At 32.1% G+C, this 117,597-nt stretch overlaps 2 protein-coding genes across 5 annotated transcripts; one reads left to right on the plus strand and one right to left on the minus strand.

The window, feature by feature from the left end:
• Window positions 1-13,101: 13,101 nt before the first annotated feature.
• Window positions 13,102-68,339, minus strand: LOC143232103 (leukocyte receptor cluster member 8). Of its 2 annotated transcripts, XM_076467176.1 has the most exons (17): window positions 68,027-68,339; window positions 60,416-60,622; window positions 55,458-55,512; window positions 49,879-50,146; window positions 46,002-46,164; window positions 44,426-44,476; window positions 43,303-43,446; window positions 39,342-39,479; window positions 34,080-34,151; window positions 33,228-33,419; window positions 28,211-28,337; window positions 25,587-25,682; window positions 24,736-24,870; window positions 23,202-23,270; window positions 21,693-21,822; window positions 19,055-19,262; window positions 13,102-15,125 (listed from the first exon to the last, which is right to left on the minus strand). In XM_076467176.1, the coding sequence occupies exons 1-17, from the start codon at window positions 68,065-68,067 to the stop codon at window positions 14,957-14,959; spliced, it is 2,265 nt and encodes a 754-aa protein (XP_076323291.1). In that variant the 5' UTR covers window positions 68,068-68,339; the 3' UTR covers window positions 13,102-14,956. The 2 variants fall into 2 exon arrangements, with proteins under 2 accessions (XP_076323291.1, XP_076323292.1); XM_076467177.1 differs by lacking the exon at window positions 33,228-33,419.
• Window positions 68,340-68,574: 235 nt separating this feature from the next.
• Window positions 68,575-111,925, plus strand: LOC143232104 (cAMP-dependent protein kinase type I-alpha regulatory subunit-like). Of its 3 annotated transcripts, none has more exons than XR_013017377.1 (11): window positions 68,575-68,767; window positions 74,646-74,819; window positions 79,720-79,811; window positions 81,954-82,062; window positions 83,086-83,184; window positions 87,220-87,279; window positions 94,673-94,733; window positions 100,569-100,690; window positions 101,083-101,206; window positions 102,637-102,718; window positions 103,484-103,502. XR_013017377.1 is itself a non-coding variant. In XM_076467178.1 (11 exons), exons 1-10 carry the CDS (start codon window positions 68,606-68,608, stop codon window positions 103,654-103,656), a joined length of 1,134 nt encoding a protein of 377 aa, XP_076323293.1. In that variant the 5' UTR covers window positions 68,575-68,605; the 3' UTR covers window positions 103,657-103,674; window positions 104,159-111,925. The 3 variants fall into 3 exon arrangements, 2 of the variants coding, with proteins under 2 accessions (XP_076323293.1, XP_076323295.1); XM_076467178.1 differs by lacking the exon at window positions 101,083-101,206 and adding an exon at window positions 104,159-111,925 and having other exon boundaries at window positions 103,484-103,674; XM_076467180.1 differs by lacking the exon at window positions 101,083-101,206 and adding an exon at window positions 104,159-111,925 and having other exon boundaries at window positions 103,484-103,670.
• Window positions 111,926-117,597: the final 5,672 nt, after the last annotated feature.

Genomic DNA, 117,597 nt, shown 5'->3' on the forward strand with positions numbered 1-117,597 from the left:
ATATGAAACCTTGCTGGACTGTGATGTTTACAAGTCCATTGGAGATGCTTATTACAGGTAACATACACGTGAGTACATGAATACTTGTAAAAAAGGACACTTGACCAAAGCAATAGTTTAACCATATCTAAAATTAGCATTTAAAGTATATAGTAAATGTGATCAGGCTAGTACAGCTTCGAACCTTATACTTCTAGCATAACTTTCGAATAGTCAGAATTCAGATTAACCAGGCATCTTTTTTCCGGACTTCATGTAAGTATAGTCAAAATTAATGATGTTTTTGGTTATATTGTCTTTGATAGATTTGACAGAGTTTTGCAGTTATTCATTCTACTTCTTGGTCATGCATTTTCTCAAATGAAAGGATATATATCTCAGTTGAAGTATAACCCAAGAATTTGAGGGCAGATCTAAGACAACTGTAGCCAAAGAAAAGTTAACATTGTAGGAGATCCTGTTAGCAGACACCTGAACCTGTGGACTTCTTCTGAGGATACCAATGTTATTTTCCTCTGGCCTGAAAACCGAAACATCAAGCCAGTGGTATTGGCAGTTTCTTTAGTTCCTCTATGCCAGTATTGACAGTGGCAAGTCACCTGAAGCCAAACCTGTTACCCACACAAATTACAAAGTTGATGCCACCTGAATGAGTACACATTAGATCCTGTTTTCCTTTTTTATTGTTGTTTTTGTTGCTAGTCATCGTGCTGTAAAATAAGAACAAGTGAAATACTTCGCCCCTTTCATTGATAGACTATTAATTGTTATTTTAAATATTATGTATGACTTTACCCTTCTTTGATAAAAATATTTTACGCAGTATTTATTGTAAAATAATTCTAAACATCTGTGTTAATTGTTTGTTTTGAGTTAATCACAAAGCTACACAGTTGGCTATCTGTATTCTGCCCACCACGGGTATGGAAACCCGATTTCTAGTAGTATAAACCTGAAAACATACTACTGTGCCACTGATGGGCCCTCTGTGTTAAAGGGTTATTTTATTAAATATTGTCAAATTAAATTATTGTTAAAGATTTTTGTATTGGTATACACTATGAACTGATAATACAGGCCTACGTGTTTATACTTCATAAAAACTGTTATGGTTGTAATAATGGATTTTCCATAATTCAGCTAAGTATATTTCGAAAATAATGTTCATTTTTTTCTATTACGTAATGAGTTTTTACAAATCGGGAAGAAAATTTCTCACTTTGGTCAGATTATTATTTCGTTTACCGCAATGAAAATTTGTATTGTTATTTTGTTAACAAAAATACAAACAAACTGAAAAAAGGGAAGAACATAAATGTCAAACAAACATGCTTCCTCATTCATCCTGATTTTGTTTGTAAAATCTACGTCTTTCAGTCTCAAAACTACGTTTTGCGGTCTTTCTTTAACGAAATGGGTCTGGAGTATTTCGTTTGAATGACCAGCAGTAATTATTTACCATGATAATGTTTCACCTTCCCCCATACATTTTCTCCATTTCTATGGTGTCTTGATCAAACTTCTTCTCTAACAGCAGCGAAATATTCAAGGAAATACTCAACCTGATTGAGTAAAAAGTATAAAAATGAACTTTAAAGGTAATTCTAATCTGAGACCTAACAAAAATCTTTCCTTTAAGTTTCGCTTCTGAAGAAGCTGAAAACTGTCTACATAGACACTAGAAACAGTCGCCATCTTTCTCTAAGGTTTTTACAAACTATTTCTTCGTGCCAAGTATTATGTGAAGTGAAGGTAACAGGACTTTCCTTTTGTCAACCAAATTTTCACAATCAGTGTTTTTCGATTCTGCTATCAGGCTGACACTGCATGGTCACTGCTTTTTTATCTAGGCTGATTTCTTGCTCTGCTGTCTCACTCCCTCAAAAACATTGAATCTTTGTGTATTTGAATTGTTACCCAACAATGTACAAAGGGCATTTAAGTCTCCACAAAATAGCAAACCATGTTGTTTATATTTGCCCTTGATTAAGGCACTCGATTCGTAATCCGATGGTATCGGGTTCGAATCCCCGTCACACCAAACATGCTCATCCTTTTAGCCCTGGGGACGTTATAATGTTTCGATCAATCCCACTATTCGTTGGTAGAAAAGTAGCCCAAGAGTTGACGATGGGTGGTGATGACTAGCTGTCTTCCCTCTAGTCCTACACTGCTAAATTAGGGAAGGGTAGCGCAGATAGTCCTCGAGTAGCTTTGTGCGAAATTCAAAAGAAATAAACAAATATTATTAAGAAGGGAAAGAGCAATAGGAACAGATGTACCTATATTACATTGTGAAAAAAACACCTTTTGGACTTCTTTTGAAAAAAATAAATGGACAACCGTTACTCACTTGGTTCTTAGACTGCAGCTCCTAACATTTTTATTAACTCAGTAATATTGTTGTAATAAACTAGTGAACCTTCTTTCGAAAATTATAAACTCTTTCTCACAATTTCTGTACCCAAAATCTGGACACCAAAATCTCTGAAGAATCCCTTTGGAAGGCTTGAATATCTCATCAGATTATTAAGTTCACCTTGTGTGAAACATAGCTCAACAGACGTACAGGTTTGAAAATAATCCCTAACATAATTTATATTGACATCATATTCAGAATCAGATGAAACTGTATCAAGAGTCTACAGTAGAATATGTGCAGGTAAGTCAGCTCCATGAACAACATGTTTTATAGAATGTTGAAGGCTTAGATAAGAAATTTTCTTTTTATTTCGAGTGTTTTATCGTTGCACGTTACAAGAGCAAAATTAGCAATCATCTCTGTGGCTTATGAGCTCATGTCAAACCATTGTAATTCTAAAGAATTTTTATTACTTTCAGTACATTTCAAACCTTCGACACAAATAGTGCAAACTTTTCATGCTCATAATTTGTTTTGGTCCTCAAATTCCATTCTAAGTATGGTTAATACTCTTTTTTGACTAATTCTTTGCCTTTGTTTCTCTACAAAAAAATTAGTACAAATATAACAGCACATGTTTGGGTCATTTACACAACCTCTTGTTGCAATAGAAACAAGTAAATAATGTTGAAAAGAAAAAGTTATGTGAAAACACAAACAAATACTATCCAGATATGGTACATCATACGGTCTGTTAACTATTTATATACTAGTGGTGTGTTTCTCGTGGGTTCTAAAACGATTGATAAGACTCTCACGTCACGATTGATCTAGAAAAATCTATAGCCAATGATTGTCAACATCTTAAGCATTACGAAACGTAACTTTATTTCACTGAAAATGATTTACTTATGTAACAGTACTTATGACGTTTTATGAAAAATCTGTACGTGATGAATACAAAATTGAAATCATTTTTGGAATCAGCTTGTAGAAATTATCAACATGTAAACATTTCAAGACAATAAAAGTTTATTTGAATTAACCTTATTTGTTTCTAATTCTTGTTTGTTCCCCAGTCTCAGACCAGGATTCGTAACCTCTCAGTAGTAAGAAGGAAGAGTTATCTACCCATGAAAAATATTATTGTAACAACGCATATTGTAAAATAATTTAGATGAAAACAGTCTCCTTCCCTGGTATTGGGTCCTTTTTTGAGTAAAGTATTTATGTTTCGACCTTGATTAGTTGCATTATTTTCCCCTGCAACATCATGCCAAACAGTAGAATCAGTAACATTTAACTGTTATCCTGAAAAACTCAAAATCTAACTATGCTAATTCTGTAAAAGGATTCAGTTAAGTGTATTATGAAATAGTAAAATTGTATTATACTTGGTTACCATACATTTTTTGGTTTGGTTTGAATTTCGAGCAAAGCTACTCGAGGGCTATCTGCGCTAGTCGTCCCTAATTTAGCAGTTTTAGACTAGAGGAAAGACCACTAGTCATCACCACTCATCGTCACCTCTTAGGTTACTTTTTACCAACGAATAATGGGATTGACTGTCACATTATAACACCCCCCGAGGCTGAAAGGGCGAGCATGTTTAGTGTGAGGGGATTCGAACCCGATACCCTCGGATTACATTTTTGGACTATTTTATGGTTAACATATGAAGCATATCTGTCTCTGGATACTGATAATTAAGCCACGACAGTAATTATATGTATTATAAAAAGAGTTTTAATGCTTTCACAGAAATAGGTTTTTGGTTTGAAAGGGACCTAGAACCGGTTTCAAGTACTGTTTTCATATAGGTGTCCAATATATAAATATATCATACATTTCCGCCATTTGTATGTTTTGGATACACATTTGGTTTAAATTTATCTTGTTCTAACTGCCATTTTACCTTTCTTATTCTCTATGAAATAAAATCATTTTTGGTCACGAAGATTATTGCTGTAATATCGAATGTTTTGCAAATATGTCGATAACAGTGTCCTTAGTAGAATTTTAGCTTCCTTTTCGTTTGTACTTGGTTACCACTTTGTGTTATATCATAAAATAAACTACCTCAGTAAGGGTGAAATATTATAAACCCAGGAGATGCCACATTGTTACACTGACTAATTCTTTCACAAACTTGTCAGTAGCGATATACTTTGGTGACTTGTTTATGTCATTACAGGGTATAAGCCCTATAAATCAAATGATGCAGACATCTTAATGACCAATGAAACTTTCTGCGGTACTACATTGTTGGGCTTTGAACATGGCCCAACAGATTTCTCTGTTTTACATCAGATTGAACCTGTGGCAACTCGGTAATCACTATCTCACAACTGCTTCTTTTTCAAGTACTTAATGCAGTCTAGGGATGGACCATTAAATAAGAAACAGGCAATGTACAGCCTGTTAGTGACTAAATTCTACTTTACTGTACTATTTAATGTTAATGAAGTGATTTGCTTTTTCGTACTCACGCGGAAGTGTGATTTTAGTCAAACTCTTTCTTTCGCAACATCCCAGCCATCACCTGAAAAATGGTAGGAATTTTCTCTAGGGTGGCAGAATGATGAAGTACACTTAGCAGCTCGTCCATCAGCTCTGTGCCTAGACCCCTACTTGTTCTAGGGGTATCTTAAAAGCATATCTTTTGGCTTGTAGAAGCTCCCTTTTGTCAATGATCCATTTATTTTGTTATTAAGTGCTTGCTGTTTCACATTCTGGTGAGATAATCCTTATTTGGCAGATGACATTCACCAGTGTTGCCTCTATTCCCTCTCCAATGTTCTGGTGGTTGAGGTACTCTGGCTGATGTAGTTCTATACAGATTAATCCATTCAGCCTTAGTTTCACCAAATGCCACATCACAACGATAATTCTCAGTCATATGTGTTTTACGCTTGTTGAGGCCAATCTACAGGTGAAGAACATGAAAAGCCATTCTCATTGCATCATACATCAAAGACTTTCCTTCCAAAAACATCAGCTCTAATGAGATTGAAGTCAATGACTTTTGCAGCTTAGCATAAATAAAATGTTTTCATAGACTCGACTGCTCTCACATGGAATTGTTTTCTTTTAATGGCTGAATATCCTTTTTCATTATTAGTTCAGTTGTCTGGGAAAATGCCATTTTTGTTTCAATAGCTTAATCACACATTAATTTATGATTCCATGACATGAAAATGCGGGCATACTGTCTTCTCAAATAAGATCATTTCCATTCCATTCCTTAGGTGTCCCGATTTTGGACATCTAAGACAGGGGTCACCAAACTTTTTTTACAGGGGGCCAGATTACTTGGGGAATGAGGAGCGCGGGTCGCATGATCATTATGTTCAATACTCATAAGTTAGAAGGAAAGCTCTCTGTAAAAGACTTAACACTAAGTTTAGGATGCCACATTAACCATGTGAGAGTTGCATGCAATACACACATATAATAAAAAACAAGCAGAAATACAACCAACATTTTTTATTTACCAAAAGGTTATCAAAGAAGGTGACATTAGCAAAAACAATTGTCACATCGCACATAGTGAGTACACATCTGAATTTCACTAAGCCGCAAAAAAGTTAGTGAGATTTATGAAATTGACGTTTGGCTTTCAAAATATCTTCAATGTTCGGTTCTGAATTGCTGCATCCAATCATTAGAATTGCTTTCAAATGTTCATCAGTCAACCTTGATCGATGTAACGACTTCACATACTTCATTTTTGAAAATGCTTGTTCACAGATATAAGTTGTTCCGAACACTGATGCCATACCAGATGCGAACTGCTTCAGCTTTGGAAAATCATCTTCAGGTATACAGCTGTAAAATTCAATAAGTTGCCCCTCTCTGTGGTTTACTTTCAACAAGTCATTTCCTTGCAAATCGATGACCTCCAGCTGAAGTTCCACTGACACGTTATCAATGACACAATCAAAATGATTCTGAAAATTGAGAATGTCATTTTCGATTCTGTCGAGATCCAAAAATCTCTCTAAAAATGCTTATTTAAATCACCAATAATTTTTTCTGAAATTCCAGGTCGACATATTTTGTGTTTCCTCCTTCTAAATGTGCTTCAAACAATGACAGCTTTCTCCGAAATCCTTTAATGATTCTATAGAGATCACAGACAAGGCTGAAAAGGCGAGCATGTTTGTTGCGACGGGGATGCGAACCCGCGACCCTCGACGCATGGGACATGCCGGGTCATTTACCGACCCGCATTATAACGCCCCGCGGCTGAAAGGGCGAGCATGTTTGGAACGACGAGGATCCGAACCCGCGACCCTCAGATTACGAGTCGAATGCCTTGACACACCTGGCTATGCCGGGCCATCTGGTTGACTACAACAACTAAAAAACTAGCATTGGTAAATATAATATACAGATCGTCAATACTTTTAACGACTAAATATTGGCCCTATATTCGAAAATTCAGCTGAAAGTGGTTTGTAATCCTTACTTTCTTAACTATCACATTATTCTCCCGAGGCAGAACGTCATAACCATTTCGCTAGAATCTCTCACCCAGTGAAACTGATTTAAACCTTCCCTTTTTTAATGTTATGTAATTGTTTTTATAGATGTGTTTACTTGACAACTTACTAAAGCAGGTATGAGTGAAGTATGCCATTCCAGTATTATTGGTAGAGAGTGAAGAATTTTAGTAACTAAAAATCCTAGGTTTACATTTTATCATGTGTGAAAGTAACTTAGAAAATCACGTGATGCTTGTATGAACCCATCTTTTTAAGTTAATTCAGTTCGACTGGCATATACCGGTTACTTTAATTGTTTATATCGACCATACTCTGTCATACTTTCAGTTTTTCTTCTCAGTTTATTTTAACTTCATTTCTGTTTTGCTTTAATTTCGTTATTTCAAGACGGAAACATAAAAGTTAAAATAAGTACTGCTAAGCTATGTTTGTCAAACTTGCCTATTATTTCTTTTCTTCTCTCATTAATATTTAATAATTCAATTAATTAGTTAACATTTAGTAGTTCGTTCTGTGTATAGGCCATTATTGCAGAAAGCTGCTTTCCTAAAGTAGCACTGAAAATGTTAAATAAATTATGCCCCCTTCCCACAGTCTGCGGACTTAAACGTCAGAAACTGTGTTGCGTTACCCGTAGTGGGCAGAGCACGGATAGCCCGTTTTATAGCTCTGTGCTTACCTCCAAAATATTATAAAATAAACCAATAAATATGAGAGAAAGTAGTACGAAAATTTTCTAGGTTTTTCTACCATATATACTAAATCAGTAGCAATTTAAACTGCTAACAGCCAATCATTCAAAACATTTTTTTCACGTGCAAACTAAAACTTTTTCCATAAATCAATAAAATTGACACTCAGATATTCTCCGATACAAATACACTTTTTTGTATTCTTAAAAGAAGCCTTTCTTTATACTGACTAGTACAAAAACAAACACCACAGACAATCACTAGCACCTAATTTTTTTTTTGAAAAGGGAAAGTGACAAAAGTAATAAAGAACTGCCGAGGGAAACAAGGTGCGAAAAAATATTTAAAGTGGCGTGACTCGTACTTTTTTGTCTACTGCTTAAACATCTATTCAGACAGATTACTAGAAAAATTGTTGTCTGACCCACATCAAATGAAAATGTATCAGTTTCCCTAAATGCTTTCCACATTTCTTCAAGATCCTTTCTAACTGTTTTGTCCAATCTACAGAAGCTAGATCACAGTCCATTTAATCAAAAGAGGATTCCTGAAATTTAGAATTAGGGTATTATTTTTCAATTCTACACGTACTAAAATCCCACACCTCATAGTGCAATGATTGCTCGTATTTAAATGCTCACCAGCTACATCGTATTCACATCAACTGTTAATATTAAACCTAATATAGCTTCCACGCTTGTAGGTTCCATCATCAGTTGGTACATAAAAGTATCTTGAACAATTTCCAAAACCTGCCCTCTCACTGTTAGATTAAAATTTTTCCCAATAAATTCCACTGAAATTAAAATCCTCCATAACATCTTTTTCAGTTACCATTCTGATCTCATACAATTTTACATTAGCTTCTACTTTCTGACTTGGTGATTTATAAGAAATACCAATTACAAGACTACTTTCTTTTGTACCCACTAACACTAACCCAGACTGATTCAACCTAAATAATATTTTCTCTAATATGCTCTAATTCAACGTGATACATTTCATTACTCACATATAAAGTTACTCCTTCCCTCTTTTTCTTCAATAGTATAACTATCTCTAGTGAATCATCTGTAGACCGGTATTTCAAAAACCATTCTCATCAAAATTATTAAAATCCAACCAAAAATCAGTGATACCCATAATATCACCTCTGTCTATCCCTCGTTTAAATCTACCACTACAATTGAGTTAAAAGCTGTTGCTAACATACTAGCCCCTGCTTATTTAAGCGCAAGCTATCCCCCCCCCAAAAAAAAAACTCATTAAAATTATTCCACAAGTCCAAATAGCCTACTTGCTCATCCCTAAATACTGATCTGAGTCTGGCATTTACTTCTAGTGATCTACTTAGTATCTCACCCCCACAATTTACTCTTGGCAATATTCACGATAAAATCAAGCTATGACCTTTTCCCCTAAATCAGTAGCCCCAACATGAACCACAAAAACTGTACTGCTACTAGTACACTTAACTATTTCTCTGATTCTATCATCTGTATCCTGTGCTTTTGCTCCTGCATAGCATAAGTGTATTCTTTTACTCCTAGTTACTCCAAATACTACTATATTTACATGCCTAACTAGAAAGTAACTTATAAACTATAACTTCCCTATCTTTATACTATCAACTCTTGTGACTCTTATCTTTTACCCTTACTGCTACCCCTCATCAGTAGCAAGTGCTAGGAACCGGTTGCTTAACCTAAACCCAAGCCCATCCTTGCCCTTAAATGCATTATTTTTCAAGCTTTTAGCCCTATTTACATTTTTAGCTCTTTTGTTGTGTGTAGAAGTTTTGGTTCTTCTCTCCAAGCACTGTTACTTTTCCACCTCTGGAACTCTACACAAAATCCCTCCAACTTGTACTCTAATCTGCACGGTCAATCCCACTATTAGTTGGTAAAAAGGTTGCCCAAGAGTTGGCGGTGGGTGGTGATGATTAGCTACCTTCCCTCTAGTCTTACACTGCTAAATTAGGGACGGCTAGCACAGACAGCCCTCGAGTAGCTTTGTGCGAAATTCGAAAAACAAAACAAACAAACACAACATAACTGTTATTTGCAGTTTACCCCTGAAAAAGGGAACCCCATTGTCAAAACACACTTCTTTTCAAGCAGCCATTTTTCTCGATAATTCCTTTAATTTTTTCACAGGTATCGAATTACATATTAAGTTAGGATTAGTCATTTATTTCACATATTTGTAAGATAACAAAGAACTGGATTCAATCTACTGTTTTATGTTTGTGATATAAGTTTAAATCACCTTCACGCTAGCAACAGAACATTGATTCCAAGTCCTAGAGCTGATAAAACTTCCGTGTTGAAAACAAAAATATAAAATCAATATTAACTTTACTTAAAATTAGTTGTATAAATATAATATTAGTTATTAATTCCACATCTTTTTCTTACTACTTTCAATATATATACATATGCGAAATATAAATAATTTGTTAAAATGGTGCGATTTAAAATTATTAAAATTTTAGTATGCAAACGTTATTGTTGGATACATACTTTTTTTTTTTAAACAATATCAAGTTTGGTTTCCCCTTTAAGTTCCATTTTATTTTAAAAGGTGTGAAGCTCTTATCTACTATCAAAGTGCACTAAGCTTAAATTTTACAAACCTAAAAAATTACATTTATAATATTCTGATACTAGTAAGAAAAGGCAGCCATTAACGGTTTGCTCCTAAATATATAGGTAAACTAATCCAAACCAGTGAGAGGTATAATTATCGTTATAAGTTAAAAATCTAGCTGGTTCTACAACTGCAAGTTCTTTAAGTCTGTCAGAATTTTTATTTATTTAGGCGCATCCACTGTCTAGGAAGGGGCGATGTATATATTTACAAAGCGAATTTTCCTTTGAAATTATATTAAAATGATCTCCGACATGAGTAATCTACGATTGTTGAATATCACATTAGTACTCTGATATGACTTCATATGTGTCAGACACAATCCTGTTGTTCTTTGTGAAATTATAGTCTTTCCCTTGTTTCACAACCAGGTAAGTTTGAACAATGTTAAAATCAGCTAGTTCATATAATAAAGATTCGCAAAAGTTTTCTTTGTAAGAAATGAAGACTTTTGGTATTTGTTTTATGCTTGTATTTAGACTTTCTTTTGCTGTTTTCTGTTTATTCAGTCGCAAACAGGTCTTTCTGAATTTCCGTACTGCAGACTTAACACTTATTTGTTGACTTCAGTTCTATTTGAGAATAACAAACCTTTAGATATTTTACTGAAAGTGCTTTTGATTACCAGAATCTCACCACTTATGATAAAAAAATAGGTTTCAATCTATATCTATAAAACACAGAACATAATAAAAGCACCAAGTTTCACCAACTTAATATTCTATACATATTATATAGTACTTCTTAAAATCTACGAGATTAAATCATAAAATCTCAAATCCATTTCTCATATTATTCCACGTAAGCCTCATTTTAAAGTTAACTCTCTTAATCAAAATGTAAAAGCAATGTCAGAGTAATCACAAATTGAATAGTAAGTTAAAATAAATATAAAAGAATATATTTTTATTTAAGCCAACGTTTCCCTTTTGCAGCTTCTTCAGGGTTAATATACATAACTGTATATTAGAATATTCATTAAATTACAAAACTGCTTGTAATGTTCTAGAAACCAAAGCCCTTGACACACACACAAACCAAAAGAGGCTCAACACCACAATAAATGACATATTTGATATTTGGAATCATTGGAAAAAAACAAAAAAAAAACTACAGCAATTTTGATATTTCCTAACGAACTTTCACCCATTAATAAAATTCACACTAAAACTACACAAGTATACTTAACGTCCTTGGACGTAACCCTTAAAATCCCATACAGACGTATACAAGTAACAAAGAATGCAAGAAACTGACATTTCTCCATAACAAATCATACCACCCAAAACGAATGAAAAAGGGAACCATAATGTGAGAAATGAAATAAACCGAAACTGCTCCACCCAGAATGTCATACAAACAGCACAAATTTATTTTAAAACACTAATATTACGAAATGGATACCCCGAATATTATATCGACCTTTTCAAATCACAAAAAACATTACAACAGCAACATATCCCTAAAAAAAACACAAAAAACAACGAATAGTTTTGTAATTTAATGAAGATTGTAATATCAATTATATACATTAACCCTGAAGAAGCGCAAGGGCTTTATACATTTATCTAAAGTGTTAAAGGTAGTTTTTTTTAACTTTTATAAATGTGTGTGAATCCCTCCAGTATGCACTACAAATTTTGAATTATATAAGTTTGACATAACTTTCAACCCAAGCAGCATCTTATGCACATGTATACTAGATCAAAGGCTTCCTACGATTCTAATAAAAGCATCTCTAATTCGTAATTACTGGATCAACTGTTCCAAAGTCTGTTTTTTTTTTTTTTTTTCAAATAAATAAAGATATCGGTGGTCAATCTTATAAGATACTCGTAGTTAAAAGTAAAATATTTAGAGCCATTATATTCTCAAACCTTAAGCACTTCAACCTACAACATGACATACTAACAACTAGGTCACATCAAATCCCGGGTCTGGCTTTCTTTAAATAATAGAAAAATTGGTATACATTTTAACCAAATGACAGCCTATCCAATGTACTGCCCGGTTTTAAATTCTTTTTAATGAAATAGTTATACGTTTTTACTAGACAACAAACATTACCACACTTGTAGGTATAGTATCTTCTCGCGCAGATACGATTTCAAGTCTATAAAAATTGAACAAATACTAAACTAATACACGTAAAGCATTGAAAAGAAACTAAAGATCACACATATTACTAAATACAGATCTATCAAATTTGTTTGTCACTAGCCAAAAATAGCTCTTGATTTTGAATTATTTAAAAAAAAAGTAATGTTATTATATCTTCAGTTACTTTTTGTTGTATATATATGCTACAAAATCAAAGAAACAGAAAATGACATATCAGTCACCTACAAGACACAGACACCTACTACTTAAAACTAAACGCATATAATCAAAATTTTAACATTATCAAATATTCCTGAATCCTTAAAATACAATTTTTTTTAAATATATAAAAAATGGTATGACAGCACCTTACAAAGTTATATGTACTTTATAAACAAGTTTTATTCAAACCAATTTGTTATTTCCTAAGTTTCCAATGTTCTTTACCTAACCCTAAGTTTTCTAGATTTACCATTTTAAAAGCCTAATTTATTTTCATTTGTCCTGATTTAACATACTGAAATGTCAACATCTATGGTAACTTTTAGAGTGCAGTACCCTGTTTCTAAAAACCATTCTAAGTGTGTTTACACTCACGTTTCATTTTTTTTTTCTTTTAACATATTATTTTGTATAATGCTTGACAATATTGTAATTTATTATATGTGCTTCACTGGATTTCAAAACTTTCAAAGCATTTGATAAAAGTGCAACTAGACTAGAATTTGCTCTAAATTAAAAAAAAAAAGGTTTTATGCCAGTTTCCAAAAATAATATTCAACTCTTCAAAGAAAATAAAAAAATGTTTATTATACATGATGGAGGTCATATATAAACATTGTTAACTACATAAATCCACCAGTTTTTCTTTAAAATCACACTATGAATTATTAACTTTTTTTTTAATTTTGTGTTTTACAATGTTACATACAATAAACATATATATATATATATATATATAAATATATATATTTGCAGTAAAACTTCAATTACTGATATTATCAGCTCTGGATATAAACTAATGCTGCAACTGGTTAAATAACAGCTGAAAGGATCCTATCAACAAGAAAAGGAACCTCTGATGAAGGAACTGCTCACCTGCTATACCAAAACTTGAATCTGCTGTGTGATATGAAAGGCTAGGAAATCTAAAGATAAATATACAATTCTTTTTCAACACATATTTCACAAAGAAGACAAAAGGGCATAGCAATTTCTCCACCGTAGCTACAGCTACTGAACCACGGTTAGAGGTAATGACTGTGGAAAACAGAAAAGAGATGAGGATAAATCGCTGCGCTGAATTACTGCCTTTTCAATACATCCCACGGACATGTAAGTACATCAGTTATGACAGAGCAAATATGAAGTACGAATTCAAGGAAGATTTTGAATGTGGATTAACTTACGGTTTAATTATATTAAGACTTTTTTTTTTTTATCAGTTTTAAATGTGAAATCTCTCCAATCTTTGCCAATGGAGAATATGACTGTGGAATTTTTACACTAGCATAGATAACCCTACACATCCACAATATTTCAAGATAACTTAAGAGGAGGTTTGGATATTTCTTTGAGGCTGTTAAACTGAGCAACTTTAATTCCAAGAACTTGTTGAAATCTTTTCTGGCACTAAATCCAAAAACAGATGGCATATGATGGAAACAATCTCAAACCCGAACACTATAAAGGATGACTATATTTACTGCATCAAAATATAAATAGATATGTACGAAGCTTATTTACACACCTGAACGATAACATGGGTGACATCTAATTCTGTGGCACCTGATGATGTTGCAAAACCTAGATGAGCTTGTGTTCCATGATCCCTCACCATCAAGTTTGGACTTGGTTCACACTTGAACATTTGATGACCTTAAGACAGAAGAATGTGGTTGCAGAAAGCCCTTTCTTGTCAGAATAGCAAATTATATAGCTTGTAATTCCACTCTACTTTAACTCCAAAAATGAACTTGATGATTTTTGTTAAATATTACCAAAAGCTCAAGATGATGAACTCATTCCCATGGTATGCAGATTAAAATCCAAAACAGGTTTGTCAAAACTTTCTTGCACTCAATTACCTGAGTTTAATTGTAATCAAAATAATTCTTGGATCAAATAATAGCAATTGCATGAGAAAACTGATGAGAACATGGAGTCTTCGTCTGTAAAAGGAAAAGAACACAGAAACACTTTTCATCTGCAGCTCCCACTAAAAATGTCTTTAATCTATTTCCATAGAAATGCAATAAAGATTTTTTTTTGTTGGCTGTACATATGAAAGCAATGTAGATATAACAGTTCTCAAACTAGATTTATATTTTATCATACTTATAGTCTTTAAGTTTGTCCAATTTGTCTGTTCCTTCTTATGAAGTCATTAGCATAATCATAAAAAAATAACTTTTTCTTGTGGTAAAAGTAAGAAGAAACAGATGGCACCAATAAACTGGGTTCAACACCAACAGCTCCTCAAGTAACAGTCTATGACTATATGCAACATAATATAAGAAGGGAAGTAAAGGTTATCTTCCTTGTTACTCTGTGAATGGAAAGATAAAATATGAAATTCACATTCATCTCTTCCTTGCCTTCTCAATATTAGCTCTGTCATACACAGATGTCACTCATTCATTAATCTAAGATGTTGATGACATAACTGAAGTTACTGACTCCTTGCAGTCGATCTTAGTACAGGCCTCATCAGCAAAGGCCACATTAAACTGCCTCAGGAACTGGAGGCAATCATCACGACTGTCGAAGGCTACCTCACTCTGAACATATGCTACAGGTAAGACAGGACGATATCTACAGAAAATGAGGAAATTATATTAACAAGCAGTTATACACTTTTTATGTAAACCATATAAAGTGAGTAAAACCCACTTACCTTTCTTCAAACCAAATAAGTAAAACAATAAATCAAATCTAAATATTAAAGGAAGTACATACTCACATGAATTGATGCATAGAACTGGAAAAAATATTACAGTAGGAAAAAAAACAACTTTAATCAAGTACAAAAAATTATTCACAACTCTTCCTATTTCTACAAAAACACTAAACATAGAGTGAAGGTTGGTTAAACTACATATTTTGTAATTTAAAAAAATGTATTTCTTGGAATATATTTTGGGCAAAACTAAATATCCAAGATAATTTTTAGGACAAAACAAAATCACAAGTTAATATAATGAAAATATTAACAAATTCCTAATAGTTTTCTCAAAGAATACTTATCTTTTTAAAATTATTACAGCATAAAATTATTGATCAAAATAGGTGGGAGAAATAATCACAAAATTTCAGCATTTTATTTAAAAAACATAACTGTTAAATAAGTCCCACACATTTAAAAACTTTTGCTTTAAAGCTTTATGCACAAATGAAAGTTGATGAATTAGTAAACTGTATATTATCAGAATCAAATTTACCATACCTTAGCTGATAATTCAAACATAACAAAAACCACAAAATAGAAAGAAATGTACTTGAATAAACATCAGTTTTTCAACTTTATCATACAATTAACAACAGGGTGCTAAGCTAATGGAAAAACTGCATTCTAATCTTTACAGGCAAGAATGTAAGAAAAGTATATTTAATTAGCTGTAGTCATTACTGGGTTAATTTTTAGTATTGGTCAAACCAAATAGTTTGCTTTGATCTGAACTTAACATTCAGTAAAAAAGATGAAAATTTGTTTAAAACATAAATAACTTTAAAATTAAGCATGGAATAAAAGCTAAGAAAGAATTTAACAAGTAGATAAAAATTATTTCACACTATAAACCCATATTTATACATGCAAACGTGATACATCGTAACTTTTAAGAATACCTAAGTAGCTGACTTCCATGAACAGCTACACAATGTATTCATCGTAAACTGTAAATAAAACATATACAAACAATTCTACTGACAAAACAATTTCTTAGTACAAAAACAAATTGTCCTTAAAAAGCTGTCTAAAACCAGATACAATAGAAAAAGGTTTCATAATTTAGGTCAAAATATAATTATCTGCTATTTTCATAATCTGTCCTAGATTATATTTCTAGTGACAAAAATTTATATATCACATGTAAGTAGGATCCCTTTTGTATGTGCTATACAATGTTTTGCATACACACATGCATCTAAGTTAAGAAAAAAAATTATAATATACAAGTTTTAGGCTCATAACTTCACTGAAGAAAGATTCAGAAGGTATAACTGACATGTAATGCAAAATATCATAATATAACCTTACATTATATTCAATATACATATTTACATACATAATGAAAAAGTCAGTTGATTATCACTTGAAATAAAGAAACATTTTATTTCAAAACAGCAATCAAAAATACTAAAAATTTCACTTTCATTTACTGTATAGCATTTAGACTATGTCCTCTTATTATGTAATTTGTGTAATGATATTACTGAGTGTTTCAAGGCAACTGTTCAACATATTTTGAGATGCTTTTTTTATCACTGATAATCTTGTTTAAATGCAACTCTAAATGACATCAGTTTTCCATACTCAGACCAGCAATCTCTTATCTAAACAAAAAACAACAGAGACATCTGATCCTGGTTGGGTAGACTTAGTTCAACACAATGTATAAAGTAAAGGTTTTAAAAATGTTTTTATCATAGGCAGATTCTTTTACCTAGTATTTTCCTTAAGTCTGTCTTACACACAAAATATTGTGATGTATACATAGGGATGAAAGTTGTTAAACCTAATCACAACAAGACACTATTCCTCTTTATAAATATAAAAACTGTATTATCCCATCTTATTACAACTAGAGCCATGTGTTTGGTGGAATTAAATAAGAAAGAAAGAACAGAGAAATTTTAAAAACACTGATGAGTTTATAAGGAACAAATTTATGATCACCGTGCACCTGCCTAGTTGATGGTAGTTAACTCCTGATGGTAAAGTTTCAAAGTTCATAAGTCTCTTTTCTCTAGGAAAAAAAACATTTCTAGTAGGTGAGCTTATATGGAGAAGAAGAAGAAGAAAAACAAACAAACAACAACAACAGTTTCAGGGCTCCCCAAACTTTCTACTCAGGAATAAGCTTCTTGCAGTGTTATTTTTCAGAACTGTTTGATGTACTTCTACTGTTCATTATCAGGCAAGTTGTGCCTAAAGACTTTTAGTCTGGTTTATACCTAGTTTTTTTAGAATTGTTCACTTTTTAACCCTACACATACATAACAACTACAAACTTTGATTTGTGTTTACTTCAGTATAGTCTAAATGAAGTCATTAGTTTAACAGTCTTTTCTGAGAACAGTATGTGCTCATAGCCAATAAAATGAAACTGCAATAGTTTTGGACCAAATAGCAATAATATGATGTTGTACCTTCCATACAGATGGATTTATATCAATTTTTAGCAAATCACTGTTTAAATTTAAAAAAAAAAAATCTTTGTTGTATATATATATATATATATGATAAATTTTGTACTATATATATATACATCCATACATATATAATTTAACTACTACCTAATATTTCAAACTTATGTCAGAAACTAAATACTTGGATGAATGGATCCAAACAATTGACACCTGAAAAAAGTTTTTTTAAGCAACAGTTATGCTTCATGATGTTTCAAGTATGAACAGCAAACATTGCTACTACATAGTTCTTGCCACATACTACTGAAAAGCAAATTATACCTAGGAAGAACCTCTCCGAAGAATCTAGATATTTATTATTTGTTGAATGATTAAAAAGTACATAGAAAACCAGTGAATGAACAAACAACTGTTCACATGGTGTGTTGCTTATCTCTTCTAAATATATACAAGTAATACATCAAATACTTTGACATTTGTTGTAACTAGCTTTTTGATTTGCAAGCTCTGATGAATGCCAGCAAAGTTAACTAAAATAAATGAAATACAAATTAAGAAACAATCAGTGTTAAAAATTATTATATAGCATATGGTGTTATTAATTCTATTGTATTGTCTGATTAGTGTTTCTTTGCTTTCACTTGTGGATTGTCAGAATTATGTACAGAAACAAGTGGTATTTATTATAATACAAAGCACAAATACAATAACCTATCATAAAAAAATGTATTTTTCAACCAAGCAACTGTCTTCAGTCATATATGTAGGAGTTGGTAATTGTGCATTACACCTCCCTATATAATAGCATTTCCATGGAATTAATATTAGTTCTAACAAATGAATCAAGCTAAACATGTTTGCTTGACTACTTTCTTGATTTATGCTGTGATCAGTTAAATTATTTAGCTGAAATTCACATTACTACTATGCCAACTTAAGATGGCAAAACCATGCATGTGTTTTTAAATTAATTTTAACAGAATTGCTTTATATGTATATATATATATATAAAAAACTTAATGTGTATGCACCAATCTGACCCTCCACAAACATAAAACAGAGTATACTTACCTCTTCTTTTCTCAGACAAAAAGTAACATTAATATAACATGATATAATAAATATCCTTGAAAATATTTTACTTGTAGGAATTAATAAGGGTTTAAAATCAGTCTCATCTGGAAACAAATGTAATTATACAGAAATTCTTAAAAGTAAAGAGTATTATCAAAATCTTGTTTTTTTTTCTTTTACAATGAACTTAAATACAAACATTATATGTATATTATTTATGTTTAAATGAAACTAAACTTTTCCAACATATTATAAGAAACAAAAAAGTAAACAAAGGAAAGAAATACAATGGTACATACGACTTGATCATAGCTTTAATGGCATGCTTCCTTTCTCTCTCTGCAAACCAATCTATAACATAACCTGACATTTTTGGAGCATTCTGATAGAGTTTGAAAAACCTATGGTAATTTCCAATCTTCCAGGCAAACATTAATTTTAAAGCATGAGATATAACCTCGTTTTCTTTTTCCGTTGCTGATAAACAAGATAGAACTGACCTCAATTCTAAAAAAGAAAAAACAAAAATACCATCAAGTAATAGGTTTAATTTCTTTAAACAATTCTCAAGAAAATATAGGGGTATATTAAAACTTCAAAAGTCTAATATTTTACCTTTCATTGGAACAAAATATGTTAATGTTGTACTTATTATTCATAATATGCCTAAGAAGAAATAAAGGTATTATGAGTTTAGTAGAATAGTGGTATAGTCTAGCATGAACATGTGATACATGTGTTTGAGTATATGCTAGGTAAACAGTAAACCTATAAAAAGTGTACAGAGTTCAATTATTTAAGAGATCTGGTCACAGTGTTAATATGAATAGTATAATTCAATCTCATTACTGAACAGGTCTGTTTTAGTGTACTGATAATATGTACATATTTGTTGTTAGTAGAAATATAAGTTTTTATGTAATAGTTTGTGATTAACAGACAGGTGTAAAAGACTCTACCGACAGTCTGGAGTAAAGACTGAACTTTGACATAAGGTGGTTTAGGGCACAAAGCAGATATACACAAACATTTCTTAAGGGTTATAATTTCCCTAAATAGAAAATGTATTTCCAATAAGTACTTCCTACTGTCCACAAGCTTAGCTTTTCCTGTTTTATGCTGCTCTCTGTATGAAAATGTTTTTTATAACTAATGTCACAAGCCTTCCCCAACAATTATTAGTCTAGATAAGAACAGTCTGCCTTATGATAAATTTGGGGGGGTATGAAACATACTAATGCCAACACCCAACTGGGAGTGGGAAATGTTCAGCACAAACCCAAATATCAGGAAATAGGGGAAAAACTAAATAAAGCTGGGAAAAGGGAAGGACTTGATTCACAAGAAATAGAAACAACAGCAAAACATAATGTTCTGGGAGATATAAAATCAGATAAAGCCAAAGAGATCTGAACAGAATCCTCAGGTAGAGTGTGGAAAGATACAGCAAATTTCAGGGAGGATAAAAAATCAAACTCTTCATTAACATGGCCAGGATTGAAAACCTCAGAAGGAAGAAGGGCAACAGGAGGAGACAAATGTTGTTTCATATAATTTTCAATCAATCCACACATAAATGCTGATAAATTCCCTAAAAGATCACCCACATTTGTAGCCACAAGCATGGCATCAGCTGAATAAGATGGACCCAAAGTTGTAACATTAACTTTGGAATTATGTCTGACAGCAAACAAACAAGAGAAAGATTAAGAGACAAAACAAGGGTAAATAAATGCTTACAAAATGAAATTGAAAATTTATTGAAAATAAATGAAAGTTAAACTAAGATAAACCACTCCACAGCAGAACTGGGACAAAGCAAAGACATCTGAACTCAAGCACTACCAAACAAGAAATGATGGTTCGGTTGTAGCACACAGAGGGAGTCACACTTCACATGATGGTGGTGCTCTCTGACTGGTGAAGAGACCACATGTGTTGATTTGCACGAGGGACATTTTGAAACCTTTGATTCAAATAGGGGTATGAGGAAGGCTTGTAGCATGAATTAAAAAAAAGTTCACATACAGAGAGCAGTCTTCACTGATTATTTTGAAGAGATGTTCTAATGTTTAAACACACTAACGTAGTGATACATTAGAAGAGGGAATTATTATGAACAGAGTATTAAAATAACAGAATGATGTAAAGCAGCATGAAAAATTGATGTTTGTATATTTTCTTCTTTTATAAACCACTTCCAGTAGAAGATCCACACTTAAAGTTAGCAGCTAAAAAGTAAATAAGTCATTCTTATTTGTACACTCAAAAACACACAAAGTCATACTTATTTATACACCTATGAATAGCATCACAGGTCACAAAATAACTAGAAAATAACAAAATTTGTTTTTATGGTACAAAGAAGCTGAGAAATTAGAACATTTATAATATAAAAAAAAAATCTTGATTTATTTTTTATCTACAAAAGGAAATGCTTTTTTTTTCCCTCTGGAAAATCTTTAGTGTTAAAAATAAACTTCAACATCAGAAGTATGCATTTTGCAAACTGATATTTTATTAATTTATATGTAAACTACATAGAAATATTAGTGATTTTATACCTTTCATAATTCATTCTTTTAAAGTAAAATTGAATGAAAAACAATTTTTATAAAGATAGAAAAACTGAATTACTTAGCTTTAAGATTCATGAGCAAAAAGTTAAAAAAAATTTCTACTGTTTTCAATTCAACATAGTAAAACAGTTTATTTTAATAAGTATTAGACTCAATATAATTCAAAAACTAAAATTCGACAGAATAAGATAATAAAAAAATACCTTACTTAAGATATAAGAGAATTCAAATATCAAGTTGAACAAAAGTGAAAGCTGTTCTTTATTAAATTTTAGTTTTCTTATCTCACCTTTTAAGTACATTTGAAAATATTACTTAAATTTTTCCTTGTAATATTAAGTTAATTTAACATACTTACCTAAAGTATTTTTGGAAAAAATGTAATACAAAATTCTGTATCCAGTAAATTCAAGTCTATTTCCCACTCCAGTCTCTAAGTACAAAGCCTTCAGTTGTGTCTGACACTGGTTAAATTCTTCATGGTCACCCTTAAATACAAGAAAACAAAACAAAAAATAGTATTGTCCATTAACTGATTGACATTTCTCTACAGCACTTCATTTTTAACTCTTTCTTGCCCACAACGGTACAATATGACTCGAGAATAAAACTGCATCATTAAATTAAACAAGTTAAAAGAAATAACCTTTTTAGATAAACAAAATTTCATATTGAAATCATGTATTTTAAGAATAATTAAAACTTTTTATCCACAGGTTAAACTACAAATGATATTTAAATCACTTGTCAAGATTCAGAATCTATTAAAAATTTAAAGACCTATTAAGCCATCCCTAAACAATTTTTAAAATAATGTAGGAAGACAAAAATACCTAATTTACGTCCACAATGTAAGCAATTTTAATTATATCTTTGAAAAATATATCGAAATGAAACATACTCATGTGAATTCATAAAAATATTTTAAGCTACAAAATTTGTACAAAGTAACCCTTAAGTTTCAAACTATTTCATTCAGCCCCTCCCTCTCAATGAAGTAAAACAAACCAGGTTTCATACGCTTGAGTTTTTCAGGCAATACAAGTATCCTCCACCCAAATGCAAGATCAATATCCTTGTATGACAATTTTATCAGTTATTTAAATACACATTCTTAACAGGTTACCTTATTAAAAGTTTGAGATTTCTGATCCCATAAAATCAGATCACCTTAAAAACAAGGACTGTTTGGAACATTCAAGCTTTAATTCTGAATCACAAACAAGAAAGTACAGTTGGAAAGATTAGAAAGGTACAAAAAATGAAATGGCTAAATACTGCTTTTTAAAAGATTCAGTTATTACTGTACCCACCCTCCTCAGAGCTATGTGACTGGATATCAGGCATATCTCCATAGTAATATTTTGTCAGAGGTTATAATTATGCCTTATTATTGAAAATACCCTTTTCTTTCAATAATCTTCAGTACTTATAACAGATTAAAAAATATGTTGATGTACTTAATAACATGATTCACTCTGCAGAAATGTAGCATATATTACTGTTTCATATTATTTCAAAAAGTCAGCTTTCGAGTTAATACCTACAATCCCAAATTCAGATACAGTGTTATCATTTTAGTACAGATTTTAATTTCTTATGGTTAACTGGTAACTTAGCTATGGGTACACCTCATTTACATTTCATAATATCAGAAACAGTTACAGATATAATAGCAATTTATAAACGTTAAGAATGACTTCACTGAAACAAGGTTTCTAAATGCAACCTTTCCACAAACCACCTGAATGGTTGTAGGCAGAGATGGAAAATGCTGATCTAGTGCATCTGAAATGATTCAACAATTAAGAAACAGAATAAATGACTGGCATTAACCCAGTATTCAGGGATGGAAAAGAAAACTTACTTTCTCCAGAGCTATCCTTGCATGAGTCTCATAAACTTGCACTGTAAACGTATCCCGTACACCTTGAACCTAAATCGAAAAAGTAATTTTACCATGAAATCAAATCTTGTAAATCTTTACATAGTAAGTGAAAATACTGACTATTCACAATACTGTAGATAAATTAAATATTCTTGTAAAGCCAGTAAAATCAGATTGTTATTTAAATCCTACTTCAGTTAAGTATGAATTGTGGTATGAAAAATTCAGTAATGTATGGTGTTCAGTATTCAGTGGTCTGATCAATTAATGGTTAATAAAGAATAAACTGAATCTGAGTGTTAAATGTTGACTTTCTGGTTCTGCATTAAAATGCTGTGTAACTTAAATCTTGTATACCTTGGCAAAAAATGTTCAACCCTACAAATAACCTCATATAGATGCTTATACTTGTTAATTGCATTTCACTTTTAAACCTTATAATCTCAATATCTTTCATTCATCATCTGCATCACATTTAAACCCAGAAAAAGTCATTTTTGAGTGGTTTAGATTGTTCAAGCACATAAGGAAATGGTATATTTTCAAATTTAAACCCAGAAAACGTCATTTTTTGAATGGTTTAGATTGTTCAAGCACACATCCTAAACCGTATATTTCCAAATGAATCAACAATTACAACAGTACTTTTATATCTGCAAAAACATAAAATCTAAGTATTAAATATTACTTATAAAATAAACTAACAACCTATTTAATATATGTCATGTATACATGTAAGCATTTAGTAAGATTAAGTAAGCATTGAAAATTATGGTAGAATTAGTAGCTCTTTTACAGAAGTATCCTGCAAATTAATACATGAAAAACTAATTTTATTTGACCCAGTGTTCACCTGTCAGATATAGATATACACATATACATATGTATTTTCTGCATTTTGATTTTGGAAACTACTTAACATCTTATTTTTTTTATTACAGAATACTATTTGCTCCTTTTAGTAAACGTATAGTGAAAAATAATATAAATAAAAAATAAATTAAAAAATTTATTTTCTTGACACCAGAAATCAATAAATTGTTTTAAATTACCTAACAAAACACATTTCACAATCTTTAATGGAAAACGTTTGTGCTTAATATAATGAATAATTAATTAAAATCACCTACAAATCAACATATTTAAAATATATAAAACAATGTGGGAATCCTTAATTTTTTTTTTAATAATGCATCTTTTAACTGAATTTTTTTTCCATTGCAATTCTTACACCACTTTAAGCAAAACATAATTACAGCTGTATAATCTTACATTTTTAATAATATTTCAGTACAGCAGTGATGAAAATGTTTTAATATAAGGTTATTTATAAATGTAAAATAAGGTCAGAGTAACCATTTAAATAAAAGACAATAATTGAATGGATATGTTTGGACATCTATATATTCCTAAAGCTTTCCCCTACTAAATTTTAAAGAGACTATATGAAATAATAACTATAATTTACTTTACAATAAAGCCGGTACACATTCTTTCAGAGATAATCACTTACCGTGAGATCCTGTCTAATAGATTTTAACTGGTCGCATGCATAATGATAGTCCTGGTTTTTTATCCAATGATCCTTCACCATAGTCAGAGACTTCTTAAGAACCTCTACAGGACGAATAGATGAAGCATCTGGTGCCTACAAAATTTTATAATTATAATATTTTTTACCAATTATGATGGATCAAAAATATAAATCAATGCTTCTGTTTCTTTTATCCAGTGATCTTTGGTCATACTAAGGGAATTCTTAAGAATCTCTATTGAATGTATAAGTGAAACACATGACACCTACAAAATTATACAAATTATTTTTACCTTATCATAATGGACAAATAATGTAAAATCTACCAATGCTTCTATCCATCTATACACAATCATCCTGAAGTTTAAGAAATGAGTATCGTATTTTTATCTTCCTGTATGATTGATGAGTAACACACACCCTTTTTTTTTTAGAAACATGATACTGGTGAATAGATTTTAATGCAGAGTTAAAATTACAATGGTTTTAAAAAATGAAAAGAATATTACTGCATGGAAAAGGCTACATTTTCTTTTTACATACATATACAACACAAATGAACTCTTGATTTCTTTTTGTTAAAAGTATTACTTTTAGAATTTCAAAGCTTAAAAATTGGGTTGGTAAGCAAAATTAATGAAAAAATCTTTCTTGATACTACAGTATAGTACCTACACCCCTATACTTAGGACTACACTCACACTATTAACACTAATTTTAAAGAACCATATGATATTCAGTATGAAACACACTTCCATAAATTTACAACAAGGAGATAGAAATACACTTTGAAAATTACATAGAGGATTTTCTTTATCTGAAAAACTTACGGATGTCAGCCTGAGATATGGTTTCTCAAGGTCTCGACAGATTCCCACAACGTTGGCAGTTTCCCAGTCCGTCTCATTACTTTCTTCATTAAATGCCTACCATAAAAATGTTGAATCACCATGAGTATTCATCCATACTTGCATTTCAATTTTAATGAATAATAATTATTAGATATTACAAGAATAAAACATTAAAAATTTGAAAAAAATCTGAATTTATATATGGTGTCATAACAAAATAATCTTACTTTAAAATTATTTGACATATCAGTTTCAACAACTTTCTACCAAGAAATGAATGCAATTAATGTAGTTTTTGTCATAATTATGTTGTTCTTTACAATAATTACTCTTCCATACAAACTTACTACCTATCTATCATATAAGCTAAAAGAGAGAAAGGCATCTTTCCACATACATTACACAAATTCATTAAGCAGTTATGACAAGATTGTTACTGGCTTAAAAGTCATTTTGTATGCCTGAGAGAAATGAAGATATTGTGGTTGTGTTCTGAATTTATTTCCACATACATTACACAAATTCATTAAGCAGTTATGACAAGATTGTTACTGGCTCAAAAGTCATTTTGTATGCCTGAGAGAAATGAAGATATTGTGGTTGTGTTCTGAATTTATTTTAAGCTGGTAGATCATTTTAATGCTGAGGATCTAAGACTACTTTGTGCATATTTGAAGAAATTAAAATAATGTAGAGAGCTATTATGATGCTTTGACACTCAGAAGGTAAGTAATAACTTTGCAAGGGTTTGAAGTTTCTGATTAGCTTAAAGTTTAACAGATAAGTTTATTTATGAAGTTACATGACTCTTTTACTATATGCATGATATTAGTTTTGCTAGTAAGAAAACCCTTTACAAGCTGGGGGCCAGAGTTATAAAGTGACAGTTCATGGGTCATAATTTCTGACATCCTCTTTATTGATAAATACATATAAATATTTGTGATAAAAACACTGAAATGAAGAAAAATGCGTAAATACTTCGAAAACTACAAGATTATACTAATTATTCCTCCATTATCCAGACATTGACATCTTACTTTTCATGAATGCGTTGATGTAAAGTGCCTTCAAAATTAAGATGCATTAAGTGTTTATTAGTTCAGAATGGATATGTTACTGTAGTGTTTCATTAAGGAAACAAAACTTCAAATACATGCCACATGTACAACAACATCACACAAAAAGTACTGGTCAAATGATCCAATGACAGCTACTGAAATTTTTGGTAAATATATGATAAGATTATCAGCATACTGCAGTTCGTATACTTCGCAGACAACGAACTACCAGATCAAAACGATAGGCTCTGGAAAAGTATAGATATATGTAATAATCTTAAAGCAAAAATTTTCAAGTTTTTCCGCCTTTTTCAAAAACTTCTTATGGATGAGTCTTTATTACTATTCAAAGGTAGTCAGTCCATCCTTCAAACAGTATATGGGGGGGAAGGCATAAAATCATTTACTTTATGTGATTGTGAGACTGGAATTGCATTGGATATAAAAATACATACTTGGTCAGAAACTGAAGTGCCTAGAAATGACCCATGTGGATTCTATGGGGCTGTTGTAAGGGAAGTTATAGCACCATATGAAGACAAGGGTCATCTTCTTTACACAGATAACTTTTATACAAGCCTTAAATTATCATGTTCTTTACATAAAAAGAAAAACTGGATATTGTGGAACAGTTAAAAAGTAAAAAGTATAGGAAATATTTCCCATGTTTGGGATAAAAAAGTGATGCATGGTGAAAGTGAGAAAATGAAATGTGGAAATCTATTGGTATTCAAATAGCACAAGAAACGTGATGTGTAGGCACTCGTTACTTTTCCCAGAGGAAATATGGAAAACAGTGAAAACATTAGTAATACAACTAATAAACCAGTAAGAAAACCTTTGTTGTATTAGAATGTATTTGCAACTTGCATTTGACTTACAAAATAGACACACAAATAAATACAGTGTAAAATGGTAGAAAAACTTTTTTTTTCATATGATTGGCATTGCTATGTTAAATTCTTACAAATTATATCTAGTGAAAACAGGAAATAATGCATTAACTCTACAAAACTTCAGGAGGAAAGTAATTACCTAACCACTTAAAAAATATGGTATACTAAGTGTGCAACAACACAGACAACAATCAATCCAAAATCCAGATAAACTACTTGCTGTAAATTTTATGGAGAGAGATTTCCCAGCACATCTGGCTCCAACAGGTGCAACGGTAAAGAGCAACAAATATACCACATATGCAGGAATACCAAAAATGTTAACAAAGGAGAAAATACATAACACAGAGTCCTGAGTGCAAGGTAAGTCTATGTCTGGAAGAGTGCTGTAGGATATACTATACCCCCCACAGTGGTAAGTAAATAAACTCTATTGTGTGTATGCATGCATGTACACACACACACTAAAAGGTCCTGTACAACATATACAAAAACTAATTTTAAAAACCACACATTAGACCAATTCTTTTGCAACCTGGGTGATATCCATAAAAACACATTTGCATACTTAAAGGGTTAATAAATTTATCGTAAACAGCAAACAAGTAAATCTGTACAAAGTTATAAAAAGTTTTGTACTTCTTACCATAGGATTTTTAACAGTGAGAACAATACTTGAGCTTTTTCCTTTTTTACTGGTTTGAAACCGAGCTGCACGTTGTTCTAGACGTTCTGAAGTAGCAAGGTCTGCTTCCACTGTAAACTGATTGTTACTACAGAAAGAAAACAAAAAAAGGTTTTTGGTTTTCTTTCACTTGCTCACACAAAGGTTTCTTTATAATTAATTTTATTTACAGTTTATTTGAAATTTTAAGTTCAATGAAAAATGAACTGGGGAAATTGTAATATTAACCATTATTTCAAATAATTCATTACGATTTTTGTATTAGACTAAAATTCTCTTAAAACTAATTTATTACTTATGGTCTTAACTGTTGAATCAAAATTCACTTAACAGTAAAATTTTAACAGTTTATTTAAACTTATTAGAAAAAAAAAGTGAACTAAAGAGTACAGTTCCTAGTTTCCTTAAAACAGACTTTTAGAAATTTAACACAATATACTAATTTCACAAACTGTTTTTATTTAAAAACAAAACAGGGTGTAGTAAACTCAAATTTCACTGTCAAAAAATTGTCCTTTCTCTCCATTTAAATTCTGAGTTATTCATAATTTTTTATTTGATACACTTCAGTCAGTGCTGAAAATAATAAAAATGCAAAGAAACAACAGCAATACTACTGCCTTTCTTAATTAAATTAGAAATATGAATGTTTATCATTAAAGAAAATTTAACAAATTGAATTCAGATTCAATAGAGTAGAGAAAGTACACACAAAAATGTGTTACAATCAATGTAAAAAAAATTATTATTTCTTAAAAGCACAAAGCATAGACTGGAATATATCAGATATTTTGCAGATAAAGCAGCCCTAATTCTCTCATATATTAAATGTTTTATTCACCTTCCCAGTTTTTTCATATTTAAATTATAGTTACATCTAGTTTTTACATGTTTTATCACATTAAAATCATAATTAATTCTTGTTGTTACTATTAGCCAATATTAGCAATATTTCTTCATTACTGCGTGTCTCAAGCTTGATTAATATAACAAATGTATTTTCACTGGTTTGTATTTCCTACAAAATAGTTTCATGCCAATTCTTATTTCAGCCAATTACGTTTATACAATTTACAACAAATAAGTAACATCCTTATAACAGGCTTTTGTTAATGTTCCTGTGCTGTCACTCAAACTCTTATTTTATTGTGTAGGCTATGTTTCATCTGTTACACAAAATAGATCAATTATATCAGAACACAGATCGTACTGGATCTGAATTCTATAAATTACTTGATGGACTGTAAAACACCATATAAAAAAAACTTACTAAATCCACAGAAACAACATGTATAGCTTGGGTCACCATATTTAATGACTGATACAAAATATTTTATTTCTTCATGTATTTATATTAAAAGTCTTACTTCCATTTGGAAGTGATATTACAATACAAGCTCTGCTGTACTACTACCACCACCAATTATTACACCAAATTGAGTCTAAATGTAAAACAGACTTTTTGCCAATAAAGCATTCTCACAGAGCAATTTTTGATAAATGTAACTTCATTTTATTTATTAATTTTTAAGTAATTGAAGAAAAAGGCTACCAGTAATTCTTCTGCCCACAAGAGGTAGGATTTGAACAATCTGTTCTGCAAGTGTGTACACACACACACACATTCAATAAATCTATGTTTGAAAATCAGCTTGAACAACTTATGCACCATTAATAATATTAGTTCTCTTCATGAAAAATTATACATTTTCAAAAATTATTAGATTTAAAGACAGTTAAGCTGTTCCATTCTACATAATTGAAAATATACTACTGTTGTGGTTAGTAGCCTAAATGTCCATTATTAATCAGACTGATACATAGACACAACAGCAGTATGATAATTAGATGTGCAATTTCTTAATGTATTGCAGTTGTTTATTTTGCACCAGAAATAAGCTTGAAAATTTTGTGAATAAAATATACCAAAAGCACTTTTGCTGTCTCCAAATCAAACATATGGCCCTTAAAATATATATTTGAAGTAACCAAATGATATTTGAGCTTTGTAATTCCTGTATAAGCTAATATATATAATTTATTTTTCAACATTTCTTAAATCAAACTAGGACTTTGAAGGTAGAAGACAAAAATCTGAAAAAAGAAATCTTGACATAATGTAAATATTGAGAGACAAATGCATTAAGTGTAGTCCACATGCCAGACTAGAGGGTTTCCTCCAAAAAATGATATGCAAATGAAAATATGATGTGTTGAATATAACAAGAAACCACCTGGAACAAATTCTAGGATTGAGAAGGCAAGGAGGAATAAACCCATCAAATAAAAAGCCATCAAATTAATAAGGGTAGAAGGGGAAATATTCCAAACATGGTAAGAATGTCAAAATAAAGAGTACCATGGAAGGATGTCCCCTCTGTAATTACTGTGGTCTTTGGGAGGAAGGAATGATCTGGATAAAGGAGAAGATAGGTAGGGTAGTAAAGCATAACTGGAACATCACTGACAAAAAAATCAAACTTTCAACATTCTTAAGCTAAGAGGAGAAGAAAATCTGTTTTCAGAGACAGGTAAAGATGAAACAAAAGGAAAGTGATGAAACAGAGATAAAATGAGGGAACAGATGACCACATATCTCATTCTGGAAGAGTAAGCCATCTGAAGAGATGAAAAATTCATAAGAAACATATTAATATAGCAAGAAATGGGGAACATAACTCAATGGTTTTGATGAAAATAAAAGGTATGGGATAAGATAGCCTGATAACCTGGGAGCAAAGAGACAGAAGACCCCCCAGTAGAAAAGCCATGTGATAAACTCCACCACTTGAACCATAGTAGGCCAGTCAACAGGGAATCTCCAAATTTCAGACTAACTACAGAACACTTTATATTTGCACTCATGCACCACCACTGAAGTAGAACATATGGAATGAGCTAAGAGGAAGACTAGTTGATGGGAGAAACATGATCTCCTTGACAAGTACCAGATAAAATCCAGACATGACAACAGAGGACATGAATTGGATGTAGAATTGGTGACCAAGGTTGATGAAGAAAGGAGGGAGACAAAGAAAGAGGATACTGGAGAGAAAAGTTACAATTGTTGTAATTGTGGAAACAACGGTTTGACTGGTCAATTAAGAGAAATCAGAAGGCCTCAACACACAGTAGTACAGATGAGAGAGATCACCCGATGAAGTAACAGGTTAGGAGATAAATATAAAGTAATTTGTAAAACCACTCCTTTTTGAAGGCATAGACAGAGATGAGGATGAGATATTGAGTACTAAAAGAAGGGTTAACTAGTGGTTGAGGTTTGTGGCAAATTAATTTACATGAGGGAAAACCCCACTCTGTCATATATATTTGGTCAAGGTTGGAAAGATAATCCACCACAAGAATGAAAAAGCACCTAGACGTGTGATGCAATGAGGAGAATGCAGAGCATGGACCAAATGTAGTAAATCTGATGCCCAAATATAGAGAGATATCATCCAGGTGTCCTCTTAATGATTGATATGCACTACCACTATAGAATTCTTAGGGCAAATCATCACCAGAAAATGTCTGATGAGAAGAAGTCAGTTAAAAAGTGATCGACTTCAAGAACATTGACATGCAAAGACCTTCTGCCTACAACACAAAGTTTCCTGGTAACTGACACATATACCCCAATGTGATGATACACATCTATGAAAAGATGCAAATCTGGAGGAGGAGGAAGGAGGATGCCCACCAAAATATGAGTCTTGACCAACTACCAAAGCAGATTGTCTATCATGGCAGGAGGAAGAGTAACAGGAGTTAACAAGAGATCCTGAGCAAGATTCCACTATCATGAAGAGACTCCCTAAGGGACTGCACATGTGCATAATAGAAGGAGGACCAATGACGTGAATGAAGTCCACACCCCAAAAGCGACAGAATATCACGAGCAGAAAGTGAGTGCAGCGCAGAAGGCTTGTGGCATGCATAAAGAAAAGGTTTGCATACAGAGGACAGTACTGGAAGAGATTAGCCACTCTTGTGAGAGGAGGGAAAAACCATACCAGAAACACATACTTAGTGCTGTTTTCAACTGTTGTATAAAATGAGATATCATACGAAACAATACTCTTCTCCTATACTGAACTAACAATACTAACACAACAAAAAATTTCTATTTATTTCAAAAATGTGCATAACAAAACACTAATACACTAAAAGCAAACAATGTCCTATAACTATATTATCATTTAACATTTTCTAACTAAAGCATAAGTGCTTTACCACAATTTCCTTAGGTATTCAATTTGAACATGGTGATAGTAACTTTCAGTCCGTAAGCAAAATAACTAAAAATCTCTTTTGAGAACATGGCACCATTATATCATTTGGTAAATTAAAACTTTTTCCTTCTATTGGCTATAAATGGTGTGACAGCAAATGTCTGAATTATTGTCAATTTGCAAAAGAAAGGATGTGAAAGGTGAATGTTGTAAGTGAGTCTAACGTTCTATTTATGTCTCCAAAAACAAAGAAGATCAGAGGCTAAAAACATGAGATTATGTCATAGTAATATTTACACTACAATAAGTAATTTACACTAAACTCAGCACAACAGAGAGAGAGGATAAGAAAAACTAGGAGGCGAGCAGGTCGGAGTGAAAAATTTTACAAAACACATGCAAGGGGGGCCTGAAAATTTATTTTAATATTTCCCTTTAAAATAAAAAAAATTAAATCTTACATAATATTAAAACTTGAATTAGTAACTATCTTTTGATGCCATGTATATTAATATACATTGACATTGAAGTTGTTTAAATTTTGAAAATAACTGTAAAAGGTCATGACGTGAATTTTGACCTACCCTTAGAAAAAGAATTAATGAACCCTTCTGCAACAGTATTTTACTTTTCAGGTGTTTTTCTCAGAGTAAACTAAAAAGTAATATAACAGGGCCATAGTGAAGGGAGAAATCTACAATCACTACTACTCATTGTCTGATAAACATAATTTTGAAACACAAAACCTTTTGTTTTTCTGCTTTTTGCCCTTTTTTCCAGGTCCTTTTTTGTTTCCTTGATGAGTCCCACCCCTTCCGTGGCCTCTTGAAGCACCCTCACCTCTCCCATGTTTATGAGTTGGTCCTACTACTGTGGAATTTAAACTACGTTTTTTACCTCTGCAATCATCATTACTCTCAGAATCTGACTCGGAAGACCTGGATGGAATAAAAAACCCCTTTCTAGATGGAATTTTAGAGAAAAATTTGTTTTTTTTTAAGGCAACAACAGAGGAACACAAAATAGCCATTTCAAGGACATTACCAAGTTCTCTCAAGAAAACTACTGTTTATAAATAATATCAAATACTTTAATTAATTTTGTCAAGAAATCTTATGCTGTAGATATAATTCTTTGATTTTATTACAATAACTTCACTTCTAAATATTACAGATTTTGCTGTTTAGCAATTAATAATTGTTTTGTCAGTCATCAATTAGAATTATACAATAACTGTTCTAATTACAACATATATTAGAACAGTAATACAATTTTGTGATGTAATGTACTATTTATTAGGTCAAAACATTTAAACATCTACATTTCAAATGCTCAAATTTCCCATTAATTACATCTGAGTACACTTTTTAGGAGTCAAATATCTGACATTTAATACCCACACTTCATATGATACATCCTTTTAAAGCACGAAAAATGTCAGTATAACACAAGAAAATCAGCAATAACAACAACAAAAAATGTTTCATTAAATATCAGTTCTTAACAATTCAACATAACCATCCATATGTAATTCCTTAAAAAGTATGAAATGAAAAGCAAACACGACACAAACAAAATTTTTTTAATACTTGCACTACCTCTGATAATGGCGCCTTCCACCTTTCTTAACAGAAGGACTTTTGGATCCCGATCGTGATTCTGATAAATTCCTAGAGATCAAAGATATGCAAACAGTTTACACATTTCTTTTTTATTCTTTATTTATTTCTAACTGTACAGGTGAGCTCATCAAAAGTCACTTAAAAAAATACTGCAAGTTATGACCTAAGGATCTGAAATTCATCACTGATGAAAATTTATCGTGAAACATGTTCTTCAAACAACAGTGCATTTCCACGTACTTTAGTACCAAAATACTGAGATGTATACCAGTGCAAATGAAGTTCTCCAAAAACATTTCTTCAAAAAATTATTCAAAAACACTACTTTGAACAATACATCCACAATCCTTATTTATTAACTAAATAATTACAGTACACAGTTTCACACTGGCTGTATAATGTTTATTTTAATTCCCATAAGAGCAGAAACATGGAACTAAGGTCACAATTCAGGTCAAGTGATAACACTCGATAATGTCAAGAACCTTCTACTAGTTGGAAAAAATATCTAGACTGTGCATAGAAATTAAAACAAAAACAAAAAAATCTGTCAGTGCATTTTAACCAACAAATAATATAAATGATTACACACATGGTATTGCACATAACATAAATAATTAATTATTACATAGTTAAAATACATAATACCGGTGTTTGCTGAATATTTTTAATGGTCGAATAAAATTGCCTAGTACAATATCATGATATTATAATATTCTCTATTGTGAATTTAACATATGTATGTCTTTCCTCATCTATTATACAATAACAGTCCATTTTACCAGAAATTTCATTAAAAAGTAAATTATATGCCTTTTTATATTTGATACTATAATTTATAATTAAAAATGAAACTAAAAATTGGACATTTGATTAACTGTTAGTTTAAGGTTTGTAAAATAATTGTTATATCAAAGAATTTCCCATAAACAACACCAATGCATGACAATTATACTAACTAATATACCTGCACATTAAAAAAACAGAAAAAAAGTGCAATGCAATGTCAGTTTAAAATTCTCAGTGTCTGATAGACACATGAAATATATCACACAGCTTATTATCTGCTGTCAGCTGTTGATGAAACTTTAGCCTACTTTTTTTTACAGTAATGGTACTATTTTAAAATAATCTTTTGTTAAATGAAATAATAAACCGAAGAACATAGATTAATAACACGTGTAAAGTAAATAATGTCCAATAACTAACATAATTATTCTGGCTCTCTAACTATGCAGTAAGTGCTGTTAAAAATTCAGTCTAATTTTATCAATGTCTTTCCCATGAGAATGAAGTCTGAACTGGAAGCAAAATAGATAATTCTGTATATGTGTTTGGAAAACAATGTAATACATGTCATTTAATATATTAAATCTCTTGAATTTTAGTGTTTAGAAATATTATATATAAAATATCAGAGAAAACTAGTGGCAATTTGTGAAAGACAGGAAGTGACAGGTGGGCATGTTAAGTGTATCTGATTTTCTATTGTGTGGCTCCATAAACAAATAAGATGGGTGACTAAATATTATGCTTCTGAAGCATTGAAGTATTTTTAATTATTTACATTGCTTCAAGAAGAGTGAAATATATGCCAGAAGCAGCATACCTATAGCTGCTACATTGAATTAATATTATGCAATGCACTGATGACACCTGACCAAGAAAGAAAGTAGGTCAAGGGTAAAACAAGGCTGTATCAAAGTTGAAATAATAGAGAAAAAGTCATGATAACATTTCCATAAACTTCATTTGAGACTGATTATGAGAACCATATTGACAGACCGTTACCAATATAGCACAGAAAGCTATGAGAGATGTTTACATCAACTTGTAAAAAAACTTCCAAATATGGCATTAGTTGGAACCTTTGAATCAGGGCTGATATCCAAAAGACAAAGGTACACACATATGTAAACAGGCACTTGAGTAATCATTTTCTACTATAGCAAATCTTGAAGTACTTTTTTTTTTTGGCTCCACATCAGTTCTGATAATTATAATGAGTTACAAAAAATTCCCCAATTAATTAACAGGTATACTTTTGGATGGATGTGTAAACTATTTGGGAGTTGCAAAGATACCAAAGAGAACCCCTGTTTTTGGCCAAAAAGTTAGTGTTTTAGAGTTGTTGGACCAAAAATAATCTGATACCTAAATCACAGCCAGTTGTTGTCAGTTGACTCTACACTGCAACAAGTGACAAAAAGACTTGCTACCAGTCTACTGATAAAAGTTGTCAACTTGAGATATAATGTACAGAACATCCATGGCAGTGTTTCTCCCTACATGGTAGAGAGTATGCTTAACTCAAGCTTCATGTAAGTAATCTTTGCTACCTTTTAAATCAGAGATTGTAGCTACAAGCAAATGAGCAACATATAGTAACTCAAAAGTATCACTGACTTGAGTCTAGATTAGTAACATATGAATAGAAAGTTTCTGAGGTGAATAAGAGATTGGAAAGTAGTGTATGCTTATTCAAAAATTGTTACATTAAGCTCTGAAATGTATTCTGAACCACTACTACAGACTCAACTCTTTATTCTAGTAAAAAGTAAATTATTATTCTAATGGTATATTTCTTTGAGTCAATGAATTATGTGCTCCACTAGCAACTGCATTCCTCAGCTTAATATAAATGTTGTGGCTTGTTTTGTTTTGAATTTTTCGCAAAGCTACATGAAGGCTATCTGCACTAGCCATCCCTAATTTAGTAGTGTAAGACTAGAGGGAAGGCAGCTAGTCATCACCACCCACTGCCAACTCTTGAGCTACTCTTTTACCAACGAATAGTGGTATTGATTATAATACCCACACAGCTGAAAGGGTGAGCACGTTTGGCGTGACAGGGATTCGAACCCACAATCCTCAGACTACGAGTCAAGTGCCTTAACCAGACCATAAATGTTGTGACTAGCAGTAAAGCTGAAACTCTAACAACTAGCCCCTGTTACACTTTGCTTGAGTAATATCTATACTATAATAAGTAATTTTAAGTTAATTCAGTACTTCTCAAATGGGTGGTAAAAAAACAGATGAAGGAAGACCTAGACAGCAAATATCACAGTTCTTGTACTATTAAGAACCTCAAGTATAAATAATATTAAAATTTGATTTATTAATTATGTTTTTATGCCATGTTCAGCCATATACATTGGTAATAAAGTGGTTTAATGAAATTTTTAATGTAACTATGTAAAAGGTTGTCACATGTACATTTTGACCAACCTGTTCCTAATGGTCAAACCTAACATAATACTTCTAAGAACTATACTGGTTTTTGTTATAGCAAACACAAGCCAACTTGCAAAACTAAGACCTCCCAAACTTTCCCCCTTCTTCTTGCTTTATGGCTCCAATACATATGCCCTTAACTTTTTTGGATTACCAAAAAGGCATTTGTTCCACCTTGATCTGTACAATAAGTTAATAATCACTGAGGAAAATTGTTTTGTTTACTTTTTTCCTCAGCATGCACCCAGAAACAAGCATGGGTATATTCCAATGCAGAACTCAGATATCACTAGTATCATACTTAAACATATCTTTGGTTTAATTTTTCAAGCAATAAGCTCATTAACATTATATTGCCTTTTACTTTTTAAACAATATTGTTTCAAACTATACCCAAGTGACTACTTATAATTCATCTCAGATAAAAATTTTCATAAAAGCTATGAACTTGAAACTTTTATGAATTATTTAATGATAAAAATACACTATAATACTAAAATTTTGAAATTTTAACACTTTTACTACAGTTATCTTTCTCTGAGCATGTCACAAGATTTTAGTGAGTTACAATAAAACTTTAACTATTTCATCACAGGGTTGTTGATTTGACAGAATTCATAACCATTTTGAACTCATCAATACGATAACTTATCTTCACACAATTTGGCAGATTTCACAGAACAGATTTCTTTTTTTACTAAAGATTTGTCCATGAATATACCAAATTGTTTTTTTTACTAGCTCAACTTCAAAGTGAATTTCATTTTAACATTAAAAATACTTTTCTTAATCCATCTGTGTAATCTCTAAACCTCCGAAGTGAATTTCAAGCATTTTTCCCAGTAAACCATGTTTTATCTATTACTTTCTCTACCCTAACTTTATACAAGTTTGATCAATTTGACTGACTAACCAACAACAAAAACTGAATTACCTTCCCCTCCCCTTCAGGAATGGCTTGAAACAGTAGTATCAAGCTATATTTATATATCCTAAGTAACAGTATATATCTCAAACTTGATGTAATTCAATTTTTGAAAAAATATTGCCTTTTAACTTAAGAATGTAAAACTTGTATACTATTAAAACTTGGTTTATGAGCTGCATTTTCCTGCCATATGTATTTATGTACCATGTTAACAAAGTAGCTTAAGTAAATTTTGAATATAACTCACCCCCATGACAGGCAAAGAAGATGCTCACAGAGGGATAAAATTACTTTCTTATCATGATATATGAATAAACGTGATATAAAAATGAATAATGAAATTTTGGAAATATTACAAATGAAATTTGAGATTCTTCACATAAAAAAAGTACTTTCAATTTTCACTTGAATGTAACTTTGCACTTCAAGCAGTCAACACTTTGACTCCATATATTTATGGATAAACTGATAGCAAAAATACTTCATTAAAGATCCAAATTTTTTGTTTGCAAATGATTCTCAACAATTACTGAAAGCTTGTAAAATTTTGTGAAGTTATCCCAAAACATATTAGAGATTATAGTATAGACACTGTAAAGGTCAATTTGAGATCATAAACTCAGTAGATTCAATTTCACATGACCAAAACCTCTCACTTTAGCTAACAAGATATACTGGTATGGCATAATCAAACATCATATACAGGAAAAAAGTAAAAATATAAAAAATACAATTCACTGTAAAGTTTCTGCAGCCTTTACAGACTGTACGAGTACAATACAGCTATAGAAAAAGCAACAATGAAAATGCATAATAGAAAATGATTAACACTCCCAATACATGAAAAATTCAGGAAAAGATTTATATCTTATTGATTATGCTGATTTGGAAGTAAACCCAATCATTTTGTTTCTTTTGTGCTTTTCTGAATGTTTTATGCCAAAACAAATGTTAAATTAGAGAAAACACTTTGTGAGCTTCCCAATTCATTCATGATTAATGTGGTTATTTGATTCAATTATATTATAATATTAAAGATCGTTAAGGATAATACATGAATTCACATATCTAACCGTGTATGAGCCTTTCCAACATGAGATCTGGATGAAGATGAGGAAAACAGACTCTGATTCTGGGGGAAATGTTGAGGAGTTTGTTGTTCCAATGCTGCAGTTTTAAGCTGTTCTTTTTCCATTCTTTCACTGTGGATACTGTATAATAAAATTAAATAAGCCAAACAACTTATTTCTGTACTTTTAACAATTTAACCCTTTCAAAGTCACATTATACATCAAATAATCCTAAGTAAAACACATTAACATATATTTTAGAAAAATTTAATTTTCATCAATCTTTACAGTTTGTACTGGCCTTATAATATATATACTTCTTATATTAAAAAGCAGGATAAAGATTTTCCATTTCCTCTCATATAACGTTAATTAAAGTAACATTAAAAACTTGGAAGCTTAAAAACAAAACTTATTTCTGAAGGTTCAAAAAGTAAACTGTTATTACATGGTTGTAATGCTATTGAGCATATTACAAGAAACATTATATTCATTCAAACTTCCTAAAAATAATATTAATTTTTAACGTATAGTTGTGCAAGATAATTACTTAAACACACACACTATTAAATAGATTACTTAATATAATTTATAATTATTAAAATCTGATAAGTGATCATTTTCATTAATTATTTCAGCAGCATGAATACCCCTTTGAACACTTTTCTGTGCAAGTCACTGTGCCAATTTCAAATTTTAATTAAACATCTTTACTGTCAATATATATGAATGAAATTAACATTATATTGCATACTATGATTCAAAGTTTTAAGTCATTTACTTAAAAAAGCAACTTAAACCTTCATATATATCATGTGATCCATGAGCTACAAAAATTCTCTACTTTGATACTCCATACCTTCAATAATATAATGCCAATTGTGTAAATGTACACCAACACAAAAACATATTTACTTAATCTGTTAGCACACACACATTTTAAAGTTCTCTAGACGAAAGTGATAAAAACAAGTAATAAATTTTGCAAACATACAAATGCATAGTCATTAGAAAGAGCTCATTTTACACTAACTTGCCAATAATTACGTTGAAACTGACTCACAGTTTTCATCATAGAATATGTCTAACTACCTGCAATGTTAAAATTTTGTAGAATGGACAACAACTGCCTGTTGTGGAGATAATTGTAGAGGACAATGTTTTGGAAGTCTTCCGCCTTTCATCTTCAAGTAGCGTGTGTGAAGATGTTGTTCGTCTTTTATAGGGTCCTGGTGGATTGTGGAGAACATGTTATGGTTGGTTGGATTATCACTGTTTCTGATTGGAGGATCCTGTAGATTCAACCAATGGCAGCCACAGGTTACTCACCTCTAACCCTGAATCTCTGTTGAGTGATGAAAGGAAGAAGACTTTTGAAACGTTGACCTCTACACTTGTATCTCCACAACAGGCAGTTGCTGTCCATTCTACAAAGTTTCATCATGAATACTTTGCTTAAACAAATCTATCAAAGAATACCTGCAATGTTGTTGATTACTGAATCAACTATAGCACTTATGGTTGTTACTTACCTAAATATATTACAGATGCAGTTTAAATTGTATTTAGATCTTACAATTATATTTTAGTTAACTGCATGTTATTTATGTTTTAAAATACATAACTGGAAGGTTTAAACACGTTAAATATATATATCATTCTTCGTGTCAATTCTCAAGTCTTATGATATTATGAGGTTCATGAAAATTCTGCCAAAGGGTTGCACATCTCTTCCACAGTTATTGTAATTTGCACTCATGGCACTGTTGACTAGTGTTGAGAAGAATGATAAATGGTAAAAGACGAACAGAACAACAACAACAACAGCATTAAAAATTAACCATATGAGAAAAGCAAGAGACCTGAAACTATGAACATAAGTGAGACAACATATGTAAAGATATTTTACAAAGAGATATGTATTTATTTAGCCAATTTTAATAATTTCATTGCATTATATGTTGATGATATGGTAGATATAATGAGAAAAAATACAAACATTTCCTGAAAAATTGTCTGATATTAATTTATGAAATTCTAAAGGTTATGCAAACGAGACATGAAAGTTCCAAAATGAAAAAAGTATTGTTATACTTAAAATGAAAACCACCTTCCACTTGAAGTATTTAAAGTTTGAGTGCAAATAACTACAACAGATAAATAGCATTCTTATTAACAAGACAGTTAAAATAATACCATTATGTGTGTACAAGATACTTGTACATTTAAACAAAATTTAACAATGTTTAGTGAGGACATCTCTGAGCCCCATATGCATTGTTGCATAAAAATCCTTCCCCAGTGAAGTGGATGTGGAACACATTCAGGCATTCTGAAAGGATTCAGACTGAGCAAAATACTAAAAGCACGATTATATAAAACTTAAAGGTAGTAATTGTGTTAAACAGATAGAAAACCTTAGGCACGAATATTTTCTTAATACAGTTTTAATAATGACATCTAGCAAAAAAAAAAAAAAAAATCCTGGATTTCAAAATGTTTAAGCTAGAGAGATGCAAGTTATCATGATTAGTTAACAGCCCAAGATCATAGCCCCCCCCCCATTGTGTTAAAACAAAGTCAAATTAGATCACATACAAACAAACACAGGTTTTACTTCAATGCAACTTTTAATTGTTCAGGTGTACTGAATCGATACCCATACTGTACGGTATCTTCAACTGCATTGCAATGAAAAACCATTGAATGAAACTATTCAAACTCTTAGATTATCTTTTTATAGATAATATACGTTATGTAAAATAAAATGACTTTTATGGGACATTTGTATGGATTTTAAGCTCTGAAAGATTTCACTGTGATACAATTTAAAAAAAAAAAATACTTGAAATGTTTACCTTTTTTCAGATTCTAATTATATATTTTTATATTTGTAAAGCTTTTCAATAAATATTTTATTAATTAAAACTAAATTTTATCATTCATTTGACATGAAAACACAGTATGCAGTTTCACTGTGTTTACTATTACCGCTGTACAGTAAAATAGCTCTTTTACCAAAACAAAATAACAAGCAAATTACTTCAATTATTAATTCCAAAGTTTCATTTAATATTTGTAATAACTTTTTCATAAAGCATATTTTATATTTATACATCTCTATCAATTATTTTCAGATTTTCTTAGCTCATTCAAGCAGTTAATTATGCCAACAAAGCCTTATGTAAACACAGCCAAACAATATTCTTGTCAGTGAAACTTAATATGATCAAGTGAAAATAAATAAAGCCAACCTCATTTCGTGCCATGAAAAACATTTCCCATCACATTACAACTTCATAATTTAAATGAAATATAAAATTTAAAAGCAAGCTATTCAAAAGCCTTAAAAATTAATTCAGTGTAACTGTGGCAGAAATTACTCAAACACCTTTTCTGTTAACAATGTATCACAAAGTTAAACTATTACAATTTTTTTATATGCTATGTGATTCTCTGCTACAGTGATAGCCAAGACAGTTGATACCATTGAGCAGATCAGAAAATTAGTTCTCATTACATGTTCACATCACTAACTTACAAGTTCTCAAAGCTGAGATATAAGCAGTTTACATAACACTGACAATACCACTTTGAGAAGTTTGAATGTTAAAAGTAAATAACACCAGATTTGTATCAAAGTTACAAAGCTCAAACTAGAATTACTTTGTTTAAAACTATTGTTTTACTTTCCTTCTAGTGAGCTGTGAGTGCCATTATGATCACAAAAAATTCAGGATAATTACATACACTATTTTTTTTAATGCACAGAAATGAGCCTCAAGTCAAAATTTGAGACTTACAGTACAAAAGGATATTATATTTGAATGACCTTTGTTTTCAAAAATGAATGATGATGCTCCAAAACCACAAACACACAGACAAAAAGCAATATAATTAATGTTTAAGCCATCCTGGACATTTATACATAAGTAGAATAAACATTTGTTTTCAGAAAACTAACCTAGGTAAAGGCTCCTTGTCCCACTCTTTAGTCCACATTGTTCCATCATTGTAGGCTTTAGTAAGTTTTCCTTTTAATATTATTTCAACTTGATCTTTATCGATATCAGTCTTGCACTTTTCAAAAGCTTCATTAACGTATTTCCTAACAAAATATTAAACAAAATCTGCTTTACATATAAATATAGGAAATATTTTACCATTCACAAAATAGAGCAAAATTTTATTAATTTGTAAAGAGAAAATATTTGAATAGAATTTATAAACAAAAGAATCAGTGTTCCTTTAACACTACCTGCAAGAAAAAAGAAATGTTTGTGACAGATGGCTTTAGAAGCTCTGCCATAATAAATACAAGGTAAGCAACAAGTTTGGTAACAATATTTTGATTAATTGAATAACTGGAATAATCAAATAAATTTGGCATGTTCAACTGGAGTTGCTCTTCATTCCAATTTCTTCTGTTATCCAACTCATAACAGCAGTAATTTATTTTGAGATACTGCTGGAAGCTTGCAAACTCTCAACATCTTCAAATTCTTCATTGTTATCTACTTCATTCTAATGGCTTTTTGTGTTGAGGAGTTCTCTTTCACAACTGGAAATGATTTTGTTATTCATGTTTGACGTGGGTGTGATTACAGAGAATCTTGCTGTTTGACACATTTTGCCACATGTATTTTCCTGTATTCTCATGGGATATTGAAGTTTTCTTCCTCTAACTGCTAAGTATTTTGACTTTACATTATTTCCTAAATAAATATCCTTTCTTAGAAAAGACTAACATAATTCTCTGGTGCATGATAGAATTACACTTTTGAATAGTCAGAAATTATCAATGAATGAAATATATAAGTACTAAACATGTCACTTATGGTGTCACATCTTGCACCTGCAAGAGCACATCACCCCATTTAGCATACACACACTGCTTGTATTATATCTACTTAAATTACTATATAAATTAATAACTAAAGTTCTGGTGCACATTCAAGTGATGAAATTCTAAAAATATTAATGCACATATGAATAGAGTATTTTTTAATATAATTCTATTATGCATAAAGTAACTCTTGCAAATGATACAAGACTATATTGATGGTTACATACAATGGTGTACTTACTTGAGACTTTCTGGCCAATCATGTCCATAAGAAACTGGTTCAGCAGTAATGCTAAAGGAAAGTTAACATGTATTTTTTTATTTTCACAGACTAATCAAACCTTGAAGAAATTATTTACTTAAAAAAAATTTATTTTAACCTCGAAAACACTACAAAAGATGTTACATTCATTAAGTATGAAACACAGAAATATGAAAACTAGAAATGTTAATTGTGTTGCAGTTTCATTACCAGATTTCCACAAATGATTAATCATGAAAGATGATCCATCACTCCTTTATTTTTAACAAATACAAAAGTAGGAAGCATCTTGAATTATAGGAGCTTATAAAGTCCTTTCCAAAAGGGTTAGAACAAAGTCAAAAATTAGATTTCAGCCTACTTTTAAAGAATAAAGGAAAGTAAATTACAGGTGAAATATCAAAATATTTATTAATTTTTCATACTGAGCACAACAGAAATTCAGTGGAAGTGCCTGAGTTCAGCAAAAAGTTAATATTTTGTGTGTCCCCTTTTTGATTTAATAACTGGAGACAGTCTTTCAGGCATTGTTGCAACATATGTAATCAAAGTGTCCTTTGGCATTTTATTTCAAATATCTCTAATATCTAATATACTCTCAGAAAGTTTCTTTAGAAGTAACTTTTGAGCTGCCAAATAATTGTAGACAGTCTATCAATATTACTGCAACATACATAATCAAAGTGCTCTTTGGGATTTTACACCAAATGTTTAATACATTTCTAGAAAGTTTCTTTGGAAATAACTACTGATTTGTCAAGTTTTTAATATATCAATTCCTACACCTGCTCAACTGGGTTGAGATCAAGGCTCTGTCTGGACCACTGCATCATTTGAATGACTCCAGCAGCTTCTTTCTTAGCTAAGTAATTTCTGCATAGGTTGGATGAATTTTGGGGTCATTATCTTCATGGTAGTAGAGTCCATTAGTAATAATATGTGAACCACTGGGCATACTATAACAGATCAGTATCTGATGGTACTTGTGCTGGTCCCTTATTCTACCCCCAAACCATCATACTGCCTCCTATGCTTCATGGTATCTTCTGTGTATTAATGTAAGCATCTTTCACCTTTAATCTGCCAGATGTACATCCTACATTTTGAATCAAATATTTCAAACTTGGACTCATCCATCCAATAAAATACTTTTACTTCAATCTCCAAATATTGTCAAGAGACTGAAATTTTAAAAAACTGCAAAACCTGGATTGTTGGTGATTTGGATATGATTGTCTTGTGTCATAAGGGAATTCTAAAAAATGATATATATCATCATCCTGGCTCGTTTGATTGTCAACAGGAATCAGTGCAGCATTACCATAGTGTTAAAATTTACATTCCGAAACAGCATGGAAGAATTAGCCCATAAAATGGAAAGAATAACTAAATATTCTCTTTTTTTTTTTTAACACTTTTGGACAATACTGTATAAAAGAAATAAATACATGAAATGCAAAAACAGATAAAGACTTGAAACAACCAAACTTACATATTTTGTTAAATAGTAATATTCAATAGCTGACAAATAAATCATGAACATGTGCATATTCACCTTTGATTTCCAGGTACAGAAGTATCAGTTTGTTGTAAACCTCCAATCCTTCCTCTTCCACGATTTTTACCCTGGTTAGCACAAGGTCCAATTAAGGGTCTAGTTCCAGGCTGGACAGATCGTTTTGGAAGAGTGAATTTTATACCCCCAGTTCCAGGAGCTTCTAAAAATTTATAACAATAGTATTATTAAAGAACACTATTGTATCACTACTTTAGATCTTAACGGAATAAAATCAGCCAAATCTAATGATTTAAAAGTCCTTAATTTTCAACTATGTTGAATCTTTGTATAAGAACTTTGAAAAGTAACTATCGTTAACACCAACAAAAATATTACTATTCTGTAAAATAAATTGATCTATTGAATTTCGTAACTTGTAGTAATTAGAGAATGGAAAAATTTATAAAATCCATGTTTATCACATGTGCAATACTTAAGGCAAAATTCACACCAAAATGAAATCATCACTGATAAAATAAATCTCTTTTAAAACTTTAAAGCACATTTGGTTGGTCTGGACTACCAGAAGTAACTTGGTACTGAATACAGGGATAAGGCCTTTGGTTCATATGTTACTGCTATCAGCACTGCTGTTGTCAAACACAATTAAACAGAGCAAGGCAACAGAGAGTTGCTAAGAACTGCCTACCTCATGGTTGTGAACAGATTACCACTGTCCTCTTTCAACTCTTGTGACAGTGCAGAAAGCAAAAAGTGAAGCCAATCTAAGAAACAGAGCAGCAACAAAGCTGGAGAATTCGTTCATGTAACTACATGTTATTTGTGCAGAGTTATCATCAATACTGTGTTCCTCTACTGCATTTTCCATGACCTATGATGGATTGCAGGCTAAAAAAACTACAAATGAGAAAGAGCTGGTCATGGTTAGAGTTGTGACTTGACATCCTGAAATCCTTGTTGATTTACTAGAAAACAAAAAATGGTTATGCAGATGCAACTGCAAAAAAAGTCAATAAAAGAGTGCTCTTAGAAACAAGCTGAAGATCCCCAGTTTGGTGTCAGCTGCTACAGATGAAACATCATTGAATATAAGTGAGGTAATGACCATAGTTCTAGTGATTTTTTTTTTAGTTTTTACTAAAATGGAAATTTATAAAAATAACAAATATTGGAATAATTTTAAAAAGTGATGAATATGTTTAAACTCCCTACATACTGTTAGACATTACCTGACTACAACATGAGCAAATTATAAGCTAAAAGCTTAGGTAAAGTTTATTATGGTAGAAAACATTTAGGGAAATTCTTTCTGCTTTGTGTGTAGGGTGGTGCATCTAATTCTGGGTGAGGGTACCAAACAGTTTTAAAGACCGTGTCAAGAGGAATTGGTATAATCAATGGTATTTTGACAAACCTGACAAGTTTGTGGCTTCTAATTCTCACATCTTACAGAATATCTTATCAAAATCTAATTTATTTAAGAAGCCTGACTGACAGTGATAGGCTACTGTCATACAACATTGCAACAGAGCACTGATGGATCCAGAGGGCAAAATGGTTCTCTCAAAAGAGTGCAAGGACATTGTTATTTTTTCTAACTGCCATCTCCCTCTCTTTTCTACAATTCTGGATCCCCATGCATGAGAGTATCACACTGCACAAACCACTGTCTGTGATCACTTTTTGAAAACTAAATGTATAAATCTTTGCAGGAAACTAAGAGACAGTGGTTGCAGCTCTAATCCAGTGCCTTGACAAGTGACTCAACTCCTTTCACAATATCCTGTATATAAACAAGTTTTGGGTAAACTCAGCCAAATGGAAAAATGATTTGGCATTTGAATTTGAGTAGAAGACTAAATATTTTGCAGAAAAGCTTCTACAAAGTGCAGGAACTAAAGACCCATGGGAGCAGATTCTACAGAACAGGCAGGAGTTGCCCACTCTACACTTGCTTGTAGATGTTGTCATACCAACTTGTGTCAGAAAGAGCACAGTTGAATGTGGTTTCAGCATCTTAATGGCCATGTTGTCAGATTGTATATTTTCATCAAGCCACATTAGAAAATGTTAAAACAGGAAAACATTTATTTTGTGATTATGGTTGTGTTCATCATTCAACTATTATTTCCTTTTGTAACTTAATTTATCTCTAAATTTTTAGTTGCATTGAAACACTAACTCACCTTCTAAATAATCATTTGTACTTTGAGTAAATGTGTATGATGAAACTGACACCAGCTTTCCTAGCATTGACATACAGATAATATTAATGTGGCATAAGAGTATATAAATTTATTATCACATGATGTTACAATCTCATGACCTTATCTGTAAATAAATACCCTATCAGAGGTTTCACCAAGACAGAGTCACAAGACAGCTATTCATGTTTGTCACTCAGTACTGAGAGGTATTGTTAGAATATTGTATTTGTTGTATTTTATGTTGTTTTTTTTTAATTAGGTTATTTCCTACTGGTTCTTTTTCCTGATTCCATTATTATTCACTAATAAATGTTTAAGATAAACTGTTTATTCAGTGTTTTGGTATGCATTCAATGTATTTCTAAGTGTTGTTATTGTGAATAAATTGTTGTTTATGTTATTGAACTCTGATTGTTGTGGCATGTTCATCTTAGGTCATTACAAATGGACGACATCCTTGTAATCAAAACCAATCACAATGTCTAATTAGAAGCAGAATGCAAAGAAATAATCAAACCTGCACTGAACAATTTTATGGTAACCAAGAGACAATTTGCAGGTGCATGAATCCACCCAGGGCTATGGTGCTGTTCCAAAGAAACTGAGGTACAGTTTTACCAAAGAAACAGTAGCTAGTACTACCCTGCAAGACACCAAGTCCAGTAAGTCTGAAACTGACAGAGGTAGCTCACAACCAGAGCTGTATTCTGAAAGTGACTCAAAAATGCTGAATGCCAATTGATGATAGATCTGAATTACTCAGATGATTCATCATTCTAAATTATCTCATTTCCAACTGAGTTGATTACTGACCAGTATTTAGTTTTGAAAAACCTTATTATAACTCCTTTGAAATGTTCTATTAATAACGGTAGATATGATTTTAAATCAAAACAGAGAGGGGATGTGAATCCCAATCCCCAGCAATTTACAGTTAAAGTTCTATAATCAAAATTGTAAGCTTGGATAGTAAATTATAGGAAAAGGGGGTTTTTATCTTGGATGTCAGCTGCAAAATCACATCAAATTTAGCTAAAGGCTTATGTATGCTTATCATTATGAAAAAATCACTCCAAATATGTTACAGGTCTTATAAATGAATTTTAACTTAGATTTACAGCATAAAATAAAGAGTTCCTGAACAGCCACAATACAAACCCATGTCCAAATTTCAATTTTTGTTAGGAGGAGAGCAATCTGACCTTCTCGATAATTTAGGGAAAGCAATTTATATCTTATTTTGCATTTATGAAGACCAGCAACTTCAAAAAATTAGGATACTTTACAAAATATTTTGCTGAAAAAAAATATGAAACCCATAACTAGTAAAGCACAATAAAAATTATTAATTAATAGTTTAACTACATTAGTTGAGTTGATTTCAAAACAACTTTCAGATATTCAGTTAAGATACCAGTGAGCAAGGAAAGAGTAGTAACTTGCAGAGTTTGTGATGAGCACAAAAAAATAAAAGGAACCTGCCATATTTGCCATGTGTGTCATCTTTGTGATCCAATACCTACAACATAAAGCATAAAAGTAATTAGTTGTTAAATCAGTAGGAAAAAGTCAAGGCAATATCAGAGCCAAGTTTTTTACAGCACCTGCTCTTGAAAAAAATAATTTACGTACTATAAACTTTTATAAAAGTATTAAAAAGAGTATTCAAATAATAACAACATTTAAAGAGGAACATCCTAACTTACGTTTGCTTGGCATTGGTGAATAAGTTGATGAATTTCCCTGATGACTATATCCTCTCTGCACTAACTCATGTGGAGGTGGTGGGGGTTGTTGAGAATGAATGATAAATTCATCTTTTTCTTTCTTTATGCTGGAAGAACTCTGCTCTTTCACAGTTTTTTTGTTACTCATTTCATTTGTAGACTCATTGTTATCAGGAGGTGGCGGTGGTGGTGGTGGAGGCGGTGGAGGAACTTGGGTCATATACATCTGATGATAGTAGGCATCATACTAGAAATAAAAACCAAAATACTCCTGTTGTACCTGTTTTTCATTAATGCCTATCAGAGACAAAACTCATGAGCACAGACAATATAAAAATTCTAAACCAACAAAAAGATCAGAAACATGAATTGGCCAAAAATGTATTAGGATACCTAAAGAAAAAACAACATAAAACACCAAACATAATCAGAGAAGTCTGGGCTTTCAGAAATGCCTAGTCTCTTCTTGGTTCAACTATATTTCTGAAATATAAATCCTGATGCTTTTAAAGGATTAATTACTAAATTATTTTTTTATACTTTTATGAAAAATTAGATTATTTTTACATCTCTCTTGAATTGTCCACTATATTTGTAAATATGTCTGTCCTGAGATATTAATAAGCATTACACAAATATGTTATGTAATAAAAATTCTGATGTCATACAATCAAATGTTTACTCATTCATACGGATACAAGTTCCAATAATCAATGCATATTTTCTTTCGACTAGATTTACTAAGATATGTCCCATTTTGCATTGTTTGAAAACTCAACAGCGTGCACTGATATATGTGTAAAATGAAGTTCATTGTTTTCTTTATAAATATGAAATTATACCTGACTTTGTGTCCAAAATGTAGTGTTCAAGTAACTTTGCAATGAAAACAATTCCTCATTGTTTAACTAAGATTTACAAATTTTTGAGAGAAAAGTCAAAATTGATACTTAAAAGGTTGAATAATATAGAAAAGATAGTATGGAAACAAAAATAATGGGAACAATTCATAAAAAAATTCCTATATTTAGATGATGCAAATCAGACAGCACTACATTATTTTTTTCTGTTTTTGAATTTCTGAGAAGCAAAATCCAAAAATTTGGAACGTGTTCAAGCCAAGTAAATAAGGTAAGTATAGGCACGATGCTTTGGACCACCCACTGCAAACCTTTTAACCTTAAAAATGTTTAAGAAAATGAATCAAAGTAGCTCATTAAGTTTTTAACAAATGTTTATACATGTTTCAGGCATGCAGTTAAATATCCAAATACTACAAGGAATGCTCTTCATTAACCAAGAATACAGTGACATCAATATAATGGACAAACATTTCAAATTCATCTAACAAAACAATGCTTTATTCACATATCCCTGACTGAGAGTGCTTTTAAGATTTAAAAAATGGAACACACACAGATTCCAAATAATAACAAGTACAAAAGACACATCCTGACATATTTTTTCCATTCCTCAAGTAATAAAAAGTTGTTGAAACGTCTCATTGTTTTTTTCATATTGTTATATTTTGACAAAATGTACAGGTTTTTAACCTGAATTAGATTATCTATATTATCTTACTGCTAACAAGTGCTATTAAGAGAGGACACTTTTAATTTCAGTAGAAATTATAGAAACAAATATTAATTATGAAGTGCTATGCATAACATTTAATTTTTTTTGTCATGATTGCCATTCCAAGATAGCTTCCCTATTCTGAGATATATTGTATAAATGCATCAAAAGAAAACACACATCCAAGTAATAAAAGAAATGAATACAATGACAAATCAATTTTGCTGTTTCCTATCACAATACCCAGGTTCCAGATCAATATAGTTTTCAGCACATGATCATCAAACACAGATTACAGACGATAATCATAACACGTGAACAATGGCTTGAAATAATAAACATTTTTAGTCAGTACAGAGGGTTGAGTAAATAAGATGATTTTGAGTCTTAGAATGCTTTGACTGATGACTGTTCACCTTGACAATAGCCCTGTGATACAGTTTTTACTGCAGAAAGCTCCATTGTAATGTTATCTTCAAAGCATACTACTGCTCCTCGTTGCTTATCTGTTCCATCTAGCATACAAGGATGATAATGTAGTACCAGACTGAACTACATGCTTTCCACTCCTTTTAGTTTAAAAGTTTACTAAATTTTGTTCTAGTTCCCTGGTTGGAACACACTGCTCAAGTAAGTTTCTAGCTTTAACTTTCCCTAAACACTGCCTTCTTATGTTAGAGACTTGAGAGTTTATTGCCATATTTAAAACAGTCTGGGGGGCCTGGAACAGTAGATTTTATATTTTGCAAGAAATTTTACAACATCACAATAGTTTCACAGTGGTTGTTTTAACAGTCCAATCACATAGAAATATATGGGTGCTACATTGATAACTTGAAACATGTGTATTTGTATGGAATAGCATGAATACCTATTTCATTATTTAGTTGTATGAAACACATAATGGTTGACTGGAAACCTTATTTTGGTAAGCCTATACCTTCATTATTTAACAGAGATCTTTATCGATTATGTACGTGTATTCTCTAACTTTTATGACATGGTGCACTTTGCTTACCAAAGCTTGAGTATGACTTGTTGCGAGCCTCATAATTGTACTGATGGCCCAATTCCATCAATATGACTTTGTTTTAATGACATTTAATCTTATTGCCCTTGGCACTATTTTTAAATTCCTTTTTGTGTAAAGAACTAAATTAATTCAAAATTTAATTAAACAACCTTATTCTCCATATGTGAACAAAAGCAACATAATGTATATTTGAATTTTATGTTTTCCAAGTTTCAATTTCTTCATTTTAAAAGAAATATTATTAAAAAAATCCTAAAATGCTGTCTTCTCACAATCCACATGCTACAATAATCCTAACTTTGCAGCAGTTGACTCCTCCACACACAAGCTAGTCATGTACTAGTGTCCATATGTAATGTAGATCTATTTGCCCTTATGATATGTAAAATACTAAGTTATACAGCTCCACTCACTTAGAAACAGAAATAATGCATGCCAACTATTGACAAGTGCCACCCCACCCACTTCTGTACTCTGCAGTAAGTTATAAACCATATGTATGTACCCGACACAGGTGTATGCAGTCATTAGAAAGAACACAGATTACAATATACTCCACCAGTGATTAACTTGAAATTTGCATGCACTTTTCATCACAGGGTACAGGTAACTGCTGTTAGATTGTTATCAATTTGATAAACTATAGCACTTAAAGAGTGGCTTATTACCAAAATAAGCTATACTTAAGAGAGGCAGTTAAAATTGTATTTAGGTCTTACTTTTATATTTTAGTTAATTATTTATTATTTGTGTTTTTAAAAGCCATATTTTACAGGTTTAATAATGTTTATATGTTTAACCTGTTGCCATCTGGATTATGAAAGCTTATATAAACAGGGCATGTACAGGTTCATTCTTTTTCTTTTGAATTTTGTGCAAAGCTACTTGAGGGCTATCTGTAACATACAGGTTCAACCTTGTTTACACAAGCTCATCTACACCCACAATCTGCCTACAATAACTTAAACCCTTGAGAGTATCAGCTGACATATCAGCATAAATAATAAAAGATAAATAATCTGAAAGCAACATTTAAAATAAACTACAAGTGAGATAAAGACATGAAATTATGCACATGAACCAAAAGAACTATTCTATTGAATTTCTGTGATGAATTGAAAGGTATGTACATATTTCCATTTGTTAATTTTAAACATTTCATTGCACATGTTGATGATATGAAATAGTAATATACAGGGTGTTTGGAAAGTCACTGTGCACTTGTATATTTATTAACAGACATGTTTCAATATAGAATACAGGAGGTAAATATGAATGACAATTATAAACAATGTTGAAAGTGACCCCTGTTGGCATCAATACAGACCTGGATCCTTCTTATTTTCTTTCTAAACACCGATATCAGTTGCTGGCTTGAAATAGACTGAATAAAATATGATTACAAAACTGCACAGTGACTTTCCAAACACCCCGTAGTACAGAAAATAAAATATAAACATTTACTTTAAAACACTTTTGATATTCACTTGAGAGATAATACAATTAAAAAGATATTAACTATAATTTTATACTCAAAATAAAAATTAATTTGCAAGTGAACTATTCAGAGTCCATGTGCCAATAACTACATTAAAGAATGAACTTTAGAAATTGCAGAAAAAATCAAAATTAAATATTTTCTGTAACTACATACCTTTAGGAGCATTCTTTTCAAATTTCAGTATTTTTATTTTTGTAATAAAATACAATGAGAGCTACACTTTCTCTGTGACAGCATAACCAGGATTAATAGGCTTAAGTACAGGAATATCCCATCTTGAAATACCTGAATCCTGATCTTAGCTCATCATTATTATCCAAGTTTCTTATCCTTCCAAAAATGTTATAAATATTCTGTTGCATCACAATATCAAAATATGATGCTTATACATACCTGCTCAACAAGTTCACATTGACAATGACTGTTATGAGTATTGTTGAACTGCATATTCAAAATCACTTTAAGGTATTCAAATCTCATAGTTCTAGTATTTTAATGGTATTAATTTTCAACCCTGAAACTCTTAACTTGTTTTTACACTGTTCACCAGCAGCAGTGCACGGTGCACTATGTTGCACTGTATGTATTTTGTTTTTGCCTCTTACAACGGTCAAAGTAAAGAAAGGATAATTTTTACCCCAACGTTGATAACACCACGTAACACAAATTTTGTTCCTGGATAATGTGTGTTATTTCTTAGTTACTTATATTGTAAAAGTACTGAAAATGGCCATTATTTCCTTCAAACTTTGCTTTTGTGACCTGGATAATGAAATTTAGAAATTAACCTATTTTCTATGTAAAAACAGACAAATCTGCACATTTTTATTTACATAAGGTCTGAATAAAACTACATATGAATCAAGATTTGCATGTACTTATACCAAAGTTATACAAAAATTTTTAGAAGTGAGTAGTTTTTTGAGATTTGCAACTGTAATGTAAATCACTTTCATGTATCAGCTCCCAAATATAGTTTCTCATCATGTTTTCGTTATACGCTCCTTGGTAGCGACGTTCAAAGTTCAGTATACCTTGGTGGAAGCACTCGCCTTGCTCCTCTGAGTATGCTCCCATGTTCTTGAATTTATCAAAATGAAAGTCAAGGATGTGGACTTTCATGGACATCATGCAGCTCATTTTGCCATAGTTCTTCACCAGAGCCTCAACCAGTTCCACATAATTTTCAGCCTTGTGATTACCCAAGAAGCCCCAAACCACTGCAAAAAGTTGCCCCAAGTTTTGTTTTCCTTCCTACTGAGCTTCTTGGGGAATTCTGTGCACTTCAGGATCTTTTCTATTTGTGGTCCAATGAAGACACCAGCTTTGACCTTTGCCTCAGACAGCTTTTGTGACATAGTGTAATGATTATTATATTTTGTAATTTTAATATTTAAGTGTCTATATTTCTTATACATTTAAATGGCAATAACTTAAAAAAATACTTACTTGATAAGGATTCTGATAGTATGGATAACATGCTTCCATTCCTGAATATCCAAACCTATAATAACAAAGAACACTAAAGTAAAAGTGAACCCATAACAGTATAAGGTAACTTCAATGAATCAAGTTGTTTTCTTGCAAAAATAAAACATAAAATATTATGCTTATTCTTCTAGTAGAATTAACTTGTTTGAATTAACTTGTAGAATTAAAATTCTACACCAACACCTTCCAATAAAACACACTGGCAAAATTTATGCTTTTTTTAATCACTCTATAAATTAACCAGTGCAGCAACCAAATTTATTTCACCATACAACATATTTCAGGAATCACAAATTACACAACAAAGTACTTAAAGGGCAAACTTCACGTAAATATTATGTGTTTTCTTTTTCAGGTCTCGAGCACAGGACAGGTAAATCTTTCGCCACCTGTCATGTGAAAGTGGGTTTTTCTCGGGGCACTCCCGTTTCCCCCCCACAGCAAAATCTTAGGCATCAAATCTTTAGATCCCAGCCAAGGCAACTTTATTGCCATGCCCTGAATTGGGTTGTATCGTTTCGCGTTTTATGTTCACATCTATTATGCCATCTGCCTTTCGGGACAAGTTCTGGCTGTTTTCTCCAGTGCTACCTTTGCCTCGATCATGAATAATATTAATTATGACTAACTTCACTCCTTCACCCAGAAAGAGTTAAAATAGAAGAAAAACAAAAAACCAGCTAAACTCAATAACCTTCCACGAAAGAGGACGAAGAGGAACCACAATGTTCCTGAACAACCCAGTTGGAGAGAGTGAACTTTTATCGCAATGATACATTAATGTGACATTTTTGGTTATTTAACTGTATATATAAAAAGTTTTTTTTCATATCCTCCACATGCAAAATTTTAAAAGGCTTAGCAACTTACACAGCAACCATGGACAAACATTGTAGCTAGAAGATAATTCTTTACTTCTTCAATTACTGTTTTATATTTTAAGAAAAATAAATTTAATAACTTATTTCTAAATATTAATAATATTTATACATATATAATACACAATAATTGATATGTGACTATATATTATAAATTACTAGTCCATTAAAACAAAGCCAAGACGGTAACTTTGTAAGTCTAACAGTCAGCTTTACATTAATAGACATGGTAATTTGGGTGCATGTTCTCCACATCAATAAAAGTTCTATTAATGTTAGCAGGGCATAACTGCAAGATCAATATAATAAAAATAACAATAATATATAATGTTAGGAGACTTAACCTTTTTATACTAAACATTTGTATTTTTGTGCTATAATCTGTAGTCATTCTAGAATAAAAAAGTATGTATAATTTATATTCATTCCCTAATTTTTTATCATAGTTATTATGAGATCAGTCAAATTTATAAATCTCACATAGTTTAGGCAGAAAAAATAACAAACAAAATATAGTTTTACTGAAAATAATATTTTTTTAATCATAGCATGAAAAACACTTTGCACTGAAACTGATAACTAAACAATATATTTATACACAAATCTTTAGTAAAAACATTTCATTAAAAAAATTGTTTTTTGTGAACAAAAATCTTGCAGTCTTCACTAAAAGCCTACAAGATATTTTGAAGATGCACATACTGCATCAAAAGTTACAGTATAAATAATTAACGTGTACAAATGTGTATAGGAACTATACTGAAAAAATCAAGGAGACAAAATCTAAAAAAGCAAGATAGAAAATTTGATAAAGGCAATAAAGCTCTGAAAAAATCAAGAATAGACAAAATCTAAAAAAGCAAGATAGAAAATTAAAATATCAAGAACAAAGATAAAGAGGGGAGTTGAAAGAAAAATTTGTAATATCTAAACAATTAAGAGATAAAATATGACTGAAAAATAAATCAATGAAGCTATTGGAAGAAACATATAGAGGCATTACAACAAGTACAAACATAAACCTATGAAGTACAGAAATATGATAACAGAAAAATCATAAACAGAATAAAACTAAAAAATTAATTAGTAAATGAACAGTTCAAGCATACTGCACTTCTTTCTTCATCCAGCAAAGATTTCCAACTTAAAACACCATTTACTATAAAATATGGAAAAGAAACTATTTGGTCTACACCTGTTACCACTAATGCCATGCTATCCATGACTGCAAAACCTTCCTGAAGTAATCCAGCCATATCATTATAAAATAAAAGTTTCAGAATTTAGCTGGCCAGTTCCACAATATCAGCCAATCACGAAATAAATAGGTAGGACAAGAAGGTACCTTGGAAGGTATATCTGACTCAGTTCAAAATAATTGAAAGTAAACAGGTGGACTAGTAAACAATAAGGATTTCATCTTGCTGCTTCTTTAAAAGAACCAATTTTAACAGCATTAAGCAGCCTTTTAGCTAAAAGTAATAACAACTATCAAGCATTGGATGCCACATTATCTAAAAGGTTCAGAGAGCACAATAGAAAAAAGCATCCAAAGCAATATTCCAAAGTAAGGTAAAAATGAAAGGAAAGACCCAAGCCAAACTTGTAGAACATTATGAAAGGTTTACCCAATTATCATACCCAGATCATACCAAGAGTTCTAATCAATTTAAACTCTCAAATCCCACATGATTAACCATTTCATTTCAGGTAGGTCAAAGTGCATGTTACAGCTTTTCACAGGTTCAAAATTTAATTAAACCACTTTGTTGTCAATGTATATGAACAAATTCAGTATCAAAATGTGAATAATAAAAAGTATTATTTTAAGTTCTTACTTTAAGGAAATTCTCAATCTACCTCATTATAAGAACTGTGATGTTTTATCCAAATCTTTTCTCTTCTCCAATTATTTTACCATCCTTCTGAGATGTATATAATATAATGTAAATTATTCATTATGATATTTTCATTATTCAGGGAAAGGATAATTTACACACCTTTCAACTTTATTTAGTTACAGCATAATAAATAGAAAATCAGACTTCTCTTGCCACACCCAATCTTTTAGAATTGGCCAAAAGCTGTCTCTAAGTTTCAGACTATATTATGTATAAAAAACAGAAAACCAAAGGTTTTCTTAATCAATTGATGTATTGTTCTGTTTACTGCACATAAAATTGTCTATTTTGAGCTTAGCTAAATTTTTAAAAGCTTTTGTTGCACAGTTAGAAAGTCAGAAAAACTGTTAACAATTATGAAACATTGTTAAATTAAATAGAAATGATTTAATGCGGTTATTAGTATAAAAAAGTAGGAATACATTTTATCAACAGTGAGAGGAAAAAGTTAGTACTATTTCTTGTTTTTCATGTTTATTCTTTATTATTATAAAAGTAATTTAAATACAAAAATTGAAAACTTCTTAGGTTAAGGTAAAATAAATATTAATTTTTTATGAGGTATACTTGTAAGTAGTTTGTATGTCGTGTAATTCAATATCATAATCATATACATTTGCCACGTAATTCTTTACAATTTATATGGTGCAATTAATTGTTAGACATGGTTCAAAGGATAATAAAATAATAAAATTTAAGTATATATGTGTAATGTTACAAGTGTAAAGCTACTTAGGATAAATGACTATAGCTTTGTTACAATTTGCAGTCATTCCAGAAAGAAAATTGCAATTATGAGTTATCAAAGAGCAGCACATGAAGCTAAAGGCAACACACCATTATTACTGATGTTTGACAGACAACTTAAAAAGACTGGATTTCATCAAGGTAACATTGTATGACTTTACAAAAAAAAGTTGAAAAGAGCCATCTGACCATGTGTTGTACTAAAAAAATAATAATATTGTGAGTCAGAGGATCGAGAAAAATAGATGGTCTAAGCCAAAGGACATACATTTTAATTGCCTCTTAAAGTTTGTGGAAGAAAGCTAGCAAGCCAAGTAGCTTCAGATAAAATTTTATAATTGAAAGCAACCTGTTGAAAAAAAACAACAGAGATTCCTCTCAAAACCATATCAAGAGGACTGTCAAGGACAGAACTTTCAGTGGACTTGAACATCTACCTAGGGAAAATCAACCCAATGATAAGATCATTTCATCTGCATACCATGACCCTTTGTGAAAAAAAAAAAGTAAATGGACAGTTTAATGTTATTTAATTTGTGCATTAGAACTGTTAAAGGAAGAAGACAGTGTTGTAAGCAGCATTTTAATTTAGATGTTTAGCAATGTTTGCTAGATGGAGCATGTTGTTATATCAGTGTGATGCAACACCTAGAAATTTTGTGAAAATTATACCTCAGTAGAACATGAAAGCTTCTTGTGTTACTCAGAAAACTTGACTGTATAAAAATATCAGATCAGTGAATTAGTCAGTTAGTGAGTCATCAAGTTCAATGTCAGTGTGTACACTACACAGCGAGTCAATCAGCAAACATTAATTTTGAAATTTCTGTTAAACAACTGTTTGAAATTAAGCCTATTATTAAATGTAGCTTGTACCAAACATTACTGAAGAAATAACTAAACACTTCCTCAGATCACCAGCCTAAACCCATGTTGTCTGACAAATGACAAGCACCCTGGAACAGTTTCACTCAAAACAACATTGCAGGCCTACTGTACACTTATACATGCCCACACTACACATTTAATGTTGACTCCAATCCACAACCAAAGTCATTGGTAAATTTCTTAACTACAAGCTCAAAAATTTGAACCACTCACAAAAATCTTTTTGACCATTTTTTAAAATTTTAAATATTGTACTTTGTACAAGAGAAATGATATAACCAACAAAAAGGGGCCAAAAAATGTCAGGAAAAGCTAGCTTTCATGAATGGCTAATAACAGTATTTCAGCCACTAAACTTTTTATCACAGTCAAGCTGCACCTCTATACTGCTTTATTCACGTGAATTTTGTATGAAGTTTAACAGAGCTTGAATGGTTGTATTTTATAATAACCCATGAAAACTAAATTTGGCTTATCTATACATAAAACAGCATAATCTTACCCAGGATAAACATACAAACTTGGCTGCCAGTACTGCATGTTGTTGCTGAACTGATGTATCTGTGGTTGCAATGAAGTTTCATCTGTACTCGATTCCTTATTACTAATCATATTCAAGGCTTTTCTTGCATTTTCCCATGCTTCTTTTGCAGACATGTCACTACTACTCTTGTTTTCAGAACTAAACTGGGAATTACTTTGCTGGGACCTAAATTAATACATAATTTATATATAAAACAACACTCAAGTTACACAGACTTTAATGAAATAATGTTTTACAATTTCACAACTACTATCAACAACACATTTACTGACCAACTTTAGTTACTAAAACCTGAAGATTAAATTTTTTTATGATAAAATATCACTGCAGTAGACATGTTTATTTTATGCTTAGATTATTAAAAAAAACACTTGATTCATAAACCACCATAGTAACATTGTTAGAAATATTGAAAAAAATGGTTTACTTTAGCAATTATTATCTACAGACTTTCATTTCCTTGATCAGAACCAACCATAGGCTACAACATTTCAGTAAACATTACAATTCTATGAAAGTAAAAAATATGTAATTTATACATACATTTAAAATTTTTTGTTATATCATCTTTAGTTTTTTACAATTATAAAGAGAAGATATCAGTGTCTCTTCAGAGCTCATATAATTTAAACTGGCTATGAACTTGATTAGTCCCACTCTGCAACCTTAGAAAAGAAATCGATAAATTCAATACAGCTGATGAAAATGAATGTAATATCCATAACAAAATCCAACCAGTTATCACACAAAATAAAAATTCTCTTACTCTCATATTAAAAAATTCTAAATTATCATTATCAACATGGTTTTAGTTATTCCAGCCTGACAACAATACAAACTTTTGCATTTATTTTTGAAATATATTTGACTGTTCACTAAGTCTTCAAAATCTTTCTGAATCACAATTTCCTACAGTTTTGGACATAGCAAATTCTGATGACTTACAGTAATACTATGAACATAAATATCAGTCCCAGAAGAAACCATTAAGAAACTTTATCATCACAATAATCAGAGTTCAAATTAATTCTTTGATGTTTTCCATGTTCTCTAAAAAAAATTTGACTAACCTTTTTTTTTGGTATTTTTGTCAAAACCTCTGTGAAATTATGACATATAAAGCAACAGAAGACTAAACTCTAGTTTTGAATGACTACACAAAGCTACTCAACAGCTATCTGTGCTAATCTAATCCTTCCTTAGATTGACATGAGAAATTAGAAGTAAGGCACCAAGCCAACTCTCAGGATGCTCTATGGAAAATAGTGGGATTTGATCTTCTCTCTTATGAAACACTCACTGTCCAAAAATGCAGAGCATCATTTTTGTTTCCAATAATGGAGTGCAAGTTATGGACCCACATATCAAGAGCCTGGCATGCTAACTACTGTGTCATGCTCAGCCCAAAGGCTGAAATAAGTGGAATTTTGATAAGACAGGAAACTCATTATTGTCTATTTTAAAGCAACTGTTTCTTTATTTAAAAAAAGAAGTGTTTTAAGTGTATACAACAAAGTTCTCAAATCCAAATGAGGTTATAATTTTCCTACACTGAAAATGTATTTCAAATAGGTGCTATTTAGCTAAATTAGCTATTTTTGCTCAGTGCTACCCTCTAAAACATGCCACAAGACTTCTGCTATACTGGAATTGCGAGATTCCAACATTTCTTTCACGCAAATCATCATAATGCATCACCTCCTCACCACCAAAAGTAAAATATGTTCATATGACTCACTCTACTGAACTGTCACTTCAAAGTTTGGTAAATGCATCAGCACCAGAATAAAGTGTGGAGAAAGGGTGGGAAGTGTGAACAAAGAGAATTACCTATCAGAAAAACATTTACAGTAAAAGAAAATTATAACTTCTAATATGATACTTCTCTCCACTTACAAGATTAGCTAGAATCACACATTGATTAGTAAAAGGAACCAGTGCAAGAGAAGAACAGAAGCACCCACCAAAAGCATCTGAAAGATACCTCTAAATTATAGCCTACTTGAAAAATCTGAAAAGGGGAGTCTCATCACTTCTGAGCCAGGTATATTCTTTGTCAAGAACAGGGATGTGCAAGATAACAAGGTAGAAAATAAGGTGCACATCCAACCACTAAAAGATATTGTAATTTAATTCCATAATGAGAAAAGTGGGTAAACAATGATGCACCCATGAGTGTAGTGTCTAGGACATGATGGATTGTACTAAATAAGTCAAATTCATCCAAAATTCCTTGCAGGATACCAACATCCATGTATGGGAAGGATGAGGATATATCATTTGCACCTCAAACCCAAGAACCAGGCAATTAAAAATCACTTCAATTCCAGGGTATGACACAAAGAATAGCACTGAGCTATTGATATGGGAAACTGATATCTAGCATCAAAAGGATGTTTCTTACAAGAAATCAACTCATCCAACTCTGAAACAGGCTGGAATCATCCAAATAGCAATAACATCTTGGTGAAAAGCAAGAACGATAGGTACAGTTACGACAAAAGTGTTCTTACCCCTGCATTGTGAGTAGTTTTTTCCTCATAACTTAAAAAGTATCATGATTAAAATAATGAAAGTATAGTATATTATAAATATTATACAAACACACATCTACATACATTTTTATGTAAATTGAACAACAAATAAACTGATTATAAACAAATAACCAAACATAGTAGGGGCAGAAAGTGTTTGTGCATCTACTTTAATGGTCAGTTGTGTAGCCTTTCAGGTGAATTACTCAGCCCAATCTCTCCTCATAGCCCTCCATGATCGTTTGACAGTACTCGACTGGTATTTTCTTCCATTCTTCTTTACAGAAGGCCTCCAACTCTTGCAAGTTTTTTGGATGATGCTGATGAACCCCGGTCTTCAACTCATACCAAACGTTTTCAGATTGGGATGGTCACTCCAGAATGCTTATATGGTTCTTCTGCAACCAGGATTGCAGATATTTCGATATGTGCTTAGGGTCATTGTCGTGCTGGAAGATCCAACCACTCCCAAGCCACAAGTTCCGAGAATCATTCTTGATACAAGTGCCTAATATATCAACGTACTCTTCTTTTTTCATGATTCCGTTGGCGCGGTGAAGACTGCCTACACCAGAAGAACTGAAGGAACCCCATAGCATGATTGAGCCACCTCCATGTTTAACTGTAAGAACAGTGTTCTTTGGAAGATTTTGTTCCCCTTCTTATGGAAAATATAGCGAACAGCATTGTGGCCGAAAAAGCTCAATTTTAGTCTCGTCTTACCAAAGAATACTCTTCCAATAGGTAAAGGGTTTATCTACATGCTTACTTGCATACCTCACGTGCTTCTAAATAAACAGGCTTTAAATATGGAGTTCTACGAGGGCGACATGCTTTGAACCCAGAAAAGCATAACATGTTCGTAACTGTAGAGGTGCTTACTTCAACCCCAGTTTCCCTTACCAGTTTCTGTATGTCATTACGTGTTTTGGTGGGACATCTGGAACGAGGGAGGTTATCAGTTGATCCTGTAAGCTTAAACTTGGCAATTATGTTTTGAACAGTCGATTTTGGCACATTAAGTTGTGTAGCAATACCGGAAAGAGACACTAGACTTGTATTTTACAATAATTCAGTTTTTTAAATCACTGGACAGTTGTTTCCTCTTCGCCACGATGACCACGCAGATAATGATGAAGATGGCACTAAACTGTCTGAAGTACATTTTTTGCTGGCTAAATTCCAATAATTATGAACCCAGTGTCTGGTTATGGAATGGTATAATGTAGTTTATTTGGCAACCTAAACAAAATTTTTAAGGGAATATCAGTTTTTTCACATGTTCTGAAATGTACAAACACTTTCTGCTCCTCCTATTTTCAGTTATTTGTTTATAAACAGTTTATTTGTAGTTTAATTTACATAAAAATTTACGTAGATGTGTGTTAGTATAATATTTATATGTTATACGTCTATTAGCCTAATTGTGATACTTTTTAAGTTATGAGCAAAAACTACTCAGGACGCACGGGTACGAACACTTTCTCTCGTAACTGTAGCTAAGAACAAAACCATGTATCACCACAAACACCTGCAACATAGACTGAAGAAATCAAGGAAAGAAGATATACAACCTAAACTTGTGTGAGGATTTATTCTGAGTGGTTCACTCTGAAAAACAAACCCTGCCAACAAGATACCAACATTCAGGTAAAGGTAAGATGGGGGCATAGAGGAAACCTCGTTATGATGGAGATAGTGGGAGATGAACATACTGGCAATAGCCAATATGCTGGATTGCACAGTTTCTTTCACATTAGAAGCAAGGAAGAGTCTGTTGGATCTAACAGAAGGACAGCTGGAGTAAACACTGAAAAGAAAAGACCATTCAAACAGCAAACCAGACCCAACTGGTAATGGTAGCAGGTGAAAGATCATAATGGGAGGAGGCTTGCCATCAGACAGTCATGAACATAAACCGTGAAGAGTAGCAATACAGGCTAGATGTGAAAAAAGAGCCCTGAATGGACACAGAAGCCTGGCCAGATCCAGCTGAGGGTAAAGATGGGAATGAGAAAGAAGGAACAGTCCTCCTGAGCTGCTGAGGTCCACAGGAGAAAGAAACAATCCAGATAAGGAAAACACATTAAGTGATAAAACTTACATGAAATGTGACTGGCAAACAAACCCAACCTTTTATGTCCATAGGCTAAGAGAAGAAAATATGTTTTACAGAAAAGATGAAACATGAAAGTAAAGTAAGGGAATGTTGGACCTTATGAATTAATCAAGAATCTAGAAGGAACACATGAGCATGGTAAGAACAGAGGAAGTAAAAACCTTATGGTATAGGAAAATGAAAGTATTGAATAAAGCCCATTCAATACTTGGAAAGCTATAAGACCAAAACCCCATTGTCAAGGAGACATGTGAGAACTTCTCCCATATGAGCCACATTAGGCTTGTCAGAAGGTAATCCCCTGCTAGTAGACCAGTTGCAAAATACCTTCCACCTGCCATGGAAGATGGCCAGACAGAACTAGCTAACAACGAAGTGACTCAAGATGTAAAACCAAATCATCTCGCCATGAATTAGATGAAGACCAGGCATGAAGTTGGTGTATGAGACATGTCATTTATGTTGACGAAGAAGTGAACAAAGAGGAGTAAAAGTTGTTGTAACCTTGGAAACCAAGATGAAGTTGACTAAGAGGGAACAATCAAGTAGACTTGACATGAGAAATCACTAGATGAAATAAACTGGATGGATGGGTATACTTAAGGGTATACTTGTGTGACCAATCTAGACTAAAGGCATAGAGTTCCAGAGCCAGTGGAAAAACTACAGGTGACCAGAATAGAAATAACGTAATGTTGAGAACTGTAGCAAAGGCATCACCATGGGGAAAACCCCACCCATGGGATGTATATGGTTGAGGCACAGAAGTCAATTTATGACAAGACTGAAAACACCCCACATATGACATGCAATAAAGTGAATGTGATGTGCATGGGTCCAGTATAAGATATCCAATGTTCAAAAAACATAATCTCTATACAAGGTGTTCCATTGTGGGTGATGTGTCATCACTATAAGAACATCTGTATGAATTATTCACAGACAATGTTGATTGAGAAGGAAATGAAGCAAGGCTCAACAGTTTGAGAACTGATATGCAAATGGGTTTCATTCACAGACCAATGGCCCGAAGCTTCCTGGTGATTGAACCATACTCACCATCCCCAGAGATGTCCATGACACACCACATGATTTATGGGTTTCATCCAACCACCAGTGTAGGTTGTTTTGAATGGAAGGAGGAAGAGAAATGAGAATGGGAAAGGATCCTAATAAAGATTCCATCATCTAAAAAGTACCATCTGAAGGGATTTCATATGTGCACAACTGAGAATGGCCAGTGATGTTGTGGAAAAAACCACATCCCCAAAAATAATAAAACCTTGTGAGCAGTAAGTGAAAGAACCAAGAGGGTGTTGTGAGCTAAACGTTCCATTCAAATAAATCATAAATGAGAAGGCTGTGCTTGATTGATATTTGTGTAAAAAAAATACCCCCAAATGGTAAAAATATAAAATAGGTGTTTGTGATAGGAATTTTCCAATTTTACTAACTAGCCCACCTTAAACTGCCACAGAAAGTAGCTGCTAGATATGACTGACTGATTCCTGTTTAGAATAAGCCAGTCATCCATGTAATAATGAAATCTCAGTCCTTAAGCACAGAAATACTATCCAAAAGCCTGGATAATTCAACAAAACACCTAAGGTGCAGAGAGAAGTGTGAAGGGAAGGGCCCAAAACTGTAATCCCCAAGATGGACAAACCAAAGAGAATGAAAAGACAGGTGAAATCAGGATATACAGGCAAACACCAGAGCTAAAGATGAAATGCAGGATAAAGAAGGATAAAAGATATTGGTAAAAAATCCCTCAGTATTTCTATGGAGAGCCTTAGAAAGAGGTGTAGGGAAGGAAGATACCATAAAAAGTTAGTAATGGTGAAAAGCAAACCAGAATATTGGGCACATGGAAGACATACCACTTGGGAGTCATCACCCAAATAACTCAACAAATGTTAGTTTAAAAACAAATAGATAATATTAAAAAAGGCAAAAGAATCAGAAGTCCTTAAGGGATAGCATGTTAATTCCCTACGTAAATGCAAGGTCAATGGATAAGAAAGAACCTAAATATCAGGGAATGGAGGAAAACCAATATGTTAGGAAGATTGTTCACATAACAAAAAAGGACAATGTGAATAAGAAATAGGTGACAGGGATAAAACATCACAAACCTGAAACATAAAATCCATTAGAACCACCTAAAACCTAGAAGATTCCAAAGTTGGGAACACAGGGCAGACAAAGACAACATCCTCATCAGCTATCATCATTAAATACATATTAATTGCTAAATTTGGAAAACAAAGCCATAGACTGTGGGATAAACTGTGTGATCTGTACTACATATATATATATATACGTCTGCCCAATTTCAACTACCAAAATGTCAAAAAATGTAATAGAACTGTAAGTAGATGATACATTGCCTTGACAACAATTTACTTTGTCATACAAGTAGGTATCTCAATTATGAAACCAAATGAATACAAAATCTCTTAATGTTACTTTAGTATGTAAATTTAAGTTCATACTTGATTTTTAACATCTGATTGTTGACAGTTTTCATTCATTTTATCAACATGGGTCTTTTTATATTAGTAGTAATAAAGTACTTCAATCTGTTACATTTTATCTAATACTTTCACAATGTATCAGGTTATTAGATATAAAGAATTTTGTATGCACTGTCACAATCAGACATTGTGCAAAATGTCAATTTACAGGCATGACTTTTTTCATTACTTATTAAATAATAATTTACTTTACATTTACTATTTCTTTACTGTAGAAACCACTCGTGTAATTGTTTTTATTTTCAGTATTTCACTTTAAAAATCAAAGAAACCCCTACTTCAAAAACTTGGAAATATTTACATGACACAATAATTATTCAACGGATATTAATCCCTACATATTCAAACTTAATATAAACATTAAAAGCAATATACATACCACTGACATTGGGTTTCAGCCATTTTTCTTTGTACTTGCATAAGCCTACTTGCTCGTTTTGCTAAGTCTACTACCACTACTAGTGGCAATGGTAAGGGTGCGAACTACTACCACTAACGATTAACCAACCTTTAATATCAAATTCTTGTTCGAAAGAAGCGTTCAATTTCTATATAAAAGCATATTCTGACACCAACTTTAAATATAATAACCTAACCGAACACCGTATTAAAATATATTAAATTTTTCTACATTGGTCTCACTTTCTACTTTGTCGACTAATCAAACAACTTGGGAGTAATACTTCCTAACGTTACCCACAAAGATTCATGCGCTGTTTAATACCACTTAAAAATAGTTCGTTAGTCTCAATACCTGATATGTTTCGTTTTAATTTTATTTTAATTAGAAAATCAATAACATGTTTTATCTTTGAAAAAATTATCATGCATTAAAGGAACTTTTTAACATTTCAGTAAGTGCAAAACAAAAGTAACATTTAAACTTAAGTGTACAATCTAACGTTAGAGGGAAGCACTTATACAGAAGGAAAAAAAAACTTCTTGCAATTTGTGAAAAATGGACTCTAACGAAGAGGATCGAAGTTTGAGAGATTGTGAACAGTATGTTAATGACCATAAAATCCAACAAATTTTGAAGGACTGTATCGTGCAACTATGTATTAGCCGTCCGGAAAATCCTATTTCATTTCTGAGGGGATATTTTCAAAAACTAGAACGGGTAAAATTTTATTTATTTGTAACTTGTATATGTATATATATTATAATCATATACGTTGACATTGTCCGTGAACACTAGTGTAGTAGCATTAGCTTGGGTATAACTTGTAAGTGGTATCTTCGTTGTACACATTAAGGGCTTAGCGAGAATTTACTTTCATTGACGCAAAAACTGATTAAGAGCATAATTTTTCTCCCATTTTCAAATCGCTGCATATAGTTATAAGCTAAAGTTTACCTACTACTATATTTTAGGCTGATTTCTCATGACAAATGCCATGTCTGTCAAATTCAATATTCTGTATACAGTAACTTACTATAAATTACAAGTTACATCCAAACATAGAAACATAAAATTAAATGGATAAGTACAAATTTGATGAATGATTGATTTTAGTTTTGAAGAATTTTTGGATATATTAACATGTTTGTAAAGTATATTAAATGTTAGTTAAAATGTTAAAATAGAGATTGTACCATAAAGATCTTGATAGTAATAGCAAGATTTTGTATACACCTTAAAGACTAGCCAGAATATGATTGAACTTTAAAAAAAGTTTTAACTGTTCTCTTGTAGTTTACTGATATGAAAAAGTGAAAAATAAACTACCATATCCAATCTTTGACCTCCTTTAAATGGAAAAATATTGGCTGATTCTTGTATTTCATCTATTTTCAATCTCAATTTTTCTACTTACCATCAATGTCTAAATTACTGTGGTCAGTTTCACCATCTCCCATAGAATGCTTAAGCAATCAAGGATTTAACTGAAGAGCATTTAAGGAAAGGACTAATAGATACTTGAATCATAAGAGCTGGCTTTAAATGTTTTTATTTTAAAGCTTGATTTAGTGGATGGGATGATGAACCAATAGATCCCTTGTTGTCCTTAAATTATATGTAAAATAGTTTATAAACTGTTATAATATTGGAAAAAAAAAAAAAATTAATATATATTTTTCTCTTCATGTTGCAGCAGATTTTTCTCACCAAAATTTCTTGATGTTGACACTTTGTCTCTAAAATTAAAATTAGATTGCTTTCTCTTTCTTGACTTTGTCATACCATTCATTGTTTCTTCTTTTGTTTGCCAGTTGTAATATTTTGGTTTGAACTGTTTCATTGTTTATCTTTTTATGATTAGTCATTTATATTGAATCTGGTAAGGTTAAGAAACTTTCAAACAAGTAATTTTAATCAACTCAAAACCTAAAATAACAAATCAGTAAAAGATTTAAGTTATGCTGTTTAGAAATGTAATTTTACACTTTCACTACATGTTCATATACTAACAATAACGTGAGAGAGCATTTAACCTGATACATAGACATAAGGCTTACCTGAAACACTACTTCATTCAAATCCTTGGTAATTTTTACCTTGCATTTGTCAACAACACAAGATCAAAGAGGTCTGAGAAGATTTTATTAAACAACTACAAAAATAAAAATAACAAAATGTTATTACACTACAGTAAGTGAGCTGAAGGTATTGTTTTTTTGTAATTAAGCCTAAAGTGAAAATAAAAAGTAGAATCACTTAACCAAGGCCAAGTGCACAAAGTTTCACATGAGATAAAATATAACACATATTGTGTGAAGCATGATCAACATGCAAAGCATGCTAATTCCTATGGGTCTAGGGCATACCCCTTTCAAAACATTTGTAAAATATAGTTGTCTTGATATTTTAATCTTGAAACAATTTTACATGGGAGTAGCTTAAGCAATTGTGTGGCTGTTTACATAAAATACATAAACATTTAGTGAAAAGTCAACAAATCATAATTTTGTTGTAACATTGTATGGGAAGCTAGACTTAAATTAGCATAAATTTATATGTTTTATTATATAGTAGAGTACTGTACTATCTGTATACATAGATATTAATTGTTAAATTATTTTAGGAATCTAAACAGTTCTGTACAGCAATAATATATTAGTTATTTAATACATTACTGAAATAACATGTTAGCATGTTTCATACTTGTGAGCACTTTTGCATAAGTAACTGACATAAGCAGAACATATTTCAAGCTTTGCAATACAAGAATGTATCCATATTCTGTGAATCTTGGGCAAGTTGTGTTTTTGAGATTCTTATGAAGAAATCTTGTCTTAAATTTGAGCCATTATATTTTCCTGTTTTTATTATATTTTTAAAATGTCTACCATCTGATATCAGAAAATAAAAAAAAAAAGATTACTGTAAATAACGGTGTACTATTATTAGTATTACTCCTATGTATTTCATGTTTTAAATGGACAATATATGTTGTATATTTAAATATGTTTAGGTTTACAATGTTAATTTTTTTGATTGATCTGTTCTTTCATTTCATAATTTAATTTCTTTTACAATGGAAATTTAAGGTATCTTGGAAGATGCTTCACATAGAAATATTGCATTTAAAACATTTGTATTTTGTATGTTATTTTAGTTTCAACAGGACTCACAGCTCATTTTTCTATTTAATAGAACATCTGTGCTTCCTTAATATTCCATAACATAAGTTTTTTTTTATTGCACAATGATTCACAACCCCTGATTAAGAGACACTGAATTGCAACTCAAAATCTCATTTGAGAATCACTACTAACTAGTAGTACATGTATAATACAATGTATTGTATTATTATTATATCTTCACTTCATGCATAGCATTTGTTTGCTCAAATATATATATCCTCTGGGTAGAATGGCACAAGAGCCACCACAGAAAAAGAACATTTTATTATTTTTTAAATGAAAAGATCTGAAAATTAAAATTTCAGAAATGAAAATTCATTTTTGAAAAGCAACTGGGAAAATAATATTGGAAGTAACAATATATTGCAGTCAGTACAGAAAAGGAATTCCAATAATAATCCTATCACCAATACATCATCAGCAGCCTTCACCTTTATATCTAAGGATGCCCCATGTGCTCTGATGTCATCAGCAGGAATGGAAGGTTGTATTGAACATTTATCTGTTCTTGATGGAGTTGTATGTATTTCATCACTGAAAGTACAACTTGTCCAACCCAAACTGAATTCATTCCCAGTTATAAACAGTTGACTCCAATTGGTTTTCATTGCATACCTTTACTAAATATTTCTTTTTTTTTTGTTATTTGTTTCCATGCTTTCATTTTGCATCTAAAAGCACACTTGGACCAGGAGGACCCAAACAGAACAGAATATTCACTGAGTGTGGTGTAACGTGGTCATGGGCTGACTTGTAGGCAGGCCGAGTGGGTTGTTTCAGCTTAGCCTTTGAAGTTTTGACTAATACTGCCTGTTGTTACATGAAATATTTATTTGAGATGAGGATGCAGTGGGTGAATGGAGCACACAGGTACTAACTTGAGGCTTTACAGTTAAAACAAAAAGACTCAAGAATAAGACTTCCAATAACACGTTTAAGTCATCAAATACGTAATACTTACACACACACACACACACATAATTTATTTTTATTCATGTTTATCACAGGCAATCATTTTAACTATTAACATGATGACTAATGTTTAAGAAAGAATGGCACTATAATACTTACAAAGAGCTTGGGCAAGAATTAGCATTTCTATTAATGGTAAGAGACATTTTCTCTCCTTCCTCTTGAATGATCAGATTAGTTCAGAGTGCTTGTGAGATTTTTGAAGATTTTGTATATTCTGGTATCTGTTTTAGAACCTTTTATACTTGTGGAGAGGTGATTTGTTGGCCTGTTCATAGTGCAAAGTGCCAGGTGGCTTCTTGTTTATGAATTTCTAAGCTCTTTGGGATGTATCTTCATTTAGTCAAAGCTTCTTTCGTTTTTACAAACTTCAAAGTTTTTGTTAGGTAATCATTCACTTGAAACAATAGCCAATACTGTACCATTGGTCCACTATCCAAGTTTCATACCACCAAGTTTCATACCACCTTTAACCTTGATAGCATCTATTTCTTCCAATATAAACACATAGCAGAAGTTTATCAGTGGTTTTCTCTGAATCTCTATCTTAAATAATTCTTTTGTTTTCCTTAATAGTGTCAGTTCTTTTTAAACTAGATGTCATTTGATCATAGTGACAACTTTCTTGTTATGTTCTTGGAGTTGACATTGTTCTATAAACACCATTGCTTCATAAACGTATTTTCTTATACATCATTACTTCCTTTTAAGTAAAATAATTATTTGAGACATCTAGATATCTAGTGATGCCTCAGTGGTTTCAGAAAATGGAAAGATTTTAAGTTTGTTGAAGTAACTAGCACTTAGTTCCAACTATAAGAGAGTATTCATTACACGGGAGACTTCATGAAAATTAGGATTAGTAAAGCATTTTCTTTCCAATCATCAAGCTGCCATAGCTAAAGCTTGTCAGTATATTAAAAAGATATATTGAAAGTAACTACACTCTGTGTGAAATAAGATAACGTTTTTCATGTGTATGATGAAACACATCATTCAAGCAGTTTGGGAAATTTTATTGAACATCTGGAGCTGTTTCTTCCAACTGAGCCCAGTCTTTTGAAACAACAGAAAAGGAAGTATTGATACCATACATTTTAGTAGCACCAAAATGATTTAACACCTTCTGTTGCATACTAAAATATATAACTTGTAGATTGCAAATCCTTATTAATGGTTTTGATATACATCTGGTGGTTATTTGACTAGCTATTACATTCATGCAAGATATTTTAGAGTAGTTAGAATTGTTAAAATAAAGATTTTTGTCAGAAATTGTGAGAAGCATTCTATTTAAGTTATTGTAATACTTATGGGAAAGTCGAGCAGCATAGCACTGTCAACATTAACTAAAGTCTCACATAACAAAAATGGAACTAAGATAAGATATAGATTACACACCTGAAGATATGTAGGTATTACACATGTATAGATACTGCTTGATTGTGAGTATGCTGTGGTAAGTTAAACTGCATTGCACTGGAAATTAACAAGCTGTTATATCTGAAATGTTGTCATGTATATATGTATCTTGTAGGTTAGTACATCCACTATTCATGAAGTTATGTGGGTTTTAGAGATGTATGAAGATGAAAGGCTTTGAAGATATGTATAGAAGCCTTTTCACATTTGTGCTGAATGATGAAAGACCATTTTTGTTGTTAATTTTCATAACCTGACATATCTGAAATGTTCTGTTTTTATGAATGGTATGATTCGACTTATTGCCCTAGCCACACTATACACTCATGCTCACACAACCACTTGAGAGATAATAACTGGTTAAACAATCTTACATTCCATCCACCTATGTGACACTATTACCATGCAAAATATTTTTCTAACACTACATTTTGTTCTATCATTTTTTGGGGTGAATATTATTCCCTGCAAGAGAAGAATAGTCCCCAACCAAGTGATGCTCCATTTCCCTAGTGGGTGACACAGCATATAGGTTTTGCTTTTCTGGTGTCTAAGATTTCAAAAAGAGTTCATCTATGTAAAATCTTTATTCCATCAGCTACTCCACCATATTATCAGTATAGGATTCTAATTCTTTTATGTGCAGAGAAGTCAAGCATATATTTCTGAAGTTAACATCTTCCTCACTTGAATGTGTATTTCTACACAACTTTTCATCCTTTTTCTCCACTTCTAGTATATTTCATTGGCCTCATTAAGAATGAGCCATTATTTCAGCATTATTGCTCATGGGAGATGTTTGACCTCCTATTGATGGAGAACTATGGTTCAATAATGATTACATTTTAGGCTCATGCAGTACACATTGATACTTGTAGAGGTAGAAGCTTGATTCAAGGATTATGGTGTGTGCTTAAATATTCACAGCAGTGGTACAGAGTAAGAGCATTTTGTTTTACAGAAAAATTATCTATTTCAAATACATTTTCAAGCAAGGAAAATTATAACTTTTGCAGGAGGCAGCAAACAAAGCAAGTTATCAGAAAACACCTTCTGCAGTAACATCTTCTGGAGATGAAAGAGATGAAGAACTCTCACCAGTTCCAAATATAGCACTAAGACGTGTTCGTCGAGGAGCTGTCAGTGCTGAAACCTACTCCGAGGAGGATGTTACCACATATGTTAAAAAGGTTTGTGATTGTCTGTCATGTAGTTTACTCTAACACAATTATATTCATGGTGAATTCTTAAATCTTATTATTATTATGATAAACATTTTTTAATTGTAAAGATTTACACATTTCTTAGGACATTTAGCTTCAGTTCTGGGTATCGCAATGAATTAAACAATGAAAAATTGTGTATTATGTGGTGAACATTTATACACTACATGTTGATGCATTAACTTTAATTAATTTATCATGCATTTCTGAAATTTGTTGTAATGTTTGTGCACCTTTAATAAAAAAATATCAGTAAAATTAGGCTTAGTCTAACAATACTTATCAATATTCAGGATGTCAGAAAAACATGTAGTTTCAAGAAACCTTGATAGAAATGAATTAAAAACCCTATAACCCCTGCACTTTTGAAAGGTAGACCTTTCTTCTTCAGGGGTAAACTAAAGAAGGAATATCCACCTTTCAAAAGTGCTTGGGTTACATGGATTTTATTTAATTTCTATCAATATTTATCCCAAAATCGATGGGTTCATTCAAGTTTTTAAAGTGTAACATAATAAAAAACAAACAAAACAGAATAAATAACTAGTTAGATTTTAGTTTAAAATTTGTTTGACTGGAGCCTCATTTGGAAACACTGAGAAAATTTAGCCTAAGTAAACATTTTTTTTATTTAGTGTATGTTATATTTTTAAACATTCTTTGATATAAAATACTTCTGATTGTACTAGTATGTTATATCAGAAATTATTCTTTGATAGAAACTAAAGAAGGTTTATTAAAGTAATTAAACCACACATTTCTTCATTAGAATGTATCTTAGACTGTTTTCACTTGATATATGAATAAAATTAACCATGTAATGTTAACTTGTTGCAAAAGTTGAACTTTGAGATACATATTTCAAAGCAAAAACATTATTAAATTTCTAGGTATATTTTATTTTCTCTGTCAAAATTTAGGTTCCTGATCTTGTATGGGGACAACACACATGAATATAAAAAGATAAGTGTATTTAGGTAAAAGAAAAAATGGAATAAAAAGCATTGATCACTTGCTGTATTGCTCTACAAATTGAAGTACACTGTTTCAAAGTATTTTGGAATGTTTAATATTCAAGTAGAACTTAATTAAATGACAGCAATAATATTAATATTTTATTTCATAATTCATATTAGGTATTCTTACTTTGGAAGTGCTGAAAGTTTTACCTTGTTGAGTTTGAACAAAAAGACTTGAAATTTCCAAATGTTCTTGAGGCATTGCACAACATGCATCACATGTTCATAATTCTTCACTCTCCCAGCTTCCACATGACTCAGGGGATCTTACATAAGGAGTGTTTTCCTATCATAAATTAGTATACTTGTTGACATTCATACTGTTTACTTTGCTTTAATGTTCTTTTTGATGTAACTATTGCTGCCTCTATCAAAACTTCTGTAACTTGGTTGGAGGCCTTACTTACACAGTTTGTATGGAGAGTTTGGGACATGTTGTAGATGCTGTGTCAACTTTCGATGGCACAACTTATTTATACCATTTGTATACTGATGTTTCTAGCAGGTATTACAATCATATGGAGGCTAAATCTGCTTTACAATTACCATTTTCTATTTTGTATGAAGGTTGTTTTATCCTCAGGCCTATTCAGTTTTAGAACTTGCAAATATGGATTTGTTTGCTGCAGTACTAACTCTGATTTTCATGCCATTCTGTTAGTCTTATTTCTTTTTCTCTTCTATTTTCATTATTGGATGCATCTCTATTATACCTGAGGGTGTTTGTCTTGTGAGATGATTTTCTCTCTCGAATGGGTTTATCTCCCACCTTCTTGTGATATAGGAGCTGAGAATATTTTTCATAACTAGCTAGCCCTGTATTTATACACTTCATGTTTTCCTTACATTCTTCCTTCTTAAGTTTTTAACCATCAATTTGGTTCTTTTGCTATCAGTTTTCTGCCCTGCTATGATTTGTATTGTTCTAAGACATTCTTTTTTTGCACTTTTTATTAGTTATTCTCATGATTAATTAAATGGGATCACTTATCTACTTGGATGTTTTGTAACATATGGGTCTAACTGTTAGTGTTTGTTACCACATGGTTCTTTTGTTTCATCAACACTTTCACCCACCAAATTATGTTGCAGGATATTTGTGTTTTAACAAGCTGAGGTAGATATATATGTATTACATAAATAAAGAAAACAGGAAAACAAAAACCTGCTTTTTTTTTTTTTTTTTTTGTCTTTATGGTATTTCACTTAGCTTAATTCTTGTTCAGGAGAAGCTTGTTAGCAGGAGTTGAATGGAATTTTAGCATCTTGTTTTGCTTATGGACACTATTCTCTTCTAGAATTCAGTTTTTAATATTTTTCATTGTTTACTAAATTCATTCATAATTTTAATGAAGTCTAGCATTGAGGTAAGTGAAGTTGGTCTTATGACTTGCTCATTAATTCTCTTTTTCTTGATGACTCTTTCATCAGGACTTATGGAGATTATCTCAGATAGTTGTTCATGTATAGACCATGTACTTTGTGTTTCTTGTGCTCATCAGATTCTTCTCTTTATTTTCTGTTCACAATTAAAATCTTCAAATTTCTATTCAGTTTTGGATTGACAGTTTCAAACCTATTCCACAACAATAGGATGTTAGTTTCGTACTTCATGTTTCCTCTGAATATCTACTCTCTCTCTTTTTTTTTTGTAATGTCAGAACACAATATCAAATTGGACACTGGCCTTCAATATTTCTTATACCATTTGTTATCTAGCTATTTCTCCTTTTTAGGTTGAATATAAGGAAGATTTCTTCATCATGATTTTTGAATGACTAATGGAAATTATAAAAATGCTTATTTACATGTCCTGGTTTACCCAAATTTGATTTTCCCACAGTGGAATGATTTCTTAGTTTATGGTCTTCCCTTTTTTGGTGTAGTGTTGGCACTTTATGTCTTCACATGTGTAGTCAAGCCATTTTTTCTAGTCTTATATACAAACTCAGTATTAATTGTCATCATTACATGGATTGTTCAATAATTATTACTTGGTGGTTAACTCCTACTGAATTGACCTTCTAGTCAGCTTCTTCTATGGGATAGATTGTACACGAGCTTCTCTTTATTATTTCATTCCTGTAAGATTTATTATTAACCCTGCTGCTAGAACTCTTCACTCATTTCCTTTAGCTTTGTAATTCTTCAAGTCTTGGGTACACACCCCTCCATCTGATGAACACATCCTCTTCAATTTGGGAATGATAGCTTTTCTTTATGTGGCAATTTCCATTGTCTATGCATGCTTCAGATACCATCAAGAGAATTTTGACTATTCATGAAGTTTATTGTTAAGCCTGTTGTCTGTTGGAATTCCATATACTACTCTTGACTCATTAATGAGTTTCCTATTGTAAGTTCCCCTTTTCTTGCACCTCCTTCAGATTTAGGTCTTTCATCAATGCCTTTTTCAAGGCTAGAGTGATGTGATAGGGAGCCTTTATTTTTAGCATATAAGGTGTTCCAAGATATCCCATTCTCTTATATTTCTGTTTAAGATTTGGGCTCTTCTACATGAATGTCAGAGTTCCTACTCTTATTATACCATTGCTTTGTTTTAGTACTCACAGACACTTTGCCTATGTTGTAACAGGCAGGGTGAGACTCAATCTTACACCTATCTTTCCTGCATTGTCTTTACTTTTTTTAGTTACAGTCACACCATGTGTTTCCCTGAGCTGGCATTTCTTTGTTTATGCCAATGGTTTCTTCATTTTATGATTGATGAATTCACAGTGGTAGTGTATCATTTTTTGATATTTTATGTAGTTTCCAATGTTAGGTTAAGCTTCTCTGGGTGTGGATGCTTTGAGCCCATCTTGTGAGATTTTTTTTCTCTCTATGTCTACTTTATAATTCATCTTTTTCCTTTAGTGTTGATCAAGATCAGTTAGTTTCATTGTCCACTCCTTTTTGTTGCCCATGCTTTACCTCTGTTTATACTGCTTTCATCTTTTGTAGAGGGATTTTTTTTTTCCTCTTTGGTACATCTTGAACAATGACAGTTGCTATTTAAAGCCTTACAGTTGGCTGTTATATTATGTTAGATTCTTGCAGATGTTTCTCCCTAGCAGTATAAAAACTTTACTGGTCTATTTCTTCTAGTTGGTGCCTATATAATTTACTTTCTTGTCTTTCTCCAGTTTGTTAATGATTTCTCCATTTGTTTTTCATGTTTATCTTTCATGAATCATGCTTGTCTGTCTGTATTACATTTACAGAAAACTGTATTCTTGGCCACATTCAGTTTGCCCAGAAGTCTTGTACCTCTGTCTGCCCAATTTGTATTTTCATATTTGTTTTGCAAAATTCTCAATTATGTCTCTCTCAAGTACCTAACCATTGTCCTCAATTGGATTTAAATGTGGTTTTAAATTTCCTGAATAATTATTTTGAATCGTACATAACCATGTTCACTCTGCTATCTATTCCTGAAGGCATATATAATATTGTTACTCCCTTGAAGTGGAAGATGCTTATATGTTTTATCTATTGATATTTCTTGTACTCTTTTTAATTTCTTTTTTCCAGGAAGTCTCTTCATTTGATGGTCATCAGTATTTGTTTTGTTTTTTTTTCCTTCTGTTATGTTACCTGTTCTGAGTGGTCTTTCTTCTCCAAATTGAGTTTGCTATTATACCACTAAATTTTCTGAGAAAAAGTTTAACTTTTTTTCAGTTTATTTAAACTTTAATAAAAATATTTTTCCAGCTCACTGGATTCATTTTTACTTTCAGAGTTAAGAAAATGTAGTAATTAAATGGAATTTTGACAGAAGAAAAGTAACTTTTCTACTTGTTTATCTATTAACTTCTTTTTATTTTATGCTCACAATTAATTTTCAGGTTGTTCCTAAAGATTACAAAACTATGGCTGCCCTGTCTAAAGCCATCCATCAGAATGTTCTGTTTGCTCACTTAGATGACACTGAACTTAGGTCAGTCTAGATTTATTTATTAGTTTTTGTAAGACCTTTATAAAAATCTCATTTTAATTGGAAACTTTGCATTTAAGATATTAATTTATGTTTGACAAATAAATGCAGTTACGGTGAAATAAAATTGGAAAATACAAAGAAATAGCTGTAGTAATTTTAAATGGAAAATAATTGTTTGACATTGTAGCCAAGCAACTTGTATCAGGATATCCAAACCATTGACCACATTATTTTTGATATTACAGGTAATTATAATAGTTATTTTGCATTTCTGAAGCTTATTCTTAGTTTTATATTTAACATTTTCCTGATGTTTTCTGTATCATGTAGCATTGTTTAAAACTGTAGTGTAGCAGGAAGTCTACTATAGTTTCCTCACACAAAATATTTGCATCTTAAACTGTATTGATTAGTTATTTTACATAATTTTTATAATTTTAAACAAAAAATTACTATATGTATGAAATATTACATTTGGGAGTAGATTTCAACTAATCATTGAATTTTTGAAGTGAAAATGAATTTCAAATTATGTAATTGTGGAGTCTATTTCATTTGCTCTATTCAGATTTTTCGAGAGACAAGAAATCTATTATAATGCATGAATCAGGCAACTTGTTTTTATGTGTTGTGTATACAAGTTGTATTTACTTTCATTGTCATTATTTTATAGAATGTTTAATATATGTGATTTTTACAGTTATTTTTCTTTTTAGTTTATTTCTCTTTTGATAGTAGTTTTAGGTTGTTAGCTTAGTATGTAGATTTAGTTTTAACATAAACCTCTTAAGCTTACAGAACCTCTTGAAATATTGGGATACAACAGAAAACATCACAGTGGTGATACTAAACTAATGGCCTGATGGTTAGGGAGCTTGACTCACAATCTGATGGTCACAGGTTTGAATCCCTGTCCAACCAAACATGCTCATCCTTTTTCAGTTGTGAGGGTATTATAACATTATGGTCAATTCCAATATTCATTGGTAAAAGAGTAGCCCATCAATTGATGATGCGTAATAATGGCTAGCTGCCTCCCCTCTAGTCTTATACTGCTACAATAGGAATGGCTATCACACAGCTCTCATGTAGTTTTGCGTGAAATTCCAAACAAACCAAACTTATGAGGTGGTGCGCTCTAATTATTATAAAGACAGTATATTAAATTAGCTATGTTCATTACTGTATTAATTTTTAACACTTACCTGTATAAACAGTTTTCTTTGTCTAGTAGTTAATACTAATTAGAAATTAACTCACGAGGAGTATGACAAATTTTTATGACAAAACTAAGTTCAAATTATACAAAATTTTTGTACAGTATGGTTGTAGTATGTGGGTATTAATTGCACATTGTTTATTTTTGCATTGTTGTTTAATAAAGAAATACACCATCCTGCTAGTACTCTCAATAATTGTTGTATTTATACCTGAAAGTTGCACAATGAAACAACCTTTGTATTTTGAAGTACTTGGATGTGAATAACTCAAACTGAAAATAATATCAAATGAAGTTTAAAAATGGAAGAAATGTTATTAGCTTTATGTGCTATTTGACTATTCTATGTAATTGTGTAATAAAAGTTTTCTTTGCCCTCAATTTTAAAATACCATCCAAAATACAACAAATGCAAATAAGATTTTTAAGTTATACCTAGCTAGTTGTAACAAATTTTAAACCTGTGGTATGGCAAGTTTTTAATTTATTTCTCAAAATAACTTATTATACAGGGTGTTCAGAAAGTCACTGTGTAGTTTTGTAATCATATGTTATTCAGTCTATTTCAAGCCAGCAACTGATAGCGGTGCTTAGAAACAAAATAAGAAGGATCCAAGCTTGTATTGATGCCAACGGGGGTCACTTTCAACATTGTTTATAATTGTCATTCATATTTACCTACTGTATTATATATTGAAACATGTCTGTTAATAAATATACAAGTGCACATTGACTTTCTGAACACCCTGTAGTTTATCAGTAGACTGTTCTTGTAGTACATATTTATTAAAAGAAAAATTTTGAATCTGTTTTAGTTAATTTTAATTGATTATAACCTAATTGTTCACTCATGAGATGGCCCCTTTTTACGTTGCACTATTTCTTCATTGTTGTTGATTTTTCCCTGTACATTTTTTATGTAGTGACATCTTTGATGCTATGTTTCCTGTTATCCATAATGCTTCAGAAGTTATTATCTATCAAGGAGACGAAGGAGACAATTTCTATGTTATTGATGAAGGAGAAGTGGAGGTATGTTTTACAAAGCTGTGTATTTTTTAGATATTAGAATGAAAGAAATATTAAAGCATTTTAGCTTGAAATGAATTATTTTGTTGTTGTATTTAGGTTTTATCCATATAAATTTCTCTTCATCTCAAACTGCGATAGATCTGGTCTCAAGTGGAGAATACAGATTACTTATTGTAAAGAATCATAATAATTTTTACATTACAGAAAATATAATGTACACATTAAGCTTTTTAAATTTTATGATGTATTATGTTTTATGGGCCAAGTGTGGCTCAGTGGTTAGCATGTCAGATTGTGGACCTGTGATTTCTTTGCTTCTCTACTATTACTGAAAATAACAAAAAAAAACAAAAAACACAGATCTGCTCCTTGTAGGCCATGGGTGCATGACAATTAAATAACACTATTCAGTTTGACAAAAGTTGCTGGAAGATAATGTCATCTATTTATTTTTCTTATATTTTGTCACTTCAAAATAAGATATGGCTAGCATAGTTAGCCCTTATGTGGCTTTGAGTGGTACTTAACCAAACAAACATGTTTTGTGTTTTAATGTCTCCATTTCAAATGTATGTGAAAAGTACATTTTTATACATATTAAATATTTTATGCATTAAATGCTATTGTAAAAGGTTTTTGGATCTTGTTATATATACAAGGTACATCATAAAGTATGTGTTATGATTTGTTAATTAATTAACTGCTATAAATGGACCTTAGATTAACACTGTTTGTTTGATATCTACAAACATAAATTTTTTATCAGTACATGTTGCAATTTAATTGGGAAGAAACTGAAAAGTTCTCTACTGGGACAGTGGCAAGTCTTCGGATTTACAATGCTAAAATCGGAGTTCAACTCCCTTTGGTTGGACACAGCATCTAGCCTGAAATGGCTTTGCTATAAGAAAACACGTAGTAACTGAAAAATAAGTAATGAAATAGTAGTCGTACACACTCAATAATAATTTTTGTTTGTAACCACGCTGGGTTTTGAAAATTGTAATAATATTTAATTTTCAGGTATTTGTGAATGGTCAATTAATGACAACAATTGGTGAAGCAGGAAGCTTTGGAGAACTAGCTCTTATCTATGGCACTCTGCGTGCAGCAACAGTAAAGGTTAGTTTATGTGTAGAACTAATAATACATCTGAATGGAAGGGTATTCTGTTTTTATATGAAGGTAAATATTCAACCTTATTGTGTATGGAACTCAATCTCCAAAAATTATCTACTTTCTGTATACCATCCACCATGTAGCATCAGGAAAAATTAGTTCATATGGAAATCTAATTATGCACTAATTTGTATCAGTTAGTCAAAATAGTAAAAAATACAGAAAAATTTCCATGTTGAGTTGCTCTCATGATATAAACAAACAAGTAACTAAATATCTGACAATTGTTGACACATGCATTATTTTTCACCTTTCACATGACTTATGGTGCTTACATAAGCTCAGCTTTCACATTATAATTCAGTTTTTATTGTTGATAGTCATGTCATTAGCATAAACTTTGCTTCAAAGAACTTTGAAATCATCCTGTGGAAAACTAATAGTATAGGTTATTCAAAACTGGGAAAATACATTAATTTGCTAGCTCTAATTCTGAAAAAACGTCTGCTGGTCTCCTTCCTCTTTTTCTCAGGTATGTTTGATTTTGAATCTTCAACCAGTTTTTGTTACACATTAGGGTGTTAGTGTTAGGTTAGATAATTCACTACTTGAATCCTTATTTATTCTGTATTTTTCTTGATATTCAGGTTGTTTCTATGGATTTTAGAAACTAACAAAATATTTATAGACTTCATATTCCACTTCTCATACTTTTGATCAACAGATTTGTTATTGGTCTTACATGCAGTTTCTCATCTTCTTTAGCTTTTTTTCTCAACATGTTCACCTTTGAGCTTGTTACATTCCTGTTGTAATGAACATTTTGACCAACTCTATATTCTTGGTTGAGATCTGTATTTTTTGTCAGGATATGTCCTGAGTCAATCTAAGAGAACCTCCTTCTATCTGCATGCCCTCCACTTTGTCTTCTTTCTCTGTTCCTGGTGAAGGTCAATTAAGTGAAGTGCCAAGTTTTTCTCATTGCTTCCCTTTGGACTATGCAATCCTTGTTTTTTTTTTCTTGTTACATCAAATTTCTCATATGGAACCAGTCCCATTATATCACTATTGAATCATCTTCTATGACAACCTTGAATGTGCATTTCTCACAATAACACTCAACATCCACAACATCACAACTGCCTGGGATACAGCCCTTTGTCTGAGAAGCCAGATTTTTTTCACGAGGGCTTGAAAATTAGACCATTCTTTGCTCTTCTTTGGTTGTTTATCAGTCTTTTTGGAATGTCTTGTAAAGGTGGTGCAGTAGACATGTTATGTCTTGTGTATCTCCAACTTAACAAAACATTGCTTCTTTCTCTATGTATTTTTTTGTAACTGTGAATTATCTTCTTCCTTCACTAGTTATAGGGCTTCCTAATCTACCATCTTGAACTACCATTGAAACTATCAGTCTAATTTGTTTCCATTACAAAAAGCCTCTTCTGAACTTTTCATCTTTATCAATTAAGAATTCATAGGAATGGCAAAAGGGTTGTTTCATTGGCTTTGCTACATAGCTGATTTTGTTTCAGGTTATCCTCCAGTGGCATAGCAGTATGTCTGCAGACTCACACCACTAGACACTGGGTTTTGATATCCATGGTGAGCAGAGTACAGATAGCTCATTGTGTAGCATTGTGCTTAATTCCAAATAAACAAACAAAATCATTTCATGTTTCATGCTTTCTAAACAATCAAAATTCTATGCATTCTGTTTTATCTGCATGATTTCAACTTGTACGTAGTAGTAGGCTTTGTTAGTTTCACTATTCCATCAGTATGAGTTTTTCCTTTTTGCAGTTGTTGCTTTCACTTTACTTTATGATGAAGAGGTACTTGATCGTACGAGAACCAGTCAGAAAGCTTGGCATCCTTGTATGGGCATCTAGATTGTTTTATGTCACATCATCATGCACACCTAGCAAAAGTTGTTAATTACTTTATATATCCCCCCTATGCAAAGTAAAGATGATGTGCAATGTGAGTTTAGCAAAAGCAAGGTTGATACAGGAGATCAGCAGTTCGTTAGTTCATCCAAGTTTAGAAGCATAATTCTGATGATATTACCATTGAGAGAAGAATAAAATTTTTCCGATTAGTAATTTCACACACTCTCCATGAAGAGTGTCTGGTATTAAAGTCTCATACTTGTAGATATGTAGGAATGATATAAGACAGGTAGCACCATTTCTTCAGAATATTCTGTATTACCTTTCTTATACATACTGGCTTTTCAGATATGTATGTGGGTAACTTCAGGTTAACTATCTGGATGGTTTGTAGTTTGCAGTGATGATTATTTCACTAAGAGCTGTTTTACTGCTTATAGTAATAGTTGTTTTTTTATTGAATTCCAGTGATCATTCCAACTTTTCTTTCGCTTTATGGTATGAAGTTAAAACCAGCTAAATCATTTAAAACAGTGCAGTGTCAAATTTCAGAGGTCTTCTCAAAACAGTATTTGCTCTCTACCTGACTTTACCATGATGTGAGACTGGTAATGTTTGGTATACTTTTCTTTTTTAATGCATGCATCAATTACCAGTTCAGTGTTTCATCTGTTTATTAACAAAATTTCTTTTATATCTTTTACATATATAAATGAATGTCATGTATATCTTAAATGTAATGTGATGTATATGTGTTACTTTGCTACCTTTCTGTTACTTAAAAATGTATATCTAAGGTCTGGCATACTCTAGTTACTTTTTGAAAATAATTATTTGAGTGTTCTGTGCTCATTTATGTGTTCAAATTGAACCATATTTTCTATTATAGCCTATGTTAAGTATAGCACTAAGAGACATCTTAATCATGGTTGAAAGTCAGTGGTGAAATATTTCATATGAGTGAACACAAATGTTATTAATATTGGTTAAGTTAATGTTTATTGATCAAATCAGGATTAGAGCAAAATGTTCTGAAATACTTGTGCAGCTTGGAATGATATACATTGTAAAAACAACAAGATTTCACCCTTTTTGGTTCTAGAATTCATATAATCAGTACGACCAGAACTTCTTGCTGAACTGTTCAGAAGCCACAGGGTAGCTTCTACAAGGATGGTGAGAATCTTTACCTCTGAAATGCCACAGCTCGTCAGCATATTTTTTTATGTTTAATATAAAGGTTGTGTTAACCTCTTTTTTTTTTTATGATTATTTCTTGTTAGTCCTTGTTTACCAGATTCAGAACCTCCTGTTTTTGCAGTGCTTAATAATTTCCCTTTTTTTCCTGTTAGTCAGTTGAGATCCACTTCTGAGGACATGAGGTATGGTGCTTCCAGAGGTACCATAGGGCCACTATTTCTTAATGTTTGCAACCAATAAATTAACTACTTGCTATTTAGAACTTCTATTTCTAGCTCTGTCTGTCCTAAGAAGGCAGGACAGAAGACAATTAGAATGGGGCTGCCATTCCTGAGGTGTGTGCACACACTGGCTAATAGGATATAAAAATATCTTACCATCAAGAAGCTAATTTGATACAGAACCTTACATTATTTAGTTCTGCTTATAACCAGTAACTGGGCATCTTCACACACTGATACTAGAGTGCCACAAACACTGATACAGCTTGCCATCTGAGTTGTGAGATACCGTTGATCTAAGGTTTCAGAGATTAATCCACCCTGATATTACACTATTCACCTATTTTTTTCAGTCTGTTTGATTTTTGAGGAATCAATGTTACTTTTAAATATATTATTTTTATAAAAAAAAGGATATGATCTAATTATAAAATAAGTATAGAAATTAACATGTGTTAACTCTTATGTTCTTTACTGGAGTTTAGGAAAACATGTGTTAAGTCACTCCTGAAAAATGTATTTTTATTACTAAAGCAACAGAACTTGATAAACTGGCACATAGGTTAGGCTTGTAAGTAAAGTTTTATGCCTACATGGATTTCAAGCAGGGTTACCAGAATTTTTTTAGCTTTTATTTGCTTTTAGATACTATTATAGTGCCAGAAGTTATATTACATAACACAGTTTCAGATAACCTTAAACATTGAATGTGTGCATCTATTTAGGCAAAAACAGATGTGAAACTCTGGGCTATTGATCGGGATACGTATAGAAGAATCTTAATGGTAAGATTATGATTTTTTGGTTTTGTAATAATAGTCACAACTTCCACAATAAATAGGCTATTTGTTTATGAGTAAAATCCAGTATTTACAGGTACATAGTTCGTACAGGAAATTTAAAACCTTGAATTTCCTAAAAATCCCATTTTTTGAAGAAGGTGCTTGAACTTGTTCATGTGCTGAACAGCAAATATTTAAAAAAAAAAGAATGTAAGTAAAATATTACTAAATATCTGATTAATTCAATGTAAATATGCTCCAGGTATATTAACTGAACACAATTCATGAAATATTCTTTTAAAGACAAAAATAAAAAAATTAGTTTCACCTCTACAATATGTGGTTATGCTCCTCATATTTGTGTGCATGTTGAAACTGTCATGAAGATTTATGTAAGCCTGTGTGAACTCTGTGGAAAATCCCAGTCTAATGTACAAGAATAACCCCAAGCTTGGTGGCTTAACCCTTTATCTAATGAGCAATTCATTATTATTGACTTAATTAACACATTATTCCAACAATAAATCTAGAAAAATGGTAATTTTAAAAACAAATTTTATCCATGCATATGTAAGAATTTGGAATTTTGCTTTAAAGTTTCTTTATTTATAGACTTATAATTTTAAAATAACTTAAGTTTTACACCTTACAAGAAGTACCATATGTGTATGAATAATGGTAATTATTAATATGATGGCCCATAAAGCAAAACTGATATTTTTTTAGGCACCTTTAATTACAGCCTTATAGTTTTATAGTTAGTTATCTTAAAATGTGTATGGAACCAGCTTTATTTTAGCTGTGTTAGTTTTGCCTTTTCCTGTAACTTGGTATTGAGAACATTGAATTACAAGAAAAACATAGACTTCAAATTTTATATCAACTTTTCTCCACCACCCAAATAAAAATTATCAGTATTATTATTTGTTCAAGTGGTATTTCTTCAGTTTTAGCCAGCTAGAAAAAGTTGTTTAGGAAGGTGGGAATAAATAGAAAATAAGAATTACAGTTTGTTCCTACAAACTGAACTAATAGAAAGTAAAAACCAATACAACAGACTTGATATTTTAGTCAACAACAGTAGACTAGTAGAAAAAATTTCTTCTCATTATTCTAGAAAAAAGCTGCTGTGGGATTTTTTTAGTGAAAGCATCAGACTTATATAGAAATGTATTGAATCAATTCAAGTTTAAGAGAATGCATGTCGTTACCTTTGAAAATGTATCTGACCGTGGTTACCATGGCAACCAAACGTCAAACACAAATTTAACATTAAAGTGTGATATTTTAGCAACCAAAAGTAATAAGTGTTATTTAATCCCCTGTTACTCATTGAAGGTTTGTTTTTTTTCCCGCATTACATTATTAATGCTATGACCAAACATTCCAAATGTGCAGCATGAGAAACTTTTGGTGTATATATACATGTAGAGATGATGTCTATCATGTGTAAGTATATAGATGAAGTAATAAAGATTTAAGAATCTACATTTATATTATTTAGTGTCAACTATCCAGTGGTTGTATGACCTTGATCATCTGATACCAAGCAATAAAATTTACCTTTTTCCCAACTTTATGCATAAAAATCTCAGGGTTGTGTACATTTAAACTATTTTATAGATACTCAATAAAGTATCTTAGTTCATAAAAAGTAAAACTTGTTATATTGTAAAGCATAATGTGTAGAGTGGAATAAATTCATAAAATATAAAATGGGAGACAAGTGCAAAGCTGCCTTGTCTCAAAATCACTCACAGTTTAGGAGTAATTTGCTATATATCTAATAGAGTACTGATCCTCAAGTAAAAGTACTGACATGTGTCATAGAAGTGGCCTAGAATGGTGACAAAGTTCGAGCAAGAAGGCATGAACATGATTACACAGAAACACCAAGCTCATCAGGGGCAACATGGCATAGAAGTGGAAGAATCTATTGCATGACAGTTCTCTTTATCATATGTTCAGCTTTTGTTAGATCACAACCTGTACCTTTTAACAAAGTTCTTTGTTGTTTTTTTCTGATGCAAAGGCACAGAAATAAAAAAAAAAATATTGTGATAAAGTGACTACAGAAAATGGTGGTAATTGTTTTTAAAAAGATATAAAAGGAAAAATGATGGCTCATTAAGAATAGAATAAAACACTGAAGTAGATACTACAGATACCCATACTGGTGAAATATAATATCATAAGAAATGATGATCTGAGATGTTAATGTCAAAAGAGTTCTGGATATACCTGAAGACAATAAAAAGCAAGCTCTGGCAGTATCTGAAATTTAAACAAAAATTTAGTTCATTCAAATTTTTCCAGGAAGAGCTCTGACAGGGACAAATATTCTGTGTCTGGACTACAAGACTTGTTTGTACCCCTCAGTGTGGATACTTATAAATGGTGAGGGGACCTTCTAGGGAAAGTTCTGTTGTTTCAGTTTACCTCCTCTGGGATCTAAACATCTACCCATGTGTTTGCTGTGCATGGTGACCAGTGAAGGGGAGGAGAGTATCCTGGTGGTTGAGGGGTCCAACAATAACACATCATTTTGGCCTTGAATTCCTGTTGATAGGCAGTCTTGGGGTGGCCCCTTTTGGGTCATTCGGCTGGTCTGCTTGGACTAGAGTCAACCAAGTACCAGTATTGGATGTTCTGAACAGGTGTTGCTGCAGTATTCTTGTTTGACATTGTAGTGCATCTCTTCCTAGGACTCTATAGTAGGTGGAGTCAGTGGGCACTGAAATATTCCTTTTTTTATTATGGATCCTCCAAATAAAAGCTTAAATGAAATACTGAAAAAAACAGTCCATAGGTAAATGACCACATCTTCAATATTCTGAGCAGCAATCTTCAACATCTTTAACACCTGTTGAACCTCATTTTCTTATTCTACAGTCTCTTTCAGACAAACATTTAGGGCAAATGTCTCCCTTTTTCAGTCAGAAGGGATTAGAGGGACTTGATGGCTCTCTAAAGTCAGTAAAGAAGTTTCAATCTGGTAACATATTGGTGGAAACATTCACATCTCAACACAGTGAACTCCTTTTGCATTCAAAGGCAATTGGGGATATACCTATTGAGGTTACACCTCATGGTACTTTGAATTCATCACGAGGAGTTATTTTTGAGAGAGATTTGAAGAACATCCCAGAGTTGGAGATTCTCGCTGGTTTCTCCACCCAAGGTGTCTCTGCAGTGAAGTGTATCTTCACTCGCAAAGATGGAATTACGATGCCGACCAATGTCCTTATTCTGACATTTACATCACCACATCCACCTGCCACCATCAAGGCAGGTTACCTTAATTGCAAGATACGGCCATACATTCCAAACCCTCTCCGATGTTTCCAGTGTCAGTGGTTTGGTCACTCAAAGACGTCATGTTGTGGTTCCTTGACGTGTGCTCATTGTGGTGGCAAGGACCATGATGTCCATAAGTGTGAAACAGACCCTCATTGCGTCAATTGTAATGGCTCTCACCTGTCTTACTTTCGTGCTTGCCCTGAATGGTTGGGAGAAAAAGAGGTGCAGCTTTTGAAAACGATTCATAACATTACTTACCCTGAGGCTCGAATGTTGCTGTCCACCACTTCATCTCAGACGTGTGCTGCTGCACTTTGTTCTACTACAACAGTGGGAGTGCAGACGGATCTCTCTGTGCCTCTGAAAGAATTGTTCTCAAACCAAATGAAAAGTCTTTTGACCTCCATGGTAAGAAAAGTTGATGAATCAACTTCAACACCCATCTCTGTCCCTAACATACATTCCAGCAAATCCTTAGATCCACTTCCTTTGGCTCTGGGTACAGGCATTTCCTCTGGTACATCTTCTTCCACACCAAGATGCAAAATGATCATTCATTCATGTTTTCAGTTGCTGGAATCTTCTTACAACAGCAAAGAAATGCCCAATAGATCCAGGGCAGGATCCATGGAGGTTGATGGACCTCCCTTGAATAAAGACAGTAAAGAAGAAAGATGTGGTCATAAATAGAAGGGTTCTACACCTACATATAAATAAAAATGGCTACTCTGATAAAATGGAATTGTTGAGGTTTACATTCTAAACTGGATGACATTAAAACACTGATTGCTTCCTACCATCCTGTGTGTATTTCCTAACAGTAAACTTTCTGAAACCTGCCGATACAGTCACCTTTCACCGGTTTTCTTTGTACAGAAATGACAGATTGTGTGATGGGCGAGTGCATGGAGGAATGGCACTGTTCATTGATCAGCATGTGCCCACCCTGTCTTTGCCACTCGACACACCCCTTGGAGGCCTTAGCCTTGATGCTCTCATGCTGATTGTTGCCATCTCCCCTTTTCATCCTGGGGGACTTTAATGGACATCATCTCCTCTGGGAAAGTGCTGATGTTAATAGGATGGGTCACTCTGAAGAGCGTATGCCCTCTCACCACAACCTTTTTCTTTTCAATAGCAGTTATTCTTTTTATTTTCATGCACCTAGTCAGTCCTTTACTGCTATTGATTTCTCAATTTGATCCCCTTCATTATTTTCCCATTTTTCATGGAAAGTTGACAATAATTCATGAAGCAGTGATCATTTTCCTATAATTTTGAGAGAGACTGGCCATCGTTGATGCCACTCGACCCTCGTGCCTTGGTGGAAATTGGATCAAGCAAACTGGCCCTCTTTCACTGCGCTCGCAGAACTTAATACTGCCATCGTCTGTAAGCCATCAATAGACGACTGTGTGGCAGCACTAATGACTGTATTATACAAGCAGCTTCTTCATGTATTTCTAAAACCTCGGCACGTTTTCAAGATATCTTCATCCGTGGTGGAATCCTGCCTGCTACATGGCACAGAAGGCTCAAAAACGGGCCTGAGATACTTTTCATAGGTATCCCGCACTGCATCTCTTTCCAGCAGGCCTGTGCACATGCTCGGTGGGTAAGACGTCAAAACCAGAAGGAATTTTGGTTTAAGTTTACAACCAGTATATCTTCTACCACCAGTTCCAAAGTCATATGGGACAAGATTTGCTGGGTATCTGGCATTTCTGCTTTTTTTTTCCACCTTCTTAGCCATCAAGACTGAGGCAGGGTGATCACCTCTTTCATTTCAAGTTGATTGTCTCTATGACTATAACTTTCCCTTTACACTGGTGAACTCAAACTGGCCCTTCATCAGTCTGGCAGTACATTGGTTGGACCTGATGATATACACTATGAAATGCTGAACCATCTGTCTCCTGCTTCTCTTGCTATTCTTCTGATTGTTTTTAACCAGATCTGACAGGAGAATATACTGCTGTTTAAACTACCCATTAGCCATCCTTGCGAGTTATAATTAATATTTTGCTATAAGTCCTTTAAAACTTTTATTACTTTACTCTCTGAAAATGGCCGTAATGTCAAATAACTAGGAACGAGGATTGGAAAGGCCAACTTCAGGTGATTGATGGTGGTTTTGAACTTACCTGTTAGTCTTCCTGGCAAATTATGATAAGTACAATTATGCTACAGAAAATCCTTTACAACTGGAATTACTGTAGTTTTTCTCTTACTTCTGTAGACTGGATGTAAACATTGGTTTTAATGCTATTTATGTTTTTTTTACTATGTTTTGTTTTACATTAATTTCATTTTATGAATTTTACTATATTTAATTTTAACTTTTTTTATCAAATGTTTAGTGCAGATAGCCAAGCTGATTTGTGCCATAAAACACCAAACCAAACAACTTGTTTGTAAACATACAAAAGGTTAATTATGTGGCTAGAGCAGGGATCACCAGAAAGTCCTTGAAAGAATTTATCAAGAACAAAATTTCTGGTATTAAATTCCACAAAACTGCACCATTAACTGTGGTCACACAAGGTTGCAAACATGGCAACAAGCATTTTATGACACTAGAATTGACCCTAAATATTTTCAGATAGGATGCTTTCTTTTGATCATAGAGTCCCATAACATTCTCTTTGACCCCCCTGACTACAATACTAAATGAAACTTATCTTCTGAAAGATGTAGACTTCATTCACATAAACAGTTTGGAAACTGTGTTAAGAACACAAAATTGAATAAATTAAATGAATTATTAAAATGTTTAACAATATATTAACCATGAGCCTGTAAAAACACACCTTAAACATTTTTCTTTTGTTGGACTGGTTCAACAACAAATAACAACAAATTAGTTCATTTCTTTTATACAAACTTCTAAACCATTGTAACTTGTCAACCTGTGTTTACAAATGATGTTAAAATGGAGATATCACACTAAATATATTATGGCTAACATAAAAATAAATTAATTGTACATTTTCACAGCTGATAAATAATTGAATATATTTGATAAATAAAGCTAATCCAAATATTTTACTGAAACTGGCAATCTAGTAAAAGACAAAATGTCTGAATTACTTGTAGCTTAAAACAAAACACTAACTATAACTGATTAATGCTTCACTGATTCTGATATTTATAATCTATTCTTACTTGTCAATATTCCTGGAATTTAATAGAATCATGATGTCAAAATCTTGATGGCCTATTCCCACAACCTTAATTTATTGTAATGTCATGCATTATCTTGCTAATTTTCAAATTAAAACATTGAAAATATTGTTTACAACAGTAGTTTTCAGTTACCTTCTTTAGAACCTTTCTTAAACTAAAGAAATATATCTGATACTAACTTATAAAATATGAAAATAACAATAGCTGACATAAAGTTTTTAAATATTCATTTTATCATACAGCATTTAAACCTAAATTTTGTACACCATACTGTGTAAAGAAGTAGATGATTGTTGTTTTTCGTACTGTAATATGATTGAACTATCTAACAGATTTTCTAACAAATGAATACAGTTTAGGAACTATTGTATTAACAAAATATGTAACCTCTTGAAATGCAAGTGTATTATAATAAAATGGGATAACCTCTAATTGTATTATAGTCTGTCGGATTATTATTAGAAATAAAGAGATCCAGACCTGTCTTAGAACAGACCAGTTTATCTCTCACCCTCAACTGATCTAAAGCATTGCTAACTTTTAGTATTATCGTAAGTAGAAATTAACATGTTTTTTAACAGGTCAAATTTTTGACTTAACTTTAGTAATGTTCTTATTCTATATGTAGGGTTCCAGTTTCCAAGCAAATATTTTGATATTTTTTTAGTGTAACACTGTTTTACCTTGTATTTTATCTGGATCTGTTCATAATTGTAGAATGAGTATTTCTTAGCTTCTTTATTAAACATCAAAGGATTGTAACATTGTTTTGATTTTAGTATACTAATGTTTTTGAGAAAATTAACATACCAAGCAATGATTTAAAATCAGATGATATAAAGACAGTTAAATAGTGTTGGACAAGATAAAGATTATACAAAATGAGCCATACATGTTAATTTTTCCATAGGGCAGTACAATAAGAAAAAGAAAAATGTATGAAAAACTCCTTTGTAAAGTATCTATTTTAGGTAAGTTGTTATTTGTTCCTCAGATGCTAAAATATCTTGACAGCATTAGATATGAATAACTTGTTAGTTTAATTATTTATACTTAAGTATGGTTCTGTATTTGTCTCATATTTCATTTGTTCGCTGTTTTGTGTTTATAATTTTCTGTTTCTATAAAATAAAATAAATTCAATTTATTTTATTAAGTATTATTTAAAGGAATGCAAAGCAATGCACTTTCTGGATAAAACGTTTTGTCGGTAAAATTAATTATAAATTTGGATGTGGCAAGTTGATGGCATAAATTCTCATAGAACAATTTCACCTGTAAATATTTTAAATCAGTTACATCTGTATTTTATGTATTTAGAAAATTCCAGGTGTACTCCTACAAACTTTTAAATCATTCAAAAAATCAGTACCTTTTAAGAGAAAACAAATTTTTGTTTGTGACATAAAACATTGGTCAGTATCTACTATGTGGCACAAGATAATTCTATGTTCTCTACATACTTATGAAATAGTTCACCAGCATTGGTATTTTTTATGATTCTGATCTATTTAACCTTTACAACTGATACTTTTCTAAGTAAAGTGTTTGTGCTATAGTGTTTCTCAACTTCAAATTATTACTATTTTTTTTAAAGTGAATAATAAAGATGTAGAAATCAGATCCATTTGTTTGAAGCATCTGTTGTTAATTGGGTATAAACACAATTTTAGTTCAGTATGTTATAAATTTCATTCATGTTTCACTTAAAATTGTACTTCTACACTGTCGCCATGTGATACCAGAACAGTTATAGCTTTTAATAGCATCATTTCTTACAGTATTACATTCTGATACATTATGGGATAGCAGTGATACCAGTACAATTAGTTTCATAATAGCATTATTCCTTACTGTATTCGATTCTGAAACATTAAAGGATTGTTAACACTGGCAAGTAATGTATATTTGTACTAGATCACATTTTACATTTTTCCACTAGACTTGGAAATTTCATGAACATGGGATTTAAAGGAAAGAAGAAAGTCATAATATGTCAACCACACTATATCTACCATATCCAGAGACAATTAGGTCTTTCATTCAATGACAGGACTTGTTGACCATTTGGGATATGATGAATATGGTAGTGGTTGAGACTATATGTGTTATTAAATTGCATGAATAACAACTGCTTTTGTATGAACAAGATTAAGATGTATTCTGTGGCTTCAAGTGTTAGTGGTGCTATGATGTTATTTTTCTTGTGGTGTTAAACATGAAGTATGCCGGTATGGCATTTAGAGCTAGATACTGTGGTTTTATATCACATGTTAACAGTACTTCAATATTGTCTGTCACAGAGTTCTTTTAATATAGCCTTATACAAATGAAACTAAACTTCATGGACAGGGGCCTAGATTCTTTACACTTAATGCAGAAAAGCTGCATTCACATTCGCAGCTGGATACTGGACATACAAGCAAAATTTTCATGAGAAGAAACACTTCACAACATCTGCTGGCTTGTTTCATGCATTTTACAGTAAGCATCCTTTGCACCTTTCAGAGATACTGCTTTTGTTGTTCCTTTGAACATGGGCAACTAAAACTCTAGCCATTGTGCAGAGATTTCTGGATAGAAGTTTACAACTGACTTGTCAATCTTGCCAGATGTGATTGTGTTCTCAAGTGCTAGATATTGCCTCAAGTCATTGTTGTCTGCATTGAATTGAGTGGTCAGATGTTCTATGACCTGTGTCCACAAATTTGAAATATTGACTTCTGTAGTAATCTCTAACTGTTGCAGAATGGTGTGCTGAGCCATCACCTGTGATCCTTCTGGGAGGTCTGTGAATGCATGGTAGTTCAATAGGCACTAGATCTAGGGAAGTTACCTTTTTCTCAGCTTCATCAAATATCTTGTTGTAATTTTCCTCTGTTTGCAATACCCACAATTGCTCAACTGTCATTGCAGATACTTCAATCATGCCAGATACTGTTGCTGATTTTGCTTGGAATGCACGGTTTAGTTCCTCTAATGCAGCTGATGGATGCTGAGCCATCAACAATCCTAAAACTGTCTTTCCTTTGTCAAATCTGTCCAGCAGACCTTGTGCTTTCACTGCCACATCTGATTTTTCATTTGCTAATTCAGACAAAGAATCAACAATGTCACTGTAGTGATCATTAGCACAGGTAATTGCAGATAGGCAGCACAACCAGCGTGTTAGACACAGTGGGCGGATATATGTATGTAAAAACGGCTCGTTTGGGTTGAGAATTTTTTTTTTTTTTTTTTTTTTACGTAGAGGAGTGAACAACGTTTCGACCTTTACGTAAAAAATTTTCTCAGCCCAAACGAGCCGTTTTTACATACACATCTCTCTACAAGTGGGTTTTCTCGACATCATTGATTATTATTTCATCAGTGGGCAGATGTATTTAACTGGACCATTGTGGCTGTCTGATGATACAATATTTTCAAAGATTGTCTTGTATTTGCCTGACCTCTGAAGCAAGACACCAAGTTCATGTACCCACTGGATAGAATCTTGAACACATTCACAAGCTTCAACTGCATGTTGCATTATTAAGGTAGCCTTGTGTGCTCTGCAGTGAAAAAACAAATCTGACAGTTGCTTATCTTTTATTTTTTCCTGGCATCCACTGTACGCACCACTCATGTTAGTGGCTCCATCATAAGTTTGTGCTCTTAATCCTGACAGTGGTAAATTGAGTCTAGTCAGTACATCAAGTATAGCTGAGGATATTGTTTCACCAATTGTATTGGAAACACTGTACAAACCAAGAAATATCTCATGGACATCAATGTTCTCATCTACATATTGTACACATATTGCTTCCTATTCAACACTTGTAACATATTGAGTGCCATCAACCATTAATTCAAAAATTTTACTTTGCTGTACTTCGTGTGCTATGTTCTTCAGTATTTGAAGACTGAGCATCTTCATTATTTCTTTCTGAGCCTGGGGTGATGTGAATGTGGTTTTCTTTGACAAGTAGGCTGTCAACTCATGATCTTCCTCTTCCAGGAGCTTCATTAACTGCAGGAAGTTCCCCTCTGTATCAGTATGTCCACGTAATGCTAAACCTGGACGCAGTAAGAAACGTAAACTTCTGAATATTTTGACTAGACTTCTTTTGCATTCTTCCTGCTGCTGCTTTTTTCCATCATGTAGCTGGACAGTCACTGGAGTTACTTCAAGTGAACCTTCTGGAGATATAGCGAATCTGTGCTGAGAGAAGGATTGGTGTTCGTTGAATTTCTGTTTTGTCTTTTTCCAGTTGCAAAAACCGGTGGATATGAAGGTATACTCCACTGGACTCTCCAATTTCCCTGTAAAAAGGCCTCTATTTTCCGCCTTGGCACAATGAAAGCATATGAATTTTGAGTCTGATTGTCGAAGTGCAGCCATGCGAACTTATCAAACCACTTGCCCTGGAAGTTGATATTTTGAGATTTTGTTTTCTGTTGTGGTATTAGCTGTGCATTTGGATGATATGGCTTTCCACACTGTATCTGTGGAGTGTCAGATTTTTCATTACAGCACAAACTTGTTTGACGACTATCTGATGGTTCATGATGCCCAATAGTTGCACAAGCATTTTCAGATTCATCCTGTGATGACTATGGTATTTCCTCTGTATGGCAAGTTTCTATTCCTTTGTTTGATGTTGTTGGATTATCTGCATCTGCATTGTCACTTGTAGAACTGTCTAATATTGAAAAGATTCAGATGCTTGCTTGTCATAATTGGAATCTGTTTCCCAGATGACTCAACAGGCTAAAATACAGTCTTTATTTAAAAACTCTAACGTACAACGAATGAAGATAGAACAGAATGGAAGTAGGACTGAACTGTACAATGTATTTAAGTCAAACGCGCGAACCTCACAGTGACTTTCGAGCCGACTGACCACCTGGGCATCACTGGGACAATAATGTGTGCGAGTTACAACACAAGTAATTGCAAGTTTCTCGAAAATACTTAAACAATCACAAATATATTATATTCCTGTTAAAGCTCATCAAAAGGCAAACATATGATATGTCTATAAGCACATCTATTAAATAGAAACAACCTAAACAAAAACTAGCAATACAATTTGAGTAGAGGCTTCTGGCCGTTGAAATCACTCCTTTTGTGTTCTAATTACACAAGTAAATACAATATTTTTTACTATCTATGATAAGATAATATATTGTTCTTTTACCATAAAACACCAGCACTTTATTAGAGGGCAGTGATAATTTGAAATTTCATGGATTAATGAGGACCACAAACACAGGTCTAATGAGCCCTGTTGTAAAATCGAGGTTCAGACTAAAGGGAGCGGAGGGGGGTGATGTCGGCGCGTCTGGATCCGAGCGGCCCAAACCTGTCATTAACGGTACACTAAACGTACACTGTGGTTAGCGGCTTCGGCAGCTAAGGAGAGTAAGGCGTTCAACAATAAAACTGGCTAGACATGCATAAGAACAAATGGCATTGGAAATTCGCACAATATACACATAAGATTGATGCAGCTACACACTACAAATGGCCTGCCAGATCTAGATCACAGGAGTTTACGCTTGGGAGTAATACTTTCGAATTTCATGCTCTGTTCAATCTGTTGTGATAAAAATTTTACTTAATCTTACACTACGTATAAGACGTAAGTAGATTCTGTGATAGTGTTTGCAAGCCTTGCATGTATACTTAGGCTTACTGACTGATACTTACGAGCTATCGTTTAAATTGAAAAGCTTAGAAGCATGTCTATATTTAAGATGTACATTTCGGCTACTGAAAAAGCCTACATCTCGGCCTAATTATGTAATTCAATTGATAAGAACATGAGAATCACAAGAACAAACACACAATTTGTAGACCTGTGATACAATAAAACAATTCAACAGACCAAACTGTAGGGTGGTGGTTGTATGCACCATACCCCCATCTAAAATGAAGGGGGGATGTATCCTACCCATCCCTCCCAGGATCTACGTCCCTATTCATGGAAATGTGACATGTACTTTGTCAGTTGCTCAAATGTTTAAAAGTTAATCTCACATAGTGGTTTGGTGTGAGTAGAGTCTATAACGTGCACAAAATTATGGGAGAAATGAAAAGGTCTCAATCTATTATTTTCACACTTCAACAGCAGGAGTGCATTTTTCATTATCGACTAAATGACCTATATGTTGCACTAAAACTCAGCAGGAATCACTGCTTGACACGTATTTAAACAGGATTCATATGCAAACGTTTTAACTATCATTCATTATTGAAATAACGTTTAAGAGCTTTTATGCTGTCTGGTAATTATTATTATTGCCCTGGTATAACACATGCAGAAGTACAAAAGTGGTTAGTCTCATTAAGGAGGAAGAAAGTGCTTGATGTTTTGTGTCTTGATCCAGGTTGTATGTGATCATTTTTATACCTGTTACTGCATTTTTGGATTTTAACATGCTTTAGTTTTATTTATCTGTTTTGACTGATGTCAGATGTCACAGCATAAAACCAAGTAAAATATGTATTAGTAGGATGCCAGCTGCTCTGATGTTTCGACTTGGATTTTAAAGTTCCCTTGCATTGTGTTTTATCTTATGTATTTATTATCAGTGCAGTTGTGACAATTTTATATTAATTAATTTAGCATTATGTACAGTACTAATTTGTTCCTTCATTATGTTATCTACCATTAAATTCCTTTTTATGGTGTATGATGCCACAGTGTAACTAGAGAATGATGATACTTTGCTACAGATAAAAGCATGGTATCTGCTGATAAATACTGTGAGTAATATATTTGGTAGGGCATCTGCTAAATATATATGCTGCTGATTTTTAGAGAGCCTGGATGAATGGGAACGTCTTACAGTAGCTGATGCTCTAGAACCTATACAGTTTAATGATGGAGAGATTATTGTGGAACAAGGACATCCTGGAAATGACTTTTTCATTATTGAAGATGTGAGCAAAAGCATTAAAATGTATAATTTTATACTTTTTTGTATTTTTGAGTTATTTTCATTTGGCTTTCTATCAACAACAAAAATTTATTACCAATAAAAATCTTTAAGCAGAGGCCATTGTTTTAAACACTTATAAATTTAATTTAAAGTTGAAGAATTTACTACAAAAAAGTTTCACTGAACTTGGGGAACTTAAATGTGTTTATTAATATTTTTCCTATGTATTAAATTAACCCTCTTTCTTCAGGTATCCTTTACTGAGAAGGACATAAGGTTTTAGTGTCTTATATTCAAAATTTTATTAAACTAGTTTTTGTTTATGTTATACCAATTAGTGTAATTTTATTTAAGAACTTATATTTTAATAGTATATACATTTTAATTTCTTAGTTCTACAAAGCAATATTCTAAGAAAATCTTGAATTTCTCCTGGTATGACTTGTGATATGTTTTCTCAAAGTATCTTTTCATCTCTGTTTTATCTACTACCTCCCATGAAGCTATGAAATTAAATGTAAGTTACTGACTATAAAATTATCATTGCTCAGATAATCCATAATTTTTATCATCTTCAATTTTGTTTGGTTACAGAGCTATCAAATAGAAAATCGGATCCAACCTGTCTCTTATCCTCTCTAACATGATTTATTAATGGCTGTTTCTTACAATTAAGTATAAAGAACCCATAACTAATAAAAGGTCAAGGTTTTCATCTATCAAATGACGTATACTTTGTGTTTCAAACAGAATATCATCAATTTTACTCAAAGTACAAGATTTGTTCCTGTGTCAAAATTAATAATTAGCTTGGATGAATTTGTAACAACTTGTGTCATATAGTTATTAAGTCAGAACAATTTTGAGAGATAGGGGAAATTGTGTGCTTTTTGCAAGCCATTAGTTTGTTCTAATATTGTTAATGATTGGTATTTTTCACTTTATAATCTTTCATTTCATAAATTTCTGTAACATTAATGATAAAATATGTTTTCAATGGCACAGTAGGCCTTAGTAGCATATGGAAATGTTAAGTAAAAGTTTTAAATTAAATGTTTTTTTGTTTTTTATCACATAAATATAAGCATAAACCATACAAATAACTTGATATAGATGCAGAACAAGTTGTTTTCATTGTATATTTTTATTTTCAAATCCAAGCATAATTTGACAAATGTCTTTAATTTATAATAAATCAGTGAGGATATTTCTTTGCTGAATTTCATATTCACCTTTTGTTTCTGATAGATCATTACCAAGTTAGTTACTTCCATATTATTAAAATCATCCAGTCATTTTAATGAGTCTTAAAATTATGTTTTTCGCTGATTCTTTTGTCATGGATTGGTTTTAAAGACCATGGTTTTAGTAATCTTTACTCTTAAACCAATAATTTGTCTTGTGCTTATGAAATTATTTTAATGATTTCCTAATAATTTTCACAATACCTTATAAAAATTCAACTTTCTTCATCTGTTGGATGATAACAGAGTATGGATTACTTGTCAACCAAAGAGACTGTCACTGTTCTATGAATTAATCAGGATTTTCAGCTAGACACTGGCAGTGTCTGCTCTGGTTTAGATATGATAATAATATATTTCTTTGTCAGCAACAAACACAAATGTTTCTTAAATTGTTGTACTCTTCATATGTTGTGAGGGAGGATCAGTATTGATTGGAAAACTTAAAGATATATTAATTTATAAATTTTGTTACTTTTCATCAAGAACGTACACTAAAAGTTGAAATTAGCAGTTTGAGGTTAACTGCTTATAGCAATAACATAATTCAAAATTCCCTAAGCTTACTAATTATAGATGTTTTTATGCATCCCCCCATCAAATTAGTTGGAGTGTGAAATTGGTGTTATTTCTTCAAATCCTTCCATGTTTTTGGATTAATCCACATGCTTTTGTTTGTTTGTTTTTTTAATGTGCTTTTAAGGGTGTAGCTGCTGTTCTTCAAAAACGCTCAGAAGATGAATCACAAGTTGAAGTTGGAAATTTAGTTTCTTCTGATTATTTTGGTAAGAGTTTCAGCAACATTAGCAGAATTGTTTAATAAAAGAATTGGATAAAGTTACACACACACACACACACACACACACAAAACAAAAAACTTTAGTTCAACACAGGTATCCATGGAAGCATAAGTTACTTTTTGTGTTATTTAGACATAATAATTTGTTTAAATGTTTATCCTCCCCCATCTTTTTTCTTTTATTTATGCATTAGGCATCTTTTGTACAAATAAAACTTCTCTTAATACTGTCAATACTTTTAATAGCATAAGAAGTTTCATGACTAGTTAGTTACCCTATGTCAGGAGTGTCATGTATTGTGTCAGGTATTCAAATAAATATTATTATCAATTTCTGAGTAAAACCAAGCTGAGATTAAAATTACAGTGCATTAAACTGTAATATAGGATATCACAAAACACATACTGATAACAGTTTTAATAATAAACAAAAGTTGTCAGCAACCCCAAAACAATGAAGAGAAAATGTGTTTTCAGATCTAATACAGTTAAATTATAAGTGATGTATAACTGTATATTAGCTTTCAAAATGCATTGAAGATTGTTCTTCAAGTACACACCAACATGAAAAATTGTTAGAGGGTCACATTTAAGTGCTTCAACCCACAATATCCTGAACTGTTTGTAGCCACGTATAAAAAGACACTTTTATTTACAAAGATATTTTGATTCTGTAAAAACAAATAAATAAAGTAGTATAAATTGTAATTATAGAATGTCATCCCAATTTACATTTACCACTTTACCATAGGAGAAATAGCTCTACTGTTAGACCGTCCAAGAGCAGCTACTGTGAAAGCTAAGGGATCTCTCAAGTGTGTAAAGATGGATCGGGCCAGATTTGAGAGAGTTCTAGGGCCTTGTGCAGACATCCTCAAGAGAAACATGACACACTATAACAGTTTGATTTCTCTCTCTGTATAAAGTTTACCTATACAGTAGGTAAGAATTTTGATATGAAGGATTTGCATTTCACCGTGTATATTCTTCCTTATATCAATACGTGTAACTGAATGCAGATAAAAATTTTACTGTGTATTAACTTCATATTTGTTTGTTTTCCAATCCTAATGTTTTCATTAATCTGATTTCTTTTAGATCATATTTAAACATAAATTGTTTTAATTTATTTAACTAGTTGGTAAATATTTTTTGTTTTTACCTATATTTGAAAATGTTAAGTATATAGATAACCCATTGATAGTTAAGTGAGAGAAATTATTACCAGAGTATCTTCTGCGAGAATGTTTTGTGATTATATTTTTTATATTGACTTTTTATAATTCTTCAACAGGCATGCTGTTATTTTTTAAAAATTATTAGTGTATGAAATAAGTGTATTTAAGAAGAAACTACTGTTTCTAAGTACAGCAGCACTCTGAAGTTGTATTAATATAAAAAAAATGTTTTTATTTTCTATTGCAAGACGTCTTTATGAACAAGTTTGACAAGAACTTAACTGTTGGATTCAATAATATGAGAGCTTATTGAGCCATCAGCTGACCTGTATGAAAAGTGACAGTTGTCTGATTGACAAGAAATACCTATTTATGTGATATTGTGATGGACTACTGTTGAAGAAATGATTCTTTTAACCAGAATATTTGCGTAACTTCTTTTTTAGTGCCTGTTAAGTATATTTTCTTCACCAGAGTCAATACAGTTATGTTGTGTTATTATGCTTTACATATATACGTATGTGTGTGCATGTGTGTCGCCTCAATTTCTAAGGACCAAAGTAATTTCTATAATTTCATTTCACTTTATATTCTGTATTTAAAACTAACTTAATATATTATGTAGTAAGTTTTAGTTTATTGGTACTTATTGAAATACATTATGAATACATCATCATTCCAAAATGGTACTACCTCCTTTCTCCTATAGCTATCTCAATCTTCATTTAACCTCTAGGCTTTGGTAAACTTTATAAAAGTGCACCAATCTTTTATACCCCTATATATTTTGTGTCATTGCAGCAACATGTGTTGGCCATGTGACTACCCTCCACCAATCCCATTGGACCATCTGTATTAGTGCAGGTAGCTTCCTCTACCTTTGTAGCACAATTTTTACTTCCTCAATTGTCAGTTCTCGTATATAGACATGGTTCTTTGTGTAACTGCATAAATTTTTATTTTTCTTGATCACCAATTAATAACAGTTTGAAGTTCAAGTTTCTATTCACATGTTTTCAATATTTCTGTTTTCCAAATTTTACTTTGCTTGTATGAATTTGGGTTTCTTATGGTAGACCAAAGTTTCAGGATTTATGGTGTCTGTCTTACTTTCAACCAGCATTTTGTTTTTCAAGATGTGTAGTATTCTTTTTCTCAGGAGATCTGTTATAAGTTTTAAGTGTATATTTCTCACTTCCCATAGATATACCCATGTTAAAAGAGTTTATATAAGTACGTGTACAATCGAATTTCAGCACTTGATAATTTAACATTATTCATGTCTTCTCTGATCAGTGTTGTGTAACTTTAGTTTATGACTTGTGTTTATAACTTGTTTCTTGCCATAATTTGGTTTAATATTTTACATGTTTTTCACTGTTAGTGTAATATATTTACAAGTTTGTTTGTGTTTTTGTATCTGTATTACCAGTCACATCTAAATAGGGCTTAGTTTTGAGTCAGTCTTTGTTTTCTTAATTGGGGCATTTATATTCTCGTGTTCTTTCAGGTAAGTTTTCTTTTTCTGTCCTTTGCCTTATAGTTTCTTTGATTTGACTTCAACATTGTTTATCTTATCAGTTTTGTACTTTAAGAATACTTATTGTTTTGTGTTATAAATCAAGTTTGTAGTTTTGCAGGTGTGTTGCATTTAAGCTCTGTTTTTATGACACGTGTAAGTTTGTGTTAGTTCATTAGTTCTATATATTTTCTTCATTTTTTTAGGTCATGTATCTTTTTGGCTACATTTCACAAAACTTCTATTCTTTTTGTGAGTTATCTATAAGAGTATTTTACTTCACTTTTGCTCCCCACCTACTCACTTCCCAGATCTCCCTTTTCCTTGGGTTTGTACCTTGTCTGGTCATCTTGCTCAGTCTGTTTTTGTTCAACTAATTAATGGAGTTATCTAACATATGGAGCTCATTCAACCAGGTATTTACTCCCATCATTCTTTGTCTCCCTATACATGGGAGTTTGAAGTCCCTTTCATGTTCTGTCCTGGAGCTGTACATACCAATCGGACAGTCACCCCACTTCACCACAGAGTCTTACTTTAGTGGGTTTTTATGCCCCCATTTCTTGTTCTTTTCTTTGGTTCTTCTAGGTGAGTTTTGCCTTCCTGTTCTAGATGCTCACAGACTGTCATTCTTCAGCTCTGTATGTGTTTTGTGGAATGGTATCCTTTTGCATGTCATCTTCACTCATTGGGTCTTCAGGCTCACATTTCATGAACAACAGGCTTCTGCTTGTCACTTCCTGTGTCCAATCAGTCACTCACATCTGCTTTCTTCTTTGAGAAGCTCCCAAAGCGTGTTTCTTTTCTGTTTGGAAAAGACCTTTACTACCACTCACAATATCTTATTTATTTGGGGGCTGTCTTCAAATCCTTTTTTGGTTGAACCCATCCTTCTCTACTTTAGCCCTAGGATGTCAAGCTGACAGTTACCTTTGCCATCTTTTTTTCTTCTCTTTATGTCCATGAGCTTCTCTCTCTCTTTGAAGATGACGTCTTTAATGGAAGTGCTCATTTCTTTGGTTTGAACACATAATCATTCCCTTCAATGGATACTTCTTGAACAGTGGAACTTTTCTCATGATCCCTTAAACCATTTCAGTATCCTCAGTTCCGTACGTTTTTGGATCTGTGGTCAGTTGAATACTCTCCATATCTACATCCTGGTACATTGGCAGTTCATTGGGCTCTGTAGCCTTTCCTCCAATTCATGCAGGGGAGATGGTTTTGATTCTTTCTGCAATTCTGCTGTTGTTAGCTTCACTACCTAGAAAGGGAGAACCAAGTACCAAACTCTGGATTTCATATATTGCAGCAGTGACTTTGATGTGACTATTGTGGCAGATAATGTTTCTTGAGTTCTGATTCTTGTGGCTGATCTCTTATTATGTCCTGATTCTCTTATGACATCCCCCACCAGGTTATCTGCAGAATGGTCTCTTCATTCTTACATTTTTCTATTGGTGTGTTCTCTGCAGGGAACACTGCATATATGTACATGTTTCCCATTCACTGGTATGCCACATTTTTTTCCTATTCAACTGCAGTTCCTCGCCCTTCAGCTCTTGAGATAGATGCTTTTAGTCAAGATTGGAGGAGTCTTCATATATATGCCTACACTCCAATTTGACTCATCTTTTGGATCTTTCCCCTTATTCAGACCAAATCTTGTTGTGCTCTGCTGACTCTTCTGTATTGGACACTCAGGTGTGTTTCCCTCTCTGGTCCTCACTGGAACAACACACCTTTATCCTGTTCTCTGTTCTGCCTGCTCTTCAGTCATCCCAGATTTGATGTTTTTCTTCCAAATGTCTCCTCACTTCTTTCAGAATGACTTTTGTCTGGTCACATGCCTCAGCTCAGGGCCTTGCTCCTTATTTGTCTACTCTCCATTCAGACTTTTTCTCTGCTGGGTCATTTCCCTTATCTAGACCCCTCCTTCTTGTGTTCTGTTAAATGCTCTAGAATGGTCTGCTCTGGCCCTTCATGGAGCAACAGACTTTGCCTCAACATTTCAATACTCTATCTTTCTGTGTGTCTTTTGTCCAGTCCCATGTCACATCTTTCATTGCCAATAACTTTCACCAATTCTTCTTGTTTGTGTATCAGAGGTATAAATCTTGCTTCAATCTATTATATTTTTTCTAGGGTTTCCATCCCTTAGTATTTCTATTCCTCACCTGTCCCAGCTCTTCTTCTGGTTGTTTGTTCAAGGTTTTTCTGTTTCAACTGTAGCTCCCTCCTTTCTTCTTTTTCCTGAAAGTTTCTCTATCCCATGTTGTTCTGTTTCTTTCATCTGATCCATCTGTTATATTTCTTTGTTCTGCCAGATTGGTACCTCCATATTGTTCATCCTCTCCTGCTGATTTTCTCTTTGAACCCATTGCATTTTGTTCCTTGTCAAATATTTCTCTTAAAACCTCAATCCTCCCCTTCCTGGCATGCAGTTTCATCATTTTGATTTGTATGACATTCTTTCCCCTGGACATTGGTTCGTTGATTAGGTTGTTTTGCCTTTTCTTCTCCTACCTGTGTTCCCTTTCTTTTCTGGATCATCTTCTTTGTCCAGTTCAATCCCTGCTCTGTTATTTGGCTCTTACAGAATCTTTTCATTGTTCTCATTCCTGTCTCATTGTTTCATAGCATTCTTGTTTCTCCTGATTTTTCTCCTATTACACTCATTGGTTGGGTTAATCAATTCCTACACTTGGCATATTTGGATGTGTCCCTGACATGTTGTTTCTTCATGCCTAGTTCATCATCTAACTTTGTCATTAGCTGCTTGATTTCACCATCAGTTGGAGGGGATCATTCAGGCTGACATTTGGACAATTCTCTAAACTTTCATCATTTTTTGTCTGCACTACCCTCGGGCAGATATCATTTTCCTCCTTAGTAATTCTATCCACACACATCTCTTCATCTGTGAGTGGAGTAAGTCTTTTTTTATAGTTACTTATACATCATATTTCAGGACCCACCTGATGGTGGGTGTTCCCTGGTCAGGTCTGCTAAATTTTATATCGTAGCACTATATCTGTATATTTCTCCAATTCTCATTGTGGAGACAGGGTGTTTCTGTAAGACCACCTTCTACTTTTCCAGTGGTGTATCTATGTATCAAATGTTTCTTTTACTATGAGGACCATCACTCATGGATTTCATGAGGAAAGCAGGTAGATAATTTTGCTCTTCTCTACTCACTTGTGATTTTACAATCCAGGTATTTCTGCTTTTCAAAATTGAGAAACACATTCATTGCACTGTCTCTGGGGGGTAGTTCCTCCAGGCCTCCTTCTCTCTTTCTTCTGCTGGAACATGAAGGGTTTTTGCCACTTCCAGTTTTCTGTCACTAGAGTAGTGAATATGGAGGTTTCTTCTTGAGTGGGTTTAGTACAATAACAAAATCACAAAGACATATATACTTACTCAATGAGAAAAGGGCTATCATTGTTGTGCTGCATATTATACACACAGTATGACATGAAATATGTTATGCAAGGTGGTTCCAGTGGATGATTTCTGCCCAAATGGACTGAACTTGTGTAATCCAGTATATACCAAGGGACTTCCCCAAGACGTTTTTGCCTGGGTAGACATCACTTGGCTATCTTGATATTAATTCGAGGCCTTTTACCATATTTTTTTTACCCAGGTGGATTGCACTTGTTAATTTTTATTTATCATTGTTATTCACATAAATTATGCAAAATCTATTATGCAAAGTGATTCCAGTGGATGTCTTCTTCCCAGATGGACTACTCATGATATAATCTATTGTATACCAAGGAACTTCCCCCAGATGTTTTTTTCCTGGGTGGTACTCACTTGGCTGTCTTGTTATAAATACAGGGTGCTTCCCCTGGGTGTACCACACTTATGCAAGGCACTTCCATGTTGGTTTTATCATTCAAATACACTTGGCTTAGTACATTATATCCAAAAATGCTTCCCCTTGATGTTTTCTGTCTGGAGAAACCTTACTTGGTCTATTCATGCGATCCTGTAGGCCTTACCGCATATTCTATTTGTTCCCACTCTGTCTTACTTTCTTCTTCTGAGTGAAGAACATACCTTTTCCAGAAATAGTGTTATACCCCACAAGTGTGTCTTGTATTTTAATTGTGGTACACCTGTATTTTTGCACAGCAGTCACTCTCTGTTTGAGTATTTGTTTCTGCACAATCACTGACCCCTCTACCTTTCCAGTGTGAGATTCTAGTAATGGGGGAGCAGAGGTGGTACCTTTATCGGAAGTTAACACTTTCTAATGCTGAAAATGTATTTCTGATAGGTAGTTACCTTTGTTCACCCACTTTCCACTCTTCCTCCCTATTGATTTTCTGGTTTTTGGGGGCTTGTATATGCTAATTTTTAAAAATGAAAATTGTGCACTAATATAGAAGTTGTAATGGTATTAGTGGAGGGTGGTCACATGATTAGCACAAGTTGCTGCAATAAAGCTGAGAAAGCTATGGGTGATAGGTGGTAAGTAACTGTTGGAAATACATTTTCAGTATGAGAAAATGTTGAAATTTCTCTTTTTTTGATTATTCAGAGCTTTTCAAATGTCTTGTTTTGAGTTCAGGTACATCATTATGGTCTTTAAACTTGTAATTGAAGAATTTAGATATGGTTTATTTTAATTAAGTAAAACTTTTATATGGGCTGAGAATTCAAAATAAGACTGAACAGAATAACTTAAAAAGTAAGTACACCTTTAAAATATAATAGAAATTATTAATAAATTATTACAAGTTGATTTACTGAAGAACTGTAAGTTCAAATCATAGAACTAAAGTAACAGTTTGTTGAAAATTTGAAAAATATTCCAATAAGAACAAATTTGCATGAATGGGTGGGGCTACAGAGGGTGGTCATAGTTTTCAGTATTTAAGTTAGAACCAAAAAATTATTACTGCAGTAAAGAGTGTTTGTCCACAGAGATAAAGAGTTTATGGAGTTGATTGGACTGTTTCTATTGTACAAAATAGTACAAATGTTAATGTTCAGGCAGGTACTGCACTTTTCCATCTTTGAATAGCAAGTAATCTTCAATGAGCTTTTCTCAGCCATCTCTGTTGACAGAACTTGCAAAAATTACTGCAAAGAGAAATTGTCTTTATAGAGCTAGAAAATGAGATCTTTTATTGCCAAAATGTGTACCTCCTACTGTGTTTTGTGCAGGATTTTGGACTGAGGTATGGACTTTACTCTCCCTCTTAGACTGGAAACTAGTGCAAATTGGTTGTGCTGGTGGCCAATTCATATTCCATATATTGTAAGGATTTCAAATTTCTATTTAATTTTTTTTTTTAATAGAATGCTGGAAAGCTATATTTCAGAATTAACTAACCAAGCATATCTTCATTGCAGACTGAGTGGTAAAATTAACTCACGTAGAAGTGATAGCAAATAAAATACAGTAATATATAACATAACAAAGAAATAAAAACAATGAAATCTGTGGTGAACTTTCCAGGTTCTTAATTTATGTTATTTATTTATATTTTTATCAAACTTGATGAAATTTTTCATGATGTTAATTGACAAAAATGTTTACTGAGGCTTTTTTGTTTATTTTTGAATGATCTTAACTTTGATTCTAGCAGTGGTTCATCGTAACACTGTTCTTTACATCAAATTTTTCTCAAGTCTTAAATAACTAATTTTGTTTTTAATTTTATGCTTTCTGTAAATGACATCTCAATAACAGAATATATACTCTTAGTTTTATTTATAGTATAACATTGAAAACAAATACTGTTTTTCATCTGGAGTAATTATTAAATGCATTTTCCTGTGTAGATAAATGCATATCATTTACTTAATTGAATACATAAAAGTTCCTATTTCAAATAAAAGTAATTTGAACAATTAAGACATCACGTAATTATTGTTTGAAAAGAATTGATAATTTTTGAGTGGAATATTAATAAAATCTAAAGTGTTTTTCTTCATTTCATAATTTCTCTTATCAATATGCTTTGATAATATTTTTTTTTATGTATTAAAAGTAATGTAACTGTTAATTTTCCAAGTAATATAATTTGAAGTGGTTGTGTTTGTTGATATAAAGATGTCATGGTATTGAATTTGGATGTATACATATAATAAAGTAACTTATTTATATGTGTGTGTGTGTGTGTGTGTGTGCATATAACATTGCAAGTTGCTCGGTTATTTCACTGTTAATATCTGTGTGGTTATTTTACTAATTTTCCAATACCTTGAAATATGTAAAGAAATTCTTGTCATAATGAAGTTTCCAAGTGATTAAAATAATTTTTCAAGAAATATTTTATTGAAAAACATATTACTAGGGTCAAACACAACTGTAGCTTTTTGTATTCATACACAAGATAGTATCCTGTTCTGTTTAAACTTTTTGTAGTGTCTGCTTTTCTTTCATGATATATGGGTGTTTTTCTTATGTAAGCAAATTTTGACAGATTTTGTCATGATGGTGAAAATTAATTGAAAAATAAACAAGATTATCAAATTTGCATTTCATTCAGTTGTTTATATATTTTATACATGTCAGTGAATCTAAACAAACATGAGAAAATTAAAACATAAAAGGTAACAAAGGCTGAGTTTTCAGTAGACAATCAACTTGGTTAAATTTAGATAAGAGTGACAAACTACTAGATGGTTACTGTTCTGGTATAATTTACCGAAATGTTGTTCCCTTGAAAAGTTATCTAATGAAAACTGTCTAATGTGTAGTAAGTTTAAAGTATCTCTTTGCAACCCTATGAAATATATTGAAGACACGAGAAAAAGTAATTTTTATTAGTATATCTTGCCCTTTTTTCTATGTAAAGTGACATGAAATGGGTGCTTATTATAATGTGTTAGTTTTGTTAATGTTTAGTGCACACAGTTTATTAATTTATTTTACTCTTACATACTTTACAGTTGTAAAAGCTTTGTATTATATTGGTTAGTTCTACACAGAATAATATGTAATGTTGACTTATCCAAAGCTATAATATGCTAAGTAAAATATTATCAGTGGAAAGTTTCAAGAATGGATTTTTTGCAAGCTATAAAAATCAAGGAAATTAACCAAGGCTGGGTTTTAAGAAAATCATTCTCTGCTTTTTACACACAAAATCAAACACCAATTAAGTTACTACTAATGTTTGCAAGAAAACAAAATATAAAATGAAAATTTAATGGAGCAAAATATTACTAGTGTTATAATTTAAAACTGTCAGATTTTATCTTTTTGTAACAAGAAAATAATATATTGAGGTATAAACATCTATAAGGTGAGAATTTTGCTCACCCTTTTAAATCTCTTATATTTACTAAAGTACATTGTATTCTGCTAAGTACATCAATGTTGAAAACCACAAAAAATTACTAGAAAATCGCTTTGTCTTCTTTATAACTCAACTGTAAGAATAACATTATGTACCATGTACATTAAGTGTTCACATTACATTTTCAATCATTGTTTGAATTATTTGAAGAAGAGTCATTGGTAAATATCACAACTTCCTCAACACTTTTATGTCTAGAACCTAGTCTTATGAGCTAATGATATGGAACGTACCTTTAGGAAATAAAGTTTGGAGGTGGCATGAATTGGTAAAGAAAGAAAGTTTTTTGTTTTTTTTTAATTAGAAAATGTACAACATTTTTACAAGCTTTGGTCATCATCAATACCTGAAGAAAGTTGGTGAAACAGAATATTAGGACGTCAAAAAAGATGTATGAAAAAAGGTTGACTAAAAATGTAGAAATTAACTGTGAGAATTTCTTTAAATACATTAAAGGTAAACAAAATAAAATATGGGCATGACCTTTGATGGATGATGAAGAAAGGCTAGTATTTGATCATTATGAGATTAATAGGTTATTAAATTTTGCTTTTTCTTCAGTTTTTTTTATTAATGAAGATTCGAGCAGTATTCTACATCTTGAACAGTTGATAAATGGAGATGAGATCAAACAAAATGACTGCATTAATTCTGAGCTGGTTAAGAAAAAATTGAGAAGTTTAAAAAATGATGTCTCCTGGGCCAGATAATATTTCCTCAAGGGTTTTGAAGGAGGTTAAAGATTAGATATGTGAGCCAATTACTACAATTTTTTGTCAGCTCTTGAATAATGGACAGGTACTAGAGAATTGGAAGTTAGCTAATATAGCTCATCTTTTAAAGGGAGTTGATAAAAATTGTCCCAGTAATTGCTGACCCATTATCCTTACATATATGGGAAAAGTTTTAGAACATATGTTAAAAGATGCTTTACAAAGTCATTTAACAAAGTTTAGAATTTTACTGAATAGTCAACATTGTTTCACTAAGGAAGAATCTTGCCTTACACATTTATGACATTCTTTGAAAAGGTTACTGCTTATAAAGATAAAGGTAAGGGTGTAGATTTGGTGTATCTGTATTTTCAGAAAGCATTTTACAAGGTCTCGCATAAAAGGCTTGTAAAACAAATTATCTTTATAGGTTTGTATGATAAATTAGTAAATTGGATAGAAGAAAACGGAGGGTTGTTACAAATAGAGTTCAGTCAAACTGGATTAATGCCAAAAGTGGGATACCTCAGGGCTCACTCTTGGGACCTTTATTGTCATTCTGATTTACATCAATGACATAGATGAAGGAATAGTCAATAAATTATTTAAATTTGCAGATGATATTAATGTCTTAAGTGTTGGTAGCTGTAGAAAAGATGCTGCTGCTTTATAAAAGGATTTAGTTCATTTATTGAATTGAGCAAATAAATAGCAGATGGGTTCTAATTACAATAAATACAAAATAATTTATGTGGGTTATCATAATTTGAATTTTAAGTATAATTTGATGTGAACAACCTGAACAGTGTTGTTAAAGTAAGGGATATTTGTGTAATAGTCTATCAGTTTTTAAAACCACCCAACCAATGTTCTGTTGCTAATGGTCGGACAAATATGATTTTAAGTTGTATCTACAGAAACAATGAATAAAGTCTACAGAGATCACAGAGGTAATTGATAGTGTTGATACATCATATTTAATTTAAGAGTGAAAATAATAGGACTAGGGGACACAAATATAAATTTTGGCAGGGTTGGAGTTATCTTCAGCAAACACAGTTTTATATTTATAATACAGTGATTGGCCTCTGGAAAGGGTTGTCTTTGGATGTTGTAGAGGCAGTAAATTTATGTAAGTTTAAGAATAAGCTTGATAATTATATGAATAATAATGGCTAGCTTTAATTTTTTAAAGTTAGTTTAGATTGTGGAACAGCTGAGATGGACCAATAAGTCTCATGTTGTCCCAAAATGTTATTTTCCAATAACAATTTGCCACAGAGAGCTGTGATAATTTCCATAGTGGATGTTCCTGCCATATTAAACTGCAACTGTTATCCCAGCCTCTGGGTCAGCATGTTATATTAAGTTAAAGCTGTTTAACTGAATAACTCAGGGTCTAGTAATTTAATCTCTTTGAAAAGAGCTTGACATAATATTTTCTTCTGTTGATCTCCCTGAGATTACAGTAATCTGACATAATGTGAAAACATCAAAATTATGTGCATTTTTAATTCATATAAGAGAATATTCCAATGAAAAATTTTTACACTTGGCACAAATTAGCTGCAGAAAAGTTCAAAATTTTGTGTTGTAAGTTATATTCTGTAAGCCAAAATAACTTATTTTACACATACTTTAACTGACAAAGGCAGAATAACATTTTTCTTTCTGGCTCAATATGGAAATAATTAATGCCTAACTTCTTAAATACTCTCTCTTGGCCATGAATTATTTAACATGTTTTACCAGAATGGTACTTTATGTGACAGTCATGGACTGAATAGCCAAGTTAAAAACAGTGTTTGAAGTGAAAGAATTAGTCAGTAAGACCCATTAATATATAAACTTTGATTGGATTTGAATCCAATAACCAGATTGACTGTCACTCTTGTAGCACATCCATAGCTGTGATGGTTTGGGTTTGTTTTGAATTTTGTGCAAAGCTACACAAGGGCTATTTGCACTAGCTGTCATTAATTTAGCAGTGTAAAACTAGAGGGAAGAGCTAGTCATCACCACCCAATGCCAACTCTTGGGCTACTTTTTTAGCAAAGGATAGTGGGATTAACCGTAACATCATAACGCCCCCACGGCTGAGAGGGCAAGCATGTTTGGTGTGATGGGGATTCAAACCCGCGACCCTTGGATTATGAGTTGAGTATCTTAACCACCTGGCTATGCCGGGCCGAGCTGTGATGGAGTGAATATGAAACAGCATCAGTACAAACCATAAACCTTTTGATCTGCATCCCAGCAAGTTAATCACAAGATATACCCAACACATCTTGTGATAGACAAGGGTTGTTTACTAACAGGAACTACAAATGAATTATTCAGTCTTTCCAATCTAAAAATGCTTTTAAGAATTATCAAATGACCTAGTGAAAATAACTCAAACAGGACTAATATTTAAGAAAAGGAACAAATCCAAAGTTTGTTTTTCACACTTTTAAGATATATGCCTATCTAAATACTATATATTTCCTCTGTATTTCAGTGGTAATTCACCTCGGCAAATATATAATGTGCAAATAAAGAAAAAAAAACTAATTTTTTTATTACTACTATATTTAATTTACACATACACAAACATAAACTTGTTATTTTTTCAATGCAAAAACTTTCTTCCCTTGAGGATGCTAATGTAATAAAATAGGTGAATAAAGATAACTGTTCGAATTATTCTGCAACAAAAGCAGCAAACAACACACTAGTTAATGTTATATTTTTTTGGAAAACTTAAATTATGTACCACATCTCTTTATTACAAATTGATTTAGTCTAAGATTTTCTACTGATCAAAGAGGCTCACTAATATTAGTTTCACCCTATAAAGGACTTCTTTGTGTAGTTTAAATATAGATTTTTACCCAAGATGTTTTAGTTAAAACTTTTTTGATTCGTAATCCGAGGGTCGTGGGTTCGAATCTCCGTCACATCAAACATGCTCGCTCTTTTAGCCATGGGGGTGTTATAAATGCGGTCAATCCTACTATTCGTTGGTAAAAGAGTTGGCGGTAGATGGTGATGACTAGCTACCTTCCCTCTAGGCTTACGCTGCTAAATTAAGGACTGCTAGCGCAGATAGTCCTCATGTAGCTTTACGCGAAATTCAAAACAAATAAACACGTATTGTTTGAGGAATAATTATAAGTACCATTAACGCCACATACGATATTGACCATTTGTAGTATCATAATCTGTTGCACTGTTATCAGTGATTGCAACTAATGTGTAATAATGCATAACATGTATAAGTAAACAAAGGAAAGAAGAGACTCAAGTTGAAATTCTGGAAAACTTGAAAAGGTTTGTGCAGTCATCTTACAGAGATACTCCACATTAAGTGATGGAATTTTTTTGGTGCATAACCAATTTACAGATCCATAAAAGATGAAAATATGTGAATTAGGATGAATCGAAGCTGTTACGCTTCTTTAAAGGAAGACCTCCAATTGGTGACAGAACCTGAATTCATTAGTCACAGATAAAAACTAAACACAGCAGGAAATATGGGATCATTATACCAAGTAGTACTGAATCATCATTTTCCACTTGGCAATAGTGTAAAAGAGTAGAAATATTAGTTTGACAACCTTATCACACAAAATAGAGATGCTAAACTAAAAGACAAAAAAACATGCTTGAAGCGTAACTCAAAAGGACCTATTGCCAAGATCTACAAAAAAAAAGAGCATTATGTTATATTTTTAAAGTTGTAATTTATATGTTTGGTAGAGGGAGCTACAGATTGTATTGACGACTTAAAATTCAGTCTAGAAAGTTCTAAAGATCTCGTGTCAAGTTTTTTACATGTAAATTTATGGGATAGATTGTAAGTATGAGGTTCAACAAAACATAAAGAAGGTAGTGAGTTGCTTCTTGCCATTGGAGATGATCAGTCAATGGGTTTTTGTTTTCAGTGTAGTATTTGGATCTATTCACTATCATGCGTACTAAGTTACTTTGTACAAGTTATTGATTCACTACGCTGCTGGTTAATGAAGAAATTAACTAATTTGTTAAATTTACGTGGACTGGACGTCTAATTATTTTGATCATCAATTTAATTTTTGTTTGTTTTAGAGCAAGGCCACATTGAGGTATCTGCTGTGTCCACCGCA

Source organism: Tachypleus tridentatus, chromosome 11 (assembly GCF_004210375.1).
Source record: "Tachypleus tridentatus isolate NWPU-2018 chromosome 11, ASM421037v1, whole genome shotgun sequence".
NCBI lineage: Eukaryota > Metazoa > Arthropoda > Merostomata > Xiphosura > Limulidae > Tachypleus > Tachypleus tridentatus.

Coding starts and splice junctions, on each gene's coding strand:
- LOC143232104 (XM_076467178.1), top strand. CDS start 68,606: ATGGACTCTAACGAAGAGGATCGAAGTTTGAGAGATTGTGAACAGTAT. Junction 82,063..83,085: donor TTGATGAAGGAGAAGTGGAG/GTATGTTTTACA, acceptor TTTAATTTTCAG/GTATTTGTGAATGGTCAATT. Junction 87,280..94,672: donor CGTATAGAAGAATCTTAATG/GTAAGATTATGA, acceptor ATTTTTCCATAG/GGCAGTACAATAAGAAAAAG.
- LOC143232103 (XM_076467176.1), bottom strand. CDS start 68,067: ATGCAAGTACAAAGAAAAATGGCTGAAACCCAATGTCAGTG. Junction 39,480..43,302: donor GACAAGGAGCCTTTACCTAG/GTTAGTTTTCTG, acceptor TTTATTATACAG/TATCCACAGTGAAAGAATGG. Junction 33,420..34,079: donor GGAAGGCGCCATTATCAGAG/GTAGTGCAAGTA, acceptor TATTCCATCCAG/GTCTTCCGAGTCAGATTCTG.